Source organism: Anopheles maculipalpis, chromosome 3RL, assembly GCF_943734695.1.
Source record: "Anopheles maculipalpis chromosome 3RL, idAnoMacuDA_375_x, whole genome shotgun sequence".
In the NCBI taxonomy this organism is placed as follows: domain Eukaryota; kingdom Metazoa; phylum Arthropoda; class Insecta; order Diptera; family Culicidae; genus Anopheles; species Anopheles maculipalpis.
Genome location: NC_064872.1, coordinates 50,979,225 through 51,123,403, shown reverse-complemented (window position 1 = coordinate 51,123,403; position 144,179 = coordinate 50,979,225). Strand labels below are relative to the sequence as shown.

At 41.3% G+C, this 144,179-nt stretch overlaps 5 protein-coding genes across 9 annotated transcripts; 1 reads left to right on the top strand and 4 right to left on the bottom strand.

The window, feature by feature from the left end:
* Window positions 1–12,959: 12,959 nt before the first annotated feature.
* LOC126562416 (serine protease inhibitor 42Dd) lies at window positions 12,960–15,088 on the top strand. 2 transcript variants are annotated; one of them, XM_050218926.1, is made up of 4 exons: window positions 12,960–13,240; window positions 13,341–14,138; window positions 14,217–14,358; window positions 14,484–14,661. In XM_050218926.1, exons 1-4 carry the CDS (start codon window positions 13,169–13,171, stop codon window positions 14,654–14,656), a joined length of 1,185 nt encoding a protein of 394 aa, XP_050074883.1. In that variant the 5' UTR covers window positions 12,960–13,168; the 3' UTR covers window positions 14,657–14,661. The 2 variants fall into 2 exon arrangements, with proteins under 2 accessions (XP_050074883.1, XP_050074885.1); XM_050218928.1 differs by lacking the exon at window positions 14,484–14,661 and adding an exon at window positions 14,961–15,088 and having other exon boundaries at window positions 12,965–13,240.
* Window positions 15,089–40,675: 25,587 nt separating this feature from the next.
* On the bottom strand, window positions 40,676–48,561 carry LOC126560750 (uncharacterized). The gene is made up of 3 exons (XM_050216704.1): window positions 48,459–48,561; window positions 41,420–41,801; window positions 40,676–40,832 (listed from the first exon to the last, which is right to left on the bottom strand). Exons 1-3 carry the CDS (start codon window positions 48,559–48,561, stop codon window positions 40,676–40,678), a joined length of 642 nt encoding a protein of 213 aa, XP_050072661.1.
* A 752-nt stretch (window positions 48,562–49,313) lies between these two features.
* On the bottom strand, window positions 49,314–50,561 carry LOC126560749 (putative lysozyme-like protein). The gene has a single exon (XM_050216703.1). It carries the CDS (start codon window positions 50,559–50,561, stop codon window positions 49,314–49,316), a length of 1,248 nt encoding a protein of 415 aa, XP_050072660.1.
* A 5,684-nt stretch (window positions 50,562–56,245) lies between these two features.
* Window positions 56,246–133,001, bottom strand: LOC126561804 (longitudinals lacking protein, isoforms J/P/Q/S/Z-like). Of its 4 annotated transcripts, XM_050218131.1 has the most exons (8): window positions 107,595–107,750; window positions 101,790–102,040; window positions 101,353–101,652; window positions 101,097–101,250; window positions 99,801–100,409; window positions 99,527–99,616; window positions 80,567–80,861; window positions 80,311–80,445 (listed from the first exon to the last, which is right to left on the bottom strand). In XM_050218131.1, exons 2-8 carry the CDS (start codon window positions 101,961–101,963, stop codon window positions 80,328–80,330), a joined length of 1,740 nt encoding a protein of 579 aa, XP_050074088.1. In that variant the 5' UTR covers window positions 101,964–102,040; window positions 107,595–107,750; the 3' UTR covers window positions 80,311–80,327. The 4 variants fall into 4 exon arrangements, with proteins under 4 accessions (XP_050074086.1, XP_050074084.1, XP_050074087.1 ...); XM_050218129.1 differs by lacking the exons at window positions 80,311–80,445; window positions 80,567–80,861; window positions 107,595–107,750 and adding exons at window positions 56,246–56,942; window positions 132,874–133,001; XM_050218127.1 differs by lacking the exons at window positions 80,311–80,445; window positions 80,567–80,861 and adding an exon at window positions 56,246–56,942.
* Window positions 65,313–65,562, bottom strand: LOC126563445 (longitudinals lacking protein, isoforms A/B/D/L-like). Its single transcript, XM_050220091.1, has one exon. The coding sequence runs from the start codon at window positions 65,535–65,537 to the stop codon at window positions 65,313–65,315; it is 225 nt and encodes a 74-aa protein (XP_050076048.1). The 5' UTR covers window positions 65,538–65,562.
* Window positions 133,002–144,179: the final 11,178 nt, after the last annotated feature.

Genomic DNA, 144,179 nt, shown 5'->3' with positions numbered 1-144,179 from the left:
ATTGTGCAAAACGTACCCTTAGTGTTCAGTTTAGTTTTCTAGTAAACTTTAATGGATTCAAGTTGCGAACAAGTAAAAACCTTGCATTTGCAAGATTTGACAAACGTTCAAACTAGGCATAAACTATCTTATCTCAATTTGAGTCCATTATTCATCTACCGGACCATCAAGCAATACGAGGAGACAGGCATGGTTGTTCTGCAACGGTTGGACTGCAACGGCGATGAAAGCGTTAAAAGAACGTGTCCGAAATAAGTTGTTCCTGCTGCATGCAACAATTTCCAAAAGCGTCTACGAGCCGTTATCAAATGCAAAGCTGAAAGATTGAATTTTGACAGGCTAGACTTACCTTTGGACTCTTGCCTTTGGATTGTTGGACTCTTCAACTTTTTGGTCGATCGCCCAACGCTCCTCTCATCGGTGAACCTACACGTGCCAGCCAGATCGCTCCGGTCACAATGTCTCAAGTCAATGTTTTTTTTTTTCACTTAGCCCCGGAACCTGTTAGGCTCGCGTGATCCTCTGGCCCGCATGTGTCGTCTCCTCAACTCGGTTTGAGAGGCGTTTGATCCAGGAACGTTAGTGTCAGAAATGGTTATTCGAGCCTCGAGAGTAAATTTATCAAATGTGCGTTAAATTGTGTGTCAATTTTCAGTAAACTTCATGTTACCGACAACACCAAGAGGGCTAATCAGTCCGTCGGTTTTATTTAAATAAGTAAATACTAAATCAACAACAAATCTGAAATAAATTAAGCGTCCTGAGCGCTCCGCCTCACTGGCCGCTGCCAGCTCGGCCCCGTATGGAGAGGCCATCTCCGTCACTGGACTCCTCTTCACTCGACGAGACATCTTCCCTTTCGAAAAGGCTTCGGACATTGATGTCTGCCCTCTGTCTTTCCCTCCATCGAGTAACGATACCACCCTGCAATGCCTTCGAACAACAGCATGAACTTTTAAAACAAAAAACGATTCTCGATGCCGAACGAATACCAAATGGAACCGGCACCACAGCAGTACCGGAGAACATTTCGATGGCGTCGTCTAGAAAAATTGTGATTGATCGATCGAACATGTTAAGCTTGTAGGTACAGTGGTACGATCACGTATAACTAGGCAACAAGCTTTTATTTTTAAGTTGTTCCTAGTTATAAAATGCGACTTCATTTTTTATGCGTCGACCACTCACCACATAACTTGTACTTTACACAGGCAGACTATTGATAATTTCCAATTTACAGATTTTACTTTGCCTCGTGAAGCGATGTTTGGCTGCTTGGCCGATTGGTGGTTGCTGGGTCGATGTACACTTCTTGATGGCTGATGGGCCGATGTACACTACGTTGGTTGCCGCGTGGTACCTTCGTTGACAACTGCACTATATGATCTTCCTTCTGCAGATTTGCCCCCCTTGCTGCAGATTTCGTCGGCTGCTACCAAACGCGATTTGTTGGAGGCAAATCCACCACCGATCAAATCTTCACTCTTCGGCAGATCCTCCAGAAGTATCGAGAGCGCCAGATCCCTACGCACTACCTGTTCGATTTTAAGGCGGCCTACGATACCATAGATCGAAATGAGCTATGAAACATAATGCAGCGGCACCGCTTTCCTGGAAAGCTGATCCGGCTGCTTAAGGCCACCATGAATGGGGTGCAGTGCAGGGTGAGAGTATCGAACATGCCTTTGGAATCTTTCGAATCTCACAGGGGTCCGAGGCAAGGGGACGGACTCTACTGTTTACTGTTCAATATAGCCTTGGAAGGTGTCATACGAAGCGCGGGGCTAGACAACGATATCCGTGGCACGATTCTCTACCGGTCTCTTCAATTTCTTGGCTTCGCGGATGACATTGGCATCGTTGGCAAGACAACAGCGAAGCTTTGTGAGGCTTACACCCGACTGAAACGTGAAGCAGCAAGAATTGGATTGATGATCAATGTGACGAAGACGAAATACCTGCTTGCCGGAGGCTCTGATCATGATAGAGCTCTACTCGAAATCAGCGTGTTAGTCGACGGCGACAACCTCGAGGTAGTTGAGGAGTTCTGCTATCTTGGGACTGTCGTAACTTCGGATAACGATGTCAGGAGCAAAAATCCGGAGACGCATTGTCCAGGGAAATCGTGCCTACTACGGCGTTTACCGTCTGCTGAGAACCAGAAGACTTCGAGACCTCACGAAATGTGAGATATTTCGCACACTGATTCGCCCGGTGGCCCTATATCACCACGAGTCTTGGACCATCCGAGCGGAGGATGCAAACCCTCTTGGCGTGTTTGAGCGTCGAATCCTCTGGACCATCTTTAGCGGTGTGTTCGAGCATGGAGTGTGGAGGAGAAGGTTGAACCACGAGCTTGCTGAGCTATACGGAGAACCGGACATCCTGACGGTAGCAAAGACCGGCAGGATACGATGGCTGGGGCATGTTATAAGGATGCCGGACTTATGCCCGGCGAAGAAGATATTCGTCAGTTCGGCACGAGGCGTTGGGGAGCACAGCGAGTTAGTTGGCTGCATCAGGTGAAAGGTGACCTGTCGAAGATCGGGTGTCTACATGGATGGGAAACTGCAACCAGGGATCAAGTTTCCTGGAGATCTATTGTTGACTGGGCCATGTCACGACGACGTGCTCTTTAAAAGAGCAGGGCAACATGAGTGAATGAGTGAGACTCTGGTGATGTGAAACGAAATTATTAGTTTCAAATGTGTCTTGTGAGGCACAACACCTGCTTCTTCTTGGCTTAGCAACCTCTAAGGTCATACCGGCCATCGAAATGGCTTTCTAGACTGCCGATACCACGTAGTTGTTTAGTCAGTCCTCACACTACGGGGGGACAGTCCGGATGGGATTTAAACCCCGGTCCTGCCGTTTGAAGACCGGCGCCGCTGTCACCTACTCCACCGGGCCGCCCCACACAACACCTGCATTGTTAACAATTCACCACGTTAAAAAAAAAACTTGTATAATTATTCTGTGCACGGACGCAGCCTAAAATACGCTCGGAAACACACAGCAACTGAAAGCAAGAAAGTGAACGGCTGCGTACGTTATTTCTATGGACACATCCTAAACAATTTGCGCCAGTTTCGGACCTACCGTAAATGCAATATCATCAAACTTTTCTTTCAACTATAACTATGCAACATTATTTCTTTCGTTATTTATTCGTAAAATAATGACGATTTATTTAACAGATTCTATCGCTTCAATAATTTTCATTGATGATCATATGTTAGCATAACCGAATTTAAAATAGAAACAAATAATTTTTCATCATTTCAGATAGACACCGTTTTTTATTCTATTCACAAGATCAGTTCAACGTAGTATCTCTATGCAATGATAAAGACATGCACCGGAAAAGGGTTGAGACATGTAATAACAATCCACTTCCAGCTCAGCAAGCTTTATGAGCCATACAAATACTTGAAAGTGCACCGAAGAGTAAGATACTACAAAGTTTCAACAAGTTTATTTTTTACGATATCGAAAATCAACATCCTACTGACATCAAATGGCACTACAAAGCTCGTTACCTCTCTATGATCTGATTTCAAACAGTGAACGTTGTTACGTTTCTAAATACTTATTATAGCACCCTTACCTGTGGATGCATCACTCCTGATGCTAGGCTAGTCTAGGGATATACCCAAACATCAGTTACACGTGGCCGTAAGAGTTTGTCTTGGATTGGGTTTTTTTGTTATCAATTCAAACCACTTGCGAAAACATGTAGATACAATCGTATTCGAGCTGCACACGGTACCCGACCCCGTTTATCAAAGGATTTTTCTGTGCCCCATCGTGGTGGATGGAACGAAACGAAGCACACCCTTTTACGACACAACATACTTGTGTTTATATGAAAATTATTAATCCATTCCGTTGCACTAACGACCAGCGACTTCCGGCTTCGGCTTCACCGATGTGCACCGGTGCAATATACTACTGGCGCTGGCTTTGCTGGCTGCTGCCAAGGAGCACCGAGAAAGGATACAAACCCAATGTCTTTTGCAGCGAGCAGTTGCCAATTTTGACCAATCATCGAATCGAACCACCGTACACTTCCGGCGAGCAGTCTCTGATGTTGAACGTTTGCTGCTCGCACCGGAACGCTTTGAATAGCTGCTCGATACCTGAACAGATTTCAGCAACAAGCAAGGAAGATGATGCCCGACTTAGCTATAACCGGCGACCATAGCACAAGACATTGGAGAGGTGTAACGAACAGTTGCTTACCTTTAGTTGTGTGAAATTAATAGTTTTGACTACTTATAGACTGTTATTTACGAATTGTGAACAGTTTGTGTGCTTCTCTTCTGTAATGACTAATGATACGATATTTCATTTTACAATACAGCAATAGCTTAATCAGTGCACTTTTATCGATCTAGTGTATTACTTACATCTCACTCGATCCGTACAAAGTGCGGCAGCAACGTTAAGGTTCACTAGCGCACCCCCTTTACCAAATGTTCGATGCACCATCATGTCAGCCCTTTACACGATATCAATTGCCATGCCAAACTCAATTACTGATCAGCTCAGCCCTACAGCAGCAAGAAGGTATCGGAATTGGGTCGATCTGGCGCTAAAAGGTGCATTGCTTTATTGCTGCACTTTATGCATCGGACGTAAACGACTCCGCACTCGTTTTATGTACGCAGTCGGGCCAACAGCCACACGTGCACACGTCGGCTACGATAACGAAACACACACGCGCACCATATTTCATAAACATAAAAGAATATCATTAACATCGTTTTATCTAGGCATCTAGCAGGATCGGCCTATCACGAAATATGGGGCACATGCAACTCCTAGCCCTTCGTTAACGTAGACTATGTTACCAATTTTATGTAACCTTTTGCTACTATGTCTACCGTAACTGCTGCAGTGGCTGCATGGCTGCTAAGGGCTAGTGTAATGTGTCACGCTGGCAAACCACCGCACACAACAATCGATTTCTCGTAACTAATCGGTACACAGAAATAGAACAACAGGTTTAATTAGCTGCAAACAAACCTTTTTAATAAGGAAAAACATAACAACATTCTTGTTTGTTTTTCTCCTTCCTAAAATAATTTACTACGAGAGATATAACGAAACAAGCAATTGAATTACATCATCAAAACATTTTCAAACCCCCTCTAATCCAACGGGTTTTGCTTCGACACTACAGACAGGAGAATAAATTCAACCGAGCGTAATTGTTTAGCTTCAAACGCCTATATCGAAGAGGGCACGCGTGAACGATTTTGATTTAAAAAATCTCGACAAAAACAAACGCATAAATGCACACACTTCTTGTGGTTGTTTTTGAGCTCGGACATACATTCACATTATTACTCGTGTTGTGTAGTGCCACGCACAAAACACAAAACACTGAAGTGCTGCACTGCTGCATCCTAAATAAAAACTTCCAGCAATTAATAAAAAGCTTGTTGCATTCAAGCATGCACCAGGATGTCGGCGTTTCAGAGTTGCACGGAACGGCATAACGACGTGCCAAAAACCATCACCACTTGCTTTCAAACAATTGATTGAATAGAGTATATTGTTGGATTTGAACGCACGGACAACTAAAGAAATTGAGAAAAAAATATTGTTTTTTTTTGTGAAAAAATTTCTTTCTAGGAATATGTGCAAATTTTCATATACTTCTGGATGGATGGATGGATATTCAATATGAAAAGTTGTATTTTTGTGATTTTTTTTTTTCGTATTAATAACAATATACAAGCTTTCGGGGCGGGCCGGTGGTGTAGGCCACAGTGGCGCCTGTCTTCAAACGGCAGGAACCGGGATTCTAAGGCCACCCGGACCGTCCTCCCGTAGTGTTTACTGACTATCCAACTAAGTGGTATCAACAAGTCTAGTGAGCCCTTCAACTTATAGGTAGCGCCGACTCCAAGGTTTGTAGCTGTAGCAACGGATACCATGACATTGACCACATCCTCTGGTCATGTGTGGAGTTCGATGCGGCTAGACCCGGACTCTTAGCAACCGTTCGGGTATCAAGAAGATCCCCGGCGGTGCCGATGCGCGTTATCCTGGGATAGAAGGACTACGAATATGCGCGGATTCTGTTTGACTTCGCCAAAGATATGGGAATCCTCCTTTGATCCCTTTCCCTCTCCCTTCCCGTAGATTGTACGCACTATCGTCGTATTAGTGGATTGGAGGCTGTTACGTTTTTGTTTGTTTGTTGTTGTTGTTTTTTTTTTTTGTTGGCTAAAGAGTAATAAAGGCCCTCAAGTTGTACGGGATTCATCTCATGCAAGCTTGTGTGAAAAATCACGGTGGATTGTGATCATTATGCGTAGGACATAAAAATATTATTTAAATAAATCATTATTGAAATCAGGAAAGCTATTTGAAATTATTGTTAAGTGCCACAAAAACTAGCTTATGTATAAGACTAATTTATAAAAACATTTCATTAACTTATTTCATTATTTTAACGAGACAGTTCATTCTGTAATTGAAATAATTGTAAAGTGTTTCATATTTTTTTTAATTTAAATGGCTCAATATACGGAAAAAAATAATATCTGAACATGATATGAGTAGTAAGTTGATTGAATTACTAAAAATTTATTAAAACTAGTTTAAATAAGATTGTTTGGATTTTATAAACCAAAAGTTTTAATATTTTCAATATGTCCTACTCAGCTATGTTCACAAACGACTGTGGAGCTTACATGTAAGTTTGCTGCTTGCAACTTGAGGGCCTATATTACTCTTTAGCCTTTTTGTTTAATACACATTCAGAACGGTGGCGTCGACATGCGCCAGTCGCTATTTCGGACCCAGAATCGATAAAAGTTGGTTTAGGAGATCGAAGGCCGTAACAGGCGACCTTGTCGTTGGCGGAATGTCTGGGTTCGATTCTGCAGTAACCTTACAAGATTATAGCGACAACATTAGACCACTGAACCAATTGTATTAGGTTTGGACGACGTGTAGTTGTGACTGGCGTCTTTACTGTTGGCGGAATGTGTTAGTTGTATGCTACTGTAGCTTCACAAAGTTGTAGTGGCTTTCGGACTCGTGCGTTCTGCCGCTGATGGGGCCGCCAGCCATAACATGCTAATGCTGGCAATATGGTGTGGTGAACACCAAGGAGTATCCGCAAGTAAAGGGATTTTCTTGGGAGCCAATTGTTAGTCTCCACGGCACGATACTCCAAAGAGACGCCAACCCTTTAGCAGACATAGAGAGGACAACTTTGGAACCATTCCTGGCAGTAACAACATCCACAACCGAGCTCTCCGAGGGAGAAGGAAATATCTACCCTCCAAATAGGATATAAGTTTAATGAATTGTTAAGCTAGATATAAGATTAGATTTTAAGGAATACGGCCTGGCCGTCATCACGAAGTAAAAAAAAAAGTCTAGTGAGCTACTCGATGACCGACAAGATTTTAAAAGTCGTTAAGCCAACAAGAAGATAAGAAGCTTTCGGAATATTCTTGAGCTTTGATTTACAACTTTAAATTATTATTTATTTACTTTTATTTATTAGAGTAAAGAGTTGACACCATATTGAAGATGTTTGCATTTGTTGTAAATTAAAACTCAAAAAACAAATTTTAAAAATACAACTATTAATACCTTATTTTTGAAGAAATATCCCTGTCAACCCCGAAATACTCCTTTTTCCAATTGAAGTTTTATTACATATTTATTCCTCTTTTAACTGCATAAATCGATCATTTTAGTTTCGATAGTGAATCTGCTCCTTAGGAATTGTATTCTTTGAGTTTTTTCCTTCCCAGCTTTGACAATTTTTACGCCATCTTGATAAATGATTCAATAAGGACTTAAAAAACAATTGCTTCGATAAAGATTGTAATGTACGCTCAAAATATTCTGTTGATCGCAGCTGAGGTCTGTTAGATGTTTTTTTCTGCACAGATTTATTCACATCAGTGAATATATTTCTGCCAGCCATTCATACTGAGGATATTCTCCACACACCGGAACGGCCATTCAGAACGAATGTTCTCTTTCTCAATTTATCAAGTCAATCAATAGACAAGTTCATACAATTACAAACGAGAATACGTTGAAAATGATCTCGATCAAAATTTACTTAAACATAGTCAACGAATCCAATTTGATATCTTAAATGTGAGTCCGATGCGATTCCGAGCAAGTGAAAAATAAAAAAATAATTAAACGTTTTAAGCTGTAAGAGTGAAACGTTTTAAAGTGGAATGTACTTAACGGAAGTTAAGTATCTAGATACAAATATAAAAATAAATACATTGATAAATAAATAGAAATAAACCTACAAATTATAATGCTGTGCTTCTTTAAAGAAATCAAACAAATAAAATCGTAATGTCCTTGTTAGTTTCGTTTGCAAAATAAAGACTTGTTTGACTAGCTTTCCAACATTCGGTCCCGAAAAAAATCTCATAAAAAGTTCGTTACAAAAATAAACCTTGAAAAAATGGGTCTTGATAATTTTATTAGAACCTTAGCACTACTAAACGCTAGCAACTATACAAACTCGCTCGTAAAAACTGAGCATAACTGATATCTTAAACAGAATAACCCCATGATAACCAAACAAAGGTACAACGCATTTACACAAAGGAATCGAAAGCCTTTAAAACAAAACACAATATAATCATCCAAATGTACCGATACATGCGCACAGTTTTAGCAATTGAATTGTCTCTTCTCGTTCCACCAATCCAAAAAACCATCCTCCTCCAAGCTATAAGATCTGCTTTTACTGGGGCCCTTTTGATATTCCAGCTGCACAGCATTTACAGCTTCCACTTCTTCGGCTTACAATTATTTCCCCAATTATCGCAATCATCGTACATAAGCTCGTTTGCACTCCGTTTCCCTCGACATACTTTTTGCATCACACCAACGCAAACGATATGTGGAAAATGGAACAGCAAAGTCTTAGAAGACGGTAAAACGGGAAGCCAACACGTGACTCCTTTGTTGATTTTATCAATCCGCCGGTCCTACATCCTAGCTCAGATGCAAAAAAATTTTGGCAGAAAGTTACTCCAAGCCCCGATTCCCGAGCCCCCAAGTCGCTCCGATTCCCGCCAGATGCCGGCCGCGCTGTCCTGTGTGGGTAACACTTTATTTTATCTGATTTCTTACCAGATGATCTAACAATCCAGAGCCCCCTAACCAACCCTGTATGCTGTAGGGCGGCGCAAATCGGAAAGATCTTTGGCAAACATTTTACATCTTTTGAAAGTGAAACCGTGCCCGGGCTTGATTTTCGCCGGTATTGTTTTTTCGTTGTTATTCTTCCTAGGAGAAAGCGCGCCGTGTAGTCATGCCAACGATGCCCAGACCATGCGCCCCAAACCATTCGCCCGTGCCGCAACTTATGCTGCTGGCTCACGAGACAAACGCAAAGCAGTGAACATCAATTGCTGGCAATTAGGCTGCAGCGTTCGTTTTACTAAATTTTACAACATACTTTGAACGGTACGTACATTGTTATAAGCGTAAACAGCATCTCAAACATTCATCGCTACTGTTTGATAAGCGGAGTACGAGCAAGGTTAGGTCGTTAAAAGGGGAGCAGCCAAATGCCCGTTTAGATGGTGGCCCTGACTTTCGTGCCTTTCCAGTAACGTAAATTATAACTTTTTGACAAAACTTTGCCTTTCGTTTACTTTTTTAATCGTGTGGAACATCTCTCGCTAGCTTTTCTCAAACAGAAATGGGATCGCACAAGCACACACACATTACACTTACTTCAATTACTCTGGTCAGAAGACCGTGAAAAGTATGTTTGTACACCCGTAAAATGCCCACAATCAAACCAAACTTTTAAACTCATCGTACAAGCCCAAACAGCAGCACTTAACGGGCCGGATCGTCTGATATCCTCGGTCTTGTGATAAGTTCACTGAAACGAGTTGAGTGTGTTTTTTTTTTTTAATATTACGAATAATGATATCAAATATGCTATTACAATTTAACAAGCAAGGCAGTCATTTGCATTGTTTTAACTAAGTTACCACACAGTGAGAACTGACTATCCAACTACTTGGTATCAGCAAGTCCAGTAATCCGCGTTTACCCCTGGATGCAGGAAAGAAGTTAGATATGAACGGCCGAGACCTCTTGTGCATACAAAAGAAGCATATGAAGAAGTTGGTTCCAAATAATCTCAGCTGTAGCTTGATTTACACTCACATAACGAATTTCCATCGATAATTTGAACAAACTTTTGAATGTGATTAAAATTGGTCCCCAAGTGTCCTTGAAGTCTTGGTTCCACGGCATCTCAGGAGATCGTTCGTTTATTCGAATGATGGCCTTAGATCCAATCACCCATGGTCCAAAGTAGGTGGCTGTGGCCTCGGATACCACAACATAGATCATCGTCGAGGATCAAAGCCTATTCGGACTAGTAAACCATTCGATGGCCAGAATGGCCTAGCAAGTCGTGCAGCCAAGAAAGAAAGAAGAACGAAACTAGAAGAAGCTGTAGTCCTTCGTCGACTACTAGTTGGATGGCTATTGCTTCGGCGGAAAAGATGGAGGTTTGATTAGGAAGTTTGATGGCGCAGTTGTCCGTGGTGGAGTGGATTCCACAACCGGCTGAGTCCTGGTTAAGTGGGTAAAACTACTATTGGCAATGTGACGGCTTTTCCAGTTCCCCAGAGAGAGTGTTTAAGTTTCCAGTCTATTGTAGGTGTACGGTAATACCAGAGACGAATTTTCCGGCGGGTGGATTGAATGATGGAAGTTGGTGGTTGGTGAGGAGTTGTAGTTCGTTGTTAACTCTGATGAAGAGTGGAGTAGGTCGATTCCTTTCTCAAGGAATAGAACTGCAGCTGCGATGAGTCCGTTGGTGATTATGTGTTACATAGGAAGGAGTCCGCTTTCGCAGAGGAGGGAGTTGGTAAGACTCGGTGACAAATGCACCAGTGGCATAGCGGATGACTGTGTGATAAGCGGATACTACTCTCATCTCGAAGGTTGCTCGCACGCGTGAAACAATCTCGACGTCATAGAATAGTTTGGGTTAGAGCCAGGCGTAGGTGATGTTTTTTTTAAGTTAAGCGGGAAGGCCGAGATTTACCGACTGCGAGTATTCTCATATTTGCATGACAATTTATCAGATAATATGTTTGGTAGTACTCGACCGCAACGGCGACGCGTCGGCTTCCTTTGGCTCAATTTCACTCGGTAATCTGCGTCGACATTCCCTGGTCGTCAATCCGTTTTCAGGGAACTGTGTAGGTCTTCCATCCACGGCTGCATCCGATCTCCGACAGGTTAGACTCCACTTGATCCAGCCAACTTGATCAAAGCCAACGGGTCGCTGTCTAGCACCTTCTTGGTAAGGCATAAGTCCGGCATCCTTAACAGGTGCCCCAGCCAACATATCCTTCCGGCTTTGACTACCGTCAGGATATCAGCACCGCCAAACAGCTCAGCTAACTCGTGGTTCATTCGCCGTTCGAAATTGGCGAGGGCATTGGCGTCCTCCGTCAGCATAGTCCAAGACTCGTACTAGTAGATGACTACCGGACGTATCAAGGTGCGGTATATCGTACTTTTTGTGTGTTGTTGGCGTCTTCTGGATTGCAGTAGTTTGTGGGCATCTCCTGAACAATGCGCCTTCGGATTCCGTTGCTTACGTTGTTATCCGAAGTTACGATTATACCAAGATCCCCTCTATCATCTCGACATCGTCGCCGTCACCTGATACTCTGCTTCCGAGTAGGGCTCAATCACGATCAGAGTCTCCGGCAACCAGGTATTTTGTCTTCTTCGCATCAATGTCGAAGCCCGCGCTTCGCATGACACCTTCCAAAGTAAAGCTAGAGTACAGATTTGGTCGGTTGTGGTTGGGTTTGGTCGGAAAGCCTCTCCGGACCCCTCTTGAACAATTCGGCCACCAGCTCATCACTGCCAGCTGGTTTGTTGGATTTCAACTGTTTGAGGGCACCTTCTCTATCCCGTTCTATGTCCCTAACCGTTCCCTCCGTATTCGTTCCCCTTAGACTATCCCTAGACGCCTTATTTATGTCGGTCGCAACGATCCTTTTTTGAGGGCACTCTCATCTTTCCGCTCCAGTTTGCGACCCGCCTTTTAGCACGTATTTTCTTCTTCGTCCAACTAGGTTTAGCTTTAAATAATTTTAAGTATATTTAAGTGTGTCTATGTAGCCACACACACATACACACAGGCACATAAAAATTAACAACAACAAAAACTACACTTTTGATGGGCATTTCAGAGCGCCCCCAAGAAATTTTTTTTCATACGCGAGAAATATCCGAATTAAGTTTGATTCTGGAGACCACGTGCAAAGTCGCTATCGCTATCAACTATTTACAGATGACTGCCGATTGTACTGATTTTGTTATCCAAAAGAATCCAATTTTAAAATTTTTGTTGCCACATTGAATTTTGCCCCTTTGCCTGAAAATATTTTGCTTTCGAAATTTGAACGAACTTCATCAACAGTGAATTATGAATCTACCATTTTTTACTTTTGATTTTCAAATGTTAACGGACCAACGACCACTGTGCTAAATTTGTTCTCTTCGAACAGATGATTTTGAACTCGGTAATATATACGGAGCCCTCCATACAGATCGCCAAATGTCACAAGCATACATTCAAAACAAACAAACGAGCTGTGTATGTATGCACTGCTATGCTTATCGCGCGCCATTCGGCTTTACACAGCTTCGGTGTGCGTTAGTTAACCTTCAGCCGCTCTTCTTTCCTTTACAAAGTATTCCACGTATAAGCATAAGAGCACTCCTTGCAACAGTGTTGGTGTACTGTAACGTAAGCTTAGGAAAAAAGAAAACATCAAAAATTGCCGGGCCACCAAACAGCACCGCCGGTGTACCATCACACCCAACACCACATAATCGAACGCTTAAGACCGATGAGTCATCGCACGCAAGTAAGTGAGTGAGTGTGTGTTTGGACGCATCATCCACCCACTGTAGTATATAGCGCCTATGTTGTGCGGCATTCAATTCCAGTCCCAAAATAACCTTCAACTCGCTCGCAGTGCACAGTTTACAACGGTTCGGTTCGCCACTCCCAGCTCTGACGGTATTACTACTTACCACCGCACAATCGATACAAGCGCACATCTCAATTCAAGCGGAGATAACAAACAATTTGTTACACACCATGGCCGATAGCAACACTCTTGATGCGCAGTTTGTGGGACAGTCGAACAGCTTTGCAACGAAACTGTACCAGGTGAGTCGCTCCAACATCATCATGACTCTGTTTCCTTCTGGGAAATTCTTGACGTGTTGTTGAGTGTGTGCCTTAAACATGATCTCATCATTGTTTCCAGGCAATAAGTGCAAAGAATGTGGGAGAAAATGTGGTCATTTCCCCGTTTTCGATCAGTGCCTGTCTTTCCCTGGCCGCTATGGGCGCTTCCGGTCCTACGGCGGAAGAAATGTACTCGGTGCTGGAGTACGGAACACCGAACGAAAAGCAATCGGTGGCCGATAACTATCGCCGTCTCATGACACGACTCTCCTCCGATAGCACAGTGAATGTGGCGAACAAAATTTACGTCATGCAGAACTACGCTATCAAGAGCGCGTTCAATGCGATCGCCACCGAAAGTTTCCAGTCCGAGGCGGAAGCGGTCAACTTCGCCGAGAATGCGGCAGCCGCCAAAAAGATAAACGGTTGGGTAGAGTCGAAAACGAACAACAAGATCAAGGATCTCATTTCGCCGGATTCGTTGGACGAGCTCTCGCGGATGGTGCTGGTTAATGCGGTACACTTTAAGGGTACCTGGACGTATCAGTTCGATCCGCAGCTGACGCGTCCGCTTCCGTTTTATACCAGCGAGACAGAATCACGCAACGTGCCGATGATGAACATTAAGAAACACTTTGCGTACAACAACTTCGAAGAGCACGGCTTTTCGGCGCTGGAGCTAACATACGGTGCTAGTGAAATGACCATGCTGATACTGCTCCCCAACGAGCGTACGGGATTGGCGGCAGTTGAGGAAAAACTTTCCAGTCTGAATTTTGCCGACCTAACGTCACAAATGCACAAGCAGGAAGTTGAGGTGTTCCTGCCCAAATTTAAGATCGAATTCACGCGCGATCTGAACGACGATCTAAAGGCGGTAAGTACTGTGACAGAAATGTACGGTTGAATGGTTCGCTTTCCAATGCTGATGTATTTTCTATTAATTTCTCCACAGCTCGGCATGAGCAGAATGTTTAGCGACTCGGCCGAATTTCCCGACTTGTTGGAAGAAAACGAACCACTCAAGGTGTCCAAAGTCGTACACAAAGCGTTCATCGAAGTGAACGAGGAAGGCACTGAGGCAGCCGCCGCCACTGGTAAGAATCATTTTCCTTTACACCCCCTACGGTGTTGGATAGCACGCAACGCAACTTGATAGCATCCCCCAAGAGACCTGCAGGCGACTCTATCTTTCTCTCGGTGTGTTCCTTTTCCTTTGTAGTGGCAGTTGTACGTGTCAAGCGAGCCCTCATAAATCGGCTTAAAGTTCGCCTAGACCATCCGTTCTTGTATGTTTTGCTGATGGGCAGTCCGCGACAGGCGGCTTTCATTGGCCGCTATGCGAAACCCGATCAAACCGACATTACCGGAGTTAATCGCCGCGATGAATTGTAAATCGTAGGGCGAACCGTTGCGCGTTATCTGCCAGCTGCAATCGGCCCATTTTTGTAAGGCCCTTTGTGATTCGTTGAGACTGGTTTATCTTTTCCCTGGTTCGAGCTGTATTTTCATTTAGTAATGTGACCCTAACTCACACCCTAGCTTCTTGCTCCCCTAGTTAACTAACGATAGCTTTTTAGGAGTGCGACATACATTTGTCTACCATGTCCATCCTTCTGATTGGTTTTCGTTTCTTTTTTCTTTCTTTCTTTTCCCACATGGCATGATCATCGCGTGACCGGACGGATTCGCGGATTAGGCATGATCATGATGATGCGCTGCATGCCGATGCATCCTTACTTCACGGTTGATCATCCGTTCCTTTACCTCTTGAGACATCAGCAGATGATCTACTTTGTGGGACGCGTGGCAAAGGTTGATGCTTAGGCGCTGGCGTGCAACCGTGTATACCCTCTTTAGTTTGCGAGAGGACGTACGATCCACACACGTGATACAATTAGTATTAATCAAAACATTATCTCAAATAAATGAAAAACGCAAGCGTACACCGCACACCGTGTGCGCTTGGTTGCAAACTGTTAATTCCAAAGCTTGTACTGTTGTCGTTCGCAATTGGAGTTACGCTTTTTTCTTTGTCTTCCTTTTTCTTGGTATGCTTTTGGCCTCCCCACTGTCGGCAGACTTTGAACATGACCGATTGCCTGGCACATAAAAATTTAATCTCCCCTGACGGAAGTGGTGTTAAGGAATTAAGACGCTTGCGAAAACTCTTTGTACGGGAGGACGGCTCAGGTGTATCAGACTTTAAGTCGAACAAAATAGAAAAAGATTCAGTTTCTACATACAAGGAGTGGTCGCTAACAAAAATTAAACTGCACACACACACACACACTCTGCCTAACCATGCACCCGGCGCAAATTTAATCATCGCTCTTTTGCTTATCTCGCAACGCCGATCACAATCAGGCTAACCCAAATGTCTGGCACGTAAATGGCAACAAACACTTCGAGAACAAATTGGGAACGGAATGATCTCATCCACGTACCTGTCTGATTAATAAAAAAAAACACAAATTAAGTGCTGCTCTGTGTGTGGTATGCAGCTCATCACTTGTATCTTAATAGCTAAACAATCTGGTCCGCGAAGTTGAGTAAACAAATAATGTTTGTACCGTTGTGCTGTTTTCTCGTTTAACCGTTCTGGGAATCTTGCCCTCAGGAACGTTCTAAATTACAGCGGTATTTTATTTATAGCGGCACATCTTCGTTTACTCGTTTTGAAAGTAAACTTGCAATGCGGACAGCATAAGCTGCTCTTGGCATGATAGACCAGACAGTATAATAGTCATACGGTTGGGGCATACATTTCAACACACTCATGATTGCAACAACAGACGATAACAAAAGTAGCGAAGACAGATGGTGTTTACACATTATCAGTTGCGACACATTTTCTATCATCGATGTTTCATTCGCATTCCAAATTTATCGGCGAAAGTGAAATGCGTGAATCAGAATCACAGTCGGTGTTCAATTTTTGACATGAATTTTAGAACCCTTCACGCTTTTGAGCGAACGCTGCTGTGAGCTTTTCAAGCATCTTACTAGTGCATTGCTTTTAAACCTCACATACCGTACTGCTACTATCCTGGCTGGGTTTTCCGATGGCATTCTCATGCCCTCTCGTTTCTGGCGTGACTAATTCACTACGCCATAGTGAAATAATTGTGTAGCTTATAGATATAGTCCTTCGCCCCGAATGGGGTCATAAATCCTTCTGACTACTTTTCTCTCCAAAGCGGCTTAGGCGCACTAAATAGGTATTATCTATACAGTCCCTTCTTAGTCCGTATCGAAATAAGTTTTAAGTGGAGAAGCTTCCTCAGTCTACCATATCTGTACTTCACCCTTAACGTTGATAAGTTATGTCAGCTAGAGCGCAATGACGAATTTAACGATAAGCAAACTAGGCAACTGCGGGGGGTCCCAAGCTTAGGTAGATGTAGCGGTAAGTTTGACTGTGTGCGAAACTTGCGGCCTTGGGGGAAGCCGAATCTCATATAAGGGTACCCTGGTGGTGCATGGTGCAACAAACATTCGGTCAAGGGCCAAAGAATGGCTCAGTTATTGGATTCCAGTTCGTCTAGGGAATCCGAGGGGGAAAATACGCCAATGGTAGAAGCTCTGGTGGTTCCATCATCCTTTTTTTTATTGCTCCTCATATGGTTTAGTGCTCGGTTCTTTGGTAAGGTGCGGCTAAATAGGAGAACTTCAAACCAAATATGTATACGTCAGCGTGGTCTGCCAATATCTTGACTAATGTATTTTAGATGGTTCCCGTACCGTCTACCTCCAAATTTCGGATGGTCCTCGCTAACCCCAAATCTCCCTGGTCTAGACCCATCCCCGGCGCTATCCCTACTGTGTCAGTCAAAGATGCCCTGAGTCTACTTTTACAACTAATCAATTCTTTACATTATCATGAAGTCACGCAGCAGACCACCCAACCATAAAGCCTTTAAATAGGTTTGCTAAATGGACACATTATCGCACTTCTATATTTTATCGCTTTTTGCTCTTAGTATTGTAGTACATTAGAAATTAAGTCGTACGACTAATTCTGAACCGTGTGGAAATTTTTCTTACCAATCGTTTTCTTTTAGGCATGGTTATGATGGCATTCTGTATGATCATCTCCGAACCTGTGAAATTTACTGTGGATCATCCGTTTATTTACGCGCTATTGTCACGAGAAAAGACCGTGTTTTTCATGGGAAAAGCGTGTAAAATGTCTTAAAAATGGATGTTCCACGCAATCTGGCCGATTTACCAAAGTTCGTATTTTATCATATTGGGGAAACAATAGTTAAAATTTTCGTTTTGTTGGAAAATACCCTAGCAATGTTTGCATTAATTGTTTAACACTTTACTTAGTTAATACTTGCTTTGTGTTTCGCTTAAACAGGTATGCAGATCATGCTGTGTTCGCTAAAAATTCCAGTACTATTTACAGCCGATCATCCTTTCTTGTACGCGTTACGAAATTCACAAGGAACTGTTATGTTCATGGGTAAGACCGTTACAGTATAAACACAACAAAGTCAATAATAATTTCATTAAACGTGGCCTTACGCAGCCTTAAATAGAGGGACAGAGATCTAAGATAATATATATCCATTATGCTAACACGTATTAAAACTGGCTTGAAGCCTTCCAAAAATACGCACCCCACTAAATGTAAAAAAGTACTTCAATGCATTTAAATAAACGATGTCGATGTGATAAACAGCAATTTGTAAAGTGTAGAAAAATAAACATAAATGTTGCCATTAACAAGAAATGGTTGCCGTTTACTTCTTGATGACACTCAAAACAAACCTTTCCTTTCTGTGCTTTCATTTGTGCTCCATCAATAGCAGGACATGGGATAGTAAATCCTTTTCCTAAATATTCAACATAATTACAAAATAATGATATGCAATTTTTGTGGCCCAATAAATTTTAATTCATACTGCGGTGCTGATTCCTTTTTGGTGCAGAAGGTATATGGTGTTGCCAACCAATCACTATCATGAAATTATGATTAATGGTGTGGTCGAAAACAGGGTACAATTAAGGTTGCTTCATTTACATACGCTACGAAAGTTAGCAATAGTCTACGCCTGTCCCTCAAATCGAACATAACTAGCACAACTATCAGACGATTACGTATCGTACTACGATTTCCTTTTTCGTTCAGCTACGAAGCTACATCGTGCTTTTTTACACCTTTAAGTAAAGCATTTATCATTTATGTACCGTGATGTTTGTAATGCGTTCGAACCTGGCATGTCCAACATAGTGTTTGTGCACAATATAAATGTCCTGCGTGCGTCGCTGTCAGAGCTGTAACTTAATTTGTTGTCAAAAAATTTTTACTCTATCGAGTGGGGCTTGTGGTCCGTCGGTAAAAAAAACCAAATTATGAAAAAAAAGATTGACACCGATTTTTTTAACTTTAAGAGTTAGCCCATCCATACTGAAATAAGTGTGTCTGATAAAGGTACGTTTTGGATAACAGACCCTTAATCCATGTCTGCCGTGCCTCCAAACATGCGCTACGATTACGGCATCTCACGGTTTACGCTCCTCAATGAGTAATGATGTTATCGTTACGTACGACATTCTTTTGCTACGATTAACATAATCGATGGAAGGATTTTTTTTATCTCTAAGACATTCATTATGATAAGACAAAACAAATATGACACACCATACGTCACATGCAAACGCTTTGTATTCTCATTAGTGCGGTTAGGCTGAGACTCTATATCTAATACACGAGACTCTATATATAATTACGTTAATTGAAAACAGATAATGTGTCACAGAGTCCACCTTCCTAAACGCAGATTGGAACCAAAAGTCACTGACTTCCGACCATCGCCATTATCAGAAGCTACAACCACTAAACAGTCTTGGCCTACCGCAATAATTCCCAATACCGCACACAATCTAGCCTCACTCCATCTCAACCTGGACCTGCCGTGCTACCTTTGCCCATGTGGATGGTTTAGGAGGACTTCTCGAGCTGGGTCGCCAGGTATCTTTTTCTCTTGATATAACCCGCCTGCCCAAGTTTTGCACGACTTCAAAGAAACGATCCCCTATCTGTACATAACTCCTGCATAAATCTGAGTGTGTTATCCGACAAGGGTCTAAATAGGAGAGTTTCAAACCGAAAATGTCTATGGTCTGCTTAAAGAAGTTTACTATTATTAATAAGTTTCTTATAGTTTTACACTGGCAATTCTGTCGTATGCGGCACGAGTAAAAAGATGGCGGTAAGCCTTTCCGCTATTTTCTACAATATTTGCCGCGAAAATAAAAATCTGGTGATGATTTTCCATTTAGGAATTATCTCTGACAGTTTCCAACTATCTCTTCGGACGTTAGAGAGAAAATTTTTGGAGGTGATTCATTCAACACCGTAATACCTCTGTAATTCTTGTCTAATTCCGCGGCTTGTCTCTTCTTCTATATGGGAAAAATTTTGCCATGATTCCAATCACAAGGCTTCGATCCGATATTCCACACCGTTTAATTTCCTGTATTCCGCCAGTGCTAAGTGCTATGCTGTGCTTGAGTCGTCGAATAACCTTTCGAGTTTTCTTAATACCAGATGGTATTAGGGCGATATCTGGATGATAATTCTCGTTTTCCCGTGATATTCGCGGGATCCCTAGACTGATATTTAAATGTTGTGGTGATATCATTGCTCCGTATTTGCTGGTGACCGTTCAACGATCTCTACAGGGGTTAGTATTACCATCATAATAGAAAACCTGCTGGCTGGTCCCTATCTGTAAGAAGCAACCCTTAATGCTGTGTCAGATAACTGGGGGATCGCTAAGCAATGCACGTTGTCCAAAGTTCTTGAATATCTTGTACCATATGCCAACGGCTTTTTCTTATGTATCTCCCGAAGTGTAATGTCAAGAAAAACATTCTGTCACTCCCCAAACCGTATCGTTTCTATCTATTTTATCGATGGTGTCCCTCTCAACCAGGTGGTTTCTGCTAAAGACTTGGGCGTGTGGTTAGATCACAGACTAAGTTTTACGGTAGACCTCGAGAAAAACTATTTAAAAAAGCCTACGGTATTCTCTATGTCCTTAACCGCCTAGCCTCTGATTGTATAGATTACGTGTGTTTGATGACTCTAGATTGTAGCTTTAGGAGCCGAGATTGTAGACTCTAGATTGTAGGGGTGACCCGGTGGTGTATGCGACAACGGCGCCGATCTTTAAACGGCAGGACCGAGGATCTAATCGCATCCGGATCGTCCCCCCGTTGTGAGGACTGACTATCCAACTACGTGGTATCAGCAAGTCTAGTAGTAAGCCTTTCGATGGCCGGCGTAACCATTAGAAGGTCGTTAAACCAAGAAGATCAAAAGACAATCTTCTGATTGTAGCCTTGTGATACCAATATTAGAGTTTTCTCGTTTTGTGTGGCTGCCATTCTCTCCCTCCATGATTCTGAGACTTGAAAGAGTACAAAAAGCGTTTCGCAGTTCGAAAGATATTTTACCCATGTCACCCACTTCTCCCCTATCTTACTCGATGTCAGATAATGGGGCTGAAAAGTCTTGACATCGACGTCCAACCTCCTTTCCTTTCTGAACTCCGATCCCATGCTACTCCTACTGTAGTACCAAAAAGGCCTTTGTTCGAGTTTTTAACTGTTTCACTAATTTGATTATTGTTCATCTGCCTTCGCATTCCGTCTCCATGCTCGTGAGAGTTATTCCTGAGTATCATACATCAAATTGAAAATAAAATTGATATTAAAGGAGGTACCTTTAGACCTGATATTACTGATTTCTTTCCATTCCTTCGCCCTCTACTCTTCCCAGAATTGTTTCTTGGTGCGACGAACTCTTTTCTCTCAAACCAGAATGGGAAAATGAGAGATATTAAGGGCAGACAATGTGTTAGACTGTGCAATTGATCGGTTTTCCAAAATAACTTGTAGTGCGAGATGCTCCCGGCATAAGTCACAATCCGCGTTTTTTTTCTCTTGGAACTTTTAAGAACATGTAGTTGGCAGTTCTTTTTCCTGTCAACGAAAACTTCGACTCTGCCATACTTTTCCAGAGTTTTGTTCAAATGAAGTATTCTTTCTGCACCCCTATCTGCTAGTCCTAATCCTAACCCTATAATACCTAGAATAAAATAATCAATAATAGACCAAAAGGACAAAGACTATGTAGTAGACACTTTTTTTGATTACAATTTCCTGCTGATTACATCTTTCGTAAGAATCAAACGCGAGATTTCCTCAAATCGAGCACTATCTTTTTTAGCATTTTAATACGCTACCACACAATCCGTGAGTAAAAAACTTGTAAAAGTTGTGACGTTGTGTAAAACTTGTAAAGTATAAGTTTTACACATCAACTACAACTCTTTTCGGTTTAAAAAATCACAAAAAAAAAAAAAGAAATCGTCTATCAATAGCAATGCCTATGTTCTCGTTTGCCAGATCAGTGGATTAAAGCATATGGCTTAATTTATGCAACATGACTCATGAAGTTTCTGAACTGTCCTCTCTAGAGCGATTTAAATATGAGTTAAAATCACCCGGTATGACCGGTAAGCAAATTCACTGGAATTTCCATTGGTTTTTCGAAAATTAATTGAACGCCGAAGTCACTCGTTCCAAGGTAGCACCTAGAATCAAATTTCATTTACGCTCATAATTGACCGTTGCTTTTTTAACCATGTTTTTTTTTCTGTTGCTGTTACTACGAGGTGATTTTTGCAACAGATTTGCTGAATTTTGTGCTTGACAAATTCAAATTCTCTACTCTAATATCACTTGAGTAGTATTTCCACTCTCGACGACCCTCGAAGTTTTCCTAGATCTCGCATGGTTTGGCAGTGTTATAATTACCTTTTTATTTTGTTCCGTTTCGGTTGAACTCTGCCGATGACATTTTAGCCTCCTCAATAAACGCACATGCACTCTCAACCGTGTCGCAACAAAGTGCAACAAATAAACGTACTCAAATGTAAATGAGTTTCCAACAACTTGTTGTAACAAATACATTTCGTCTACATAGCTTGTGCATTGCGTCGTGCGCAGACTGAAAATGTTTTTGAACTTAGCACAGTCACTGGTAACATGGGAAAATTGTTGGGGGAAAAAACATCTTGAATGGGACAGGAAAGAGTTTTCCATTTGTATCCACAAATGATATGAACAGATTCGTACGTAACTTATGTACAGCGGAAATTGGGGCAAATGTGACACAGTAAGCAATTCATGCTGTAAACTTACTTGAATCTTTTTTTTATTAAAGCTGAATATGCTTTATGAATATGCTGCACCTAGAGAAAATCAACGAAAATTATGAGAAAATGGAAAATCACGAAAACTTCGTGTTCAAAGCAGACCGTGTAAAAAGATCCTTTCAATCTCGAATTTCACTGCCGATTCCATTCTATTCGGTGGACACCTTTTTCCTAATCGAACCCAAGTTATCTCCTCCTCCCCCGGGTCGTCAAAAGTGGATAAAGCTACATGCTCTCATCGGATTGTCCATTTATGATAGTCAAACTTGCCACGTTATCCATTTGAAAACAGCACACGAAATGTGGGAATCGAAGAGAAAACATCACGTACGCTCGACACTTGCATCAAAACTACATATTCTCAGGAAACTGATTTAGCAGAAATTATCAGAAAATGGTAGCAAAACGCACCATACCATCTCGTCGAAACAACACAGTTGTTCAACCGTCTCGCGAGCATGGTAACGTCGATTATTTTGTCCAGAATGGGTGAGTCCTACGATTCGCTGATAAGCACACTAGAATGCAGGCCCGATGAAATCTTGATTATACAGTTTGTTAAAGGGAAGCCGCCTTGACGAGTGGCGGAACGTGGTAGATCGTGAAAAAGGTGATGGAGAAAAAATGGGTTTGAAAGCTGGGCCGAAATGAGAAGATAATTCAACACTGCGATTTTCAGACTCAGGAGCAACATCACACTTGGCCAGTAACACATCATTGTTGAAATAAATATGTCTGATCAATAAAGAGTTTAGTTTAGCTGATGGAAATTACCGTTGCAAGATCTGGATCTGAAATGTATCCTGCCAGAAACGGAAATGAATAGTAAGGCATTATAAAGTTGAAAAATGTTTTTCAAAAACGTTCCTTCGCTGACGGGAAGCCTGTTGTCCTTAATTTAACTGTGCAACGTAATTAGGAAAAACGAAGAAGTTTTACTTAATAGGCAACTACGAGGGCTGACAATAAAGTAAGGTCTCCAATTTTTTTTTTTCATAGAAAATGACATTTATTTACAAAAAGCGATACACCATTGAAAAGGCCAAGGTCTTGGCTACTTTTCTACATAATCGCCATTTTTTTCCAACATCTTGCGCATCCGCACGATGAACTTGTCTATGCCGGCAGAATACCACTCTCCGTCCGCCTCGCGCAGCCAGGTGTTGACCTCTTTCTGAACCTCCGCGTCACTTTCAAACTTCTTCCCTCCGAGATGTTTTTTCATGGCGGGGAACATGTGGTAGTCACTTGGGGCCACGTCGGTACTATAGGGAGGGTGATCGATTATGTCCCAGCCAAATTTCTTGAGCAGGTCAAGGGTAACGTTGGCTGTGTGCGGGCGCCCGTTGTCGTGGTGAAATTTCACTCCTTTGCTGTTTCGGCACCCATCGAGCAGAAACTTGTGATACTGCAAGTTGTTCACAAGGATATGAAGGATTGTTTCGCTACTACACACTCCTCCAAGCTTCTCTCCCAAGTCCCTAATTGTCGCACGGCGGTTTTTGAGCATTTCTGCCTCCACTGCTTGAACAATCGCATCCGAGACCGACGGTCGGCCACTTCTCTCCTCGTCGTGAACATTAGTGCGCCCGGAATTGAACTCGCGGCTCCACTAACGCACGTTTTTTATGTCCATACACTTTTCCCCGTAAACTTCAACTAGTTGACGATGAATTTCAATAGGTGTCACCTTTTTCGCACTCAAAAAACGTATTACAGAACACAATTCGCACTTGGACGCTGACGCGAGGGGTACCTCCATCGTTGACGGCTGCTCAGCCAAGACTGAGCGGTCGGGGAAGCCTCACCCAGCAGCAAAGTGGTAGTGGGGGAACCAAGGAACAAGGCGGTGTTGCCAGATTTCGCCTAGCGCGTGATCCGGCGAAGTTGCAGCGTTGGAGACCTTACTTTATTGTCAGCCCTCGTACGTGGCAATCAAGGCAAGAATCCTGAATCTGAATCCTGGTGCATAGCGGGTACTGACGAAAACGACGAAGAGTAGCCGAAGAACAGATCAACATAAGATGGAAATAAAAAAAGTTCACGCCACTGGGGAACGATTAAGACGAGAAGCCCAGACCTCTATCGCATAGACCACAAGAGTGGTCCTTCCCCTGACTGTCGATATGTACGGGGCAGCAGAAGACAGCTGAAGAAAGATTTGTTCTATATGATCATAAGAAATACTTTTCGCATCTCGAAACACGGAACTGAAGGACCCTTTTATCAGTCGGAATCCATTCGCAAGAGGTATTCCCCTGGGATTCCATCAAACAACAGAAATGCAACAGATCAGTTGGAAGCGATGAGTTGATGATGCAGTTCTTCTATATAGACCTGGAGAAGCTTGTCGCTCTCATGTATCGACAGATTGGATGAATTTGGGACCAGGAAGCACTATCGGACGAAAGGAAAGTGGGCGTCATTGTACAAAAAGGGTGATCAACTTCCAAATTATCATAGCCATGAATGCTGTCTATAATATCTTTTCCGAAATACAGTTCTACAGACTGATTGGTACCCTTTGCTACAGATCTCTTCGGAATATAACAAGCTGACCGACCTAATCTTTAATCTGCAATAGATCATTGAATTTGCCAATTGATACCACCGCCATCCCTGAACGAAGTCATCAGTGCCATCAAACAGCTGAAATCCAACAAACCAGCTGGCAGCGATGGGCTGGTGGGCGAATTGTTCAAGAGGGGTCCGGAGAGGCATTCCGCCATCATGCATCGGCTGATTGTTAAGATTTGGGATCAGGAAGAACTACCGGACGGGTGGAAACTGGGTGTCCTACACCCGGTGTATAAAAAGGGCGACAGGATGGACTGTGCTAACTTCCGGGCCATCACAATTCTGAATGCTGCCTATAAAATCCTGTCCCGAATAGTCTTCTGCATACTGGAGCCCCTTGCTACAGATTTCGTCGGAAGCTACCAAGCTGGATTTGTTGGAGGCAAATCGACAACCGACCAAATCTTCACTCTTCGGCAGTTCCTCCAAAAATGGCGGGAGCACCAGATCCCTACGCACCACCTGTTCATTGACTTCAAGATGGCCTACGATTGCGATTCGATTTACACGATTTACATTGCCTTACTGGTATGGCTGCTGAAGGCCACTATGGACAGCAAGGTGAGAGTTTCGACCATGCTGTCGGAATCGTTCGAATCTCACCGGGGTCTGAGGCAAGGAGACGGACTCTCGTGTTTGTTGTTCAACATCACTCTGGAAGGTGTCATGCCGTGGTACCGACTGAAACGCGAGGCCAATAGAATTGGATTGAGCATCAATGCGATGAAGACAAAATACCTGCTTGCCGGAGGCTCTCGCCATTTTCGAACGGCGAATGCTAAGGACTATCCTTGGCGGTGTGTGCGAGCAGGGCGTTTGGCGAAGGAGAATGAGCCACAAGCTAGCTGAACTGTTTGGCGGTGCTGATATCCTGACGGTAGTCAAAGCCGGAAGGATACGTTGCCTGGGGCACGTGATGAGGATGCCGGGCTCATGCCCCACCAAGAAGGTGCTCGTCAGCGACCCATTCGGCACGAGGCGTAGAGGAGCACAACGAGCTCGCCGTTGGCTGGATCAAGTGGACTTTAACCTGTCGGAGATTGGATGCAGCCGTGGATGGAGGACTGCAGCCCTAGACCGAGTTTCCTGGAAACTGATTGGAGACCGGGCCATGTCGACGCGACGTGCTCAATCTTGAGCAGGTCAAGAAGAAGAAGAAGAACATTGAATAACATCGACAAGACCTGAACACCACGTGCCATCGCGTTTATCGATGTTAAGACAGTCTGTTGTCTTTGCAAGCGGCCATTGCAACACATGAAATGAACGATAATATAATGATAGCGGAGGACACCAATCGTCTCGATATTGCTTCGAATTATAATACTATTTAGCCACCGCGAACTCTAAGCACTAAGGGTCCAATTGAGTCGAACTTTTAAGGTCCAGTCTCAATATTGGTCTGACTGTGATCCGGCTTGTCGTTTGAACAACCTTACCTGTAGGTTCCTATTCGTTTCCTATAATCCTGTGATATTACACCGTACCGTAACTTCATCACCGTGATACGAATCAGCGTCATGGCTTGGTTGAGTTTTATTTTTGTTCGTTAATGTTTTTCTGTACTCTTCTCTTGTGCACACAGAATATAATTTAAAAAAAGAAAAACACCTCCCGATCGTCCACTTTACACGCTGCCGTATTATAAAAATTTCCGTACCGAACCCGGATCATTCCGAATATTCCGAATTAGTATAAAAGTGATCAAAAAAGACATCGATCAGCGTGTCCATTGCAAGATGCATCCATTCTAAATCTGTGATCTGCAAATAGTGCACACGCTTTTTAATGCGACAAAACTTTACTCGCCGATTCCTTTCCTCTCTCTTTCTTTTTTCTCTCTCTCTCTCTCTCTCTCTCTCTCTATTTTTGTTTAATATCAATCCAAAACATATGTTGCTGGAAGATCGTCATTCGTACGAAAGATCGTTGGTTTGCTGTAAATATACGACTCCTACCTACTGCTCTACTACCAGCATTTTACTGATTCGCCCTTGTTAAAAAGTCTTCCGGTTGCACTGTGAACATTGTTTGCTTATCTCAACTTCTTTCCTTTGTGGGTTTACATTGGCTGTTGTGCTTGATTGTTTGCGGTTATGTTTAACACACACACACACACACACTTGCACACAGTTGATATTAACTTCTTCACTCTTTGTCATTCTTTGAATTATACATCTTTTCTTCTTACTTGCTGCTTACTTTTGCAAACATGTTAAATGTTTCGTTATTGTGTTTCCTAAAACAACGGATGCGATATAGCTGCACTGCTTGTAAAAGTGTGTTACAATCGTATTGTAATAATGGGCGATTTCCACCTATTCTAGCTTGGCCAAAATATCATTCCCTCCCTATTTATGTTTGTAATTTGTTCTGTTTTCCCCATTTTTGTATCGTGTTTATAGCACAAAGCTTTTTCGCGCTCTCTTTATGACACCTCTGTTTCCTCTTTACTTCCCACATTTCGCATATGAAATAACATTCAAGTGAATATGAAAATAGATCATGCCACCGTTGCCATTCTCCTGAACAGTGTGCCTTTGCGTGCCATTTCTTTTTTTCGCACTCTACGCGATCGAGTTTGTTAGCTTATGAAGCTACGCTTGTGAGTCCCTTTTTTCCTTTCACTCCAACAAAATTCGTTACCGTTCTGTACATGCTTAAAAAATATCGATGATCATCTCTATTTTATCATCACACTCCTATTTATACATACGATTCAGCATCTCCCTTTTCCACTTAGTTTAGTCATCGTGTTTTCAACTGATTGTGCGATCATCGTTCCCTGCAAGGGGCTTGAAATGGTTCTATTTGGTAATTAGCTCTTTGTTTTTAAAAAGGTTTAAAAGCTTGCAGTTAGTAGCTGTCTCACAAATTAAAAGAAAAACACACACCCCGATAGACTTTGGTAGTTATGGTAAAACAATTTGTTGATTGATTCTCAAGCTCTCCTCCTTGGTCTCTCTCCCTCTCTTCGCCAGTTGTACTGTTATGTGTTACTTTGTATCGAGCATAGCGAACAAAAAAAAAAAAAACATTAGTGTTTGTGATGTGTGTGTATCGACGGTGAACGTTTTAATAATCTTCCTTTTTTTCTATTTCATAAAAATAAACAACCACCTCCACATTCCGATAACCACCATTAATATGGCCGGCGTGAATAACTTTTAACGGTATGCTATAACGATACAGTCGTTCAACGATATCTTAAACCCTGAAGTTGCACCTACTACTGTGCAGCATCGTGTGTGTATGTGTATTTTGTGCTTATCGCTCTGTTTAACATAAATGAACTAGATCAGTTGTGGTATATTGTGTTGCATATGTGTAACATAAATAATTATCAGCTTCATCTCCTATACAACTCTCTTGGTTTATTGGTGCGTTAGTATGCAACGAAAACTTGCAAATTAAACAGAAGTTGTAGTAACTATCCTTCAGCTCGACACAGTACAGTGCCGATTGAATAAGATGGCCTTTTTTTGGGGGGGATGGTTATTAAACACAAAAATACATTATTGGTTGTCCGGTGCATTCGCCTGTTAAGACGTACATACACACACACACGCTCGCAAAATGCATCTCCTCGTACATAATTAGTTATGACTTTGTGTTATACTTTGGCAACATGTTAATTGCATTACTTTTTTAAAAGATGCATCGTTATATATTATACCCTTAAATAGTAGCAGTAGTACTCTAGTAATAGTAGAAACAGTTAATAGCAAAATAAATGACACTGGATTACAAAGGAAATAAATAGTTTCATACCCCCTACATAATAAAGAAGGCCCGAGGCTGCTGCTGCTATGTGGGCCTCACCCTCCATTTGACCCTCGGATTAGAATTTTATGCATGTTTTTTTTTATACGTAAAGTGTATATAATGGTAGACATATCGCTAAATTTTGATTGCCAAGAACGAACCATTTGCTTACAGTGTGCTCTTTAAAAGTTGCCTTTTCATAAAAGATCTTTCCATAATTCATTTCTTTTTTGTTTTGTTTCGTTTCGTTTTCGTGTCCTGTTAACATCCTCTGCGTTCCTGAGTATATTGTAAACATTTCCAACTTTTTGCCACGTTTTCCCTACCTTCGTTTCATCAACTCTTCATCGCTTGTGTTCGCTTCTTGTACATGGGCATGAATAATGAGTATCGAAAATTCTTTTCACCAAAAATAAAAAAAAAAGATGGCATTCGGGTATTTTCTGCGCCTTGTACTACTACTACTTCCTGTGTATCGCTTTCTAATAGTTACTGAGTATAGTAAGCTTTGTACTGTTAACGATTACTGGAACTGTGAGTAAGCTTCTTGATGATGTGTCGTTTGTTCTCTGGAGTAACAGTTTAAGAGGCTTTCGAAACGTAAAATGCTTGTTAAGGCGTGTGTGAAACGCATCATTCAGTTTTACTGGCCCTTTTTTAAAATAGTAATAATGTTTTATTGCTTCGTAAATGCAACAGAAACTACGTTTAGCTGTATGTAGATGTTTGTAGCTGTGTGCCAATGCTTTCAACAGAAAACACATTCAGCATGCGTAAACATCATATTGTTAGGAGTTGTTCTTTGTTTGTAATGTTTGTCTGTTTGTAACCTGTAACAGTAGGGTAGTAGGGTTGCGCTTTTGTGCATTTCGTTCCATCACAGTCGAATAAAATGAAAACATGATAACAATGGTAGGGACGTCACCTCGTAGGTTAATCCCTGTTTCGCTATGGTAGAGTAGTTTGTGGGGAGAAAATGATCTTCCTTTAAAAAAAAAAAACAAAATGGCATAACTGCTGCTCTAATAGCATGGCACACAATTGTATTGGAGACTGATGCGCACCATCAACACATATTCCAAGGCTTCCCTGTACACGGAGGAGGAGCATTTTGGTATCCATCACCTTCTTCCTTATGGCATCATATATTTCAGAGCGGTTTTGGTTTTTCAACCTCTGTGTGTCTGTTTTGCTTTGCTTTTAACGTATGGCAGTTCGGTTGTGAAATTGCTTTTCAACAGTGATAAACGAATTAACAAACATAAAAAACTGCATCATTCGATCACATTTGTCATTTGTGTTGTTTCTTACGGGAGTTTTTCGTATTTTTGATTTGAATCCTTTTTAAGAATTAAGAATTGTTCTTGTTGTCATTATATGAAAAATTAAAAAAAAAAAAACCCCGTTCGTTGATCTACCGTTCCTATTACTCAAACCATACATGATCATCAAACGATCAGATGCATTTTTCTTTTGTTCCTTTTGTTTTTTTTGGCACTCAGTTTCCTTTACGGTGCAGCATAATTGTTGCACCTTTCACTTTTACTCACACATTACGAGAAAACACATCTTTCCTTTTCCCAATAACCACGTGCACGCCAGACCGGAAGTTTGCCTAACGCGCGTATTGTAAAAATATAGTATTAGATTGTACGATCGTAAGATTGTGTAAATTGTATAAATAGAAATGTATATAAACTATTGTATGATGACACAACACGCGATTTTAAACGCTGATTTTTTTTTTTGCACGGTTTGTTTCTTCTTGTCCGTGCCCATCCCTACCACATACCACATCTAAGATGTCAAAAAACGGGATTTGATTCGAAAATTTGCTTTGCATAATTTAGCTTTAGCCCTTTACTGTGTTTCAAAAGCGTGATAATCCTTCTTTTCTTGCCATTCGATCGATGCTTCTGCTTCCTTTGTTAACGTGTTTGTTATAAAAAAGTTAATTGCATTAATTGTGTGGTGTTACTCTTTGGCTTTTGGTTGATTTGTATTGGTTTGATTCGATTTGGTTAGTTTCTGTGCGTGTTTCCTCTTTCCCTTTCTTAGCTTAACAGCTGGTGGTGTTAGAAGGAAAAATGGGGGGCATGATTTGCCTTGTTAGTAAAGTCTACTTTTGGTTTTCTGGGATCAATCTATTCCAACCCCTTGAAAAGCAATCATTTTCAACTCATATGTACACCTTGGGATGCTCGCCTTAATCCTAGCCGGTCTCCTACTATCATCCGCGCACCATATAAATAGCACTCTAACGCTAAAGCAGAGACATTCACACACGCGCAAATTTAAAGTACGTAACAGCAGCGTTAAAATGAATAACTTACACAAATAATAAGGTAGGTGACGAGAACGTGTGTGCCTACCACAAACTGGTACCTCTCTAAATAGCCTTATACACCTACTGCACCAAAGCTTGGCGCGCACACTGAACAAAGTTGATCCGCTAATAATGATCTTATCCTTACTTTGGACTACACTCAATGACTGGTTAACCGCGTTTGGAAGCTCCGTAACTGGAAGCGCGCTTATGTGTGCGTGTGCGTGTGCGGTGGTAGCTGCATTCTTGCTGATGACCATTGGGGACAGCAACTCTGTTGCTTGGTTGGTTTAGTAATATTCGATCTCAACTCATTCTTCTTTAAAAACATTATGCAAAAAACACTTTCTCCTTGTGTTAGCACCACTTTTCACCATGATCATTCTCCACACACACACACACATCACGATCACCTTACATCGTTTGAAAGCCTACACTGGTAGCCAACCGCACACGAGCGCACATGGTATAAATAAATTAAAGGGAAAATATTATTAAACGAAAAATTTGCTAACATCCTTACTGCAGGAAGAATAAATAGTTATCCGTAAAAAAAAAAAACAAACTAAATAAACATTCGTTCAAACACATAAATACACCCAAAAATGTATGCGAACGCACTGAAACGAGCGTAGTAACAGAGGCCAATATGGTTTTCGTGTTCCTGCCCGATAGGGTCGTTTGACTCTAGTTGGAGTACGGCTCTGACTTCTCTCCAAGAATTGCGACCGGGACCACGACACAATTCCGTTCGGTAACAGTTATAAAGGCGGGTAAAATTATACCTCCCAACCATTGCCGCTGACCACTAGTGTTGTCTTGGCGTTGCTTTGCTCCGATCCATTCTCCCCAACCCGTACCACCGTCACCGGCGACTCCTGTCAATTCCTGTTGGACACCTGCTGCTGTTGACTTGTCGTTTGCGGCTGTTGACTTGCTTGCTGCTGCTGTTGGCTTGCCTGCTGCTGCTGCTGTTGCTGCTGCTGCTGGTGGTGTAGATGATGTTTGCGCTTTTCGCTCATGTGGAGCCGCTTGATGTGCTGCTCGAGATTCCATTTGCGCCGAAACTTTTTGTAACAGAACTTGCACTGGATCTTCTTCTCGACCCCGCACTCATGGTTCATGTGCCGTAGCATGATGCTGCGCGTCGAGTACCATTTGCCGCACTTGAGGCAGGGAAAGTTTTGTCCATTTTTGCGTGCCATCAGCCGTGCCTGATTGAGCTGACGGGCGGGATCGCTCCGACCGTACAGATCGTCCGTTAGCGAACCGAAGTTGTAGTAATCGCTCCACAGTTCTGCGATCGACGATGGATACGGACATCGCGCAACAACACCCACCCACACATACACACGAGGGATGATGATGGCACAAGAAGGTGTATGGCAAGAGAGCGGATCATATATTTGCGTTTAAATTTTGCGTATTTTTTTTTTTTAGGTGTATATTTTTTTTTTACACGACGAGAAAGAAATGGGAGAGGGAGAGAAAAAGAGAGAGAAAAAGATAGAATTGGAAGAGAAAATAAAAAAGAATATTCTTTCCATTAGCAACCATTTATGTTCACAAGCGCACTCTGGGGAGAAAGTAAACGTTTCAATAGTGTCCTTACAACACATTTCACACAATGATCAATGCAAGACGAAGATAAAAAACGATTGAATTATTTAAAAAAAAAAGAAAGAGAGCGTAAAAAGAATGAATATGCATATTAAAAGAGAGGTTGCAGGCACAAAAGAAAAGAAGTAAAGTAAAAAAAAACACATTCACATTGCCACAGTACGGGGTTTTGCTTATTAACATCCGGTGAGCGATAATAGGGTGATGGGTTGTGTGGGTTTTGATAGTTAGTGTGATTTTTAATTATATGTGTTGATCAATCTCAATTCATCAATTTGCAAATCATGTTATTAACTTCCTTCCGTCAGCAATTTGGCATGTTAGTCAACACTGGGGGTAGGTGTTTTATATACAAGTAACATAACAAAAAAAAAAAATGAGGTAAAATGCGCTCTAGATGCAAAATCAAACACAACACAACAAACACACGCGGCAGGCAGCATATTCAGTTTCAGAACAATCAGAAAGAATAACCTCTTTTTCCTGGTTGGGGGATCCAACAATGGGTAGAGTAGTAAAAGCAGAACGAGAAATATAATTAAAAAATGAAATTCAATACACAAAGGTGTACACAACACATGGAGATGGCAATACCCGCCAAAAACTGCACCATTATGAGACACGAGAGAGAGAAAAAAAAGCCTCACAACATAGTGTTTCCGGTAGGATTACGCTACTTTTTCTTTAGACCATTCACACTATGCGTGACCCATCTTCTCATCTTCCGGTGGTGACTCGAGGAACGAATAATGTATTTTTTAAAGATCGTTTTTCTCTACTCCAGACATAATTCCAATTTAGGAAATGCAGGGGATTGACAAACAATTTAAAGGCACTAAAATACTGTGTAGTTTTCACCATTTCCCCTTCTGCTGCAAAACGATGCAAAAGCATGAATGATAAAGTATGTGTGTGTTTGATCTTCGGTTTATTTCACTTCATATGCACACTTAAACAATTTAAACGAACAGCAGGACTAAACGAAACACACGCAACAAATGACTGGGAGTTTGAAGACGGGACACCCGGGTGGTATACAATGGAATGTGACACAGACATATACACACACACGCACGCACATGGATTAGATTGAGCCGGACTGTAGCCGTTTTGATCTGGGAAGATCTTGCCAATAAGTTGTCGATACTGTCGAGCCATCCTGACAGACGGTTAACACCCCGTCTGGGGCAGAATTGACGAAAATTTCCAATCCCAACAATCCAATCAGTTTGTGTTGTTTTGTGAATTTGTTTCTGTTGCTGGAAATCGCACACACGATGCGCATCGTACAGAGGAAGTATTAACATGTTTTTTTCGCCATCAATTTTGATTTCGTGACTAAAGGCGTAACACACAGGCGGCGGCAAGGACTATTCCCGAAATGTTTCCATCGATGGGATCCCTGTAAGAAAAAAAAAATGCAATGTTAGTGTAATATGAACTTTTTCTTGCTAATATATATGCTTTGTATGCATACAGTATGTTGTATCCCGTAATAATTAATGTTTCAGTGACATGTTACCTGCGGTAGCTATGGGAGAAGAAAGCTAATAAAATTACGTATTAAGGTTAAAAAAAAAACGACACAATGTTTACAAATCTTAATAATTCTATTTCTTAATCATCTCTCACTCGCTCGTTTTAGGATGTTTGCTTGTCACTGTGATTTTCTTTTAACACGCACGTGTGCTTCATATACATTTAACCGCTGCTGCTGCTGTCTGCTGTACACCTATACACAGTTATGACGCAAAGCGCAACATAATTACTGTACCGTTCCTAACGTCTTTTTTAAGCCAACAATATGTTTTTTTTTTCTTTTTGTTTCAAGACACAAGACACGAACGTCTACCAAACTTGCATACAGTAGGAAAATATAAGTGGCATTTGCGAGTGAAAATTCTTTACAATTTATCCCGATGACAGCTAACTCACTCACTGTCCTCACTGTGATAACTCACTGTAACTTTTACATGTGCGTTTCAGCTTTATATTAAATGTGTTTTTAGGTTTCTTGATCAAATTTTTCGTTTTGTTACATTCGATAGCATTTCTCGTAAAATATTTCAGAAAATGGAAATTGTGACAAATAAATGCTTTTTTAATTTGTGACATATTATTTTTTTTTAATTATTATTTGTTTTTTTGCTTTTGTCTGTCTTTGTCCTCCTTTCTTTGTTTTATTGTCCACAAAATCGAACAAGCTATTGGCACAGTATTTAATATTAACAACTTATCATGCGTAATCTTCGCAAAACCAAGCATATTTTTACTTTCTAGTCCCGTGCTCCGTAAGTCGCGCAAAACAACACATCTACTCGGATGATCCTCCTCAATATGCTCAAAGCACTTCACATCTTCTGAATAAAGCCATCAATGAATTCAACTCTCCAACATTATACTCATTTAGAAAACAAAATTTATACTCAAACATGTTCAAAGAAAAAAGAAATGGGAAGCAAAGAGATTTAAAAAATTTTATCCACAACTTGTTTGTCTGAACTTTGCAACTTGACTGTCGGTAAACAATCTAACACTTTAAAAAAAAACTACAGCTTCGATGCATCATTCAACTGGTGGCTGGCGTAAACGAAAACTTTCGTGCTATCTCATTTATTAGTGGACAAATTTTTACGCGAGCACCGTCATTTTCCTCATCTTGCGTTTTGCTCCTCGATAATATGTCATTCAATTTTCTTTATCTCCCCTTTGCTGTCACTTTATTTCCGTACACTGTCAACTTAACTTTAACTTTTGTAACAATCTTCTTCTGAGCAACTGCTTCATCTTGCTTAAAGGACTATTTTTACTTTATTCTACATCCAGCTCGCTTGAAACTACCAGACTACGTTCATCCTCCACTGGTTGCAAGTACCTCCCAACGGGCTATCTCTGCTTCGAACGCAATGCTACAATTGTTTTCTGTGCTTAATCGTTCCTCGTTTACAAACTAAAATTAACGTATATAAAAGTAAAGCAAAAGTACTCGAATGATTTGTCGGATTCTGTTTGCCGTTATCTGCGGTGCCCATCACGATGTGCAGGCGTGCATGCGGCCATCCCTGTCACTATCACCATGTGTTTCATAAACTGATCAGTATGTTTCTGCCCTTCTCTTTTGTGAGAATATTTTCCTCCATTTCAGTTGTGTTTATTAAAGGAATAGTCCGTCTTTTATCCACAGTTACCGATGAGACGACATCCATCTGTTTTGCGTTACTACCAGAAACAATGAGGTAGTGTTTAGGAAAAGTAAACTTAAATTTACGAATATAAATCAGCAGCAGAAAAAAAAACTATTGCATTATTCACACAATAAGTTTTGTTTGATGTTTTACAGCATCAGCAGCCCTATTCCTGTACGAAACACACTGGGCACACTGCAGTTCATCATATCCTTCTCTCAAGACACTCAGAAATGTATTGGAACAACCTAGGGCATTAAACATTAAACGTAAGTGAAGATTAAGCTACTCCGCAGGAGAAAAGTAGTATATTGTGTCACGCATAAATGGACATTATTTAATGATGCTTCAGCAAATTGCTCAGAATCACCTGCTTTATGGCACTGGTTAAACTGAAAACTGCTGGCCGTTAATATATTTCACTATGAAATTATGCCTTTTTAAAAACAAAAAACTACAGTAAATGCTCAATCATCCAGCAAGGGTTGGTGGTGATGGTGGTGTCACATCTCGGTGCAGACAATAAACTAAAAGTTGTTAAAATGAATGGGCCAATCTGTTAAGAACTTGTTAGATTCGGGTTTAGCAGGTCGGTTCGCAAGGCTTATCTTTTCTTGTGTGAGTCTGCAAGTCCAATTCTTGTGTTTATCGGTGAATTAATTCACAGAATTACAATTCAAACTACGAGACCGTTTCAATGCGCCATCGCTTATTATCTACAGTAAAAATAAATCATAAAATATAGTTCATAGTTCATATATAGTTCATCAAACATAGTTATTGCAGAATTTGCTTCGATGCAGGCAAACCAATGCTGGATGATCCACAAGCCATGTTGTGGGGATTGAGTACACGTATCGGTGTTCAGTTGTGGTGGGGCTGTTATCATGTGCTCGGTGGCATACGATTTTATCGTACGACCAAATTGATAAGGGTGTCATTGCCTGGCAGATTAGTCGTACGACCATTTGAACGGTTTGAAATTTGAATGTAAACAAACGAAGAAGGAAGGCTTTCGTTATACAAGCATTCTGCTACCAGAACAGTTCCTAGTTTATGGTTGCAGCACTTATAATTATGCCTGGTATCGGCAGTTCTGTTCCGTACTACAGGAATATTAAACTTCCGGTGTGATGGTAATTACACTGTTTGGCTCAACATTCAGTTGTACCGTTTTAATGTTGCTGTAGCTGATTTTTATGAAAAAATATCCTTGTTTACAAATCATCTGTTTACATTTTAATTTGTCACTTCCACAAAAACGCGTTTCTACCAGCAAGTTCGATTTGTTGCAAGCCACCGTTCAACGAAATCAAAATTTTTTGATTTGGTGAACACAACCAAAATTAACGTTCAACCTCATCTTTAAAATCCCATACTACTAGTGGCATGCCACCGAGCAATGACACCAGCCTGAAGCGTGTAGTGGCGCTCTTACACTACATCATAGTCGGAATTTACCTCAATCAGTTCTTGCTTACTACTTTGTGCTTGAGCGCATGTATCGCTAATTAAACTTTCCGTAGCCTTAACTTAAGAGGATAGTAAAAGATCGTTTTCTTTTGTTTGTAAGCTCACGCTCGTGACAAGCTATGGTTGTAGCAGAGATTTCTTTATCGTATCTTGCGTCGCACACAGATCGTGTGACTCTGACAAAACACAGCACTATTTCAAAGGGAGGTAGTTACTCTTCTCACAATTTTCCTTCGTTTGTTTTTCTAACATTTTACTGTGTGCTGCTCTGCTGCTCTTCATTCTTAGCAATGACATGATATGCAGGGGGGGAATATTTACTTCTCTTACGAACAAAACACATTAAAATCATAGCGTTCAAGTTGCACTACCGAGATTACAAACGGTGGTATGCAAACTATCGTCGAAAAAGAATTAAAAAAAGAAAATGTACTAATACTTGTGGAATGAAAGAACGTTACCTATAAGCTAATCATTAAATCAGTGGATAAAAGACACTTAAAATAAAGATTTCAAAATGTTATCAAAAAAAATGTAAAGTAAAAATAAAAAAAAGCAAGACGTATTCAAAGTAGGACTAAAAGGATTAAAAATTAAACATGAAATGAAACACAATGAAACATTAAACACAAGTAAACGCCCTCATCATTCTTTCCCTCGCTCATTCCGTCTCTCTAGCTACTTGCACTCACTTGCTTCCTCACTGTTTACATAATTTCATCAATCATACAATCCATCCAAGTCCGATGGTGTAAAAAACATGCACAAACTAAACGTTTTCTTCACAATTCTTCCTGCACTTGCCTACGTTGGCCATCGGAGACTGCATCTGGACGGGAGTGTGCTTGTGGTGCTCAAATGATTAAGTTTATGTTGCTGGGAAAGTTGTCAATGAAGTGGTGAAACTCCAGCAGCCCATCGCGTCGGTGACGTTCCATGTGCTTTGGCAAGTTGCGCCGCTGTGTGACTATCTTCGGGCACAGCGGACACTGCGCTCCCTTGCCACACTCCTTCATGTGTCCGCGCAGGGCGCTAAGCTTTTTGTACTTAACGCCACACTGCGGACAGACGTAACGTGTTAGGCCATCGTCCATGATCACTACCTTCGGTTCCAGCATTTCTATGCAATCTAGAATTGTATATTAGGAAAGCGATTCCACACAAAGGTACGCAGCACACACACACACACACGCACACCAAACGATTTTCATGCAGCACACACGAACGCACACCCACACACAGGCACAGTCGCGAACATATACACCGGACGCAAACGCACGTGTGCAAACGATCAGTTCCATGTGGCGTAGGCGTGTGTAGAAAAATGTAGACGAAAAAGAGAAGAGAAAGAGAAGAGAAAGAAAAAATAAAAAGAAAATTTATTATTAGTTGCTGCAAAAAAACTTCCATGTTTCATTGCTAAGAGTGTGTTTGTTTTGTTGGTGGAAATGTATGAGAAAACAAGCTAAGAAGAAAACCATAATTTTGAACGTAAGAAGAAAAAATCAAAACAGATTTTACGGAAACAAGAATAAAGAAAAAACATAATCTACAGAGTACCTCAAACAATAATTTTAATCATCTAAATAACTTAATACCGAAATCATGTTCGAACAGGAGTTCAGGGAGCATTAGGATCACTAGCACAAAGATGTTGAGGAACAAAAATAAAAGGGAAGGACGAAACAAAAGGCCAATCGAATGTGAAATAATGAAATGGACAGGATTTTGAGGAAAACAGATACATGTAGAGCAAGAAAGTAAGGAAATCGGGATAAAGAATGGAAAAAATGGGGAAAATAAAATTAAATAAATAATATAAAAAACATAACAAACATAACAGTAAACGACAATAATCATAATTACCTTCGGACTGAAGCACAAAACTACAAGTCCGATTATAAGGTTATATTCGTAGCTAGAACGAGACCAAGCTAGAACAGCGCTACAAAAGACGGATAAAAGGTAATACAAGAAAAGAACAGCGAGAAAACAGAAACAGCATACGAAAAGGAAAATATACTGGCTAAAAAATGGAAAAAGAAGGTGGAAATTAAAGGGAAACACATTGCACAGCGGAAACTTTGGCTGCAGCTACGCAGTACCACAAACGAAACAAACAGCGGTCCCGATCAAAACGTATATCATTTAAAGAAACAACCAATAAATTAAAAAAAAAGAAATACAACAAAACAACAACATCCCGCGCGCTCGCTCGCCAGCCATTTCGGGCATGCCGACATTCACACATGTAGCGCCCACATACTTGTAAGCCGTAGTCCAACTAATCCGCAGACAGAGAAGAGAGCTTAGGACAGACAGTCTGCACAATTCTTTCGGCAGGTATAGTATTTTTCGCTAGTGAGAAGAGCTTGATGAATGAGTGTAAAACAGGTGAAAACGTAAAGGGACATAACAGTAATAGAGAGAATAAGAAAGAAGAAAAAACAATACACAACTAATAAGAATGCTACTACACCATAAGGGAAAATTAAATTTTAAAACTTTCATTAAATACTAGCAACTTTCATTCTGCAAAAGCAAAAGAGAGTGAGAGAGAGAGCAAGAGAAAAAATGACTTCTTAAAGCCGGCTAGTGTATAAATAACCATCACCAAAATAAGACTAATAGGTCAAGTGAAACACAGTTTCCTAACGTTGTACAAGGTGCGTTAGAAAATATCAATCTTCCACTCTAATATGCTTGCTTTCATTGCACTTATTTTGTTTTATTATCATCACACAGTTTAGTGATTAAAGTGTGTGTGAGATCGTCACGATTTTATTTCTCATTTTTCTTTTGCCCTATTATAAGATTTGAAAGAAAACCCTTTTACTCTTTACTACTACTTTCTTTGCTCTTTTTTAAATGTTTGATTCTGCTGCTTTTACGGAATTTAGGATTTTCTATCATTGCACATATTGGTTATTAATATAAATACAACTTTACAATCATTCGATCATTCGTGTTAAAGCATTAGCGTACGGATGGATCTAAATATGTACACTTTCTCCACCATCATCCCCGTACACGCCTTTGATTTTTGGTATTTGGAATGTAACAGCAACAATCCGGATGAAAAAAAAAAAAGGTTAAATTTCACATCACTATTTTTCTGTTACTTGGCTTTGGACTAACTCTCTCCCTCTCTCTACAACGACACCCCCCCAACAACGCTCCCTGCATGTTGTACCCATGTTTTTTCGTTATTTGGTTTATCAGTCAGCGTTTAGTAATAGCCAGGGCTTTCCTTGTGCACGTTAAGAAGGTGTCGGTTAAGTATGAAGGCGTAGGAAAATTTCTTATCACATTTCGGACAAGAATGGCGCCGGTCAGCGTTACATTCATTGCGCAGATGACGAAGCAGCGAGTATTTGATTTTGTACCTGCAACGGAACACGCACCAACACATGAAGGTTCAGAAACAAACCAGTGCGATGGCAAGGAGCGGATGGTGGCGAACGTTAAAAGGCCCCCCGGAAGATGGAGCGCGACAAGCAAGCAAGCATGAAAGGAGAAGAAAAGATGAGAAAACACGAATAAACATTTACACGTTACGCATGACACAGACTGGGGAGGGCTATGGGGGAGGGGAAAGAAACTCTGTTGACGAGACAATGGGTCAAGCTTAGCATTGCCCATCCAGGGTGACAACTGGCTTGGACACTGGTCTCTTAAAAATGCCAATTCTTCATCAAACCAGCGCACGCTCTAACGTAGGACTGCTTCTGCCTCCTTCAACAAGGTTAATAGGACAGCTTGTGTATACTGAGCGTGAGGCAGACGCTTCCTTAATAATGCGTGGTATGTCCCGGTCCGAGTGGAAGAATGTATGGTTTTTAATTTTTCCCAGTATGTCGACCACCAGTGCACATTGGCCCGGATGTATCCTGCTAGGATCTGCTCGATTTTGGGGACTAATGTAAGACGGAAAAAAATGGGGAGAGAAAATCACAAAAACTAACGATCATACTTTCGATCACAAGCATCCGCCGGACAGTGAAAGAAGCCATGCTCGTCCGGACGCCCCACCATCAAGGCAAGATCGTCGTTGAACGAACTTTGCTGCTGCTGTCCCTGGTTTGCACTGCCTGCCATGGATGAATCGAACGCTAGCCCTAACGTGTCCTCACACAGTGCAGCCACCACTGCCGCCGGTGGGATGATTCCATCGCCCAACCCAAATCGATGCAAGTGTGCACCCAAATGTTCCTCCATGTGAGCGTCTTCCTCTGCCAATTCTTCAAATCCGTCACCATCGGGTGGTGCAATACTTGTGCCCTCAAGTATTGGGACAGTTATCTTTGCTTTCTCTTTCACTACATCCGGCTCCAGTAGCGCAGTGTTTGAGGTATCTGCAAAAAAGAACAGAAAGCAGTATGTTAGTAAAAATGCAAAGTAAAGTGTGTTTGGTTTTCCAGCTCTAACCGAAGCATATGAATGCATTCTCCTCTAAAATGTTCTCCTCGCGTAAGAGCTATTCCAATAACCCAGAAACAGAAAAAAGGAGGTATCAATATAGGTAAGCGCCTATTAACACAAATAGTAATATGAATACATTCAACACAATGTTTGTGGGACAAAGGACAAGGGAGACATGTGTGATGGGGAACAGTTTAATGGATTGTGTGCGCATTTTGGTGTGTGTGGTGTAAAAACGGTGTAAGAGCGCTCTGCTTTTGAAAAAAACGAGGTGACGACCAAGTATAGATCGCCAACAGGAAGAAAGATCAGTTAGCTTTATAAGGGTGTTGAAACAACATCATAAACACATATTCGCACTTTCATACTCACACACACACAGACACATTCACTCACACAACCAAACAACACACTTAGAGGAGGACGATTCTTCTGCTGCCTGTAACACATCGCTGCAACACACACCTTCATCAAGCGGAACATATTTGATTGCACTTTTGCAATTATCCTTCGTTGTTTTTTTTTTTTTTTTTGCTTGGAGGTCTCATATTCTTTTTTGTGTTTGATTACTTTTTTCCTCTTTTATTATTCTCTTTTCAACATTTTCCATCCATTCCCTTCAAAACATTCAGATTCGCACAAGCAATTATATGTGTATATGTTTTTTCTCTTCCTTAACTTCCCTCTTTTCGTCACTCGAACCGATTCCACTCCTTCACTGTTGATCTGTCGTTTTCTCTTGCTTAATATGTGTATATAAATATATAGCTATGTATATATATATATTTACTCGTACATACATATATCTGCCCCCTTCATACACCGTGATCGATCGCGATTTTTCACATTCAAACTTGTTTTGGTCGACTTCGACTAGTAGTGCCAGTTTAGAGGTCGATCGTTCATCGTCGTCTATGCATGTTACATTTTCTCTCTCTGTGTTTGTATATATATAATATATAAAGTGTTTCACTTCTTTTGTTTTTAATTAATAAATTTATCGTTTAGTATTTTCTTTTCCTTTCACGACTGTTACACGCCCGGCGTTTACTCTTAGTCTCGAAAAAAGTTAATAAACAAAATAATAAATGATTATTAGTTTTGGTATAAAATGTACTCTCTCTCTCTCTCTTTCTCTCCTTCTCTTTCTCTTCTTCTCTCTCTCTCTCTCTCACACACACACACTACTACTACTTTTCCCTTTTTCCAGAATTCAAGCGCGTTGGTTCATCAACTTTTTTTTTGTTTTAGTTCGAAACATTCGAAACATTTGTTTTTCGGGGGTGCAACTCCTGTTTTTAGCGGCCGTTTCCGGATGTTTTTGCTTCGTTTCGTCTACAGTGGTGTCACACTTAAACATTACGAATTAAACTTAAGCAATGCTGCGCAAATGTTTTCACCGAGTACGACACACCTTAGTACGGTTAATAGTTGTCTTACACATATTTTACCAGGAGAGATGATTATCTCTTTTTCTTTTGCGTAAAAACAAAAGAAGGATTAAGCTGTCGGTGCGATGCGTATCACGTGATCCGCACGCACTGTTGGGTTTTAGTTTTTCCATCTACCAAACTGTGTTATACGCCCGGGACACAAAATATTCTGCCGGGTGAGCGAATGGCACCCGAAAAGTTCCTAGCCAAAATTATTATTATTATTGCCCCAAACTTTAGTTCTCATCTCGCCTGTATGTATGCGGTAACTTGTGTTATTTGCTTATTTGCACGTGCCACTGGAACAACTTCAATTTCGCTGCTTGGTAACTCTCTCTTTCATTATTGGCGTTGGCGCATTGCGCTTTCATTATAGAACTATTCCCCAATCTTTTTCTACCAAAAAAAAAAAAAAAACACAGATTAATAACACAGTAAAACGATGCAAATGTTGTTCTGCCCATTCATCTATCGTCCGTTCTTTTCGGTAACTTATGTCCTCTACTAGATAGTGCTGCGCTGCATGAAATCTATTTATACTCGCGATCACACTTTCACAGTGCACTTATCCTTTTACATGCACACACACACAAATGAGTCGATCTGGTTATATGTGTGCTCTTGCAGTTTTAGTGATCTGTGGTACAGACGCACAGATTCAGGAGATCCAATTCGTTGGTTTGTGTACAATGGCGTTACAATTGCGGCTCATTTAAGTAAACATGTCCTCTCTCTCTCCCTCTCTTTCCCTCTGCTTTCCCTCACCCCAATCCAACTAGATATAATTTTTGATTTATTTTTCCTATAGTTAAGATTATTTTCCTTCCAACGCACACCCCATACACACCAGCTCTCTGACACCATATTTCCTACTACTGCGCAGAAGGCCTGCTAGAACCTAACCGTAGTGACAACAGTTCCACAATCGTTTGTACGATCATTCCTACTACATCCTTTCTGCCTATAATCACGCACATGTCACATTGATTATCTACGCAAAAGCGGCAGACTTCCACACCAAAGCAGTTTTTTTTTATTTAATAACATTGTATAATGCAATATTGTTCTGTGTGAATAAAAAAAAACAACGAATTTCGTGTTCCAAACCACCATAACTTTCATCATAAGATTCGACGGAAATGGGGTATAAAAACACACACACACGCACACGCAAAATTGTGTTGCATTTTCGATCGTGTACACGATGACGATCATTTAAATCGAATTCCGCTGTGAAAGGTGACAATCGATCGAAACTTTCACAACAAGCACTAGCTTTATGCAACGTTGTCAACGCCAATTTTCACTCTACGTTCACAGATTTTACTTTTGCGTTATCTATTTGTTTTAGATATGCCTGATTTTGTTTCTTTACCCTTCAATGGTTTAAAGTATACTGCTCCATTCGATTTTCCTGTGTGTTTTTTTTTTTTTTGTTTCTTAAGGTGTGTTTTACACTTTTTACAGATTCGTCTAACCACTTCCGCCGTCAAGCTCACTCACACACACACGCAGACTAAATTTTTTTCGAATTGATTTTGTCCGCTTCCTGTGCTATATATAATTTATCTTATGATTCTCCTCCTCTTTTGCGAGCTACGACACACGAGCTCGGTTTCACACTTTTGTTTTTCGTAGTAACAATAACGATCACAAAAAATCACATCAATATTTCCATTCACAGCGCATTATTTTTTCAACATTTTAATTATTTTTTCAGTTTTTTTTAACTTCGTTTGATTCCTCTTTTTCATTTTCTCAGTTCCGAACCGAGGAAGGATTGGTGGTGGTTGTGTGTATGGTTTTTAAAGTTCAATTTATGTTGTGTTTCGAACCAAACAAAACAAAAAATACACAAAAGTAAACTAACAAACTACTAATTGCTTTTCTCGCAATGATGATAGCTCGGTCAACCATCATCCAGCAGCATTACATGCAAGTAAATAAAAATGGCTACAAAACGGTTATTAACGATTTGCGTTAACACAATTGGGAAAGTGCATTTGCAATCACTTGCCTTTTTCGTGGTTTGTTTTAAGTAACTGTTGCATTTCTTTGCATTTGGATAGTCTTTAAAGCATTTAAAGGGACTGAACATGTGTGTGTGTGTGTCTCTCTCTCTCTCTTTCCCTAGCTATGTTTGTCTGGTAGTGGTGTGTATGTGTTATGCCTGGTGGAAGTAGAATCCTCTTGTAACCGGAAGCAAGAGAACCCAAAATGCACATCAAGTTGCAATTGTGAGTCTCTATGCCGAACTAGGGGCACGCGTTCAAAGGCGCAGCGCTTCTAATCTAATCGTACAGCTCTCTTTTCAACGGATTTAGTGGTGCGGATCGTTTAGTGTCGTGTTATTCTTCCACGCGTCTTTACAGTTCGACTGTTTTCGTTTCGGTTACTAGTAAGTATTATGCGAGTTAATAACATATATATATATATATATATATATATATATATATATATATATATATATATATATATATATATATATATATATATATATATATTTATATATATATACCTCTTACCGCTCTTGACCCCTTAAGACCATACTACCTGATCTTGTTTTGCAGGATTGATTAAATTATTGGCGTTCGGTGTTAACCTAACCTACGGTCCTATCGTATTCATACCCTCTTCACTCCCCGTCGCTGTATTAATCTTATACACCCTTCCCTCCCTTCCCCCTTGCTCTTCGCATACAAATTCTCGCAAAAATTAAATAAAGAACGACTATACTCTTTTGCAAATATCACAATCCAATTGTTTCAGTTTTTTTCCCCAATCTTCCCATCTGATCGTCATTCTCTCCCATCATCACTCCATATAATAATTGCGTTTTACAACTAGGCCTATGCTTCATTCCATAAATGCATAAGCGATCATCCTCCCTCATTCGTTATATGTACTCTAAACAACAACAAAAAATAACTATTATTCCCCTCCGCATTAGTGCTAGGACCCGCTACCGATACTTTAGAATCCATTCGAATCCAACATCATATAATTCACGTGGTATTGTCCTTCTACCCCTTCAAAACAAACGAACGAAAAAAAAGCGCTAGGCAAACAAATTAATGGTAACATTCTTTTCCTGTCCGTTACAAAGTTGTTGGTCGGTAAAACATACACACTAAATTGGTTGAAATTTTGAATTTCGAAACTACGAAAAGCTTTTTTCCGCAGTTACGCATGTGTTAAACGTTAGAAGTTAAGCGATAAATCTAATGAAGAAGACAATAACAAAACCAAAAACTCTACTACTCAATCAATTGCCACGGAAATGTGTGTTATGCTAATGCCATATACATACATACATACATACATACATGTCTACCTTCTTTGTTCTATCCTCTAAGCTTTCTCTATACACCCTTTGCCGGGACGTTTCGTTTTTCTCTTAAATAAATCTTACATCCATTATTGCACTGCAATGTCCAATCACCCTGGCGGTTTTTTTTTTTTTGATTTTCCGAAACAGTTGTGTTCGATCTTCGCTCATGATTCTCGGCGTCGATTTGTGAGACCATCTGTATGTATCGATCAAGCAATGTCCCGGAAATTCAATAAATATCCTCTTATCCATTCAACTCAATGCTCAACTCAGACTATATACCACAGTCTATGTCCTAGTTATCACTCGAAACACTCACATTCCGTCTCTTCGCCTTACACGCCTGTCCCAAAGACACGTGCTAGTGTGTATGCAGAGAAAGGAAGCTTATGCAAAAGTACCACCTCCTATGTGTAACGGTTCTGTGTATAAAGCCCTGCTCCTAACCCGCTCGATAGGCTGTTGTTTGTTAATATTGTTAACCCGTTCCTAATTATTCCCTAATACACTAATGATCTTATTGGTTGATGGTGTAAAGTGCGCGTTCCAGTGTTTTATTGTGTGTATGTGTAAACATTATCATTTACATGTAAACCTTGCTGTGTTAATGTATTGTTATTCTTGGTAACCAATTGTGTGTTTTCTGTGTAAACGACATTAACGGTGAACATCAAACATCGTTTGCCACATGGTAATCTTGTTTTGCGTTGTTTCACATTCACTTTCTTTGCTTGGCTTTAACTTCCCAGCGGTGTTGGCTCACACCACTTTTTTATCACCTATTGTTATTGGTAAAAGCGAGCTTGGCTCCCTTTTTTGTTTTTTGTTATCTATTTTTTTGTTTGTTTTTGTTTTTAATCATAAATACGCTATGCAAGATATTAAAGATGAAAAAGAACCATAAACAAAACAAAAATTAAACACAACTGCTGTTTGACCGTTGCCGGCTAACACCGTTTCGTTTTCAACGAGCTGGTCTTTCGCCAAATGGCATCTCTGGATAAAGGTAATTGATATTATATATGTTTGGAACAGAAGAATCTTACTCGTATAAAAAAATGACTCGAATGCGTTAGCTAACAAATACGACAAATTGTAACTTCTTCGTTAAATGTCACCTTACAAACATTGCATGCGCGTACTCAACGCTGCAGCAACATAGGATATTTTGTTTTGTTTTTGTTTATCAAATATTGATCACATTAAAATGAAAGAATCTTAATTACGATTGAAAATGTTTCCCATTCCCACTTGGCTTTCAAAGCTAGTGGTAATTCATGTTTGTGCTTGTAGCAAATTCAATTATGAGACGGTGTTGAATGGATATTATTAACACTTCCACACGCGCGCTACGATCGTGTACTTATGGCGTAAAAGAAGGCAATTTTACTCGACTGTTTAAGAATTGTGTAATATAAAGAAGAAAGGAGAACAATCGTAAAATAAGAATGTTAAGTAACTGACCCACCTAAAATATATTATCTGTGTTTATGTGTTTGTCCCACTGAATTATTAACTCTCGCTTGCTGGCTTGTGGATATAGTCGCGCCTGTTACGTTTTATGCGTCCCTGTGTTAAATGTATCTTTCCCCATGTGGGCTATTTCAGATATGATCGCATTGTGTTGGAAAACTACATTAAATTTTGTGTTTCAAAAAATGTTGTTGCTTGTATGTGCTCGGCACCCAGCTAAAAACAAATCAATCCGTTTTTTCAACCCACTCTTGCACAAAAGCTGCATGTTTTAACGATTTTCTTTAACCAATTTGCTTGTTACTTATCATTTAACTGCCCTGCAGTGTTGTATACTAGCTACGCATGCATACGGTCGCCCGTATGTAGATCTACCGCCGCCACCGTTCGAAGATGCTCAGCTGCTTGGCACACAGAGCTCGTCGCCGTCGCACGGTTATGTGTAGTGCGCTTCATTTTGCTATACAATGTGTGGTGTACTCTAAGCACGCTACTACCTACAGTTCAATATTAATTTTGTCTCGTTTCAATTCTTTGTCAATCCATTTTGATTAGTTCAATTTTTACATCCGGCTAGGATTGTTACTTCATAGAATGTGTGATTTTTAATCCGACTAAGCGAACGAAGATATTTCCATCCATTGCTGTGCAAAGGCTCCACCAAACCGGCGCCTTTCCGTTCTTTGACTCGGGCTGATGGATATGTTGGTTTTGGTTATTTCTGACTACAAACAATTCCATGTAACGATAATTTAGATGATAATAATAAGATGAAATAAAATATAGTAAAGCAACTAAAATGTAAAATATTAGATAATGGTAACAACAACTGCCAAGTTATAGAGTAGAGGGAGAGGAAGGGAGAAAAGGGGGGGTGATACGAGGAAGGGGAAGGGTAGGATAAAAAATGTAACAATATAACATTATGGATTTCATCGCTTTTCTCTCCCATCTCAACTTCTACACAACGCTAAGCGCTTTCGCTTCTACGCTTCTTCTGCTCTGCACCACGTTTTCCTACAGATATATATGGGAATAGCAGCAGCTACGATTCGCGCGGCGGCTTTTCGTGTCAAACGATCAAACCTCAAAACAGTTAAGAGATGTGGTGGTGGTGGTGGTGGTGGTGGTGGTAAGGGTGATGGATCTAAGATTCTGCACAACGCAACTCAAACCAGAACGAACGGCCATATCACAACAACGCTCAATCATCGATGCTGATGTGTGCGCATATGCAGCACAAGGTTGTGCTTGTGCTTCGATTTTTTGTGACACACCGGACATTCGAACTTCGGCTCGACCCCACACTCGAAGCGGATGTGCCGGTTGAGGCTGTGCGGCCGGGCGTACGAGTTGCCACACCTGGTACAGGAATAGGTACCGCCGACGATCGGCGAAGGCACTGCCATCGGGGGCGGGGGCGTCGTCATGCCCTTAAACATGGGCATAGGCAGCGCAGCCGCCGTACTCGCACTCCCCGTGTTTGCCGAGGCGGCCAACTTTATTGCAGTCGCTGCGGCGGCCGCAAACGATTCGGGTTTGACGCTGCTGGCAAATTCGCGCAAGTAGGTAGCGGGCGTTAACATTCGCAGATCGCACGGCTGCTCATCGATCGGTGGCGATTTCGGTGAGAGTAACGGCAACGGTGCCGACTGGGGTTGTGGTTGCGGCTGATGCTGCATCGATAACGGTTGGGAGGTTTGAGATTGTAGCTTCAGCGATGCCACTAGCTGCTGTTTATGGGAAGGTCCTTCTCCTCCACTTCCTCCACCACCACCTCCGGTTACACTACTGCTACCCAACGGTGGTGGTGAAGGTTGTGTAGCAGCTAAGGGAAACGGCACACCTACATCGCTTTTGATGTATTCGGCCATCAATGGTCCACCAACGAAGGCTACCACTGCTGCTGCAGCTGCCGCAGCCGACGATCCAACCGATATGTTAGTCTGCTGCTGGTTCAGTGCCAGCGCTATTGCTGCTGCTGCAGCATTACTATCGGTGGTGCCTCCGCTAACACCGCCAACACTGCTGTTGCTACTACTACTGCTGCTGCTGCTGCTACTACTACTTGCGCTACTACTATTGCAGCACCCACCACCACCAGTCGGCTGCATTGGGCCACTTTTGCTCTCAAAACTATTGCCTGGCGCCACCGTACCACTGTTAGGTAGGGAGCCACCACTGATGTTTACGGTACTACTGCTACTACTGCCGACGTGGTCGGATGTTGTCGTAGTAGTAGTGATGGCTAATGCAGTGGCAGCGGCGGCAACAGCGGCAGCAGCAGCAACACCACCACCATTCCCTCCTTCATTATCGGGCTCGTTTACGATATCAACTTCTTCCGGTGCTCGTGCAATGCCGCCAACTACTAATGGGCCTCCTCCATCGGTGTCGCTCGCTTCACCTACGGGTACAGAAACTGAACAAGTAGAGTTATGGTTTAAATTCAACATGTCTACCGACGTTTAACATTTGCATATCCCTTTCCCAGTGGTAGTGGCAATTTGGCAATACAAACAATAAATTAATATTTGACTTTTGATTGGTGTTTTGAGTGTTTGTGTAATAACCAAACGAATAATTGAATTGATTTATCTCTTCCTCTATATCTGAGTGTCTTCTGTTCAATGTGCCTTGCTTGCATATTTATTGTCAACACACATGATCTTTACCAGCTTAAACATGATTTGCTTGATCACAACATCAAAAAACCTAAAAGCAATATAAATTTCACTGTTCAATTAGTTACTTCCTCGTCATTTTAGTGCTTTGTGTGTATGTGTGGCATCTTGAAAAACGAAAAATTTAGTTAATATATGTATAACTATATTATTAGTATGTATTCCAATGTACTCCTTCTGTATCAACAAGAGAAGCAGTAAAGTCAGAGATAAAATCTTAACGCGATCGCGTCTTTAAGATAAGCCACGTTTAGCGTAACTTTCAGATTACTATTATTAAATTTCCCTGAAGCTTACAGCCTTTTTTAATGAACTCATAGATACATGTGATTAGCAAAACCAAGGAAGAAAAACATACTAACAAATAAGCACACATCAAAGAAGTATATATGCACACAGCGCATTTTTTTAGTTAAAATTCACGTACTCGCTTACTGATGGTATAACAAATTTAGAAAAATTAATTTCGTAGCAGTTACTCCCAGATATTTGGCTTTCATTTTTAAACATTTTCCACTGTGTTTACCAGAGTACGTTGAGTACGATCACCTGATGTTAGGATGTGCAGCTTATCCTGTTATCGTATCTATACTCTACAAATAGTAATGTGTGCATGTATACGCCTCCGTGTGCAGACCAAGTTGCGCTGCTAAATGCAACCGAGAAGGTGAAATAAGTTCGTTATGCTTCGGGTGCTTGTAATGTCTAAGGAGCAACGGAGGTATATAGCAAATTAATGAACAAGTTGTTAACACATAGCCACGATAATGTTGTGTTTGCCCGGGGGGCGTGCGATCCCGCCCACTCAATGTAGTGCACGACGCTCGAATACATCCCTATTAGATTTGATTTTTTCCAAATTTCTAAAAGGTCCAAAAATTTGGTGTAAAAAACAAGCATTTCCAAAGCGCTTTCCGTTCCCCTAATACCTCGCGCGCCCTTGCCTTGCCATGAACCCTCCCACACACACACACACACGCGCACACAGATACAGACACATACACATATAAAACACAAACAAAGAAATACATTTATAGCAGATAATAACGAAGGAGAACGGAACGAAAAAATAAACGAAACTGAGATTTTAAGATAGTAGGAAAACACATAAACAAAAAAAAACTTATCGGTATACATTGAACTTTGGCCAGCACGAAACAGAGGAACAACAAAACAAAAACAGGTAAAGTTATATTGGATAGTAATATAAATAAAACCACATCTTGCCACCACCATTATAGTTGCATTAAATTGCATTAGAGAGCAGAAATGTATGATTTGCATAGGAGACAACAACAAAAAAAGAGATAAAAGATAGAACATATGTGTGTGTGCGGTTGTTTGGTTGTGATTTAACAATGATAATAGCAGAGGGTGAATGGAATGTTTTGTTTTGTTTGCAACATTGTCTAAGGTTATAATCTTTTAGCAGCATCTTTCAATTGCTAATGTTTGGCCCCCATAAAGCTAGGATAAAGAAAAGGTGTAAACAAAAGAGAAGCGCGCGCTTGTTGTTACGAACGATTTAACGTTCGTTTTCGTCGTCATTCAGAAAAAATACAATAAAAAAATTGTTTCCAACGTATCGAGAAACATTATTAAACGTGATTTAACAAAAATATTTCCTAACCACAACGACAGAATGCCTTTACGGACGCATTAAGTTTTACGTTTCAGTTCCTACCATCGATACGCTGATTTTGATCGTTTTGAAAGGTTTACACTTTTGTTTGAACGTTCAATTGTAGATTACTTATAATGTTTTTTCTCGCCTTTTGAAATGTAAAGTTAAAATCTAAACTTTGCTTCTGTAGCTTTTTCTTTGTCGTAGCTAAAAGTTATCTAAAAATCATTCGTAAGTAAGTTTTCGCAACCTTCATTAAACGATCGTGTGTGTACCGGGGGGTGTGAATAGTATAAAATAAGAACAAAACAGGGAAGATGCATTTTTATTTAGGAATTCTACACAACCAATATATAACGATACAGTACCCACATTAAAAAAAAACTCGCTGTGGACCTTTTTTCAATGTACAAGTATCTGCTAACTAACGACTTCAATGCCTGCCAATGCCTTTTTTTTTCCTTTTCTCTATAACACGCTTAGGGTACGTTCATTGCACACTCTCCCTCTCATTGCTTAGCATTTATCCAAACGGGTAACAGCATGCGTTGTTAAATATATTGAAACAAACAAAAATCCACTGCTCCACACAGCCACTGCCGGCATCGAGGTCCAACCGGTGACACCTTTGGTGACCTAAAAAGAAAATGAAACATGTTAATAAAATCATAAATAATAATTATCACTGTACACAATATTCTTTTTTATGACAACGGGCTACTACACAACAAGGCTTTCGTCCGTTACAGTATTTGGTTTGTTACCGCTTGTTACCGCATTCCACCACTTTCCCAGATTATAAAGTAATAATACAACCTCTAAACCCGCAGACAGTACTTGTAATCATTACAGAAGACCGTTGCTTATTTGCGCAAAATGAAATGCAAACACTGCACTGTGCTTTACTTTATTTGTTTTTATATCATTCGCACCGCACAGTTACCGTTCTATATCAGTTCTATTTTTCTTTAACTTCAGCAAACTGAACATGATTTTTCGCTGCTTTTTTTCTTGCTGCTTGCTGTTTTACACTACACAATGCCAGCCATTTTATTGCTCACCCCCCATCTTTTTTTTATCTTCATTTTTTCTTTTCTTTTTGCTTGCTCATTTTTTTCACCAGGCAGCTGATAAATAGATCTTATTACAATATAAGTGTAGTTTAACCATTTAATATTACCTTTTGCTTTGTTGTAGTCTGTGTGTGTGTGATGTACAAGTGGTGTACGGAATGCTTTCCCATTGCTGTGGAAACGTTGATATCTAAGCTTGTCTGTTTTGTCTTTTTTTACTCGCTTGTTTATGATGTGACTACATATCATCTCCCCTGTGTGCCTGTGTATTGTATATGTTCAATTATTCATAAAATAATGTTTCATTTAGCTGAAATGTATCTTATCTTGCTTTATCCCAAACAATCGCTGCCCTTGGTTTCAAAGTGTGTGTGTGTGTTACGGAAAAGAAATATTGACGTGTTCCTAATTTTACCTATTTTACCTATGTCATATTTGTTTTCCTTTACTCAGCAATAAACTCTTTTTCCTTTATCTCTCCAATCGCCATACTATCATCATTTCCACAACTACAAACACATTGAACATATTGTTCAAATAGCAATCAATTTAGTTTTACTTTCCGATGTTTATGTGTTTTTGTTGCTTGTCATACCTTTTTTTTTTGCCTGGTATTGTTGTTTCATACTTTTATCGCGTACTATTGTTAGATTTTGTTAAACGGGCTCATTTTTGGGGGTGTGCTTTGCTGTATATTCTTACACACTATAATACATTGTATGCCACTTCATATGGCGAAATGGAATCAAGTTGGAACGTGTGTGTGTGTGTGTCTGTGTGATTTACAACGTTGTTTACTGCGCACGCAGATATTTACACTGCTGTTTCGGTAAATGCTGCAAGTACTGGAATGTGCCGAATCTTAATCGAATGGAAAGTTCCTATAAGTACCTATAAGCATACGTTCAACAAAAATATAAAAAAATAATAACTGGGCGCGAAGAATACATAACTTAACTTTAAAAACTGACCTACTAGTGCTATTGTTAAAAAAATAAAACATACATAATAATTAAGTACATCCGACTAGATAAGTTAATAAAACTGTTTTAGCATTTGTAGTTAGCAACCTTGTCCAGCCCTGAATCAATTTTTTTCCTGCTTAAACAAAATATTTCTCATATTATGGGGTGTATATAAGCATAAACTAAACTTCTTTAATTTTTGACTACAGTCACGCGCGCACATACGCACCCACCCAGAGTATGGCACTATCTGGAAACTGGGAAAAAACAGATCCCTCTTTTGGTTTGTTCTTTGTATGCAATATTTGTTTTTGTTGTGATTCTGCAAAGCAAGTCTTCGAGTAATGGCAAACCGTATATGGCAACATGTTCTACGAAAGTGTTTCATTTAAATTTTCATGAAACGGCTCTAATTGCACATTCTAACACCCGAGTCAACTTACATCCTGCAGCACATACCCACATATGGAATGTTGTGAGCCAGCGCTCTCCCCTTACATCTTATTTTCTAAAAAAAATTGTCTGGAATCATCTCTGTATTGCCATTGGGGAATGGGGCAGGGAATTGATGTATGATGCCACATTTATCCAACCTAGAATGTATGTTACTTCTATACCGTTAAGTAAGGAATTCGTGTGCAGCAAATATATGGTTGTTTAAATACTATTTTCAATACAATTAAATTATCCCAGTTGTAAAAGAACTAAAATTAAAAAAAAAACAAATCCAATTCAATCGGATTGAGCAAGTTTTATTTGTCCCTTTTTCCCCATTTTTGTTTAACACATTCGAACTAGAGTCTGCGTGAAGCAATGTGTAACAACGAAAGTATGTTTCTGATATTAACGGGACAAATACATTTGAAATAAATAAGCAAACTAAAACCAATGCTAGACACACAAAGCATCAGCACATGATTCGCTTTGTTGCTGTGTTTGTCCCTGGACTCTTCGCGCCCAAAATTCATGTAGAACTTCGAAAATCTTGCTGCGTTTACAAATATTAGTCAGTAGAATAAATAGGATGAAAATATTCAGCTAAATTAAATATACTTAAATAATGCTAATCAATCGCGTCTTCCATCTTTTGTCCTCCGGTTCTCTTGCATCGCCCGCAAATTGGGTCATTGTGGAATAAATTAAATCAGGAAAAAGATGTATAATCCAGATTATTTTCATAAAACTAAACATTCTAATTTTTTTGTCTTTCTGTGAATGAATGTGTGTCTGAATTGTGGGTTTCCTTTTTTTCTGTTTTTGTTTAGATAAACATTTACGATCGTGTGGCATAGCAAACACACATCTCACCCATTTACGCAGAACATTTGTAATAACCGGCTATTTTAGAATGTTTCACGTGACTGTGTGCAATGTAAGCCCAAAAAAATTTTGCATCAATCTGTAATCTTTCAATAGTAAATTATGTGTGCACGTTGGCCCCCACCAATGCCGGTGCCCGCAACTACACGACGAATGCGTCGCCGGGACAACCGTTTTCTCGGTTGTGTTTCATCATTATCTTCCGTTTCAACCTCCACTTCCGTTATGGCAGCGGGAGCAACAAGGATAGCTGTTCTAGCACCGGAAGAAGAAGCCATCGCAAGTGACGAGGCAAGCGTAACTTCGGCCGTGGTGGTGGTACCAGAGGCACTGATAAAGGTGGACGAAGAAGCGGGAGCAAATGAGGAGACAGAGGACGAAGAAGAGGACGTCGACGTAGACGACGATGTGGCAGCAACGACAGCACCGGATCCGTAGGACCGTGCTGCAGTAGCTGACGTCGTCGTCGTGGCCGCCGCCAGCACCAGCTCTCAGTTGGGCTTGCAGAACTTGGAATTCAGATGGCGTTTCAGGTTGCTGTGTATATGCGTCTTGTAGCCACACATGCGCTCGCAGAAGTACTTCGGCGGCACGCCGCATTCGTTCTTGATGTGACACTTGAGGCTGTTTTTCCATTTGTAGTTACGGCCGCAGCTCTTACACTTCCACGGCTTTGCATCGTTCTCGTGCTGGAACATGATCTTCTCCTCCTTGCGGCTACCGATCGAGCTAGCACTGCTACCGTTGCTGCTAGCGCCGCCACCGCCTCCCGTACCACCTGTCGTCATCGTGGTGGCCATAAGCGACCCAGCAGACGTGAGGATCACATTGCCATTGCCGGTAGTTTTAAGCGGTTTCATGATGGCCACCATACTGCCTCCACCACCCGACGGAGACGACTTTTTGGCCACCATCATGCGGCCGACCGTAGTTACCATTGGCGCTAGCGCTATTTTCGAGGTGGACTTTGATGTCTTGCAGCGCCAGGCCGGGATAGTGGTGGCGTTGGTGGTTATGTTTCGTTGCAACTTTGTTTGCGATACGATCGTTCCCGCTGTCGTGTGGTTCGGCACTGGTTCGGCAAACGCAATCAGATCATTGTCATGCCAGAAGTTTTCCAATTTGATTTTGGTAATACCACCACCAAGTGAGCTACTGTCCTCTGGGTCTTCTGATTTAATACGTACCAAAACACACACACACACACGCGCACAATAACATAATCGAGAGATTGGTAAGGATAAGAAGGAGACACGATGACCGACGGGGGCAGCAATGCAGTCGCATTCAAACGCATCGTAAGTGCATGTTAAATTGTAGATAGTAATTAATCATAACCATTTTAACACGGATTAGTGATTCGGTTGTTAGTTGTAGGTGTTTGTGGGCGTGTTCGGACACGCGCGCGCGTATGTGTGTTTCATAGCAATAGTAAATTATGTTGTGGTTATTTAAATTTGATAGTTTCGTTGATGTGATTCGTCGTGTCCACATATCGTGAAGGAGCCATTAGGTACATGTTAATGTTATTTCATACAAAATCGAAGATATGTCCACCGGCGTATACACGGTGCGGTAGAGCGGATAGAAAGAGAGAAAGAGAAATAGAAAGAGAGAGAAAATGTTATGGTTAGTTACCGTTAGTGCCAATAAGTACTACGTTGTATCAAGATGTTTGCTACTTATAATATATAATTAGTTCGCATTCACTTAAATTACTAAACTCTGCACAAAAGACAGAAAACATAAGCTAATAAACATGAGGAGGGTTTTATCACATGGGGTTGTAAACAATTTTACCAAAAGACATCTTACTGTAACAATTGATCGATATACCAAACAAAACAAAACATAATTAATTAATGACAACACTCAAAACGTTAATTGTTGTAGACAGAAAAAAAAATAAACAAACACACACAGAAAAACATAAAGAGATGTGCAAAGATGAAACAGATAGATGAATAGTAAAAAAAACACAAAATTCCCCGTAATGTAATAAACCCGGATAACGTAGTTGTCCCTTTCAAAACGCCGAGATGTTAAATAAATTCCTTTCCAAACTGAATTGTTGACCCTTTTCGTATCAAGCGCATGGGAGAAAGAAAGCAACTGGAGTAACATACGCAACCGTAGCTTCGAATTGGGTAAACTGCTGCGTTGAAAATGAACCAAATTTTTTCGAACAAACAAACAATTTGTAAAATTGTTTGAAATTGATTTTGTTTTCACAAGTTTTTGCTTTTCATTGCGTTATTAGTGTACTAATATATTTTTTTAGTCGTTTTCATTATTTAAATAATTTAGTTATATTTCTACACACATACACATCATATACCAGGGATGGGTGTGTTAGTACAACAAATCGTTCCAGTGAAGCAGTGTAGTAGACCACCGTGAGAATTCCCAAGTTTCTTGCTGAATCAACAACAAATGGAGGAACCTACGATGTGTGTGTGCTTTTTTTTATTATTATTCTACTGATTGTTAGAGCATCGTATCGGCATCAGAGCAAATTCTACTAGACATGTGTTAATTTCAGCCACCTTTTGAGAGTAGATTACACCACCACTTTCTAGTATAGTGTTGTTGAGTTAATTCATAAGCCAGTGGAGTGGAGGAGCTTGTGTTAAAGGTCATTATTCCGGCTCCGATCGACAGCATCGTGTGTACATACAAATGTTCCGTTTACCTTCAAAAGTATCATTCGTATACGTAAGAAACGAATTTAGTCGCAGAACAACAATCCACTCTCCGAATTCGGCTAGGATTGAATGATTGGTACTGTGAGCAGCATCCGGTGATTGGCTAAAGAATCACGAAACCAAGTACTTCACTATGCTTGTTTCCTCTGTTTGGCTGTTCATCGTCAATCAAGCTATGAAGGCTAGTAACAACAGAATGGAACGATCGCCAGGGACACTCCTTCGAATCCAGAGTTCACCCAGTTTTTCTTTTCGTTCGCAATACTGTTGCTGTTATCCTCATATGATTGACATTGATGAAACAGAAGAAAGGGGAAACCTTGCTTTGCCACCACAAATTTAGACCAATTATTCTTTCCCGCAGGTGCCACATATCGTCGTCTGTTCTGAATTTCAGACCCCTGTTGACTGGTATATTAGTCATATTATCCGCCCGCATCCGTACCTGAAAAGAAAGAAAAGAAATATGTTAATAAAAGGAATTAATAACAGTGCCTTGCTCTACATTTTTGCTGATGAAAAAAGAAGAATAACGATCGGAAAATTGGAAAAGGGAGGATGGAAGGGAGTTGCGGTTGAAAAGATTCACAAGATTGGAGTAAGTGTGCGTCTGATAGTGATTTCTTTTTTGTGTCTGTCTTCATAAAGATTGTTTGCAGTCGATGGTCACAGTTAAATTTATTTCTCACATCACCCATCTGCAGGAACTTTCTTTCCCAATCCGGAAGGGGCCAACCTGTAAAGATACTTTTATTTAAACATATGAAATTTATACATCACATCGAATGTTTTTTTATTTTACTTTAATATTTTTATAATGCATAAAACAACTTACGATTAAAAATGGTAATGATGTATTACAATTAATATTAAAAAAAAAAACATGCAACCGTGCTTACGATCGGTTGCTGCTCAACGATCCCAAATGATCCGTGTGTTCATTTTTTTTTTTCACTGTGGCTTTTACTTTATCTACTATGGCTATTTACGCGCCCTCGTGTACGTAATCGTTGTTTGTCGTCTTTTAACGGCACGCGTTTTCTTTGTGATGGAATGATAAATGAAAAGGGCTACTACACTTGGCGAATGCTTAAAAACAGGCTCTTTTTTATGCTGTTTGATGTGTTCGTCGGTTATTCTATTTTTTTCTTTCTTCCTGATTTTATTCCTATCGATCCTAAGGGTGGTAAATATGTGCTTGTGTGTGATGAAGAATTGTTCGGGTCGAAAACGGAAACCTTGGTAAGAATTATTGATTAAATTTGAAATTTTTCGATGTTTGTATATCATATTTTGTGTGTTTCTCATTGTTCAATTGTTCATGCCTCGTCCGACTTACACTGTTCAGTTAAATTAATGAGTATTCAGAATACGTTCCTAAAACAATGAAACATTAGTACATAAGAGTTTAAAAAAACAGATAATCATTAATTGGAAGTAATCAATTAGAAGAAGAAAAAACGGTAGAGTTATATGAAGTAGGCACCAACATCTTCTGCCGTCTGGCACGACGAGGCATGAATATTGCTTTACATCATACGAATCGCTTAAGAATTATTTTACTTTCATGCAGATGTGTATGTTTGTTTCGCGTGGGGGGGGAGAGAGGGAGAGGGGGGGAGGAGGGTGTGGTAGGAATTAGTGTTATCCTATCAAATTTTGCATTGTTCAGTGTTTGCATTGTTCAGTGTGATACAGAGCGATTAAATATTTGTCTTTCACCTTCGGAGGGGATCAGCAAATGCACTTGCTCCCATAGAGTGTCGCCACATGGAAAAGCTCACCTTAGCAGTTAAATTAAAAACAATAAGCGATGAGATAGAGGAAAATTTCCATGCGTGTGTTTAATTTGTAGGGTATCGTTTGAAGCGAGAAGGCAACTTGCAACAGAATCATATGGGGATGCGTCCCAGCATCGATATTTTGCTCTCATTTTAACGTTCGTCACAATTTCACTGTGTCTGTCGTCATTACGAAAATATATCAAATGCAATAATAGTACGATCCAAAGAGCGTAAAAAAACAGACAAAAACATTACCAGCACACAACAAACGTCAAAATCTGTGCGCAAAAGCATTGAACAACTGCCAAGGTAGTACATCACATGGAGTTAATATAAAAACGCTATACGAATACCATCTGCTGAGTAGCAAACTTTTTTTTTACACTAGCTCGATCCCCGCCTTTCCTTACTTTGTTCTGCCTGAGATGGTTTGTCTACATTCACCCCTTTCCTGCATGACTAAAATTATGTTGCAAATTTGAAACAATTGTGTGTAAGTGTTACTTGTTTATGCTTCAACCCCTGTGTGCTCATTCTCATTTCTGGATTCTGAATTGCTCATCTGGTGTAAAATGTATCACTTTCCTCTGAGAGCCAAGCCAACAGCGAACTCTATTTACAACAATCAAACAATTATGTATGGCATACATCCGCTTCCGCTTGTGCGTTATCTTTCTCATTGCTATCCTCCTTTTCCCGTTGTTCGTTTCTTTATCCCGAGGTGTTTCGTATATAGCAAACGGATCATTACAATTTAACAAAATAGATGCAACGATATTGTAAAAGCAGCGTCCCATCGTGAATACGTGTTTAGTTCGCTAACCAATCATTACAGGGCTAGGAAGAGGTGGTTCAAGTTGAAACTGTTGTTCACTTGGAACTGGTATATTTCAACTAGCTTACGATGATCGCTTCCTCACCCACAAATCAACACCATTCCTCTACCCCTAACTCCAGATATAATCTGTCTCCCTTCGAGGGTTACTGTTTGCAACGATATATCTAACGGCCTACAAAAAAATACTTAACACTACGTAACATCATAACGATCTCTCCGTCCGCACACTTTCCCCTGCTACACACTCCTTTTTCTTTTCCACAGTTTGTGCGCCCTTTTTTCATATCTTGTTACTGCTTAATACTAAGATATATTATTTCGATTTCACTGAGTGATGAATAATTGGCGGAGAGGTAATTGTGTAAGTGTGCAAACAAAACTGGAAAATTAAATTTGAACACCATCGAAAAAAAGGGATGAATATTAACGTACACTGTGTGTCTTAAAGGTTTCAACAAAAATTGAAAATTAAATTGAAATTGAATGGTAAACAAAACATAGAACAAATTTCCAGCTGAACTACACATTTACACAACTATATATCATGGCAAAACAAACGAAACACGCGCGGCGTCGAAACGTTTTCATAACACACACACACACCCACCACACCACATATCCCTTTTTTACACATGATTTGTTTTTTGTTCCATATCATTCGTCTTCTTTTAGCGGAGATATGTCTGGGAATCTCATTACCGGTGCATTTGAATCTCCTTTTTTAATAGGTTTTGTTTTCTGTTTTCATAGAATGCTCTTTCTGAAATCACAATATGTCTCCATTGTGATCCTCTGTGTGGCACGTAGACTGATGTTCCAAACTTCGCCTTTAGTTGGCGCGAATACATTTTGTTCTTATCTTCTTATTATGCAAGGAGAGTTTACGCCCCATGGTTTTCCCCTCATCCAGATTAACAGTTAGATTATCTATATAAAAAATAAAACCTATTCAATGCAAATAACGAATAAAAGAAAGGCACATATGGTAGGAAACATCTGTATACATAAAGACTTACAAACAAAGATGATTGTTTTTTTTCTTCTTCTCTCGCTCCATCTCTTCCTTACTCTAGTTTTTCTTCACCAATCCATTGCTTCTAACGCATTTGTTCTTACTTGCTTTATAACCACATTTGTATTTGAAGGTTTGTGTCTTTTTTTGATTATCAACTTCCTTAACACTTTCCTAAATTGTTTTTAATTGATTTACTCTTCTTTTTTCAAGCGTTTTTTTTTTCTTTTTTCTTTTATACCAGCAAGTTTTGTAACGTAAACATGTTCCCCGACATATTTCAATCTGTGTAGTTTGCTGTTTGTAAATCAAAATTCTTGCCGTTTACAAGTATTCTCTTTATAGTAAATGAATATGAAATGCATGAGAAAAAAAACTTAGATATATGAATCTAAGCCACCGTATCGATCATCGGCAGAAATTAATAAAGTTTTGATGGAAAGTTTTAAAACTGAACGCAAAAAAAAAAACAAACTAGACGACGATAAAAAGCTTACTCACTCCGTATTACATAGTTACTGAGGTAAAACGTTGTTTCTTTCATTACTTAAAAAAAACTTGTATCGCACTATAAATTAATTGTTCGTAACTTTAAATTCCCTCGCCCTGTGTTTTGTATAGGTTTGCTAATTTGCGTCAACTATGCGTACCGAAAATAAAGGATGTAAACATTAAAAGAGTATGTAAAACGGTAACAATTTTTAACAAAGCTTTCCCACTCTAATTGCATTAAACCTAGCAGCGATTGTAATCAGCGAATCCGAACTAGTTGTTAGTTTTAGTCCTGTTTGTTTTGTTTGTATGGGTGACAACTTCAAGTTCATAAAATCCAATTTAAATATCAGTACATGCCTATCACAGCACAGGCACGAAACTACTACCAAATCGGGTAGCTAAGCATGTAATATTGTGTGCGTTTAGGTTACCAGCAAAGCTTAATATTGGAAGGTGCTGGAATGGACAATCTGCGACCTGCCTACGGTCAAAAAAAAAAGAACATCAACAATTTATATCAACACTTAACGGATCTTTAGTGTTCTATGATAAGCAGTGTTTGTAAATGCAAACTTCAGTATAAATTCTGGTAAAAGATCATTTCCTCTAGCTGAAATGTTTGTTCATAAATTGATTGCTTATGAAACAACGGTTTTGTATGGTTTTATCGCTTTCAAACGATTTATTGATCGTTTGATGTTCTGCTTTCCATTCACACAACTATATGTAAACATACGTTCAAATTATCTACATGGAGTACTAAATACTGATATCATATGTAAACGGAATTTATGTTTTTTTTTTTTAACCTGCATCAATTATAGGGTCTGAGACCTACAGAGCAAAAATTTTAGTACACTATAGAGACCCGTTAACAACATCCTGGATTCCAATCCTCCTTTGTAACTATATTTTGTAAGCTTTCGATCGTATTGTTCAACACATCTGACGCAGCACCAAGAGCATATTAAAAATATTTTCATCTTCTAACGAATGTTTTGTTAGCGTAGAATTTGGAACTTTACTTTGCTGTGCAAGATATAACAGAACAGGTTTTTCAACAACCAAAAGAGGAATGTATTAATTGTGAAATGTGTGTCCAAGTTTTAGAAACTTTCAAACTGTGCGCCTATTTATGCTCTCTTTTTGTGTCTTTTCTATGTTATCTTTTTCCCATTTCGCACATTAAATTCATATCGATCGATGTCAATAATGCACGACTTTAAAGAAAACTTAAACTGAGCTAAACCGTCTTTCTTCGTTACAGCCTACACATTAAGGGAAGGTAAGACCAAAATGGTTATATCAAGATAGAATGTGCTGCTATATAGCGCAAATAGTTCAACAATTGTTGCGTTAGATTTAGCGCACATTTTCTTTATCCACTCTGCTGCTCCCTCAATACGCACACACACACACACAAAATCCCACGGATGAAAATTCGTTGTGCTAATCACAATGAGTGTTCGTGGTTTGTTTGTTTGTTTGAGTTTTGTGTTTTGTCTCTTCTATCAATCAAATTGCTTATGGAATGATTTAGGTTTTGACACAGATTAGAATTCTTCACAATAATAACAGTGTAAATTATTATACAAAAACTCCATTATAATTACTTAACCCGTACGCATTGTATGATATAATCCGTGATTTGTCTCCTCTTTTGTCCTCTTACCAACTAGTCTTGTTATAGTTATGTGTACTAACTAGCTTGTCTCAAATGTCTCTCTGCACTGTGTGGAAGACAGATAAAACAAATAAATGTTTTAAAAATTTGTGCATTTTGAGCAAGACGAAGAAACAAGCCATGTAAAAAAACGCAATTTTATACGTTTATCTAATGCGTTTCTTCAATAAAGATGCCACACTATTGCATCGTGTATAGCAGCGGATAAACCCCTTATCTACTTCTACTTGTTCTCTACAACCCAACTTTCACAGAGAATTAGCTTGGGAGTAGAACAACGGTAATGTTGTTGGAAATGTCTTTCATGAATATAGTTCTTATCATCCACTACATACGATGGCTAGTTGCAAACATCAATTCCACACTAGGCAGTGTGTGCAATTGCACATCGACACACATCTACTGAAATAGTAAGATGCACACTGCAGCATTGTTAGGAATGGCCGTCGACAGTTTACTAATCCTATTTGAATGTTTTGTCGATTTTTGTTTTCTTCATTCCCCAAATGGCAATGAATGCAAAATAATATCTCCTAACCACATCTCGCCAGACTACATTTATGTATGCATTCTAAGTCGTTACCTATTATACATACATGTATATAGTTCAATTATGTCTTCTATATGTAAATTGATTAATAAAAGCTTTTGTAAAAAAAATGTATGGCTCTCAACTTCATTCTACTATCATCATTCGTCCCTGACAAAATGCGCCTTCTAATCCTGCTTAGTAATGTGTGTGTATGTGGTTTCCTGGTCAATCAAAACAAAAAACATGTTAATGGCATTATTTTCACTGTTACTGTCCCCGGCTGCACACGGTTTTTTTTCTGTTTCGAGTGAAACGTCACTAATTACCCTGTCACTTATGTTTAATGGTTGTGCCGGGTAGCTTTCCTACCTTGCATGTCGCACGTTTCCAGGCGACATGGTCCTGCGATTGCTGGTTTCATCTCATCCACAAGTTCGTCCGTCCACGATCGCGCAGCACCATACACACACACACACACGCAGCACTCAAACTCAAACCGTGTGATTGAGATCCAACGCTAAGCTGGTCGGGTCGTCTAGTGCTAACACCTTGTCGCCTTCCACCTTGAAGTAGCGCTCCTTGTGCATCCGCTCCATGTGTCGACCGATGTGCATCTTTTGCTTCGCCCGATACACACAGTAAGGACACTGGAACTGCGGCTCCTTGCCACATTCCCACTTCTGATGGTTGCGTAACGACGACTTGAGCTTGTACATTCGGCCACAGTCGGGACATGCGAACCCACACAGCTCGCCCCACTGCAACGACGAAACATTCATGTTGTTGCTGCTACTGTTGCCGATGCTTTCGCCACCAATACTTCCACCAGCGCTTCGATGATGATTGTTATTATTGTTATTGCTGGTGGTGGTGTTGTTGTTGTTGTTGTTCAGCAGATTAATACCACTACTGCTACCGATGTTGTTGCCCCCCGTACCACCGGTCGAGGAGGAAGGCGATGGTGAGAAGTTGCATTTGATGTTCACCGGACTAACCGAGTGGTCACGGGGAAATTTTAGCGGATGATTACCCTCGCGGAGTGTGGCAACGAGAGGCATTGCGGCACCGGCCGCTGTCAGTAGTGCCCCGGACAGACGCGCGTCCAGCTGATCCCAGGTCAAGCCACCTAGCTTTGTGATGCTTAAATCTTCCGCTGCACATTCAACGAGTTTGGGCGTCGAAACGGGCGTAGAGTGTAGTAGAAGAGTTGGCATACACCGCGCGATACGTTAATAAGCATTCCAGTCAACGCGCACACGCACACAAACGGGCGAAGTAGGCAGGCACGTGGTGCACGTAATTCCAGCAAGGAAAGAATACCGAGAGCACAATGGCGACAAAACGTAACACAACACAACATTTAGTACAAGAAAAAACACACACACAATACACACACACATTTGGAAAACAACGTCACAAACACAAGAAAACGTACAGAAAATAAAAGAAAAAAAGAAAACATCAATTAGAAAAAGGATAATATTGTGCTACTGATAAAATGTTCTAACTAAACTAGCAACTAAATTATTAAATAGAGAAAATGTGAAAAGCAAACTCGATTTAAAGTACATCACAATCACACAAACAAAATAGAAGGAGCAATCAGTAAATGAAAATTTATGTGTTTATAAATAAATTTGCGCAACTCACAAAAAAAATAACAAAACAAGTAAACATTAACCGTAATTGATGGCCAAAAGAGAATACACAACACAAAGTATTAGTTTGATGATAGGAAACACCTTACAACCGTAAAAACCGAAACGCAAAAAAAAATGCAATAAGCTTCTTTGCACGATTTACCAATCCATATTTTGCACCATCGTGTTACACCTGCTTTCCCTCATATAATAGCCCACAAAGTGTTTTACTATATGATGTTCAAAAAGGAAATGCCTACACATCGTATGTTATGCCTGTACAAAAGAGAAAGCCATAAAAGTACACTATATACATACAACTTTTTCCGCACAGGAAAGCAGGTTAGGGGGAAAGAAAGATTAATGTTTAAACTTAAAACTGAGCAAAATAATGTACACATCACCTGCAATTGATAAAACATTATTTAGTAACAACAATAGCAAAAGCTTTTTAAATGGCGCATCAATTGCAGCTTTCCGGTGGTAACAAATAAGGTAGATGATAGGCATATCCATTAGAGAAATATTTTTCTTTCTTTCTATTCGTTGTATCCTTTCCATAATACACAAATACAGCGCCGCACACAATTAATTCATTTTCTTCATTTTTTACAAACTTTTCTATCGTCTAATTTGGCAGAACGTCTCATTTTTGGTCATATTGAGCTTATATGTATAAGCAGTTTACTAAACTTTCGTGTCCCATTTCTTTAGAATCAGCTCTTGATATTGACTTAGAATTTACTTTGAAAAAATATGATGAACTCAAAACTATACCTTAGGAAACAATTCAAAGGCACACTCATAGGTCCAACATTTCAGTGATAACAATGTCTACAGACAACGCAGCAAATTCTTAGCTGTTTTTCGATCACTCGTCTCGAAAACTTAAAACTTTGGTAACGTAAAAAAATTGGCACACATTGATAACTAAATATATTTATTTTAAAAATAAAAACATAAATTTCTACTCAAGCAAGAAGAAAAATAACAAAACAAACAATGAATCTTCAAATCAGAAAAAACAAAAAAAAACAATGAAACTAATAATTAACTTCAGATATCACACACAACAAAAAAAACTTTAGATTTGAAATCAACACACAGGAACACAAAGAAGTAATAGTTACTTTTTCATGACAATCTGATGAAAAGTCATATGACGAAAAAGTCACATAAATACAAATGTGTAAATAGTAAAAGTATACAAAATAAACAACAAAACAAACACTTAACTAATACGACAAATGCGACCAATTGCAACATAGAATAAAAACTAACCTCACTAGGTATTGATAATAGGTAACAAAATACTTGAAAGGAATGATCCTAGTTATTTTTTGCAAAAGCTAAAATTCTGAACTTTTTATCCCATTCAATATGGCCAGCATTTAACTAAATCTCCTGAAATTAGGTCCAATCTCTGGACATTCACAGGGATATTCCTTTAACAAAATTCAACAATTACTGTCCTTCGAACTATTGTTGCTGTTAGCGACACAAAAGGCACTACAATCTTCCGCCAACGTGGTTGGTGCTACGATTTCCTCGCTATACTCATCATTATATTTATCTGTATACTTTGGTGCAGTAGTAGTACTATAGCCGGAGCATTTGCCAACGATCGCTTTATCACTATCTTCGGCAATACTAGCGGCAACCCCATTAGTAGCATCAACATCATGCTCACCGATGTTATTATCATCGTTCGCTGCGGTGATGCGTATGGAGGCCACCGTTGTATCGCTACCGATAAGATTTCTAGCATCGTTACTCCGCACATTGTTGCAGCCAGCGGTATCGTTGTGGTTACTGTCACCGGTCAAGTTTACCACGGATATCGCTTGCATATCGCACGCAAGATTATGCGACTGTGAACACTCCTCCTCGCCGCCGTGCTTGATACGATTGTGCGTCTTTAAGTTATGCTTGTATTTGGTTGCAAAATCACAGTGTACACAGTGGAATTGAGGCTTCACGCCGCACTCTTTGCGTTCGTGCCGCTTCCAGGTATATTTGGTACGGTATAACTTGCCACACTGTCGACATTTATAGAAAGCTGCTTCTGTTGTTGCTAGCATTGCTGTTGCACCGCCGCCAACACCGCCACTAGCGGCAAGAGCATGAGAATATTTGTTTTCCAAATATTTCCACACCAGCCACGGTTGATTGGTGTGTCGGTGCAACAAATGATCTTCATCCTCAGTAAAGCAGCCGCTGCCTGCTAGCGAAGACTTATTGGTAACAGTGGCAAATGCTGCTGCTACTGCTGCCATGGCGGTACTCGATGATGTTTCTATGCAATGTCCTATAATAAGAGATTGAATGAAATGAGTGGGGATAGAAAGGATGGGAAGTGGATGTGGAAGGAAAAGAAAAACGTTATAAATTAGATTAAAAACAAAACTTTGTTTTGTATTTTGTTTCTCCAATCACTATCGACTTCAACAATCCTCCTTAGTTATGTTTCGCGTGCATCTTTCATTTATCCAATAAGCATGCTAGCAGATTACCTGAAAAAGAAGAGAAAATGTTCATGTTAGTAAAATTATTAAATAACAAAAACCCGCCAACGTCAAGGTGCAAGCACATCTATCGCTTGGCATTATTTTCGTCTTATTTAGAGAAGGGATAAAGGAAAGGGCAATAGGATGTGGTATGAGGAGATGAATGTTTCAATCGACAACAAGCCATACAGACATACATGAAGAACACATGATAAATGATAGCCGAACAAATATTCAGAGCACACATTCACACGACAGCACATTGACCATTTAAATTTCGTGTTTTTCTGTTTGTATATGCCTACTTTTCAGAAACCATTTGCTTGTAAGGTAGGGATATTATAGTCTTAATTTAACTATTTTCGCACACACTTATCGCAACACACATTCACTCTCATTATCATTCAGTCACACCAAGCACTCAACTCCATCCGCACAGCGAAACTAGAGCTAGAGGAGCTTGTGATATTTGTTGTGTTTTTATCGAAACTTCCAAACATTAAACGTAATCGATTGTACATAACAGAATAGATTAAAAAAAGAAAAATAAACACCTTCACATGGCTTGTTCTGATAACTCATTTTTCGATTTTTATGTTGTTTTTTTTTTCATACGTGTTTGAGAGCCTTACGCAAATATTTGTTCCATTCTCGTTTTGTGTGATTTTTTTTAATGCTTTCTCTTCTTTTTCAATGTTTTGCTCCACAGAGCCAATGTTTGTGTGCTTCATTTTCTGTTAATTATTTTCTTGCATTCTCTCTCAGTTTTTAACCTATTTTGCTTGCAGTTTTTGTACTCACAAATAGAGTTGCTGGGGCGGGGGGATGTGTAACACCGGGTGTTCGTATGCATCTTTTTATGATTTTAGTACAACCCCGTTGCGTTTTTATCTCTGTATTTATGTTCTGATGATGTGTGTATGTTTGTGTGTTTTACTCAATCAATATTAAATTTCCATTTCGTCCGCTTTTCCCCGGGCATTTTGTCATTACGTTATTCGTTTTTCTAACATGTTATGATTTTTAAAATAGCTCTATAATCTGGGCATGTTTACAACTATTTGCACGTTTTCAATCCATCCATTTGTGAGCCATGTATATAATTTCATGCTGGCCACGACTCGACGATAGTTTTTGGCTTCGTGTTGCTGTTTGTTTTCTGTGTTTTTGTTGTTTTTTTTTTCTTTAGTATATAGTATATTTATATAAAATTTATATACGTATGCACGACAATTAGTTTATACACAAAATAAGAGGTTTTGGTTCGCATACATGTAGCGGATCTAGGTTCTTTTAGACACACACGACACGAGCAAACACATTGACAATCTATAAAATTCTTAACTTTAATACGCTTTCGTGTGTATGTGTGTGTGTGTGTGTGAAACTAACAACTGATCCTGCACCTCTTCATGGTGCCAGAGCATTGCATTACGTTCATAACTTAATAACTGGTGCATTATTCCTCCATCAATAGTTACTCAATTTCGTCGCTACTTCATTGGGCCAAAATATCGGTTTTCCTTTGCAACATTGTAGCTGTGTTTTTGTTTTATTCACCTTCCTGTGTGATAAAAGATGGGCTGTGTATCTAACGTTGCCACCGTACACTTACACTAAACTGACCCACAGTAAATATTTTTTCTCTGACATCTGGATGCCTAACATAGCCCCCCTCCTGCTACTGACTCATATCATTACACACTTACACATCGGCAGAGCTAGAATCTAATTTGTATGTTTTTTTTTTTTCACATTAATCATAGCTCAAATACTTTTTGCAATTCTGTTTGCTCTAATGTTGAACTGATTTTTAATTGCCTCACACTACCAAAGGTTAAATTTAACGCGCGCTCTTCACTCGCATAAGGTGAAATCGATACAAAAGGGTAAACAAAGCTAAGCAACACAAATCGTTCGTGAAGTTAGAGGCAACTTAAACACGTATAAAATGCAGATGGCAATTATATGCAATACTCTAAATATGAAAGGAAAAAGTCTGTTATTGCTTCAGGACATAATTGTGTGCTATATGTACTTAAAATGCATACTGGGACAATAAGTTGTATGCGCAACGTAACAGCGAGCAGCAGTGGATGCCGGCCAGTGTGTGGATTTAAATCATATCACCACGAGAAAAACAGTAATGTTCTTTTTTATGTTATCCAGCATGTATATATCGTATAACGATAATTAAGACCGCTGCTACTCCTACTTGAAAGCAACCCCTACTCAAATGCATATAAAATATTTAAGGAAACACACAAAACGTACAATAGGCAAAGGCTATATTGCAATGTTGATTACATACTATTTAGTTTGCAACTTTATTGCAAAAGATGCATGTTTGAAAGCAGATGATACTAGTGACAGTAGCAGCAGCAGCCAGGTTAAGGATTAACCCGCCACCGCACACTCTTGATTGAGAAAACGAAAAGAACGATACAAATTGCGCCACAAAATTGGGAAAACAAGTTCCTTTATCGTTATAGCACTTTGCGCAGCGCACACTACATTCACACATTACACACCTGTGTTTATACGTAGTATTTATATATCAAACATATGGATGATAATAGCAAACAGGTAAAATACTTAAATTATGTTACGTCTTAATCATTAATCACTAATCGTAAAAGAAAACATTAGTTTAAATGTAGGTGCGACTATGACCGGAAATATAAAACGCTCTCAAACGAAAAAAAAAAAGATTTTCAATCAAATTAGAGCATTTAACACTCGGAAACAGTCGCCTTTAATTTGGCTCCGTCATCGCTTTTCATAAAACGCTTTTAATGATGGCAAAATCTCAAGTATTACACGTAAACACATCCAGGAATTAACTTAATTCCTGGGCGCGGTGGTTTATATAAATGATTGGTGGTTGTGATAGAGCTGTATAGTAATAGTAAGGATGGCCGGAAATACATAAATAAAAACAGAAAGAGCACACAGAGACAGTCGTGTCGAGACAGCGAGCAAACCGAAAATGTCTGATCGCTGAAAGTAAAAATTTGACCCACAAAACAATAGCGCAGAGCCGGATTTTCATACGATAGGACCAGATATTCAATCCAATTCGAACGCATAAACCGGTCCCCCGTAGGTAAGCAGGATTGACTATTCAGCTACAGGTACTACTCGATCAATTTCGTGTGAAAAATAAATTACAACAATCCCATGAAATATGAGTAAATCAAAATTGAGGCACGCGCTTTAAACCTCTGTTTAAAGAACCACAAAAGTTAAAACCATAAACAACATTAGACAATAGCTCAGCACAGTTCAGTAAATTGTACTGCAAAATACAGACAAGAAGACAAATTATAGGGTCTAAGTGCGTAGAGAAAAAGGATAACAATGTGGTTCCTTTTTCAAAATAAAATTCACTGGTCTCTGTTATCGAAGCAAAAGGTATTAAGAGATCGGAAAATTCCTTAGCGAAGGACAATTATATTCACCCTTCTCACTATGCATTGGCTGCATTGGTGAGAAGAGCAAAAACTGAAAACTCTAATCATCGATCGGTTACATCGAATTGCGCGATTTGTTCGATCGCCGACGGCTTTCAAGCTGTGGCATCTCGGCATGATGTTTGCGTATATGTACACCAAGATTACCTCGCTGCTTTGCCTTGTAGCTGCAGTATGGACACTGGTGGGATGCTTCCTTGCCACCGCATTCCACATTTTCATGGCGCCGCAGAGTGGACTTCCATCGGTACCGTTTGCCACAGTGCCGGCACACATACTGACGCACCTCCCCATCATCCGTGTCACTTACCACCGTCGATTCGTTCACCGTGTACTCGAAGTTGCGCATTATGTTTGGGTTTGCCAGCAGCGCAAATTTGCTATCACCTGCCGAAGCATTCAGCAGCTTCGTGCCTCCCCCTGTCTGTCCACCGCTGCCGCCTTCCTTCTTCAGCTTCAGCATCTTTGTGTTATACTTTGTGATGTGTTGTTCACCGTCATCGTCAGGACCCAGCTCGCCGCTACCATCGTCGCCACCCTCGTCCATCATATCCTGATCATCGCCGTCATCGTCATCGTCACTTTGAGATCCATTGTTATCCACATCCGATGATATTTTGCTCCCGGTAACGAGTGCCATAGTTGTTGTCTGTTGCTGTTGCTGCTGCTGCTGCTGTTGCTGCTGACAAGAGGAAGCTAAGTTCGTGGCTGCTGCTGCAGCGGCGGCGGCAACGACGTTGCTAAAGTTGGTCGACACACCGTCGGATATATCGATCGGATCGATGTCCTCAATTACCGAATAGTCAAGATCGTCAATCATTCCTGGCGGAAAGTCTGCACTTTGCGACGTATTCGAGCCGGAGGTTTCGTATTCATTCACCGTGTAACGGGTTGTGACCGAACTTCCGCGTGTACCACCACTAATTGCTGCCGCGATGGGGATCTGCTGTATGGCCGAAGCGTTAATCGTCGTCAAACCAGGTGTTCCCGCACCGGTAATAGTGACGTGCTGTTGTGGCTGTTGTACTGCCGAAGCCAGCTTTCGCGAAAGCGAAAAATTCAAAAGCTGTCGCTCCGTTCCTGTCACTGTGGTGGTGGTCGTTACCGGAGCTATCTGCTGTGCAACTTCCTGTAATTGCACTGTTGCATTATTACCGGCGGTAGCATTCGAAGGCGTTACAGTTGGGATGGTTAAGATTGGCATCGTGATCGTGGATGACGCTAGCCCAACATTAGCCGATGTGCTGTAAGGATTCTTAGCACGCGAGTACTTGATCCGGGGATGACTGAAGGGTTTTCCACCGCCGACAGCACCACTAACCGTGCTGTGGGATATTTTGCGCACACCACCATCAGCTTTCATCACCGTCGTCGGTACGATAAGCTCGTTTGCGGATCCATCCACCTTGATGGAAACTGGGGTCACAATGGTAGCCGCCGAATTGACGATTGATGCTCCCGATGCGGCGTTCGATGGGGACGATGCATTACCACCCGATACTCTCTTGCCAACCAGCGCCGTACCGACTGTGCCAGGCGATAGTGTAACATTGCCTTTCGCAATTGTACCGGCCGTTGTTTTGATCGGCAAGATATCTATATTTGCCCCAATAGATGCCGCACAGAATGCAAGGTAACAAGAAGCCAATGAATGATGAGAGGGAGGAAAAAAGAAAGAAAAAGAAGATGAATGAATATATAGATCGAACAATGCGATCGAATGGCAGTCTCTTCCGATTCACTATTTGCTCCTCAATTCTATCAAGTGAGAAATTGAGCAACAAACAATTGCACGCCATTTCATATATTTTAAGAAAATATATTTAACATGTTACTTTCATGCACTACACACACACGCACACGCACACATGATGCAATCTTATACGTAATCAGCTCAAACGCTCCATGTGTACTTCAGAAAGCACACGAGATGCTTTACATCAACAGTATTTTGCGTGTGTGGCAGGGACTGATTTGGCATAGTTAAACGTCAACTCTTTATCAACTCGGAGAACACCTCGATCGAGCCAAAGTTCATGATTCGGGTACGGGTGTTCTGCGAACATGAGGCTAAGAATAAATGCTGAAATATCAATCAAAGTGTTCTATCTATGGAGATATTATATGGTGTACGTGTGATGCATGTTGTTTGTTTGCTTAAAGTGTGTAAAATGTAAGTGTACAACTGAAATAATTTAAATGTGTGAAAACGTGATGATTTAACGTAGCATAACAAGCCAACACGATAATGGTATGGAATATAAAAAAATAAAAGAAATCACACTCTTAATTTGAAGAAAAGAAACATAAAACAATGAAGAATTGATAGCCATATCTCAAAACTGTTACTGCAGATACTTTGAAAGACGCAGAATGGTGGTAGTAGTAATAATAATAAATAGAGGAATAATCAGGGTTATTAAAGACAAACAAATAAACAACTAATAGTCATTGTTAGAACAAATAATGCGAAAAACAAGATCAAACTGTTTTTCAGTAACTAGTATGCACAGGCGCATTAAATGCAGTTATACGTAATATTGAAAGAAAGCTAAATATGCACACACCACACGAAAAAATCGACTAATCAGTATTATCGCAAAAACATAACCAAATTATTTAGCACTCAATTTATCTTTGTACTGTAACGCATTCAATGTTCACATTTGCAATCCGATACAAAACAAAAATAGATTTGCCCGTTTGAGTTAAATTGCACTTATCATCTAAAGTTGTATACATATCATATATTAAACTATAGACTAAAAATTAGAAGAACCCAAAGAACCCCCAAAAAACGGCCCAGTAAATATGTCGAGGAGAAAAATATAAATAAATACCACAACAACGCACAAATCATAGAGAATAAACGATGGAGAAACGAAAGCACGAGGACAGCGAAATAGGTCGAAAAACAATAAACAGAATACCCCACCGAAGAACTGTTTTATTTATGCGCTCTCGCAACAGAAACACCGTCCCTTTCAAAAGGAAATTAATTCATTCAACAAATCACCTGACAGAACAGAACAGAACAGTGGTTATTAAGTGTAAGGTGCGAAACGGAAGGAATAGAACAAATTCGGTACAATAACTGGAGAAGTGTATGACCAATACATAGCACGTTGTTGAAAGGAAAGAAAAACCGCCACAATATTAGTATGAAAGGGAAGCTCTAGTGTTTCCCAAATGAATACGGGTATGTTATGAGAGGACCAAATAGAATTGTTTTTTTTTTATAATACCGTTACTCATCGATTTATAAGCGTAAGTTGCGCTCCCAACGTAGCTAAACATCATTAAGTCATGATGAAATAGCAAACGTGTCTGCAGCAACAACCACCCATTACCAATCAATAGAACTATTTTATCCCATTAAAAAAAGACCATTGTTAGTGAGAAGTACAAGAAAATGGCTATCATTGAGTTTCTAATTATGAAACTTTTTTTTACGATTTTTTTTAAATATATAAATCAAAAACTGTTTAAACACGTGCTTTAACATATTATCACACACATCATAAATCATATTCCATTATGAAATGGAACATTAAAATTGAATTGTATTTTTGTGCAAACAGTCAAATAATCCGAGTTTAATTTGGATTTGACCACAGAAAAGAAAAGGTAACATTTTTAGAACAGATGCGCAACTACTTGAATAGGAAGATAAAAAGAAGGAGACTATTGTCGATACAATAAAAAAAAGCTTCAAATTAACATTGAACATGATAATGAAGGATGATTGACGTGATGTGAAACATGTTGCAGTGTGTGTATGTTCTTCTATTGCGATTGTATGTGTTTTTAACTGTCAAAATGATTTGCAAACAGCTATGGTGCTAGCAGATCAATTAATGATCACGATCACTGTGTCATGGAGTGTAAAGTCCACCGCATGCGCGATGGCCATTTCCACAACTGTGAATTGTTTTCTTTTTGAAACGAAAAGAATACTTGAATAAAAGAGTATATGTGCAAGAACGGATATAAAACAGAGTAGTATGTAGAGATTTGGTTTCGTGTGAGAGTATGTGTGTGATTGGCTGTGTATAAGTGGTTTTTTTTTTAGTTGTATTACCGCACTCATCGAATATGTATGTCGTCGCCGTGGTACCATCCGGATGCAGTTCCGTCTGTTTGATAATCTTTTCCTTCTTCAGCAGATCCTCTATCCGCATTGCATCGATTATGGTGGCAGTAGTGGTGGTCGTGTTAACGGCCGTCGTAGTTCCTCCTGCTCCTGTTGCAACCAACGTCGCACCACGCATAGGCAACATTACCGTCGTTCCGACGCTGGTCGGTGGTTCCGGTGAAGGGTCAGGATCGGCCGTGAATAGAATGTAGTTGTTGTCCTTCTTGGTGACGACAATATTTTTACTCTCAAGCAAACAATCGTTCAACACGACGGGCGTTGCGTGTGTGATGAGCGTTGTCGGTTTAGTCCCATCACTATCATTCGGTTCGGCCAACGTTGCCGTTATGGTCATGGTTGTACCGGAAGTGTTTGCCGAGCCTGTTGTTGTTGCCGTTGTTGTTGATGATGTTCCACACACAACATTACTATTGCCTAACATGGCATTTTGCTGTTGCAGTCGTTCCGATTGCCGTAAACGCACCTCTTGGTGGTGGGTAGTAGTAGTAAGCAGAGGAATATCACTCTCTTCCACAAGAAGTGCAGGTTCCGATGTTGTAACCGTAATGGTTTTTATCTTTTTGGCCACACTACCAACCCCAGGGCCGGAGGATCCAACCTCACTCGTCGAACCACCGCCGCCGGGAGCCGTTCGCTTCAGGATCACCACTTTGCGTTTACCTGCAACGAAACGAAAACGGTTGAAATACGTTAGAAAACGGGATGCTCTTTCAGCTCCGCCCATCGGGAATTTTGTACATCCACAAAACACTACTTTCACCAATTACTACTTTATGTTCACTGTGTGCGATGTTGTATATGTGTCCGGTTTTAGAAACCAGTTGTGTTTGCTAACTGTTTTCACCGTTTCACCGGCACAAACGACACTCTTTAGACATTCTCAGCTTTACCGAATTTTCCATTTTCTTCATTATTCTCCACGTAAGGAAAGTTTTAAATAATGTATAATTTTTTTTGTTATGTATATGCAAACTAAATTTGTAGCGTGATATTTAAACATTAAACACAATTTTTTATGCTGGTACAACACGATCGGAAACAAAGAATATAAATTGCAACATTTTATAAACAAAATACAAAGCTAATGTGTTTTGAACGAAAATTTTTTTTTTAAGAGCACAGGTACATTATAATCAATGAAAAAAGACCAAAAGAGTCAATACCAACAAATGTCTGAAAAGCATTGTAAAGAGACACAAACACCGTTATAAATAAAGCTGACTTTTTTTTTCGTGTATCCATCACATTGAGCCCATATCCGTTGTAATACAAACTGGCATTGTATTCTGAAATGTAGAACAAAAACTGATAATACTTGCTAATATGAACAGATATTTACACATCACAACACGGGCAACAACAGATGGTTTCACAACACAAGTTTTTATTGCACATTTCGATAAAACCCCCAAACTACCGTACTCTGCTGCATGTTGTTCAGCTTGTATTTATACTCGCTATCTTTAAGAACTGAAAGCTTGCAAACTTGCTTTATGTACATAATAAGAACTAACTAACTGACCGTCTTTTCGGAAACAATTGTAATAATTGCAATTATAAACAATGATTTTACGGGAGCAATTACTAAACATATATATAAATATGTCCGTTAAGAAAAACAAACAACACTATTATTCTAAGCCCCATATTTACGTTTTTTTTTTTTTACTGAAACACTAGTAGCTAGCTAATGTGGGTTAGGACAATATTTGGAAGAAATTAGTGTTAAACCATTTAAAGCGCAAGAAATCGTGTACTTAAAAGACAATGTGGGGAAAATATTTTAGAAACATACAATTATTTATATTAGGAATTTGTACACCTTAAATGACAAAAACCATGAATGAAAAAAAGGAGATTTTTTCCTTACATTAATGAAGAAATAATTTTAAACCAAAAGATATGCATTAGCAACATGGATATTCAAGCCCAGGAAGCAACGGAATTTTCATTTGATTTATTATTTCGATTTATGGAAATTAACAGACCCTTCTCTGTATTACTACTTTTGGAGGATTTTTAAGCCGAAAAAAAAGCGTTACACATTGACATCGAAGCTTTTAGAAACACAAAAAAGGATTAATAGGCAGCATTGCAAATTGATATTAAGTTTCGCAAACCCTAGCTCTTCTTTATGTATTTCAAAACCCCCATATGAATCGGATGCTTTCCCTGTTTGCAATAGAGAACCAGTTTAAGATGGGTTGAACCGATTTTAGCCATTAATGTTCCATCCTTCAAATGCGACAATCGGGAGATGGAATGTTGTACAATTTGTGTTCCTTGTTACGTACTTTCAGATGCAAGAATAACTATTTATGATCACAGTTTCTACCCCTGTTGCTGAAACTCAACTACCATCCATCGCAGGTTATTCGTTGATTTGCTCTCCAGGATACACACAACATTTTCGTGTCACAGGCCTCCTCTTCAGCTAATTCTTACACTCTTATATCTCATCATCATTGGGTACCGGAAAAGAGAAAAAAAGAAAATAGAAATGTTATTTCTCAGTAATAGCATATAATGCGGCGATGATCTTCTCAGCCGTTCAAGTAAAAGAAGTACAACGTTACAGATTTACAAACACCTTTCATACAAACCATCCAGATTTCAACCTTGAACGCATGATGAATACACACACAAGGCTTAATCCAATTCAAACTATCCAAACAAAAACTATATTTGTTTTTGTACGCTCTGCTCGCTTCGTTTTTTTTTTCAGCATCAGAGCTGGTTCCTGTATTTGAATTTTCAACCGCCATGGCACTAATTGTTCGACATTATACTACTGTGTTCCTTCAGCCTCCTCTATATTTTCATTGGATGAATCGGTTTCACTTGCTAGGTAATATAAGTCATTCTTAACAGTTACTGCGCCCCCCGCTCTCTAACACCGCGCACAGTTGGGATGATTATCTTGATTCTACATTTTCAAACGTAACAACAACAACTGTCTGCCAAACGCTAACCGACCACAACGATCTAATGAGGTTTTTTTTAATTGATATAATATCACACTTTCTACTTGGTATATCATTTTTCGCGGTGCCTTTCTTTCTCCCGCTAGGAGAGACGGTCAGGTGTATAAGAAAGCAAAACTGACCTAAGAACAGCCCTGCCTGATAATATACAAACAATCAAATTACTGCTGCCCGTCTTTATATGTGCGTAAAATTGGCCACGCCAATGAGCTGTAATTTCTTCCTAACAACAAATTCTGTCTACCGTTTCTGCTCTGCTTCATTCAGTACATAATTGACCTAAACAATAAATAACAACAGAGATGTTGGCGCCATACACAGCAGCACACATTTACGCAATCATACCAGCTCAAACACCATCGCGCAAATACAAATGATATGTGTAAACGATCTTAACCGATGTTTTTTTTTTGTTTTTTCGGCATTTTTCGCACACGATCGAGTAGCGTTTATCGTAAGTTTATACTTTGCATCCACGACCACTAAAACCTAAAACGACTAGAGCAAGGGTAATCATATTAATAAAGTTTTGTTTACAATATCACCAACTGCATAACCTGACTCTCTTTCTCTCTCTCTCACACTTTTCTTTGTATTCAACAAATTCAATATTTTCAGTGTTTTTGTTCATTTTCTCTTGGCGAAGATATGGTTTGGTCACGGGCATTGTGGATATTGAAAAAGCCACACTGATCATTTGCCAACGCATGGTTCGAATGGGGGATGGATTGATACTGCTGACGCTGCTAGAAGTAGTACTTAATACAAACACCGGACTCCAGGTGCCGTTTCAAGTGCGATCCCTGCGAGAAGGCTTTCCCGCACATGACGCACCGAAACTTCTTCATGCCACCACACTCGTACCTGCGAAATAAATTATGCGCACGGGACAGACACACAAAGGTAAATCATTGATAAAAATGTACTACACACGCTGCACAAGCTTTTGTTTAAATTATTTAGAAGGTGCACACGTCACGCTTACCTGATGTGTCGCTGCAGCGAGCTCGCATCCTTGTAGTTCTTATCACAATCGCGCCGCGGGCACTGGTAGCGCCCGACAGCATTCAGAAATTTGGACAGATCGGAAAATTTTACATCATACAGCAAGTCGTTTAACTGCAGCAGACTTCGCCTGTTGCTCTCCGACAAGGATGAACTACTACCACTTGTCGCTCCCCGGCGGCCGCCTGCCACCGTTCCACCAATCGCCGCCAACGACGACGAGGACGACGTTGAGTTTGTAGTAGTAGTAGAAGATGACGGTACCACCATACCACCTATAAAATGCACAGAGGAGAAACGAATCCGGAGGAACCATGTTCAACAAACTAACTTTTTGCGTACACTGAACGTAGTAGTACACGGAGGACATGGAGAAAGATATAGCAAAGGTATGTGGTTTATGAGCTGTGGTGGTGTTTTTGTGTGTTTTTAGAGTTCTGTACTGTTTAGAGGATTGATCAAGTAATTTTTTTTCTGTGCCTTTTTTTTTCGCAAATTGAAAAACGGACAGGGACGAAAGAATAAAACACATTGGGCGATAAACCTTGTTGAACACGCAGGACAAATACACACACACACACATTAATAGCACGCTACTAACAATTAAATAACACAACATATCACACGCGCGCACAGACACAATGAATGAAAAAAATAACACATTCAGGAAGCTTACACAGGGTTCCTTTCAATTGTTGAACTATTGAAACATAATATGTAAAAAAAAAACACATTTAATCTCTTCACTCTAATATCTTGGTCTAAATCTATAGCCTATTGATGCCTTTGTAACTCTTGTGGATGAATATTAAATACGATTATAATTCTAAGCGTTTGTATGTGTATCCAAATAAATGAATGTGGGCCCATAGATAATACAGACAGTGTGTGGCAGAAGGAGTTGGTAATTTGTAAAAGCTATTTGTTATCGCTTTTGCTTGCAAAAAGATTGAGCTGGTACAAAGTACAATTGAGAAGAAAGTTTTGCACAATAAGCAACGCAACACTCTCAAACACAAACACACAATCACTAACCCGAAAATCACATGCGCCACGCGCCTCAAACTTGTGTGAATATTTAATACAATCATAATTATTGTTTCACTCGTTTGCTGCCTGTTAACTTCGTACTGTAATATTAGCAAAAAAACACATTAATGATCTCTCCATAGTAAGAAATGTCACAGCGGAGTTACGCACACGCACTAGCGCAATCACAGTATGGGGCCGAGAAATTTGTTTAGAATTATAACAACACAATTATTCAGTCTTAGCTTAAACCTAATCACTCTACACGTTTACTAGGATAGCGAGGATAAGTGCGTAAGTGAACGGTCGTGCGCGGAATACTAAAATTTGGAGGATAAATATGAAAGTGACTTTTCTGTTGGAATGGAGACAATGATTTTAATGATACACATTTCTGAAACTGAAAAACAACAAAAAAAACATTAGTTCACACAGCGTACGAAAAAATTGGGGCCCCCTGGTTAAACTTGGAAGCGCGGAGGGAATCTTTCTGACAAACTAGAATTGTGAGATTCACCTAAGCGACGAAGAATATGAAATACGAGAGCAAATCGCAGAGAACGAGAGAGGGATGGTAACATAAAATAAAAGTCGGCCTGTTTTTTTTTGTTTTACCATTAGTATAGTCACATTTGCGTGCTATCGTAAAATAATTTGGCTCATATTTATTGGTATGGGTTTTTCTTCTCATTTACGACACATAGGGAGCATTGTGACGCGATATATATCTTAAACGAAAACTCACGTCCTACTGCTACTACAACTACTCCAACTTCCCTTCTTAGTTTGCAGTCTCATAACTATCCTAAAATATCATTGATCGTCAGGGTAATGAAAGAACTTGAGAACAAAAGAAAAAGAGCTTATAACCTTATAAAGACTTAGGACGTCGTTAAAAGAAATGATGAAAAATAAATCTTATGTGGTATTGGAAATGCAGAAAAAAGAAGTTTCCGACCCGTTTTGTACTCCGCTATCTGGTATAGGATATGTAACGGGGTTACTCCTGTATCTTTGTTGAATATTGGTTTTTTTTTTTTCTTTTTTTAATAACTCTTCCTGGTGCAATTCTCTCTCCCACTTGCTGCCACTTGCGTGAAGTCAACGTCTTTCCGAATAAAAAGCATTCGCAGGGGATTATACTTCCAAATCACTAGAAAAAAAAGCTTTCGCCTTCATCAATAACTAGTTAAGATATGGCCAACATGAAACTTGAATGGTTTTACAGCTTTGTTCTACATGTGCTTTTGCTTCCTTGAGTTACCTTTTTTCCTTTCCTTTGTACTGTATACCGTATACACGCGTACAGCAAAATATTATCTGACTTAAATCATATCCTCAATAGAGCCTCCGTTAGAGCTTGTCTTCTACCACGTCTGTCACATTCCTTCACTACTTCTCTTCAGCTTATAACTCGCTACACTTAATGCTACTCTTTGATGTAATCGTAACCTATAAAGCAGATGGCAAGTTAGGTTTAATTTGGTGTGTAGGTGATTTTATAGCGCGCCGTTATCATCAATCATTTATACAAAAGACAAAGTGAGATCAATCTTTTGCCTCTGACTGTTGCTAGACACACACACACGTACAGTGGAATAAGTATCCTTGTCATTGTTTGGTATGGAATCAATATTTTCCTACTTTAACATACAATACAAAAAGGTACATCGAAGTACAGGAAAATGTTTGTGCTTTGAGATAGGCACCGGGAAGGGAATAGTTTTTTTTTTTTTTTTTGTTCACTTTTTATCACTTGTGCGACGTGTTAAGTATTTAAGAGAATTTAGAAGAAGAAAAAACAAAATTGAAAGACCTGCAGCGATTCGTCCAAATGACTTCGTTCACAGGTTTAAATCACACACGCGCCTTTAGCTTTCTGAGAGATAAAAAAAGTAACAGAAATTCTATCCAAGGCGTCAGGTAAAGCTCTCCCTGGGCATGATTTGAATAAAAAAAGTAGAAGAGGAAAAATTAGAAGACAATGAAAGAAAGTTACTTAAAATTAAACGCACACACGCATTACGTACAAAAAAGATTCCGCCTTCCGAGTGTGGAACAAGCGAATGGGAACGCAAAAATGAAGGTAGTATTAAATCTTAATTAACACAAATGGCACACGGTTCTCCTCTGGCTTGTCCCATTCTGCCGTACGCTTCTTTTGGCGCTTGCTACTACAGGCACCGGGGGCACCGACACCTACTGCATCTGGGCAGTGGGCACGTTCTTCAGTGCATAGTCGAAGAAAAGGTTCTTAAAGTTCTGGTACATCATCGTCTGCGTGCTGACTGGTTCAATCTCTTCCTGCTTCACCATGAGCGTATTAACGGAATACTTGTCATCGGCACTGTCCGTTGTTCCGTTGCTGCCAACCCGTTTACCTTTACCCTTCGTCGTAGCTGCCGCTGCAGCAGCGGCGGCGGCGACCGCCATCGTTGCCAGCTCGCCGTTGCCTGCCTCGGCCGAAAGTTTGGCAACTTTAAGCTCTTCGCCCTCGGTACCACTGCACGATCCGCCACCATTCATAGCGGAACCACCGCTGCCCGGTTTCATCGGTCCCGGTTCCATCTGGATGCCGTGCTTGGAAAGCATGTGGCGCACCAGATGGTACTTGCGCCGGAACTTCGAATCGCAGTGATCACAATGGAACCGCGGCGGTATACCGATACACTCGTCGCGCATGTGCCGCTGCAAGTGGCGCTTGCGTAGGTAGCTTTTATCGCAGACTGCGCAGCGGAATCGCTGCATAGTTATGTCTAGAAAGTTGCTGTATAGGAGGCTAGTCATTTTATAATCTACACACAACATACCAACCCGCCAGGTGCAATGCAATAGAGAGAGAGGTATCGATCAACGATGATCATTCATCGCACGGGAAACCGATGATGACAACGACCAGGACACCGAGTGATGGGCGATGACAGTTATGTTAATGATGATGGACGACGATGACGATGAGAAGGGAGATCGTTCGTGTGGGTTCACACGCAACCACACAAATACATCACGCGCAAAAACAATAATCAAATTGGAATTTGGTTTTGTTTAGCAAAATGATAACAGGTCGCGTACATAACCGGAAAAGAAAGGTACCGAAAGGAAAGAGAGAAGAAAAAAACGAAATGATACCAAATGGTGTTGATGAAATGAAATGAAACGAAAACACAAGTAACGAGAACTTGACTTATCGTAATCTCTTTGACTATACGCGCTCTCTACCCTAACCAAACTACAGTAGAGCTGTGCAAGAACTATCTCTCATCCTAAAACAAAATCCTAGTCAAAATCTAATAACATTCCACATTGCAAAGAAACCATTTTCAAAAATGATCTTCTCCGAATTCAAACATTAGCTAAACAGAACCAAAATCAAATCTCGGCTCCAACACATATAACTAATAAAAACTAAACTAAACTAAAACATAATTAACATAAAAGCTAAACGTAACTAAACTAAATACACGCTATTTTCTCTTCTTGTAATAATTACCACGATAACAGAGAACACAGCGAACGGGTTCCAAAACAAACGGGATTCTCCCGCTACAGACATTCATTTTCGAGCGAGAATACACTAGAAAACGCGACGGTCTAATATAATGCTGCTGGTATCGTGCAAATTTGTGACAAAACACTAGTTTTATGTAGCTACTTAATAAGATGAAAAGAACAGTAACAAACACATAACAAATAAGATAAATCTTTTCCATTTTAACCTTCAGAACGTGGAGGAAACACAACAAAGTTGAGATGAACGGACAAAAGAAAATAGTAGAGCAATAAAATGCGGAGAATAGAAACTGGCGGTAAAATATTATACATATGTGGTGGTACACGCAAGATACGACCCTACATTGAGAATAAACCTCGAAAATCATACAAATTCATTCGTTACCTTGTCGGCGAATTGGCGACATTTCGAATCGTTTTATTTACTAGCATTATTTCAGTTTTTGCACCTCTTTTCCAGAGAAATTAATAAATATTTTCTTTTTTCCCTCTAGCTTAAATAGAATCGCACAACATCGACAAAGAATTTCCCTTACTACATCCCTTCAGGGAGGGGGGGGAGGCATTTTCTTCTTGAGCATTTAAGGAACAATTCAAGTTAAAAACATACATAAAAATTCTACAAGGTATGTGTCAAAGAGCCTCATATTCCGTTTCTTCAACAATCAACAAAACATATCTTCCACCTAAACATTCTTCTTATGAATGCCATGCTTTTGTTTGAGGTGAAGTTTTAGGTCATAGCGCCAAGAGCACGAAAAAGGACAATAATCACACCGGAAACATTTGCCGTTTGCCGCCGCGCTACTATTACTACTACTGCAGTCACCACTAGCTGTCGAATGAATGTTTGACTGTAGTAATAGGCCAGACGCAACCGTTATCCTACCGGTGCCAACAATACGAGCCGATCCTCGAGTCTCCCGCTCGTGGCGTCCCGGTGGTTGTGGCCCCAAACTGACCTCATCACCCTTAATAGACGATAAAGAGACAGAGCATTCGTTCCTCACACTCGTTAGAGTGGATTTTCGAACGCTTGACAATCCACTGCTTCCAACAACACCATCATCATGGTTGGAAGGCATAACCACACGGATCTTTGAAGGATCAAGTACTCGATCACGACCCGCTACTGCTGCATTAGGGCATACACAATCGTGGCTAGTGGACGACGACGATAGTACGCTCACATTAAAGCTACTTCTACTACTACTGCCATCGACAACCAAGGACGACAGCGATTGCTGTTGCAGGTGTTGCTGCTGTTGCTGTTGGTGCTCCTGTTGTGCTAAGGACGGTGAGGTGGACAACGATAGCAACAGCACCTCGGACGGGGCCATTGGTATAGTAGGCTCTTCGGATAACGATGGATCGTGATGGCGGTTGTAGGCGGACAGCATCATGCCTGCAAGTGCATCTATCGAAGAGAAATCAAAAACAAGTAAAAGAAACACCCATATAATGGGCCCAGAATAAGCAACGGAATTTTCACGTTGGATACTATCAACAAATCAGTAATAGTGTTAAATGCTCCCGCACAGTACACAACATTTTGTTAAAAGGTACAACAATAATTATGGTCCGATTGTTCATTCTTTCTCTATCTCCCACTCGTGTTCGTTTGCTTTTCTTTTGGCACAATGTATCCTCTTTTAGTAAACATCTAATTGAGAAAGCCGTTCAAAAAGGAGGCATATGTGTAGTAAACACAGGATAACAACTTTCTAATAGAAATACAGACACCCAGGCACTACGTCCTTGTAAAACAAAAAAAAAAACAAATTAGATAAACCAAAAGTAAAAAGATATATACCAACACAAGGTGAGAGAACAGCGAGTGTGCAAATTATGAGAAAGAAGAAAGTTCACCACAAATAATAGGAAAAGAGTAAAAAAAAAACATTAGCAAAATAACATATCAATCAAACCAAATATATTTGTTGATTCGTTTAAAAGCCAACGGTAAGAGAACACATATAGATGGGAAATATATTCTTATCGAAAATGATTTCCATTATTTGCCCCGCTATCGTGTTGCTCCATAGAAAAAAAGAAGTGATTGTTTGTGAGTGCTCGAAATTATTGAAGGATGCAAAACAATTACAGAATATGTGTGTTTATAGTAAGCATTAACCACCACGATTTTAACTTTACAATATGTAAACAAAACAGGCCTGCTTCCCTAGTTCCTGGTTATACATGTTTTTGATCAACTTTGTACACAACCACACAGAGTATAAATTTTCACCAGTTTCTATTACCGCAAGTTCTTAATGTTTTCTTACTTGAGCTATGGATTGATGTATTTTCAAGGGGAATCACAATAAATAAATATCACACAAATAAGTATCGCCATTCGGTTTTCGAGAGACACCGCTTTCTTGGAGATTTCATTCAGCGAACGAGTGACATGGGGGGCTAAGAGAGAATATCTCGACACTCTCTACTACCAGGGAATCCACCCGCCAAGTTACTGCATAAGAAAGAAAGCCATAGTTTTGGTGTAACAGTGTTTTATTAGGCATTTAGTCATTACAAACGCAGGATGTTTTCTTGATACAAGTTTTCTTCTATTCATCCATCCAACCAAGACTCGAAGTACGGAGACATTAGCAGCTATATAAGCGTACCAAAGATGGAATGTTACCATTGCACCACACAATACCAATCGTATGTCACTGTTTCTTGCACGGCCATACCACTCTTCTGCTCCACTCATTCATTCTCATTAAGAGGATTCGACTGTGTAGGCCTAATGCCATCCCGAGGCGTATCATTATTTGCAACAGAAGATGTAGAACCTGGCGCCGCAGTTGTCCCCAACGCAACTGCTGCTGCTGTTGCTGCCGCAACAGCAGCAGCACAATGTAGCCTCGTGTTTGATATATGCGCTTTAAGGATGTCTTTTCGCGAGAAGCGTTTACCACATTTAAAGCAACCGAATTGCTTGGCCACGCCACACTCGTACTTCATGTGCCGCTCGAGCGTATAAGACAGTGCATAAGCACGGGGACACCGGGGACATTTAAAGGCGGACGACGACGCATTTGCCGATGCAGCACCAGCAACGACGCTCGAAGAAGCTGACCCACAGCTTCCATTATCATCAACCGCTTCGCCACTGTTGCTGTTGCTGCTGCCTCCGGCACAGATGCCATCACTATTGCTCCCGGCACAGATTGAGTCGTCGCTGTTGCAGCAAGCGATCGAGGCAGATCGGGGTAATGACGATGAGGACTGAGAAATGGCACCGGTTTCCGAAGCAGCGGCCACGGCTGCCGCAGCACGCAGTGTAGCGTTTAGCAGTCGTCGCGTAGTAGTACGCGGACAAACGTTACTGAGCCCACAGACATCGGGCGACATAAGGCAGGGTGCGGCAGTGGTATGGTGGTGGTTCATTGCTGCTGCAGATGACGATGATTTCGCCATCGATGGGGCCATTTTCAGCGCTGAAAGTAGAAAACCATCGACACGGATTTCGCACAATCGATTCCCGGGGCGTGGAAAGAAGAGAAGATCGAACAAACGCAATGATGATAGGCCACTGATAAAACAAAAAAACGTTGTAAGAGCAAAAAGGAATGGAACAAATATCGTCACACACACACGTCACATGTGCGCATTTTTGGCCCTTCGCTGGTACACAAATTTGGGCCATCGAATTGGATTGCAAATGATATTCGATTTTCCGAATGATATGAGGAAAAAAGCATCAAAATTAAAGGACACTAACTAAAAGGAATCTCTTGAATTGTTAGCCAAGTAAGTGCAACACTTTGAATGGAGTATGTCCGTGGGGAATATTAAATTAATCATCTTAGCCTCTTCTCACCAATAAACTATCTGTCTTCCATACCAAAACCTGATTTGTAATTTAAAATCTACATACATATAACAGATGATAGAATATGCCTTTACTTTTAACGAATACTTTTCTTCGAAATTGAACATGACATTTTGTGAAAAACATAAATGAAATTAAAGGATATCTGAGCAATCAACTTCCTCTTTTATCTTGCAAATAAATAAAAATAATCGATTGAATTTTTACAAAAAATAATGGGGGTGGTGACGACGGAGATGCAGAAATTGCGTCAAATAAAAAATAAAAGCTATGAAGCTGCAAGTATACGTAAAGCATAAATTCTTCAGCAAAACATAAAACAAACAATTTCAAAATAACAATCAAAACACATTGTTTCGCGTAAACCTTAGGACCAAAACAAGAAAACAATCAATTCAATGTACGCGCGCGCGAGCGAGCAATGCTTCTATGTTTTATCGGCTTTTAAAAAATTAATTTTAAAATTTTAATTGTCTTTTGCATGTTGGATGGAGATGAAAACCTTTGCGGGTACCAATTAAAAGGCATGTTGTAAAGCAACAGTAATTTTTTTTAATGATATCGCATCGGAAACTTTTTTGAACGGACGGAAAAACGGTGAAAAATCGCTCGAACAACATTTATTAAACAATTCATTCCAATATGCACGAAGCAGTAAGTGCGGCGAAAAAGATAAACTAGACTAGCTATCAAAATATCGAGAAAATGAATGTGATATTACCTTCCTAAAATGATATGCTACTGAAGAAACACGCTTCAATTTCCGTTTGGCAAATAAATTTTCTGTATCACTTTATTCAAACTATCTTTCGATTGTTGTTTGTTGTACGGTACGAGTATTTTCCTTATTCTACGACACAAAAAGCAGCAGAATATTACGAACATCAAATGTGAAAAGATTCAAGCGCACCAAATGATTCTCTTGAGCTATTCTTCTATCTGCACTTTGTAGAACGGAATTTTCTATCCACCTCACCGGCAGTATTAAAATGTCCACAGTTATTTCGAGTGCCTTTGTGGCACGCACGCGTGCTTAAATGCGTTAACTGGTACCGATTTGCATATGGATTGTAATCAACCCGAATAGAAAGGTCGCGAAAGATTTTAAGTACATGCATTACTGCAATCAGATGCAAATTATCCTCATCATTTGAGCAAAACCATTATTATGACCATCGGTTTTTTATACATATCACTACAGCCGTCCTAGCAGCACTAACGCTAGTCAGCGTTAGTTATAGCCCTCTCTATAATGATCAATAAATTAACAACTAGCGAAATGCTGTGGCCAGAGGAGTAGCATCGTTATTTTCTTAAATTACCAACACACTCCAACCTTCTTTCCTTTGCTAAGGATTTTCAAATAAAAATGAGCATTTGAAGACAGCTTATTTATTATTGGGGCTGATTGTCGGTCCCAACGCACGCTTAATACGGAGGAGGACACACCACCCCATTAGTGGGTCCCAACCCTTTTTTGTTACGACTTACATATTTGCATACCTGATGACGTTAATTGAAACACAATTTACGACCAAAACAGGCATAATTTTCAAAACAAAAAGGCAGAAAGTCTTTCAATTACTTGCGCGTCCTCGTAGTCCAATGAAAGTACCACATGCTGCGAATGGCAACAGTGCGCGCGCGCTTTAATGCGCGCCGTATACGAAACTACACACAGTGGGCGCCCTAGGAAGGCTGAACTGCGAATATTGCTAGAAATAATGAACACGCCTGAGAGGAAAGAAAAATCAACCACTCGCGCTTACAGCCGCGTGTGTCACCATCAAAAACATTTCAATCTTAATAAATTTACCTCAAGAAATCGACATCTGCATGAGCATCGATCGTAAATTAACGGCAATGTATGGTACATGTAAGTTTTGTGCTCATTTTGTAAGGCAAAGTTGAAGCAATTTTCAGCGTTTAAAATATCGTCTAATCGTGGACAAAATTTTCAAATGATCTGATGGCAGCACACAAACATCAGATGATCGAGCGTTTACAACATACAGCAAGAAGCATCTAATATGAACACAATGCTCACAAACAAACACGAAACAAAGTATTATTCAAATAAGAAATTTAACAAAGGAGAGTTCCTCCATATTATTATTCAATGTTCATTAAACAGACAACCTAAAGTGCAACATTTTGCGTTCTTACTTTAGTTGTGATTATGCCTATCCAAATCCTTAACATTTTCTTTTTACTTTTTTGTTTCCTTGCATATATTTGATGTTCAAAATATTCTACCAAAATGTGTCAAAGATATGCCCATGCGTGGACTCCGGTCATCGGGGTGTGTGTTGAAGGGTGGTTGGGCCATCGTATACTTACACATTTTGTCCTTATTTAAACATATCGGTTTGCTGTTTTTTTTTTGTGTGTGTGTAGAACACCCAACATTGTTCCATTCTTTCGGACCTAAATCGGAACGGAACCCACCAACGCCGTATGTCAAAAGCAAAAAAAAAACAACGTCGATGATGTACAACGATGATAACCAAGATCGTGTAGCAAACTTTTTTTACAACATTCATTCATCCCATACACACACTCGCACGCAAGCACACACACACACACACACCAACATCAGCGAACCATTCAAATCGTTCAAGAGAGAAGGTATGGGGGTGGGGAATAAACAATAACAATGTTCTGTCCGTAAAATGTAAGATTCTGATGTAAGGCTTCATATAAATAGATTATTTGAGCAAAACACCAATTTAAGCCAATTGGGTTGAGGTGTAATTAAACTATAAAATTGAACCAAGCTAATTGAATTACAATAACAGTACAGATGATACTGTTTTATACATAAAAAAGCTGAGATTGTCTTAGAACGACAAAACGCAAGAGGGAAAGATGTTGTCATTAAATCTTGTACAGTCAAAAGTGGTATCGTTCCAATTGCAAAATGATGTCCACCTAAGATAGAACATGTCATTCTGCGTGTAATGTTCGTGCTGTTCTTGAACGTATGCCCTCTCTCTGTATGGTTTGTAGTCAACGACAGTCAGTGATTTAAATGGCAGTGAAGGATATGGTCATGTGTTTGTTGGAAGAAGGATTTGGGATAGGATTACATTCATTTAACATATGAATAGCGTAAAACTATCTTAACATTGTAATATTTTCCCACGCAACGATACTATTGCGTCAGGAAGGATACTTACCTGTAATTTCCCGCGCTGCGTGCATTTCTTTTATTCGTTGCAGAAAGCCGATACACGACTTTCTGTATCATCTTTGCTTTGCGAAGCCACAGAATGGAATTTTAAGGTGTATGTAATCCACCAAAAACGAGCAAAATGGAAAGCTGTGTGGCAAAATAGTACGGAAAGGAGTTTAAGAGGTATTTTCTTCGGGTGTATAAAGGAGGAAACCATTTTTTTATTTTTTAGAAAAACTTTCGAACGACAATAGTACGATGATTTTTAAAGCATATACAAGTTTTTTTTATGAAAATCAAACACGACAATTTTTTTATACTTTGATTTGTTTAAATTTACCAACTAAGCTGATGTAATCCAGCCCAAATTTCAGAATATTTATATCAAAACATACAACATCAAATTGTTACATCTTTTGTCATGTAATACCAACCAATTCAAACCCGAAGAATGAACATCTTAAACACTATACCATGTTCCGTATTATTTCGTGTACTACTTTCAATTTAGCCAAAACCTTACCTGATACACCTCTTCGCAATACTTCCATAATGTGCTCAGCACAAAGCAAGACGTGATCTCCTACCGTGGATGATGATATCGACGACAGCAGACAGCACACCATTTACCTCACTGCAAATCGGGTTTTATTCCAATTTACAGCTACAAAACATAACCACAGGAAACGAATGCATCGATGTTTCATGCACGTCGACGACCAATGATGATGTGATCGATGCGGTCGGTAAAGTTGAATGACCGCGGCTGCAAATTCAACTCCATTTTCACCTTCAAAAAACAGTCACCACACCACATAGCGCACTTGGTACAAGGAGAGCCACTAACACCATTGAACAACGTATATCATTCCTTGAGGTACCAGAGCACTCACTACACACAAACCAATCACACACAGTATCACTTTGCTGATGATGCACACAGAGACACTTTTTTTGTAACACAAAACTGCACTTGCAATTTATTGACAGAGCACGTCTCACACACCGGGATTCCGGTGCGGGACAAGTGGGACAGACAACATAAACGGAAGAAGACTGTGTACAATCATTTGCATGATTTTGACAGAACAAAAAAACACGACGGTCGATTGACAGAGAAAAAACGCAAAGTTCGCGGGGCGCGCGCGATCGCGGAATTTAATGATCGACAACCGGTAAGTGATAAATACATTCCGCGAGAGAAAACAAAAAAAACGCAAAACCGTCTATACGGACACGATACGCACGATAATTTGACGTTACAGAAATACAAACCGGTTCTCCTGGGAGATAAACGAAGCATTTCGCAAGATCGGATGACCGGATTTGGGTTTTACAATTTGACAGAATTGACAGAACATGCACCGCGAGTGCGAGGCATTACTACTACACCACTCTACCTACACGACAAAGACCGACGGACGGACGACAGGGAAACAATGCAGAACATACGAGACGACAGACGAGAGAATAGCGGACAGCAGAAGGTGGAAATTAACGTATCCAAAAAAACACACCCGACGAATGTAAATCCCTCTTAACATTTAAACACTACGGGAGAGGAACTAAATTGCTAAATACTTTTTTTCTGTCCATTTACATTTGTCGCTCGGTTACACACATAGGACAGAGAACCCTTTTTAATAATATTGCGCTTTTTTTTTTGCTTCTTCCCTTGAAACAACTCTTCGTCTTTCTCTACCAAGCATGCGAAGAAGAAGTGAAAACTACTTGACAAATTTGGTTATGTTGGCTAGCGCGTGTCAATTGCTCTTTGGCATTGGCCAAATAGTAGGGAGAATCAACACTACTTAGGCAAAGGGAAAACGAATCTTTGCCCTGAAGTCACCCCGGAATGGCTACTGCTAGGCCATTTACAAACCAAGGGGAGTAGGAGAGAGAGTAAATTCTAGATTTCTTTTTTATCTGTTCGACAAGTTTGTCGAAAAAAAAAAGAAGTAAACTTAGACGTGAGTCATGTACATAAAAAAGGCGACAAAGTACATGAGATTGCGAGAAACCCTCATTTTTTCTAAAACAGGCGCCCCCGTAATGGTTTTCAAAACAAAAAAAAAACTAACAACAATGCGTCAGAGATTGAGGATAGTAGAATAGTACAAAAGAAGAGTTGAGGAGTATTGAAAAACGAGAAATAAGAACATAAGATTTTACTTCATGAACAGAGGCGAAGTGGAAATGAAGAGGGATAGGCGGCATTGCAGTAATGAATCAATGAAAACTGCGCGATAAGGACTATTTTAGAACATAACATTTTTGAAACAACAGATAAAATGTGAACACCCCTTGATTTTGTGCAAGAAGAAAACAAACTAAAACAAATAAACACAAAAACATGACTTGAAATTACAAACCAAAACATGCAAAGAAAAGCTTTATCAAATAATAATCTACTATGAATCAAAATGTTTTATATTGCAAAAGGGAAAAAGAAAGATTAAAACGACAGCAGCAATGCTAAACAAAACTACAACAACTGTGAGTTGGTACAAGTCACTGTTAATTTGGAGGGAAAGAGAAGCGGAAATAGCAGGAAATTTATGAATAAGGAGTAGTAATAGAAAGAAACAACGTTTCGGGAACATGTATGTTGTTGCAGACGGAGATGTCGATTCTCTGTGCTCTGCCGACACATATTACAAAATCATTGCATCGCTCGCCCTTCTTACTGACGTACAATATTATTTTCGGTTGTATAAACTAATGCTCTAAGCAGATACCTGTTAACACTACTTGCAGTGTTTTGATTACATTACTGCTATTACTACAAGTTCGATGCAAAGAAAATGCAACGCATTATCATGTCTGCAGTTGTTTCCCATCGGAAGGCTTTCGTTTTCAATGACATGAAAACTCCAAAAATGGAAAATCAAAAACCAAATGCTATGTTGACAATAATTCAAATAGAAAGCAAAACACGCGCGCTCGTACATACCCCATAGTATTCTTTTTCCCACAACCCTTGCCCTCAGACTTTTTCTAATGATAAAGAAGTCTGATGGTAGAAGAAAGGTTATGTGCAAGGATGATATCCTTTGTAAAAGATAAACTACACTAATACAGTCGATTGACAATAATATTTCATTAACATCCGAATGGTAATAGAATGAACGACAACCGTCGATTAAGCTTCAACGCAAAACTCATCTCAGCTCGCAATCACCACCACCATAATAAGCACGCGCATATTAACGAATACGATCACCTAATTTTACCAAACGATCACATTGGAATTTAGTAAAGCCCCAGTCACCACCCACACCACGCAACGCTACCGACATCATCCCGCTTCTTCCTTCATTTGCTTTGATGAAAGCTTTGCTAGCAACGCGTAGTTTTAGATTTGTGTCTCATAACAGAGGTAAGCCATACACAGAGTAAATTAAATTAAAAGAAAGCTATTAATGTGAGAAATAATAAATCAATACGATCAAGGGATGGAGTGCTTCTTTCTGTGTAAACGGGTGCAGCAAAAGGATTAGGAAAGGATTCATTGAATGTGAATAGTAGACTACACTAAAGAAAAGCGTTTGAAGAAACGAAGATGATAGAAGGATGAGGATGATGTGCGGAAAAATCAGAGAGAGAGAGGGAAGAAGAAGGGTAGGATGAGATCCTGAACAAAACAAAAATATTTCTTTACAACTAATGCATTTTTAACAAACTTAAGTATTACCAATATCTCATGTGAACAACAACTAAAAATAAGTTCTAGTAACAAGTGTGCTACGCGCATAACGAGATTTGCAAATACAGGAGAATTAGGTTAAGTAACACAACACACTACACAACCACCGAATAAGATATGTAAAACGTTCTATTACAAAATAATAAGTACGAGAGAAAAAAAACGAAATGAGATGTACACAATACGCAACGCGAAGATATATAAGTTACAGTTCGAGGAACAGATTTCGTTTTAGTTGTAGTAAAAAAAAAAACATTCATTAAAATCTACTCAGTATGGAGCTTTTTGGTATCAATAGGACGCCAAACCATATAAAGTAAAAGCAAGAGAATCACATTATCATCGGCATAATACGTGTGGAGCAATACGATTTTTTTAAACAATCCCGTGTATCTTCATAGTGCTAAACTTAATCTATCCTAACGTCGGCAACAAGCGACTAACGAACTATAAACTGGCCATATTTTATTATTTTATCATTAGCAAAAATATGAGAATTTTCGTGCAAGCGATCATTCTTGTAAGAAAATTGATCCATAAGTGTTTTTTTTGCAATAAAACACAAAGCCCCATATTAAACTACGTTTAAACAGACAAACTAAGTGAAGCTTGTGTCGCAATGAAAATTAAACATGACAGCTATATCTGCGCTTGTTTCCTCTTGTCAACCTAAATTCTTTGTGCGACACACAGAGGTAAATCGGGAACGGGGAAACAACATCCTGAAAAGGAAACGTGGCGCTATACAAAAGCACACCTTGTTGTACTGAGACTCAGTGTGTGCACTGCACTGCAGAGTAAAAACGCATCAAAAACAGTGTAAAGAGGCATACAGAAGGACATAAGACACAATTTTGCACAACTCTTAACCCTCAAGAATACACTGAACATAACACACACACGCACGCACATACACTAAGCTCTTTAAACGATCCTCCCTTTGTAACGAAGAACCAAGTCGACCTCTGGTGCAATAACAATAAATAGCATTGCACAAAAAAAAAAAAACACCGATGGCGTTATTGTTGGTTGTGTGGTGTGTGCCACTAAAATTACAACCACCCTGAAAAGGAGGGTTATCCATTTTTTGTTGCCTCTTCTCCCTGCGCACAAAAAAGTGCACAGTGCATCATCATCATTCCCGCGAGTCACCATTTGTGAGCCGATGATCGGATGAATTTTAAAAAAACTCACCATACACTTTTAGAGAAGCAGTGTGAGGATACAGTGATGATGGCCATCATCGACCGGGACGTGTATGGATTTACAATAAGAATTGTATATAAAAAAAAGAAACAAACAGCATCAAGGCAATAAAATCTAAAAGCAGCTCTCCACACTGCATATATCCGAATGCAACGGCAATGACAAGGAAGGCTAAAAAAAATAAGCGAGATACACGGGACCGTGTAAATGTCATTCTACAGTACAAAAAACACACGATGGACAATACGAAGAGGACATAGTAGCAGCAGCGGGCAGAGAGGACACATATCGCGGACGGACGGACGGACATTGCATTGTGCGCCCGTGTGTGATGTTTTACTCCTTTCGCCCACGCGCTATATGGTCAACTCGAGGAGTCATAAATACAGTTGTGCAGAGAGGCAAGGGAGTGCGCGCCACGCTGTGGCTTGGAGGTGATGAGCCACAAATAAAACAACACCACACAACACGATCTCCACATGTTTTAGAGCTTCTCCGCCCAAAAATTGCTGGAGAGACAGAGAGCGAGGGAAAGAAAGAGTGAAGACGCGAACGGATAGAGTAAAGGCGCGATTTTTTGTGTTGCTGTATCATTATTGCAACAGTGCAATAATGCAACGTGCTGTATTTTTATGGATTTTTGAGCAAGTGTATGGGGCTAGACGCACGCGTGCGTGTGTGATGACTTTAACTTAACTTTGGCGAAGGTTATTAACACCGATCATATTTATTTCTTCCCTCGTTCGTTCGTGCGCGATTTGATCAGCATCTTCTGACACGCATATTATTTTATCTCATTTTTATCTCTTAATAAGCTAGCTGAATTAAGCATCATATAATATGAGTTTGTTGAAGCATAATTTGCTCACAATTTAAAGCCGTTCTTTGTTTGAATCTATTTTACAATGCAAAAATAATTACGTATCTTGTGTCAAATACAACCAAATCTACTAAACAAACACCAATCCGAAAACATGGTATTTTCAATGCCGTCCTGAATTGCTTCTCTTGCTTGATTTATATCACACGAACAAGGCCATTTCGCATTCGCAATAGTAAGTAGCACAACTGCAACTGCACAGATGAAAAATCCGTGGGTGGACATTAAACACGGACATTACGCGTCTTACAACAAACATACACACACATAGACTGCGAAGGACCGAGTTGAGAAAACCAACATCGCTGTTCTTCTTTGTGCAACACACAAGCCACGATGACGCACATCATCATCGTTCGAGCTACCCTTCTAGCATCAATTCAAACCGCCCACCAACCCTCACAACAAGTCCACACCACGTTCTCCCAACATGGAAAACGACCTAAAGCCGATTTAACCGTAAGAAACATTGCACGCAGGATGATCAGCACGGGGCGATGATCATTGTCATAAAAAGTACATTTTTTTCTCGAGCGCGTTACACAGAAATACACACACACACACACACACGCCTGCTACCTAACCTATTCGCGACATTTATATTCGACTGTCACTTGTTGCTTGTTGGAAAGCTGGCAAAGAGCCGACTATCCACCGACAGGTAACACCTTATTTTCATAATGACTACAACTCTCAAAGCCTAGAGGATCTTGTAGCATAAAGTACAATAAATTAAAGCTCCTAATTATTTGCTATATGCACACGCAGCACTACACCCCCCTAACTTTTTTTTTAATTCAACCACGACCCCCCACGCATTATTGCAGCGATGCTAACGAGTTTCTCTTGCTTACTACTTTAATATATATTTTAGTTAACTTTAACACACATACACACACACATGACAAAGTTGCGTGTAGCTGGAGAGCAGGAGGGAAAGTATGTTCCAGTATTAATTGTTGGAAAGGATTAATGTTTTGCATATCTTTTTTTTTTTTTGTTTTGTTCAATGAATAAGCAATGAGGCGGTAAGGAAGATAATCAAACTAATATTAATTCTAAGGAAAATTTTTATATTGTTTTAAATTGCTCTTTTGTCTATTTTTGCTTGTGTTGTATTGTGATTATACCGTATTGTTTAATATAAAAAAAGGATCAATTTTGCAAGTAAAAGTAATAATAATACAAAAACCAAACAAACAAACTATGAGAGATAGAGAAAGAGATAACAAATTTACAATGTTTTTTTCGTTTTTCGTTTTGGTAAGACATACGATCCATAAAACACTATCCGTGATAAACCGTGAATTGAATTACAAATCAAAAACCGCGACGAGAAATGCGCATCGAGAGAAGGGAGTCATATTAGCACAAAGCTCTTGTCTAAATACTCTCAGAACACCAAAGGCATCCTTTTTCAACTTTCCTCCTTACGCTCGATTTGATTTTCTCTGAAAATATGCACGATTAACGTACGTTTCTTTTTCGCATACGAAATTTTCATTACCAGAAAGAAGCAGGCAGGATAGTTGCACGTTTTATGTATCGTACATCTTGGCCAAATTTGAAAATTTAAAAACGCTCGCTTACCTTGTGCGTCTCGATGTTGTCCACCAACTGCGTCCTGAGCGGCAATAAACGCTTCGTTCTGCTCACGATCCATCGGCCATTGTGCATACCCTGGATGATGGTATGATGTGTGTTGATTCAGTAAATTCATAACCGTAAAGGGCATCATCGTTCCGGAATGATCGAAAAATCGAAAGAAACGTAAACAGTTTGTTCGTTAGTTTTGTCTGACGATTGTAAAACAATCAAGCAAATGCAGGCGCAGCAGCAGCAGCAGCAGCACACTCTACTTTACCTTGACTAGATACATCGCCACCGTGGCTCGGTCCGGGTTGGTCCAGTTCGTCCATTAAATCTTCATCGTCCATTGTCAAATCCTCAACATTCTCGTCCTGCACATCTTCGTACTCGCTCTTCGGTTCGATCATCATTTCTCCCATCGACGAGGTGGAAGTTTTACCACGTCTGCTGCCATCTCGCAGGTGATGATGTCGCGAGCCAGATTTTACCGAAGAACCACCGTCGCCATCGTGCTCATTGTCCGAAAGGTCGTTTCCATCGTCGTGTTCGGTGCCGGTAGCCACACTGCCTGGTCCACATCGTTCATCATCGTCAGAGGACTGAGCAGCGGCCGCGGCGGCCGCTTGCTGCTTCTGGAGTTTCAATGTTTCGGCCTGTTGAACGGTTTCAGTCTTTTTGAGTGCGGCGGCAGCGGCCACGGCGGCAACCGACAGCACGTTAGCGCTGCTGTTGCTACCAGCGGCAGCGTTGGACGACGACGAGGACAGAGATGAGGCGGCGGCGACATTGGCGGAGGTGCCGGAGACTGCTGATACAGCCGCATTCGCGCCACTACCGGTGTGCATTGAATGTGATGAGGAATTTGAATGCTGGTCATGATTATCTGACGTTGCGGCGTTTGGTGTTGAGGAATAGAAGAAATTTGAAACAATTAGTATGATAATAATTGAGCTCACTAGAGGAAATGAGAGATTCATCCAGCAGCAGCAATGCATTCAAACCAGACACTCGTTTTGGTTTACTTCAAGGGTAATTTAATTTAAAAATATAAACACTGAATTGCAATTAACGAAAAAAAAAACGCTTGTCACAAACACATTATCAATTTCATAAAAGCTAACAAACACAACAAAACAGCATAGATTATATGCTGCATACACGTACACTTTTCTCACATTAATGTGGGAACGGTTACAATCAATTGCTATGAAACATTTCATCATAATCATAGCAATTACAATAAACTAACAACAAAGAAGCAGCATATACGTTCTGATAACAACCACATCGCCATATAACACGGATGCTAAATAAATTCGGTGTCTTCTTTTCCGTAGTTTAAATGTGATCAACCATATCAACATGATATGAACATTTATCACGTTTTAAAAATGCCTGACAATGCTGAACCACAGCACTAACGAAATGAGTGTCGTGGAGCTGTGGTACGTGTCTTGATCGATTCATTCGAATTTCCGCAAGATAAGATATAGACGAGTGCGATGGAGAGTGTAATACGCTTGACCGGGAATGGACTCGGAGAAGAAAGGATTTTGGTGGCAATGCTTACCTATTATTAGGTTGTTCGTATCTACACTCCGTCTGCGAACTTTTTTACGTTTTCGCGACGTGGGACTAGTGGAGCCTTCCCGCGAACCGGACACATCGGACTCGAGCAACTCCGACTTCAAGCTCCGTTTGTTCTCGATCGTCAGACCAGAACCCTAAAGGTGATGTAAAATGGCACAAAAGAAAGAACATGAATAAAGTTCGATTTCCTTCACTCGTGGAAGAAACAATATCCTGTTCCTGGCAAATCAACCTACCTTGCTAGCAGGTACGGGAGGCTGAAGTGATTTTGCGCTAGGTGCATCGCTTTGTTTTTGTTGCTGCTGCGGATGCACGCCTCCTCCTGATCCTGACGCAGACGATCCGGAGCTGCTGCGATTGTCGGACAGACCCTTGATCTGCAGCGATTCGGCTGCCTTTAGTAGGGCGGCCAGCTGGTCCTGGGAAATGTTTACCTCGCCACGGTACATGTAGTCCATCATGGCGCGCAATTCTTGAAATTTCACATCTTTGAGTATGAAGATCGGATGTTTGTCGTACTGTTGGGAAAGTAGGGTCTACAAGAGAGAAGAATTGAAGCGAAGGGGTAAAGAAAAGGATGAGTTTCACATATGCTTTATTTGCTTTATCTTTTCTACATCAACACAGAGTCGACTGAGAGCGATGGGAAAAATAAAATAAGACAAATACTTACTGCAAAGTAGGGACTGCACGCCGACAGAACAACTTTGTGTGCCTTCAGGAATTTTCCTTCGGCCGCCAATGTACAATCGACCAGTGTACCATTCTCCAGCAGTGTGTCGAACACCGAGATGAGTGTACTCTGGTGATTGTTCCATCGAAGACAAAACTGCTGATCATCGTCCATGGTGTGAGCCTTCTTCCAGCCGTGGACTGTGTTTTATGTTGTGTTAATTTTGTTTGTCTTGTTTATGCGTGTCGGTTCTGTGGAGCGAAAAGGAAATCAAAATGCGTTGGTTAATAAATCAGTTATTTGGAGAGAGGGTTATTGGATGTTTAAATTGCTTGAAGATTGAAAATGAAACAAACAGCACTAATTTGTCAATTTGACTATAACGACATGTGTGACTTGAAAATCCTAAGATGAGGGAAGCACTGGAGAGGGAAAATCCCAAATCTCCAGAGAAGGATCCTAACTATGGGTAACATAAAAAATATGTAAAATACTCATTACCCACCCATAGATAGCATGGCAAAAAACGTAACCATAAAGTGGTCAATCAATTTGCTCATATTCATAAATAAAAGAAAAAGGGTATTCACAAAACATCACACCAACATAGGACCTCTTTTAGTGAAGAAAAAAAAAGGCAATTTATCTGTCAATCGTTCGAGAAGCTTTTGTGTCCCACTGCCACTACCCCCTTCACCAAAAAAAAAAGAACGAAATAAACGGACAACACACCACCACGAAGCGGAAACAATCAACACGAGACCGGGAAAAAAGGGAATCGAGGCTAATGATCACAGATGGAAAGGAGGTTTGCAGAAAACAGCAACAGCAAAATCACATTACACCAAATTTTAATAAGGAAAGCGATGACATACCACACGCCACCAAGCTCACTGCTGTGGGTTGGTTTGTGGCCCCCAACACAACACAACCCGCACGCTTTGGCCAGTGTTTTTTTTTTTTTTGGTTTTCGGGTTACGAATCGAACGTTAAAGCAGAGACAGGAAGATACGAAAATGGTAAGTGTGATACACATGCGCGATCCTCCTTTCTTTTCTGCACACCACTTAGTAAGAGTTAAGCGCGCACACATACACTCAAGTAAAGCTTCTTGAGAGCATATTCGAAGAAAAAACCCTGAACACACTTGTTCCCATGTGTTCTTTTTTTTTAGGTGGGAAGCATGTATGTAAAAAATTATAGCCAGCCACATAAAAAAGTGAGCAACATAGCTTAAACAGTGGGGCGCTTTTTTCGACTTTAATCTCACCACAGCGCACACACACGTACACAAACCTTTTACAAGCCCAAAAAGTCGCGCGCGCACACACCACACCCGTTCCGTTTGAGGTTTGAGAGCTTGAAAGAAGGGAATCAGGCGGAAAAAAGTCTGTATTTCGATTAAAGATGACGTACGCGATCGAATAACGAGCAAAAGGGAGGAAAAAAAGCGTTTCACTCTCTTTATGTGCCTCTATCTACGCGTTCGAGCTTGCCTTCTCACTCATTTACAAACACTCACATCAACGTTCTACGACGGTTTGGTCGTGTGTGCGTGAAATGAAAGCTTAAAAATATTTACTTGTGACCCACATAAAGGTATTTGATCCACAACCCACCAAACTGCGATATAATACGCGTGCGGGGAATGAAGAAAACACGCACAACACGTCGCCACCTTCTCCACCACAACCCACTCGTTGCATGGAAGGAGCAGGGGTAGAGGGGGTCATTAGCATCATGGACGCGCGCGCACAACAATAGGAGGCTACTAGACCGTTTTTGTTGTGGTCAAAACATCAAAGGGCACACACATACACATCATTACACAAAGAAAGAAACCAAAGATATGGGGGGCACTGATACGCGCAAATTCAAAAATGTCTCATAACACACAAGATCAACAAAAAAAAGGCCAGCGCATAAGATTCTAAATGTTACATTCTACATCATTTCCATTTTCCATCTGAAAATGTCCACCATTTTAGTATGCAACATATACCGAATTCTTCCTCTCACAGAGCATGAGGTAGTGTGGTGTAAGTAAATGGTGATCACGTGGTGGTAACGATGATGGAAGCTCATGCGAATCCCCCTAACAGTGTGTGTATATGTATGTTACATTCTTCCAATCCCCTTCCTTCCTGCCACTCCAACACACACACACACATACCCAACCGCACACTCTATGCGTCAACCTAACCCACCATCATCTCATTGTGAACACACGATCTTCAAAAAATTTCCACCATTTATCGGATCACTTTCTTTTCGCCCAAAAGGAGGGTACCCATCATCATTATACTCGCTGGGGGTAAGCAAGAAAGTGTGTCCAAAAGTCGTAACGACGGCGATGATGGCGGCGCGTACACATGCAAGCCTTTTTTCAGCCACATTTCCACATTCTTGTGAAATACACGAAGCTGTTTGTGCGTGCCCCGCGCGACGTGACTAAATAGTAATCGATCGATAAATGGTTGCCAGAGATAGGGTGGCCACATACACGGTGGTGGTGGTGGTGTAGTTGATCGATAAGAAACCAAAAATGCTTTTTCACGGCTTTATGTGGACTAAAAGAGCATATGATTCTAATGGCGAATTGAGCTTACGCAATGTTTAAACACATATGGAGATATCGGAACATAAACTAAGTGACTGATCAAACAAGCCTGTCTAGTAGAGATCTTACTAGACAAAACCCCGCTGTTGGAAAATCATAATGGAAAAACCCAGATTCAACCTATTGATCAGCTAGTGTGTATGTTGCTGGTCCTACACCACTGATAGCCACACTACTCTACCACACGAGCGCACACACATAAAATGCACTTTACGATCGAACCCAAGCTCTCAAAATGTATGTTCTCAAGCAGAAGAAAAGCAAAAGGAAATGAATGTGAAAATCGAGAGCGAGAGAGAGAGAGAGAGAGAGAGAGAGAGAGAGAGAGAGAGAGAGGATATTTGGACCCCACGGCGCGTTCGCTTTTCCACCCGTTGCTCATCGCAAAAAAAGTAGTGCAAAATAAAGTGAAAAGAGTCACCCCCTCTCACCTTACCACAACTCATCTCTGTCTCTCTCTCTTTCTCTTTCACTTTTTAGGCTAGCGTTGGCTTCATGTGTGTGCCCCTCATCATATACGCCGCCGGTGGAACTTTTATTACCGCCCGGAAAGAACGCGAAAACCACACCACCAACAGCAACGCGAAAGATTCCCAGACTTGAAGGGGGAAAACCCTCTCGTCGGAAAGAGAGGCAGAAAATGGCGACCCACTTTGAAAGGGAGAAGAAAAAGGCGATAAGCCTAAATACAAGCACGATGATACACGCAGCAGCCGTGTCATCAGGGCCATGAAGTATGACCGGGGGGGAAGGACGACGGGGTGCGGTATGGAAAGGAAAAAGGGAGTGCGCGTTGCTTAAATGCTTTTTCCATCATTGAATCCATGCGAGCGAACCCAAACCCACCGGACATATAAGTCAGAGAGACATGCACACGGAACACGTACACACTACTACCAACAAACAAACATTCGTAGTATCGTTATAGGCAAGCGAGTGACGCGCTTTTCTTCACTGTCGAACGCGCGTTGGGATGAAAAAAGAAAAACGTGATCGGTAAGAATGAAGGATTATGGGACAAAAAGAACATCCTTGAGCATTTAAAAAGGTACGACCCGATGATTGATCGCAAAATGCATCGTGTCCCTCTCTTTCTTATTCGTTTTGACAGTTTCAACATTTCAACCGTGGAATAAATAACGTATTTGTTGGAAGAATTTTCTGATCGCCATTTTTTGACATTCGAGTAACCTGACATCCTTAATAACACAAAAATGATGCTTAAGATACAAGAAGCTTCCTAAATTTATATATCTTTGATCTTTTTCACAGCATACGCTCCCGACTAGGGCCAAAGACAACATCTGTAGTCTTCGCAAAAAAACTTTTTTCGCTCAAGCAAATAATCCCACACATTCAAGACGCAAAGAACACAACACACTCCATATTCCTGGCTAAAAACAAATGGTGCAAAAAAAAAAACAACAAACAAAACGCGCAACGAAAGGTTAATTCCCCCTTGTTGCGGGGTGTACTAGTCTAGTAGTCCATGCAGACTTCTACACCACTCCTCTTGTCGTTTTGTCTCGTTTCCTCCTCGTCTGTGCATGTTTTTCCTTTTGCGAGCGAGGAAATAGAACAAGAACAAATGAAAGAGACACCAACATTTACCACTTGAGAAATGAGTTGACTTGTTTTTCTGATGCCCCGCTACACACAGAGCACAAGGCGGCAGCGTTTCGAACAAATGTACGTGGGCCGTCGTGTCGTCGTCGCAAGGCGACCAAAATCACCAACTAACCACACCACAAACGGGGCTTATGCGATGTGGGGAGAACATAAGCACACACACACAGGCACACAGAGGCACATCCATCCTATTTCTCGACGACGACGACGACCCCTTGGGTGTGTAGCGGGAACGATCGCTTTCGTTCATCATCCACTCCGCACACGCACTACCGCGTCACCACCACCACCACCACCACCACCTCCTCTCTCTCTCTCCTTCCATGAACAAAACCATTCTTAAATCTGCCCTATTCTTCAATATAGACACCCTCGAGGAGCGCGCGCTTTGTGCCACACGACACACACTACAGAGCAGCAAAAACCACCCATACACACACACAAAAAGCGTCCGGACAGGGTGTAGCGAGAGAACTACCCAACTCTTGACGGCGCGCGGTGCTATAGGGTGTCATATTGCGCCCTCTTGCTACTTGGATTTCTCCCTTGCGCTGCCATATTTTTCCGACTTTCCGACGAGGTTAAAGCGTTAATGTGAACATACGGGGAGACCGCACGCCACAGGCACGCTAGAGCAGCTATAAGCACACACAAACCATACATGCAAACACGCGCACACACACATACACTCTAACCGGATAACCTTTTTGAGCTAACATAGCAACAATTGATGAATGTTGGAAAACGAAAGGTAAAGAGTGCCAATTCCTCTCTTCGCTAACGAGAAGTATCCATATATCCATTAAAAGCTGGGTAGGCGATGGAAAGATTATTTTATCGTCACCACTGGTTGATACAAAACGGCGTAAATCTCTGTGTAAATCACATTTATTTTCGACATTTTTGCTAAGCGTCATAAAGGAAATCACATTCTCATCACACACATACATACACTCGCTTTTTTGCCATCAGGATCATATCTCACACTATCTTGCTTCGGCACACACACACACACACACATTCATAATCCTCTATGCTGGTGGTAAACTTGAGAAAAGCGGAGGGGAAAATACAAAGTCACTTCGTTCTAGATCTTTCGCAATTGCATTCATAGTGCAGCAGCAGTACAAATCCTTTCTTGTGTCACACATAAAAGCCATTTTTAATTCCTCTTTAAGCGGCTGGGAGGGAAAAAAATGGTTGACACGCATACCGTGTCCGCACGGGTTACTTAGTTCGCATTCAATGCTTTGAACGCGCGTTGAACTAAAGCGTACCTTCGGTAAAACACACCACAACACACTGCACACACTCTACAGCTAAAAGATCAAGCAAATACTTTTAGAAGAAAACCACACACATTGCATTTTGAGTTCACCATCTTTTACCCGCACGAGGAATAACACCGATGGCCAACAGCAAACATTCTTTCCCAAAAAACCCACTACTTTGATGTGAAAAGAAAACCCACACGCCCCCCACAAACACACATGCACGCGAAAAAAAAAAACAACCCAAAACCCAAAAATATTCCAGAACGAAGGAAAATGTTTTACCTCACACGTTAAATATCGCATACGATCGCTTGGTCGGCTGCGTGCGCGCTTCCATCAAACACGGTACTACACACTCTTATTAAAATACAAAATATCTTTTGGCACTCTCGCTCTCGCTTGCAATACACACATTTAAACACAAACGCGCGCGCACAAACACACACAACTGCCGGTCGGTTACACGTTATTATACCAAGTTGTGCGCTTTTGTTTCAATTTCTTTTTCTTCTTGCTTTTGCTTTACAGGAGCAACAAAAAAAATGTGCGCCGCACTTCACACGCCGCTTTCGAGGCCGCAACCACGAACCAAGCGACACGATTTCATGGACGCGCCGATGGCAACTAAAAGCCTGCTGCTCGGCAACTCCACACAAAAGGCCCAACCGAACGCACTTGGTTTCGCTCTCCCTCTCTCTCTCTCGGAGAACGCGTGAGAAAAGCAACCCTCTTACAAACACACACGCACGCAAGGCTCGTTGCCACGGGAGTAACAGAGATGCCAAACGCACGAACAAAACGAGACGAGAAAAACGAATGCAGAGACTGAGAGAGTGCGAGAGAATCTAATGCTTTTACGCAGCACACACTGACACAACCGCCTACTTGATTGTAAATGCTTGGGCTTTAACAACGAATTGGCTTCACTGCCTCTACTAATTCTCGCCTTCCCCTTCACCTACTCCACACACTAATTTATGCGACCAACACACACTAATGTGCACAGGGAAACAGAACTGTGCGACCTCGACCGCCTCGACGAGACATGCAGCACAACACAACGGACAACTGGGGGGAGATGCTGATGACGATGATGATGATGATGATGAAGACGACCCTCATCCGGCTGCACATATGTTGAAAAAGGAGGAAAATCATATTGATGCGATCGCAAACGCAAAAGCCTCTGTGTGCCGACCCCGCGCGTGTTCGTAATAGTTGTGTTTGTGTGTGCGTCATTCAAAGCACACACACACACACAACCTCGTACAAAGCTTGTATGCGCTACCCTCCGCGCTACGGGTAAGGCACGGCGGGCATCGTCGGAAAAGCAGGAAAGTGCGAATGGCCCCTGCTAATGCTTTGCTTGCTTTGCTTGTTTTTGCCTGCTTGACAAACAGACTTACACACACCTTGGAGGATCCCTCCCGTACAAGAATGATGAGGAGAATTTCAAAACTCGCAAATACCTTCCCTCCTCAGCACACACACGAACCCCACCACCACCACCACCACCTTCTTTTATTCCTGGGCCGCTGCTACTAAAAAAACCTGACGAAGGAAAAAGGGTGATCGTTAGTCGCGCATACATTGACTCACGTACCACACACACACAACCACCAGTTGTTTTTTACCCTTCGGCTACAGCGCGCGCTTGTGCTTTGCACGGAGTACACAACACTCTTCAGAACGCTACTACGCCATTTTGGCGACATGGACGCCAAGCCATCTCGGCAGCGGCGGTGGCGGCGGCAGCAGCAGCAGCGACGGTGGAAACCTTTTGCTAGGGAGCAGAGATCCTTTCCCATTGCCTTTGCCATGTGTTTCATCAGCATAAGCAGCAGCCGTATTTGCTAGTAACGATGTGTGCGTGGAAAATCGTCACACACATCCACATGATATGGTCGAGAACAAAACAGGCGAGGGGGGGGGCATTCTCCACTACTTCTACCCGTACGATCTGTTTGTCCTTTTTCGTCCCACAGCAGTAAACGATTTGTGGTGAAACAAAGATCGAATTGTGTATAGTAAATGCTAAAGAGAACATGAAAGCCGATCCAACGTACTTCAACAAAAGGCACACAACATGGAGGATCTTTGGTTTGAACGGAAGGCAATCAAACCTAATGTTAAGCTTTTATACCAAGACTTATTCATTTATATTTCAAATCCCGAATCTAGCTTACAGGGAAATTGTGATCGATGAAACAATTCGTAAGCAAAGCCGTTAAAGTTTCATCAATTCTGCGCATTATTATAACCGTGTAATGTCGGATCACAAATGTGGAATATACTCAAATACCTTCTCTTTAGACACAAATATACAAACACAAACAGGTACTACAGCTCCGTACCATCCTCCTGAAATAAAATCAAATCAAAATGGCACTTCGAGACAAACAACACACCAACGCATAAAAAGCCACCACCATCATCATCATCATCATCGTCATCATCAGATCCTCACATCCTCAGTTTCTGGACTCCAGGCGTCCGCGTCCTATTGGATCATACACATCGGTTGTCGGATGACGGATGACAGAAAATATGACCTCCAGTATTCCCTCGTTGCTCTTCACACATACACCACACATCTGGTGGTGCTGTTTCTTCAGATACTAAAATCAGTGCCATTGCACACACTTTACACAGTGCCCGTCTTCAGTTTTAGCGTCATACTTCTCCAGCTTATGCGCCTGATACTTATCACTACGTAGTACATGTAGAGGTTTTTAATAAAAGAAGAATAAAATACATTTCTTTCATCAATGGAAGTTCAATTTTCTTGGAGAAGCTCGTCCCAAACTTTGCCGGATTAGCAAAGGGAAACAAGGAAAAAGTAAAAATCGCCGCTTTTGTGTCTCCCTCCATTCTAATTCTGGTCCCATGCAGTGGAAGGATTTTACAGATTTCGTTTACAACAGCGGGACATATTTTAGAAAAAAAAAAACAACAGCTTCCCCCGACGGATATATAAAAGTTCAGCTTTATAAAGGTGGCAGTTATTCTCTCACTCACACCAATGTACGTTACCTGCGCGAAACAGGAATCGTTGCTCCTTTTCCAATATCAGCAACTCTCTTACTCTTGCACACACACACACACACACACACACACACACACATTACAGTAGAGCAGAAGAATGATTCATCCTTCGACCGATCCTTCGCATGTTTTTCGTTTCTTCTGCACAACGCCACAGCGCGAAACCCCAACCCTCTTTTTCAATTTTATTATACCAATGTGTGCGTGTGTGTTCATAAGCAACGCAGGGAGTAGCTAAACGGCACGAAACACAACTAGCAGCAGCAGGCAGCATACGGCCATGTTTCGTTCGCCTGTGGATCGTACGGTCAAACCTTACTAATACTCTCCACTGTAGAGCTGTAGAGCTACTAATGGACGCGCTTTCCCATTAGCAACATAGAACACAGAAGCTTCTGTGTGTGTCTGTGTGTTGGAAATGTTTTACGAAATATTACACAAGGGAAAACACAGAAAGAACTGTTCTGCTCGGTGTGAAAGATTGTTTTAGAAACCATTTTACTAAAAAAGGATCCATCTTCTGCTTCATCTATGTGCTCTCAAGAGCTTTGCAGGGGGCTCTTGCCAAAGTTTACGATCATAAAAATAAATGAAACTTGATCTCTTATCTTGATCCGTACACATAACATCACAGATCCACAAAAAGTTAAAAAAATATGATCAATTTTAGCCAATCTCCAGAGGATTGTTGCAAAATATTCGATCATATAAAAAAACACAAATTTTCTTAAGAATTTTTTTTCACTAAAAACAAGAAGGAAAGAAAATGCCGCTACCTGGCATCATGACGATCCCCCTCTACCTTTCTGTACTTTTTCAGGCATGATATCTTGTGATATTTGTGTGTGTGTGTGCGTGTTTTTCATACGTTTCTTCTTCACCTTCGCTTTGAGGAGACACATTTTGTGGTGCATAAATTTTGGGAAAGGAAATGTGAAACTCGATACGGGGACCCGCAGCAAGCACAGAGAGATCCCAAAGAAGAAAAAGAGTACCCAAGACAAAAAAAAAGGAAAAAGGCTTGCCGGAACGAGACGCGGAGTAGAGACTCGGAATACGTACATTCTCGTCGCAAAAACCAAAACCCGATCGATCCCCGTCTGTTAACACCAACCCATCCAAAAACGGTGGGCAAAACACAGCAAAGCGCGCAGAGGAATGGAAAACCAGAAACCCACAAAAAAAAACCAAAATGTGTAGCGCGCAGGAAACTGCCGCCCGCGTAAGCGAGAGAGAGCTCCTCCTTTCCTTTGATATGTGAGGAGTTTTTCCTGTGTGCGTGTGCGTGCTTCACGAGCAAATAAGTTGGTGTGGTGTCGATCGTCGGAGAGAAAGGAAATTTCCATCGGAAATACCTTCTTCTTGTGCGTGGAATGCGGGGCAGGGTTGAGTGTAGGTAAGGTAGATAAATTTACCCGAGAAAAAAAAAACTGCCACAAGAAAGGAAAAAAGAAACAAAACAACAAAAAACACACACTCGCGTACAGAAAAGCAAAGCAGAAGGGAAAGGAAACGAGATAAAATGACGAGCTTTTCATGGAAAGACCCCAACTGGGAGTTGGAAAACGCACGTATTAAGCGAAGAGAAGAAGGATGAGAGAGGACAAAACAACCAAACACACACCCATCCGTTGATCGGCTTTTGGGATGGAAGAAGAGTTTGAAAGCGACAATCAATGAAGAAGATTTTTTCCCCTTTTTTCGAAAGAAGTTTTGCAACACAAAAAACGATGATGCTGCAAGCAAAAACAAGTGAATGCAACGCGGAGAAAATGCAGCACACGGAAAAAGCGCAATGGAATTTATGATTTGAATTAAAAACTCAAAATTGGAGAAAATTTTAAAGCGAAAAATAATAAAATGATCAATTAAAGTCAGCCCCCCCCCGAAAAAAAAGTATGAATATTTGTGTCAAATCACTCCATTAAACAGGGATAGGTCCCAGAGGAGGTAGTATTAACTTAAGCAGCATAATATTATTCAAACATTTACAACTCCCTCGTCTGTTCCAATTTCTGGTTCAGTCGCTGTGATTCATAGCTACCAACCCCGATCAATTGTACATCGGTGACCCAAACGATGCAAACAAATCCGTTCCATTAACAAACTCGGAAAAAAATGGAAAATAAAGTTACCCCAAAAAAGCTGAACCCATGCGGTTGGAGGGTTGGTTGCTGTTGTTGCTCAGCAACCTTAAAAAACCGCACTACTATTTCACCAATTGCCAAAAAAACGCTGAATGATACTACCAGAAGAACAAGAAAACTCACCAACACTACATAGAAGCATAGATACAAACACACACGCATACACATAGCTTGGGCAGTAGTCATTCGATCTTGGCAGCCAAAAGAAAGCGACTCGGGCCAAAGGAAAAAGGGCGACACAAAGCGGAGTCCAAAAAAAAAAATGTTTAAGGAAAAAGGAGCGAGAGCTCGAGGCGGAACTGGAAGATAAAACCGAACCCGAAAACCCAACGCCAACAGCAGAGCCAAACAAACGCCGAAGAGACTCCTCCGTAAAGAAGAAAATGAGAACCGCACCAAGGGAAGCCAGCAAGAAGGAAAAAAAAAGTGCGCTTAAGCTCAGCTAAGCTTACTTCTCTATACTCTTCGCCCAAAAAATCAACACACAAGCGAGACGGGAACGAGCTACAACACAACCCACACACGAGACGTGACAGCACACATACACATCTCCTCCTCCACCGCCACGGGTGGGTCATGGGTCAGTGTAGAGGCGGTGCGGCGACACTGAACTGGAGGGAGGTGAGAGGGCTCTGGTGTGTGCGCGTCAAAGGACAGGCAGGACAGGGAGAGACCCCAAAAAAGTAAGCATGGAGATATAATATTGCAAGAGATTTTTGGGAACTGCTTTTTTTATGCTGTGCTTGTGTGTGGGTTGATGATCTTTTCTACGAAGCGAGCGAGCGAGCGAGAGAGAGAGATCGATCGTACACCTCTATAGCGAAAAATGACCAACAAATCAACGGGGCCAAAGGAGAGGGGGGAGAGTCATCCTACCACCAACGCTCCTTGGAAGAAAAATGAGGTTGTCTTGTGCTTTTTCCACACCTCCTTTTTCCCGTGTGCGCCCAACACCGAATACTACGCACCTTACACAGCGCGCGCCGCACAAAACCCTCCACTTTAACTACTATTTTGCAGCAGTTTCTTTACCTTTTTTCCTTCGTGTGGTATACATTTACACAGCAGCAGCCTCCTGACACAAAACCCTTCTTGCGATTTTTTTTTAACTTCCTCAGCGACCACTTCTTGACCACAATATTTTGCTCGAGCAAGGAGATATAAGGAATGGGCCAGGCCAGCTGCTGGAAGGTGATATTTCGCTCTGCCAAGAGCAGGTATACCCATCAAAGACGACGCAGGTGTGCTCTTGGCTGCTGTCGTCTGTCGCTGCTTCAGGCGAAAGGGGGTTGAAAATTAAAAGAGAAAACACACAGAGGAAAAAACCAGCGTCACACATTCTTCTTTTGCGACGAGAGGGAGCAGCGCTTGTGTGCGCTGTGTGACTTAAAATTTGACAAACGGGAGATGAAAAAAGGCACCTGGTTTAAAATCGGTCCCCATCACACGCTGATCGCTCACTTCCTGAGTCCTGGTGGATCAGGGAATGTACCAAAATCAGCTATATTTCATCGTGGAGATACAAATTCCCTCCTTTAGTGAAGGCAATACGAGATCGTAATGATAACTTCGAGACAATCAACCACAGAGGGAACCCCCCGATAATGCAACTCAATATCATAACCGAAAGGACAGGATCATTCCATCCACACATTATCCTGTTGACGCGCTTGTTGTTCGTGTATGTATGATGCTGCGCATAAAATGGCTGCATTTTCATTTTGATCATCCAACCCCCATTTCTGCTTTTCGGGCTAACCACCAAACTTATGATGGTAACAACATCAACATACTGCTGCTGCTGGAGCGAGAGCGAGCGCGAGTGAAGGAAACACGCATCATCATCGTCATCGTCAGCTACAGCAGGCAAATATCATCATCAGCCCGTCATTTAACATCGGGAGCATCGCGTGCTTCTCCGGCAACGTATCAATGCGTCTTTATGCGCATGAGCATTTTGCAATCGATGGGTGCCTTTTTGGTGGTGGTGTGCGTGTTTTGCTGTAGATCCTCTCTCCTTTGCATAACGGCGTGTGGACGAACCTGCGAGGAAGGTCGAAATGCACACACGTCCAAGAACGGGAAAAGAAACCGAAGAAAAGCTCCAGAAAAACGGAAAGCAAAAAAGGGAGTTGTGGAAAGCGTTAGTTGAGAAGCGCGGTGGTGGTGGTGGTGGTGGTGTTGGCGGTACTCCAATTGCCCTTCTTTTATGTATGCGAGAAGAGTGGCTAACACGCAGTTTTCAGCTTAGGATATGCCCCTCGACAAAAGTAGAAAGTGCGCACAATTGTGTCTTTCTCCTTCGGCTGATGATCTTTTGCTAAACAAAACAAAAAATATAAACCAAAGATTAGCAATAAAGTTACGAATCTCTTGGCTGTGATCTTTCGCGTTAGTAATAAAAATCGTAAAAGGAAAAGAAAAAGAATATTCCGCCTGTGCATTGACCGGAGTTGGGAGTGTGCAACCGTAAAGCGCATACACACGCTCTCTCACACACTCTTTTAAAACCCCCTCATGAGCAAAATTCGCAACAGGATCCGACTTTCCAAGGGTACGATCTCCCCCTTGATATTTTCCACACTGCATCACTTGCGCGACGACGCTACTCACACACGCACACAAACAAACAAAAAAAAAAGCTAGCGAAACAAGGGGCGATTTACGGATGCATGTGTGTGTGTGTGTATTTGTGTGGGGGTAATGCGCTTACCATGAAACGATCCAGGATCCTTTTTCCCGATTACACGATGATGCCCTCCTCTCTCTTCATGACGATGACGATGTTCACCACACAAACATGCACACTAGTACACACTCAAGTACAACATCGGTGTGTTTGTGTGTTAGCTTGTGTTGCCATGTACCCCTCAAGGATTTTTCACCACCAACGGGGAAAATTACACCGGAACAAGGCAACTCTCCCGCGTGTACACGGGGACCGGGTGATGCATATGACTCGGTAGGTTAAACGAAATGTACAGTACTGACAAAACGAAAGAAACCCTGTCGTCGTACAATAATGCTCCCCTATTTCCTTTATTCTACCCCCCCACCCCATTAGATTCCTACTGCGCACAAAACAAAACAGAGAGAACAAACAAAAGGAGACTTAACCAACAGCAAAGCATGAAAAACAAAAACGCTTCACTTTCGACAAGCACGCCTGAAAGCTGACAAACAGGAAGGAAACACGCATCTGCCACCACAGCACAGGGACAAGGGGGGGCTTTGCTCTTTACCTTTGACCACCGTCAACCAGAAAACCCGTATGACAACACACACACACGATCCACAATCCTTGGCTGGCGAAGAAGCGTCATCTGATGATGGTTTTTTGGTTCGCGTCTCCGCCATCCACAAGCAATGGAAATCAAGCGGAACTTCATCGACAGTGGAGAAGAGATCCTTTTCCGACTTCTTCGTTTATTTTTCGGGGTTTGAAAATTGTTCACACAAATGATCCACACATTAGGCGAGAAAATCCGTTAGAAGTATACTAAGTTTGGCATTATTTAAACTTTTTAACATTCGTGAATCCTCTTGCTTTGATACTCGTTTGAATCAGAAAAGAAAAGCGAAATAAAAGAAGCAAATAAGCGACTTTTATCGGGGCGACCCGGTGGTGTAGGTGACAGCGGCGCCTGTCTTCAAACGACAGAACCGGGGTTCAAATCCAATTCGAACCGCGTCTCCCCCGTAGTGAGGACTGATTATCTAACTACATGGTATCGGAGAGTCTAGTAAACCATTCGATGACCGGGCGGGGACTTTGATAATTCTCGGATAGGCTCAAGCTTTACAACTATTTCATCGTGTAAGATCAAGAAAAGATCCCCTAATGACATGATCTGTGGATGTAAGAAGATACAGAAGGCTCTCGCACAACACAAGCTGTTCTGGAAGAACAGAAAAGCCCCATGACATGAGGGTTGTATTCGTGCGTGTTGTTCCTTTGTGATCCCCCGGAATTGAAAAGGAACAACACACAGGACGAACACACCCGGCCAACTACAAACGATGCAAGTTTTAAAAGGAAGTTCTCGAGGTTTTCCTTCATTTCCTTACCACACCCCCCCCCCCCCCCCCCCATTAAAACTCAACACATAAACCGTGTCCCGAATGCTGTGTGGCCCCTTAGCTACCTCTCTTCCATTACCAGCAGCTTTCTGAGGGTTTCTCAAAGCTTCATGAAAAGCATCCGGGGGCTAAGGCCGGATGAATCCAACACTGTGTTACCCTTGGCAGTACGTGGGCACGCATAAAATACGACGCAGTACAATTAGAAGAAGGGACAGGGGATGCGCTTCACTCTTCTGCTAACGATTTCGCCCCGAGGATCGTCCCTGAATTGTATCCAAAATCCACGGGTGTAAAAGCAGGCTGTATTGTGAAGGAGACGGGGAAGCAAGAAAGAATGAAAAAACCATTCGTAAGGTAGAAAATCTCCGCAACACACAACCCGGCCATATATCCCCAGGAGACACATGTTGTGTTCCCTTTCCAAAAAATGCAAGCCACCGGGAGGACTCGGGATCATCAGGCACCAACAACCGAAACCATGTACCTCTTTTCCGCTCTCTCTCTCTCTCTCTCTCTCTCTCTCTCTCTCTCTCTATGTTCTTTTTCCTCTTTTCACTAGGCTTTTATTCTCTCGGGTTGGGTTGGGAGAAGAGGACGAAACAAAAAAGAAGCTAAATCTGGTATTGAAAATGCACCCCAAAAACGGAAAGCACTAGGGTTTTCGTGCATCAACCATTTAGCTCTGACTGCTGGATATTGCCGAGGGAATGGAAAATTACAAGGGCGAGTGAAACACAGTAAAACAACGGAAGCACGACGTGATAAGAACCGAGAACATTTTCTCCCCGATCCTTTTCTGTTTTCAGGATCACAAGAACGGGACGAGATAGGAGGTGGAGGAGGAGGAGGAGGAAAAATAGCCGCGCCATTGGCGTAACAACGCATTAGAGAACTGCACTTTTTTTTTGGCTTTGTTGCTGGTTTTGATCGCTTTGTGTCCCTCTGTGCTCGCTGAACCTTTTTTTTTTTCTTCTCGTTTCCATGTTCCATTTCCTCTGCCGACAACACACACACACACACACTCCACACACAACACGGACACGGCTACCCGTAACTGTGCCCTCGGTCTGTCTCTCCCTTTTGAGCGTTTCGTATCCTCTACTATTGCAGCGTCCCTTTTAACGATCCATCTCTCGTCCTGTGGCGTGTCCTTTTTTTCCCCCAATCCTTCACGCCAAGCCAGACGCAGAGCCCGTTTACACCACATTACGGTTCAAAATCACAGCGCGCAAGGGGCTACACAGCATAATAAGGATGCGGTGTGGTGCCCGGAGTGCATACTGTGGTAGTGCAGTTGCTGCTTATGAACAAAGCTCCACAGCAAAAAAAAAAAAAATTAATGCCTCACGCACACACAAACTACCAAATACAGTTCGAACCCCTGGCTGATGGCTAGCCGTTTCCATCGAAAACGGACTCCCGGTACAGGAGAACCCTCCACCAGACTGTACAGTACACACACACACACATGCGCGCTCATTCTTCATGGCACTCCACAGAGCGGAAATGATCCCTCCACGCTTGCGAACGCACAACAACCCAACAAGCTGTTGGGACGATGCAGGGCAACAACAGGCACAGGACGACGAAAGGATAAATGCAGAAAAACGCTTAAAAACGCACATATGCTGCTCCGTTGGGCCACGGACGAAATTGAACAGATGTTTGCTTTTCCACACAACAGGATATCCCTCGATTTTCCCTGAACGGTGAGCAAATGAGATGGTGGAAATGATCGCCATAATCGAGGACGACTCATAGGTTCGTACGAGAATCCAAGAGGATAAAGAGGAGAAGCGCAGACCCCGAGGCCCAGCTGCCCTGTGATTTGTTTTTGGAAAGAAACTGTTTTACGTCCGGTAATTTTTTTTCTACTGAATATCTTTTTGAATATTATCCCCTTTTCACGGGAGCTAATTATTTTTAACAAAAAAGGGTAATATCTTTTAAAAGGCTCATGAAATAATTGGTTTTTCAGCACCCGGAAGAATGGCAATATGAAAACTTCACTTACTATATTATCAACCTTGTTCCTCAAGCAGTTGTCAATTTATGTGAAATCTGCCATCTGATTTTATGATGACTTACGTTTCTGCCCACATTTTGGAGATTGGGATGCTTTAAAACCTTGATATGCTGTGGCGTTTGATCCGTTGAGATCACCCTAACATTATGTTTATGAGGTTCACACCAAGTAGAAAAATAGGTAAAACCAATCTCTCTCCTCTATGTGTTCTTCTGTGTTCCTCTCTACTCTCTGTGTTCGTGACTCTCTCTGTAAGATTTTATTGTACTTGGATCAACGTCTAGTCAGCATCCTGTGTTCTTCGAAGTTGACTAGTACCAAGTAAAATCAAGTCCAGAGTTCCTTAAATGGAAGATCAAGATTCATCGACGATAGTAGCATATTTCTTTCTTATATATAAGGGGATGGCCCGGTGGACTAGGCGACAGTAGTGAGGACTGACTATCTAACTACGTGGTATCGGCAAGTCTAGTAAGCCATTCAATGGCCGGCATGACCTTAGAGGTCGTTAGATATATGACACATAGCAGGAACATAGCCCTACTGCGGCGGTGTGCGAGGCGTACACCGGACTGAAACGGGAGGCCAATAGAATTGGATTGAGCATCAATGCGACGAAAACAAAATACCTGCTTGCCGGAAGCTCTGACCGCGATAGAGTCCGGCTCGGAAGCAGAGTATCAATTGACAGCGACGATCTCGAGGTGGTAGAGGAGTTCTGCTACCTTGGTACAATCGTAACTTCGGACAACAACATAAGCAGCGAAATCCGAAGGCGCATTGTTCAGGGGAATCGTGCCTACTACGGACTCCACAAACTCCTGCAATCCAGAAGACTCCAACAACGCACGAAATGCACGATATATCACACCTTGATACTTCCGGTAGTCCTCTACGGGGGGGAGTCTTGGACTATGCTGACGGAGATTGCCAATGCACTCGCCATTTTCGAACGGCTCGAACGGTTGGCTGGGGCACGTGATGAGGATGCCGAACGCTTGCCACACCAAGAAGTTGCTCGTCAGTGACCCGTTCGAGCTCATTGGCTGGATCAAGTGGACTTTAACCTGTCGGAGATTGGATGCAGCCCTAGACCGAGTTTCCTGGAAATTGATTAGAGACCTGGTCATGTCGACACGACGTGCTACAATCCTGAACAGGTCAAGAAGAAAAAGAAGAAGCAGGAACGTAGAACTGTCGGGTGACTCAGCCGAATCGATTTTTGCTCGATCATACAACCGTACATCAAACCCCATATCCAGACTATAACCCATCCTAAAAAGCATGATTATCTAGCAACGTCCAAAATCTATTCCAGTATTCAAGAAAGCCAAAGATAGGAACTTGACACTGGCAATGGTTGGATTAAAACATTCACTGCTGTGTCCGAAAAGTAAGGTGTGTTTTTGACAGTTCTGCTACGTTTCAATCCACAACATCAACCCGCCTAGGAGTAACAATTTGTTTTCGGAGCTGCACCAAGTGTTTTTGTCCATATTGACCGTGTCCAATATCGAAGAAAAATGTGTACAAATGGTACAGTGATTTTAAGAATGACTGTAAAAAGGTCGAAGACGAGGACCGTCCGGGGAGACCATCCACGTCGTCCAAATCAAGGATTTGGTGGTCAACAATCGTCGGTTGACAATACGAAACCTTTCGGAAAGTGTTGGGATTCCCAAAGCCATCCTGAAAGATGTTTTGGGGTTGAAGCGGGTGAAGTCTCGTCTGGTACCATCATTTTGAGGGAGTTTTTCGCAACATCTGGCAACAACATATTGTTCCGCAAACGCCGTATTCGCCAGATATGGCGACTTCTGGCTATTCAACAAGCTAAAACGGTCGCTTCGCGGGAACACCGTTTTGACATTATCGAGGAGATAGAAGCCGCAGCGACGGCGGAACTAAAGGACATCCCAGTATCCGCGGTTTAATATTTTTCTAAGTCAAAAAGGTCCCCAGGAGCAAAATGCTAGTTCCCACTATAGTGAGAAGTGCCCGTTCGCTATAGTGAGAAGTGCCTGTTCACTATAGTGAGAAGTGCCTGTTCACAATAGAGAGAAGCAAAATTTTGTTTCTCACTAGGAGTATCATTTACAGAAGACCCTGATACGTACGAAAGTGCTTCTCTCGACAAGACGCATTTTAAATCCTCTGCCTCATGAAAACACATATGAACCAATCCTTTTGCTAAAACATTTTACCCTGCAGAATTACACATCGAACAAAGAAAAACAAGAGCGAAAAAAAAAGCTTCGCCCTAATGTAAAGACGGAAGGAAAAAGGCCATGTGTTACGACGGTTCGTATAGCAGCGGTGTTGTTGGGTCCATGTGGTGCTGCTGCTGCACTGACTTTACTAGTGAGTTTCGTTCGCCGACCATACATCCACAAAGCGCAAGCACACTCAAATCGTCTTAGTACATAAAACACTGTGCAACCAAACGCCCCGAATGCCAACGTGAAAGAGGATCGCATTAGTGTTCATCGCAGGTTTGTTATTTTCCGCTAAAAATTGTAATTCATTGCGATCGCTAATGTCCTCTACTCCCCTTTTGTATCTCGCGCACACTCATGAGCCACCCCCACCACCCCCGTGATACAAAAAACATCCAACACATCAGCAGAGCATTGGGGAGGGGGCGGGCTCTGACGAATGCATCATCCGCCGGTTGCTGCTGTCGTCAATCTCTATAGCGCAGAGGGAAGCAGGTTCCGAATGGTGTGGTTTTTCCTGCCAAGTTTCCAAAGTCCGTCTACTGCTTGCGTACCACCCTTGCCTCTTCTAGAGACATTTATAGTGCAACTCGATCGCCCGTTGCAAATGCAGCCCCGCCAAGAGGAGTACATGGGGGAAGGGCAGTGTTGGAAACAAGTCATACAAATTTGCTTTGGATGAAGCAGCGATGTAAAAAATTAATCACAAAATTCCAACCAAGCGCGTGTATGTGTGTGCGTGTGCTAAGCGATTGGTAAGAAGAAGATGGAAAAAAACGAAATGCTCCTCCAGCAGCCTCAGCTCTCACACCTCGTGGTGGACGGAGGGTTCCCGGTTTTTTTTTTTTTTAATGTGTGGTTTTGTGCCCTCGACACCGTCGACTATTACCGATTAACCAAACAACATAACACGCTAATGCTGGGCGAAGGTCATGCTACCTGCTCACTACTTGCATTGCCCTTGTCCTCCCTTCCTCGCCCCGTTCACCCGGGAACAAGTAAACGGGCAGGCAGGCAAGCGTCGTGTTTAGCCTTAGCCGTGAGCCAAAATGCACCGCCCATCCCCACCAACCACCACCAACACTACACATCACGGAGTGAATATTTGCTACCCTGCTAAACTGCGGCCACGTTTATTAGTGCCATCAGCATAGAACCTCCCTCCTCCCCCCCCTTTCAATTATATTCCGTCTCAATGTTTATGACGCCTGGCTGTATATTTGCAAGCACACAATCGCAAAAACATATACTCGAGACAGTGATCTAGGCAGTAGTAGTGTGTGTTCACATCACACAGGTAGTAGTATAAAGGTGCATATGTCGTGCGTTGGGTACGCCGTCTAGCAAAAGAGATCTTTTTGCTGGCGTAAATGCAAATTTTAGACACACACACACACACACACACACACACACACACACACACACACACACACACACACACACACACACACACACACACACACACACACACACACACACACACACACACACAAGCTTTCCATGTTATGCTTTGTTGCTGGCAAGAGGAGAAGAATTTTGCTCTTAATAAGGAATAGATTTTTTCAAACAGGTAACACTTTAGGTGTGCTTAATTTTGGTGGTATTAGTTATTCGCCCACAGTGCTGATATGCTTTGTAAGAATTATTTTATTAGAGGCCACATTATGTAATCAAAACCCTTCCCAATGACAAGCTTTGATTGTTAATGCTATTCGGCCCCGGTAATCTGGTGCGATTCTCGAAAAAAAGAAGTAATATACAGTATTGGACAAAACAAGTGCAACTCAAATAAAGTAATCATAAAAAGGATCAGCAAATTTAATTTTTTTAAATAGAAAACGGAACACTTTCTGCAGTTCAGGAGTCTAGATTAGTGATGGGAAAGTTCCGAAAAAAAAGGAACGGAACGGAACTGGGACTTTTTGGTCACGGAACGAACCTACTACCCGGTTCATTCCGGAAGGCACAACTCTACTTTCTTTTCTTTAATCATGATCGTTCCTTTCGTCAGGTTCGTTCCTTTTGCCTTTATTAAACTATGTTAAGGATTAAACTATAGGTGATAGATTAGCATAGGAGCTTAGCTATATGCATAGGCATAACCATAATTGTATAAGTGTAAGGAATAAAATAAGTTGTTGCAAATCAGAACTCAAACGGTATAGAGCTACATTTTGCCAGAGCTAATTTCGCTACACTTTCCTTTAGCTGTGAACCTGCCAGGCTCAAAACTCGAACCCAGTTCCGATCGTTCCTTTTAAGGAACGGAACGAACCTGCCAGATTCATTCCGGAACGCACAACTCTAGTCTAGATGTTTGCTACATGTTTATTGCAGCAATCAGCTGTCAAATTGACGGATCGCAGCGAGTGTTTTGTGGACAAGAACCATTTTGTGCTGGTCAAAACAACTTCTCGCTTCTTTGAGAGCTTTGGAGGGAAACTAAGAAAGAAAATAATCGATAATTTCAAGAGTGGAATTTCACAAAAAAAAATTTATTGAAAAATATTAGGTGAAAAAATGGACAATATCTAGACGGTGCTCAAACTGTCGTGCAATCGGAAAGATTTTGTGGGCACAATAGTGGTGGAAGACAACGATCCACCACGCCAAGGGAGGAACAAGCGAAGTTGCACTTATTTTGTCCAGGAGAAAAACGTTGATTTTTTACAATCAACAATTTTTTTTATATTTACTTAATTTATTTATGAATTGTTATTTATATATTATGAAGTTTTAATCATAATAAACAAGAAAAATGCTGTTTCAATCAACTAAGAAAACATCTTTCTCACAATTGACTTATTATGCACCTTCGGTGTAGGGTTTCATGATTGAGATTGCTTGGTTGCACTAGTTTTGTCCATTACTGTACGTAAAGACACATAGAAGATCAAATTATTTGTTGTTTTCATCTTAAAAATATGTTTAAGAAAGAAAAAGAAAATTATAATTTTAACGCTCTCAGGGAAGTTCTATTCCCTGTTGCCGTGAATAACAACCAAGCTGCCAGAGTAAGAAAAATTTGACAATTTCATTCAAATGCATTTTGAAATCATTCATCTTGATTGCGGGAAAATACTGAACTGAACAAGCACACTGAAAACCCCTGCCAACGGCAGAAGCCATAGCGCCATTGTCGATCATTCGAGGTGGAAAAACAGGTTAAAAATGCCTTACTTAAAAACGAACGAGGAAGGAACGGGGAAGTTGCGGAAGGTTTCGATCGAGCTCTGGCCATACCCAGAGCGCAGTAGATGAAGAGAGAGAGAGAGAGAGAGAGAGAGAGAAAGAGGGGGAGGGGGGGGCAATGTACGTACATGTAAAATAATCATAAATATAACATGCAAACAACAACTATACATTTCAAGGTCAACTTCCTTGAGCTCACTACAACTATGTGGCGCGCGGTTGCGCGCGGGAGCATTCTGTCACACGCGACGAAAAGGGCATCCGGTGGTGGTTGGTGGACACCGAGAGCATGTGCTTCATAGAGGTGGACGTTTCCATGTGCGCTGTTTGCGTTCCAAGGAGGTACTTTGCATTCAAACACGGCGCAATGCTCGCCGTGTCTTTTTACGAAGCTTTTGCCCGCTCTGAACATGACGCGGCCGATAGTAGCATAGAAAGACAAGTGAGCGATGAGATGAAAATCGTGTGGTTTGGAGATGAGATTTTTCTGATTAGCTAGCATATTTAATAATGTTGTCTAGGGTTGACGAGTACTTCGAGTAGCAATTAAATCGTGAACTAATTCCGGGAAAAGGTTCTAATTATTATCCTTCAAGTAACTAGACTTCGGGATCACATGATGATGCTGATGATGATGGATTGCATGGGCATATGCATTTACTTGATCGTAACTAGTGCATTAGCAAAAGGATCAAATCCCAAGCTAGAAGATGGATGTTGAGACAGGGAGGAAACGAGTTGTGTTTTTAAAAAGCAGACCAACAAAAAAAACCCCTCTGAAAATACTGATGACGATACGAACGTGTTTCACGTTCTACCCAGGCTCCTCCTCTACCTCCTATGTGCTCCTACACACACGCGCCAACATTATTATTCACCGAAACGATGCTACCTCACACAAGCAGCGAGAAGCGAGGCGGTGCTGTGAAAACCGAAAGATACGTCCCGCCAGATAAAACCCCATCCATGCGCTTTTGACACAAAAGAGCGAGACGTGTGTTATTTAAAATCTTTAAAACAGCTTACTGTCGGGTTATGTACAGGGGGGGGGGGGGGGGGGTATGGTTTTGTGTGCTGCGTTGCTTACACTCTAAAAGGGTACGGCCACCTTCATATGCTCTCCACGGCGCGAAGCCTTCATCATCATTGGTGGTAGCGGTTGTGTCGAGAGATTGGTGGTAGCGTTGATGTGACATTGAAAGGAGAAGCCGCTGATTTTCGAAGGTTGCTATGCGAAAAAATTAATTATACACACTATGCCTCTGCATGAGGCGCATTAGAGGCCAATTCCCTCCCGAGTAAGTCGCACACACACACGCTTAGCTTGGCGGGAGAGGAGATCGATAGTAATAGCGACACGAAGCAGTGTGTGCTGCTTCAAGCATAATTTTGCTAACGATTAAGTTGAACATGTTTACGCTTTACGTGCTATTAAATGCACGTGCACAGTTTAAGTATACTGATGGTTTAGAATTTGCATACGTTTGACAGTAGCTGTGTGCTGCATATTCTAACTAAAGTTTGAATTAAATAAACGACTGAAATCGCTTTCAAGCGATGGACATGTGTCGTCTATTGGCTCTCGTATCGTTTCTTTTATGGACAGCAAAAAAGTATGAGGGAGCTACTGTTGATTGATTTGGAGTCGAGGAACTACAACATTTGGTCTTCAAATATTTGTTTATCGCTGGTCAAAAACAGCCTTCGAGCTTACAACATCTAGAAGGATACGAACCTTCAGTTTTGTACGACCCTTTTTTGACGAGCAGTAGAGACTGAAGAGAAAAAAATCTTTAAATGAAATACCCTGCAAGACGACTGCGAGTCCATTTGACAGTTACTTAGAAGGATATGTTGTCGTTGATCTGATAAACTTCTAACTGGCATCAGCAGCTACAAATCTTTTAACTGAACAAACCTCTTTTGGCGGACGATATCAAAAATCATTCTTAAGCTCAACAAGAACTTCAATAATTGTGAAAAATCTTCTGTTCATTATTCACAATATCATTATTGAAAAAAGTGAAAATAATTAGGCCTGATTATCTCTTACAAACGGAAAACTCTCAGGACAAGCTTGTCAATGTGCTTGTCAAAAAAATGCATTCTGAAACCATTCTTGTGACAGGCAAGTTTCGTTAAGAACTTTTTTCGTTAAATCTTCAAAATCAATCTGTCAAAGTGATGAAATCAACAAAAACAAAGCCAAAAGTGTATACAACTGTTCTTGTTGAGAAGATATTTTGTGTTGTAGCTGATATTTAGGATATCAAAATGTTTTTTTTTTTCCAAATCATGTGAGTAATGAAAGCAGTAGTGATGATGAAAGAACGAAGGTTCTTTATAAACAATATGGGCTGCTTCGTAGCATGATCGATCCTTTTGAACTTATTAATCAAGCGTTAGTATAACCTGTGCAACCTTTTTGATATGTTCTCGAGGTTGTTTTTATCAGATTTATGAAACTTTTTTCGAAAAATCGAAAGAAATTTTCCTCGATATTCTTAATGAGATTGAGCTAAAGATTCCGCCTTTAAGGACAAAAGGACTCAAGGCCAAATAAATGTTGGCTGCTATGCTGTGGTTTCTTGCGGAGGGCAGTTATCAAAATGAAACCGGGAAAAAAATTAATATAGCAATTTCTCAACCAACATTCTTCGTGGTATTTAACAAGTGTTTAAATATTTTGGCAAGAAACATTGGCGTCCAAATTACATTAAAATGTTACCAAACTGAGCTTTATTTCCCGTTCGTTTCGAGAAAGAAGATGCTTTCTGAAGTGAAATCACATTTTGATTGGAACTGCACAAGAAAACGAACTGGAAACACACAGAAACGAGTCAGTTTGGCGCCTTTCCGTTTCGAATAGCTGACAGAAAACAGTTTGACAAATATGAGTCTCCGTTTGTGTTAGAGAATACAAATTCTTGGTAGTGTACTTGTAAGTTTGTCTTTCGTTAAGTTTTTCTTTCCAACAGACAACACAAACGGCTGTCATAATTCGAATCTTCCGTGTTTGACAACATGTCTTGACAATTTATATGTGATAATGAGGCCTATTATTGTTGTTAAGAGCCTCAGGAGCGTTTAGAAGTATTTTAGTAAAATACTTCTTAAACGCAGAATTCTTGTTTGAGCTTTCTGTCTCAAAGTTTTTTCTTTCATCTGCGTCCATCCGTCTATTGTTTCTTTTTAAATGCAAACGACCATACCAAATGATCCTCCCTTTCCTATTCTGTTTCTTTTGGTCAATAAAGACCCCTAAAGAGTATCTCAAATCGATAATTCTACCAGCGACGAATTACAACAAATGTTGTAATTTTGCCTGTGGGGAAACTCATGGTTAGTCGCCGCCGTGTATGTTGTCATCCTCGCATAGATCACAAAACTGACATCACAGCTCCGACACCACAAACACGTGAAAACCGAAAACTTGATAATATGCCGTAGTCCCCCATTTTTCACGAATCGAAACATTTTAGCATCCAGAATGGAAAAAAGAGAAACCCTCAATAGCACAAGCCCCATCGAAAAAAAGGAAGTGATGGGCGAACAAAGGGGAAATGTGGCGCGTGTGGAATGGACGTACCCTCTCCTCGTCGGACCAAAGCACTCACGCTTTCGGTGGGCTTTTTTTTCATTTTCATCTAATTCAAGAACAACCATAATTGTGAATGTGGGTCTTCCCGTCACCATCCCCCCAACAACATACTGTAGAAGTGGAGAATGAGAGAGAGAGAGAGAGAGAGAGAGAGAGAGAGAGAGAGCGCATAGGAGGAGAGGAGCAGGCACCACACTCCAGAAGAGCATGACGCTCAACGACAGCACAACGAACCACACGGGCAGTGGGACGGCGAAATCGTGTGCGTAAGCGGGTAGTATTATTTGGGAGCTGTCAGGGCAACACACACCACCAGCAACACATGTATGCACGATGATTCCACGCGCGTGTGTTTCGGTACAGTGGTATGCTTTTCTTCCAATACAGCAGCAACAGCAGGGGGGGAAAAATCATTCGAGAAGGAAACTCAGTCAGCCGTTTAATGTGCGCGCGGCCTACTTAAGCGGGAATCGCCAGAATGGGGTGCTTTTTTAGTCAGTTTAATATGCTTCTTCTCCGCACCCGTTTTCCCCTCCTCTTTTCCGCTTCAAACGGCCGATGCTTTCCGTGAACGACGACGACACGTCGTTCCCTTGTTGTTTTTTTGTGATGGGGAAAATTAAGTCTCTCTCTCTCTCTCTTTTCACGGGCCACTACTAAGGTTACAAGAAGAGCGAGCTCAGAAGGCTCCTTTTCGAATGGAAGAACGCGCGTTAAGGGTTGCCAGTTTTGTTGTTGACTAGCAACCAATCAAGCAGAACGGGGAATGTGAGAGAAAGAGAGATAAGCTCCACCGTGTACTCCCTCTCTTTCGCTCACACCTATACATAAAATGCACTACACCACCGGGGGATGGTGGGTATCAGACCCCGAGCGACTGGAGTAGCAGGCACACATTATTAACATAAAATGTACGGAAAGGGCACAACAAACGTTTGACGACGATGGAAGCGGACACACGGGCACGCGGCCCCGCTAATGTGGCGTAGTAGTTGACGTCGTCATTCTGCCATTTATGTTCCTTCCTGTGCATTCCTAGCCTGCCGCCATCAACTTCCAGCCCCCGTTTTTGCTTGCCTCACCCAGGCGAAACGCACTGGAACACCTCATTGCCACCGTGCGGGCTTTTTCCTCCCTCCTCCCTACCATTCTCTTCATTCCTTCCTCCCTTCCCCATTCGACAACCCTCCCACACTCACGGAACAACACCCCATATATTTAATCGAACGCAAGCAAATTCCATTGAGACATACGCGCGCGCGCGTTCGTCTGCACACACGATCAAGCGCAATACTCACACAACAACCTCGTCCGTCGCCGGTACAAATGTATGCTCGTTGCGACGAATATCAACCGGAAAGGGCAGCAGTATGCGTGCCACGCTTTGGAGCTGTGCTCCACTAACAAGAGCCCACATATATGTAGGCGGCCAGGCCAGGGTGGAGAAGCAATAATAATAATAATAATAATGGTGATGAAGAGAAGGCAAAAAAAACCTTACACCCGAGTACCAACCCGAGAGACCGCGACTCATCGATCCCATCTAACCCATCAACAAAACCCCACAACGGTCGCGCACGTCTTAGAAGGGGCAACGGGGAATTGTTGGTGGGTGGTGTGCGTCTGGGTCGGGGACACAAAAAATAAGGCGTGTGCTGGTGGTGCTGACTGCGCCGTAAGCTTTGGCCGTGTGGGGTGGTGTTTTCAATCCCAGAGAGTAGGTACACACAGAGTCATATTTTTCCCTCAATTTGCCCTTGTGTGTGCCCTCCTCCACCGGCCGAGTTGGTGTTGGTTGGTGTATTCAAACGCGCACATAAAAATGAGTTTGCTAAAGCTGGTGCTACTCTGCCTCGCGACTTGTGCCTCTCTCTCTCTCTCTCTCTCGCTCCCTTTTTTGTTCGGAAATATCGCCCTCCCCAGGGCGCGAAGCTATGTTGCTGCCTGTTGCCGGTGGCGCGAACTGACTCAAAAGATGACATCATCTCGACATCCATCTACTTCAGCATCCACCAGAGATCCCGGCTGCCGTGGGGTCCGAGGAAGCAGACGGGCTAGAGAGATGGGGTTGGCGGGAGCGTTTTCTCCGGTTGTGTCCGCCATTCGACTCGGGTGAAGGCGAAGCATGAAAGAGGAATGCTTTCATCATTCGAAATATGCTTCGAAAACCCCGTGAAACGTGATTGATCTCGCACCGAGAGAGGGCGCGTTTAGGGGTAAGTACCACAATGGGGGAGCTCCGCCCTTCCCTCCCCAAAAAGAAAAGCCCATCTCGAAGGGAAATCAACCTCTTCGCTGTCGCACATTCCATAAAGCGCACGCGCACTAACGGCCAACACTACTAACGGGCAGGCAGCGGATCCCAACCTCGGCAGCCCGATCTTGAAGTAGAAGAAAATCGTACGTTGGGTGGTAGCACCACCGTGTTTGTTTTTTTTTTTTTTGTTCTGGAGAGGTGGAAAATGTTCTATAAAAAGAACTTTCCGATCGCTGCATGTTGTAGCTTGCGTGGTTGGTTGCTTGTAGGATAGCTCCCTCTGGGTTTGGGGTTAAGTAGAAATGAACGCTTTCCCGGCATGGTTTTTCCTTTCCCGATCATAACCTCTCTTTTCGTTTTTATCGTTTGGCGATGTTGCTTACTGACTTGTTGGCTACATGTATATGCAAAGATCGATAGACTACCATTACTACTACTACTACTGCTACTAAACCGAAGCCTCTGGGCAGTTCTATGGCGCGCACTCTCGCGTACATGACCAGAATCTAACGATCTTCGCACACATTCATCGGGCATACCAATTAGGGCAGAATAGCACACACACACACAACTGCTTGTGTGTGTGTGTAAGTGTGTTGCAAAGAATGTATATGCTGTCAAGGGTTTTTGGTCCATTCGGGGGATCCATAATGCTAAGTAGTAGCTAGTAGTGGAAGCCTTCGAAAAAGTATGAGAGAGAATGAGAGCGAGATTATTCTCTAGCCACGACGCGACACACACTCTTTTAGTGCGTGCGTTCGGTTCGTAATTTGACTTGCGTATATATGAGAACACGACCCCATGGACATTGGGATATCTCGAGTGTGCGCACTCCATTCCGTTTCTGAACCGTTTGGTTGTGGCAGGCGGAAGAGCGAACCTTTTGAAGGAGAAAAGGTCCTAAAACCCCCGGAAAGGAACGAAGGGAAAGCTTATCTATCTATTTTCTGATCGCTTGTGCCACACACCACCAAACGTGACAGGAGAGAAGACAAAAAAAAAGGTCGGCTCCAGAGCTTGTGCACGGATATACACCTATACACAAGCAAGCATTCTCGCACACACATACAATCGAAAAAGGCGCAGGTAACGCCGAGAGCATGAGAAGCTTACTTCGATCCTTTTTCTGTGTGATCGTTTCTCGAATATTCTGCTGTGGAAAAATTACGTTTTTTGAGTTGCGTTTTCTTTTAGCGTTGATATCATAACTTTAAAAAAAAAATTTTTTATCAATATAAAACAAACAAGCAAGATCAGTGACACAGTCAAACTAGTATTTGTCTCCGATAAATAAAACTTTGACCAAATAAAGCTTCACAATTCAGGCATAATAAAGAATGTGTTCCCTTGTCTACTAAAGACCAAAAAGGGAAATCATGCTGTCTCGCTTTAAACGCTTTCGTCGATATTTGTGTTTTCCGACGATCCTCTATCATGCTCCCGTAGCTGAGAAGCACAGTGTTCTCGGGGTTGTAGTATATGTGCCACCGCCGTGTGCCTTTTACGATCCAACGCCGTGTGTATCTATGCGCACGTTTTCGACAAAAGTATGTGTCGGATCAAACATCACTATGCCATTGCGTACTTAGTGCCTGGCCTGTGTGTCTCTCGCTTTGTCGCTGCTGCTACCATCCATCATGTCTCGATTCGACAATCAAGACGCGAAAGAGAAAATGATACACCGGCTTCCTTGCCGCTTCTTATGGCACAACAAAAATGAAGAATAAAAAATCCCCCTTTTTCCATTGACTACCAATACTGCCGACTGCACAATCCCTGCGAAGCCATCCATTCGTCTCACCTTCCGAAAAAATGCACTCTCAAAAAGCACACACTCGTAAAATAACGCGCTGCACAATTCGATATAGTAAGTGCTAAAAAAAAGAAGTCGCCCCCGTCCAAAAGCGCCAACACACACGGCCAACATAAGGAGCATAATATCTACACGCACCCATACCAAGAAAAGGCTCGTGGAATTGATGACTAAAATCTACAACACTCACACCACCACACCCATCTTCACCGACAAACCGACCGAGTCAGAGTCTCATCAAGAGAATATACGCACGAACACACGCACACACACTCAACAAAGGCCTTCTCGGACGCAGCGCGGTGTTCAACACTTCTATGTCGCTGCCTGCTGCGATGGCTGATTTTCCGAAAATGAACAAAGCCAACATAAAACAAAATGGCGGTCGGGGGCACTTATTTTCCAGAATATTTTTGTTTCCGACCCTATTTTATTTTTGGGCACTACTTTCCAATTAGTAATTATTTTTTCCTATGTAATGCTATCGAATTCGTTTCCGATGTAAAGTGCTTATGATTGGATTATTAAAATTTATGTACCATTGTACCTTCGTCATCCGAACACGCAGTCCCACTTGTAGCAGAGTGTAGCGATCGGGATCGTTCGAAGCAAAAAAAAAAACAGGGAATATACCAAATTTTCCATCTTTCGTGTACATCACAATCCGCGTCATGAACATGACCAAGCATAAACGCGAAAACCTTCACAGTTCCAATCCACACGAGTAGTGGTCGTTGTAATATGGTTGCGGAAAAAGGGTTGCAATCATGCTTGCCCTGTATGATTGTGGACGAGAAATTATTGCGTCTTAAATTTGTTTCCACAGCTTCCACACACATTCTAAGGCGGGCGGTAGACGCAATCTAGAATTGAACGTGAAGAAACATGTTTCAACGTGTCTTTTTTTGTGGGGAGGAAAAACTTTCAAGCCACTACAATAAATACAATCAAATGCACCTACGGCGAAATCGAAGCCGCTGGGTGCTTGGAACATTTCTATATTGGCTTCAGTTCGTTCGCCATTCTATTTGAGTCACGGCGTCTACCCGGAAAACAATGCAACTTTCAACCCCGATAACACACTGAAAAGCATCCGAACCTTTGCTTCTACATGCTGTATGTCTCACTTTTCATATAAATCATTAACTTTATGCAAGAAATTGAAAAATCAAGCCGCTTACCTTAAATAGCACAGTCTTCATCGAATATCACAAACATACACAATACACCTTCGTTTATCCGTGATCTTTTGGTCCCGTCCCGAATGTTCAACAGACACGGATTATCCGTACTTGGTTATTGCAACAATGGTTCGTCCGTCGGTCACCATCATTGCGAATGACGTTTGCAGAGTTGTCAGCTTTAGTGTCTGTTACACGACGAGAACGGTTTGAATACGACGATTGCTTCGTGCATTCGAAGGAATTGTTTATATTTCTGTTTTTTTTTATTTCATTAAAATTAAAACTTGACTTAATTGATTTATTGAGTAAAGGCCACGAGTGATTTCAAAATAAATATATCAGGATCTCATGAGTGTTTGTGAAATTTTCTCGTTTTGAAATCACTTTTTGAGGTACACATACTATTACCGCATACACAAGATACCTACACTGGGCAATGGAAAAAAAGCTGAAATCGCAATTTTGATTGCGATTGATTTTTTGATTTTGGTTTTGATCGCTCGAGCAGTTTAAAATTTCCAGTGGCATTTATAAAAAAAACTACTTTGTTAGGACCCCCAGGCCTTGTTTTCAGTTCCCATTTCCCCATTTTTTAACTCAATTCCACTGGAAGATTCTGATATCAATCAATTTTGAAGGAATATAATATTTTTTATTGGCAATCCAACATCACTGCTATATTTTGATCGAAGGTTAAAAGATTCGCGTAGCCCTCCCTAAAGTATTTTTTGTGCAGTACTGTAGGGTTTTTTTTTGCACATTGTATTTTAGGCGTGGTCAAACACCGTTCGATGGACACATTGTACATTATTTCATAAAAAGGATTCTAGGCAACGAAACAGACACCGGAGGCACTGCGCCAGTTTTCACACGGTAAGACCGGAGTTCACATCCCTTTTCCCTGTAGCAATGACTGACTTTCTAACTACGTGACACTAGCAAGTCTAGTAGCCTTTCGTTGGCCGGCATGAATAAGTAGGTCGTTGAGCCAAGGAGAAAGCTAAGGCTGGTGTCAGCGCTCGGTTTAGTCGTGCGACCAAAAGAAAATTTGTTGAATTTTGGACGCGCAAGATTAAGTGTCATCCGCTGTAGAATCTTATGCAAAAATTTAAAAAAACATACGACCACCAGACAAAGGACAACCTATAGAACGTGTTACTAAGCAGTCGGTTGACTGAGAATGAGCTGTAATGAGTGCGATAGGGAGTATAAATTTAAATTTTAGTTTTATTTTCTTCCAATTCTTCTTCTCTTCTTCTTCTTATGCTTGACTTTTCGACCTTCTGGGTTACGTCGGACATCAACGACGCCGATCTTTCACGGCAGGATCGGGGTCCAAATCTCATCCGGTTAACCCCTCCATATTAAGGATTGACTATCCAACTAAGTGGTATCTGCAAGTCTAGTAAGCCATTCGATGGACGGTGTGACCATAAGAAGGTTGTTAAGCCAAGAATAAGAAGACTAGCTATATCACGTACTTCCATTCAATTGATTCAACTATTTTCGAACACACTGAAAAGATAATGTGCATCAATGGCGAAATGTTACAAAAAAAAGGGAAGAGTTATTTACCGAAATGTTGGTCAATTAATTTTATTGACAAACTAATGGTTTCAAATTTGAATTTTACCTTCCCGACGTCTTTTGAGTTATTTTTAAGTGAGAAACCACTGGCTTTTCGATTATTGAATGTACTATAGCGATCAGAATTTTCAAAAATGGATTTTACAACAGTGTGTTCCATGATGTGTAGACGACGCTTAATGTGCGATGAAATATTCGTGTTTATAAATAAAGGTTGAATGCCCCAAAATATACGCAACAAATACTGTTACCTACATGGAATTACCATCTCTTTCTCTCATGAGCCAAGGCTAGAGAGCAAAATAAATATCCCTTGTTCACACCTTGTGTACTTGATAGTAAATCTTCTCTGGACATTCGTCATTGAATGAAGATAGAACAACTGGCAACTCTTCTACTGAGTATCGGAGGATTCACAATGCAATGTAATAAGCATTATGCAATTTAAGAAAATATCTGATATAAAATACCTTTAGTTATACGTTCGTTTTTCACTGGCACAAGAAGGCATTCGTAAAAAAACATCGAAATAAAACAAGCTCTTTCATTCTGGCTGCGTATTTAATTCCACTGGCTCGTTCTGGCATGGGTGCAATTGCATGTGTCCTCTCGCTTGCCCCAAGCTGGCATACTTTTGCGCCTCTTTCTCGGTGGAGCATCTCGTTTTTTCTTCTGTTTTGTTTTTCCACTCTTTCACCACCCACCTGAGCGCTGGGGGTGGTGGCACTCACTCTCTCTCCCTCTCCCTCTCTCTCTTTTTCCTTTTTGATTTGTCCGCGCACCTTCACACCTCTTTTTCCTGCTTATCGCGTGCTCTCGCTCGTGCAGCACGCGCTCGCACGCGTTGTGTGTGTGTGTGTGCGTGTTTGCTAGCGCCGTTCGACGTTCGCCTCATTCGTTGTCGTCGTCGCCTTCTTCGTTCGCATGCTTAACGGGAGAAAAACCTCCCCCCAGTCAAATGAAAAGAAGACATGGGGGGTTGGTAAAGAAGAGATGGAGGGGTGAGGGTGGTGGTATACAACAGCGGAGAATGCGGTGGTGGTAAAGTCTCTAGGCGAATTTATTTCATCTAATCAGCAACTCTCGGCCGCGGTGTGTTCGCTGTGCTCAGAGTAGTTCGGTCGCTTGCTTTGGTGGTCTATATATGCGGCAGCCTAGGCGCGCTCCTCTAAGCTATGCTCTTAGAGCTCCGGCCTGCTAGTATATCAGTAGCGCGCGTACCGAATAACACGAAAGAAAGAAACGGGGATCTATGCCGCGCGAGCAAAAGCATATCGCAGTAACAGCAGCACCAGCAGCAGCAGCAGCGAAAGCGAAATTTTAAACAACATCCGAGAAAAGTGTGTGCGCGCGTGTGTGTGTTTTGTGTATGTGCGTGTGCGTTTGTGCAACCGTAAAGGCCCAACACAGTAGATAGAAGAAAGGTATAGTATTTTATTTCAAACGGAGCTCCGACGTTGCGCAAAAATAACCGCAAAGTGTGTGCACAAGCTCAGGGCAAGCAAGCAAGCAAGTAAGCAGTCAAGCAAGGGCCGTTACTCTTTTTTGGTTCTGGAGCAAGTGTTCTGGCCCATCAGCGCGAAGGCAAGAAAAACGGATTTTCTGGCCCATCGTCATTCTAAATCCGGCGCTGGTCACCTCGCACTATATTGTCGCTGGTCCATCCAACGGTCAAACACAATCTGTGCCAATGTGGTTTATTGTGCTTTGAGCGCGCGCGTGTGTGTGTCAATTCAATTGTGCTGCTCATTGCTTCTCGCAACCCGCGGGTACTTTTCAATGATCAACAGTTTTGACAGGTGCTTTATCGTTTCTGTGTGAGTGTATGTTTTTTTTTCTCCGTGTCTCCCCTGATCGTTTTTTTTCATTCGTTTATTGAATGAAGAAGGAATGAGTGAATAAGAGAGAGAGAGAGAGAGAGAGAGTGAGAGCGGGGTGGTGTAAAAATGATATCACGCAAACAAAAAGGGTTTAAAACAGCAACCTATGGCCAAAAGCAGATAGAGATAGCCGTCCAAATTGAACACGGAGACCTTACTTGCGAAAACATGTAGGCAAGAAAAGAAAAAAAAACCAGTGTGTGTATCGTCTTACGATTTCAGCAAGGAAAACGTGTCTTAAAAAAGGTAAAAATCATCCAACTGCACCGGGATGCATTTTTGACAGTTAAAAAAAAAGACAACCTACGAAAAACCAGTTGAAAAACATCTTTGAATACCGCCTGGCCGGGGTCAGCGAAAGGACGAACGAATAACACGAATGTCGTGCAATAAAGAATCGTCGCTTGACAACGGGGAATCAGCCCGCACTCACAGGCACACACACACAAACGCACTGAAGACCGATATACCATAATGGGTGTTACAAAAGGCGGTGGGTGGGTGAATGGGTGGGGCGGTGCTGTTGCGTGTGTGTTTGATAGCGAAAGCGGCTGGAAGCGTGGGGGGGGGGGAGAACGGAACGCGAAGGGGAAAAGGCCATCGATGGAAACCAAAATTCTGCTTTCGAAAACAACGAAATTAAACAAAAATCTAACGAACGAGCTGATGAAAGGTAGAACAAAGAGCAGTTTGTTTTTTACGTGTTTGAAAAGAAGAATAAACGTCAAACAAGTTTTTGGCACAAATGCATGTGCGTGTGCCGGGAAAGGTATAAAGAAAAGCGAATCTCCGAAACAAATTGGAAAGATAAAGCAATAGAAACGCATTAAACATTCTACATTTGATGTTTGAGGGCTTCCAGGACACCACACCAGCCCGAGAACATTGCTGAGGTATCAAGCAACATTTCAAAGCTTCAGATGTACAAACAATCGTGTGAGAAATTTTGAAATTTTCTATTTTTGTGAGGAAGTGAGGAACAATGTAGAACAATATGCAAACAAATACCAATCAGAGCACGATCCCCTATGTGGATTGTGTCACACAATTGCACAACACAGCCAGCTGTGTTGAAGCTTCGGTTGATGTGAATCTGTGAATAGATAACGCACACGCACAAGATATTTGTCCCTCCAATTGTATTGACTGTCCGTGCAATCACTAAATGGAGAACCTGCGAATAGTATGCGGATAGAAGCGATCATCTTGCAAATAGATTCAAATAGAAATAATCACCTTGAGGCATCGATTCCATCATTCCCCGTTGAATGTGTTTTTGTGTCTGTGTGTGTGTGTGTCGGTGCGTGCACGGTTATGTTGTTTTTATCCGCCTTTAAGGCCAAATGGAAATGATTGTGTTTTTCGTCGCCATCGCCGCCGAGAGCAAAGCGAACGCATGAGCATGCGAACGGGGGAAAGTGGTTGCGGCACAAAGTAGGGCAGCAGTGTGTGTTTGTGCACGAACAGCTTCTCATACTCCTCCATTACCACAACCTCCCATACTGTATGCGCTCACATTTTATCATCCGGTGCCATTTATGCAGCTTTTCCTCTATCTTCCATTATTCCTCCTCTATCTCTAGGGTTGCCTCGTTCGTTTCTATCCGGCGCGGGAAGGTCGGTCGCTTCGGTCGGTCGGGTGGAGTTTGATGTTGTGTGCGCGTGCTACTTAGATGGAGAAGGCGAGGAAAAACATCGCGACCGTTGTTGCGCACGCGCCTCTCGCTGAGTGGTGCAGCAAGTGGTACGTTTGTGTGTGTAAGTGAGGCTGCGTGTGTGCAGTGCCGAGCGCGGCCCACAACTGGCGCGAAAAGGTGTGTGACGTAACACGTGGTGTGGTGCGTGTGTGTGTATGTGTATGTGTGTGCAACAATTGAAAGAAAAAAAATCGTGTTGATGCTGTACGTGCGAGCGGCATGTGCGAATGTGGGTGAAGAAGTGTTTTATTTGTTGTTATTGTGAGCAAGACGCAATTGTTGCGGTGTCCCTGTAGCAGCAGTGATTTGCGTTGTGTGCTGTGTGTATCGCGTTTTATCAGTGTATTCCAAAAGAGGGGGGAAAGTGGAAGCATCTTGAAACCATCGACCAAGACAACAACCCGTTGCCATATGATTGCTGATTAGAGTTGAGCGGGCGCTCAACAGGCCAGTGCGTGATAAGGCGATACCGCAAGCAGCAAAACAAATGTGTTACGCTTGCGGCCTTAGGCCTTCGGTCTTATTGTTGGAGCATTTTGAGCAGCATTCAAACATGATTCTTACTTTCGCCACCACTCTTGCTTGAGTAAGGAAGGAAAAGCGACATTAAGCCATATACGGTGAGTAATCGTTGAACAAATGGGATGCACAGAATAAATAGCTCTTCTTCTACTTTTATTCAACTTTCGCATAAGAGACTTACCCAAAGCTCCCGTGCTCCAGCGCGAGAGTTTTGACTTGGAAAACAAGTTATAGGGTAAAAATTTAGAACTTCATGTCTTGGAGCGCGTTTATTGATATCCTCAGTTGATCCTCCTCATTAAAGATTACAATTACTCTACAACCACTGTTCAAAAGGAGTGGAGCAGTCAGCTGCCAATAACTTTGAGCTTTTCAGATGTTTTGAACGCCTTCAAAAGGTACGATCGTCGATGTGTACATCAGTCCCTGCGCAGATAATTTGCTGAGGTCGATCCTTTCGCAAGCTTGTGCAGCATAGGAGATCTCAGGACCTGGATTCATTACTAGAAGTTGGTTCCCAAAGTTTCACCTTCAGGATTCTTGGATGGCTCTCTCGAGCTCCAAATTCATGGAACGATCTACAAGCCCTTCTTCCTGGTCCAGGTCTTTAATGTTTTCCATCCACTTTACCTTCGCTTGACATGTTGATATTAATCATTGTCATTGTTTTAACCCTGGTGTAACGTGGCGGGTGTAACTAAAGAGCTCATTGCGTCTTACAGGGAAATGCAAATGATGGCGTGCGTGCGGGTCAACTTTAGGAAATAGCGCAGGATGATACAAAATCATCCAAACCAGTTACCGAAGTCGGTGCGACTGATATGGAAAATGTATACTAACCGGTTGAAGTGTTGAAAAATGTAAACAAGCTTTTTAACGTGAATATTTTATAATAACATGCACCAAAAATTACCACTCGTTGCTATTTTGATAGTACTTGCAACACATTAAATTCTCGAAAACATGACTGATAGTATATACGTTTGGTAGATGTTTTGTACCGTCCAAGTACAAATACCTTCTCATTCTTCTTCTTCTTCTTCTTTGCGAGGTTATGTCTCGGTTCGGTACAAGAGTCCAGCTTCCTGGGCCCTCCGCTACTGTTCCGTGATTGTGAAACACGATCCCCGTAAAGCTTTCAGGACCGGCTACTTATGGCCATATGTCCTGAACCAAAAACCTAAACGGTTCTGTTAAACCGTTGCATGATTGAACGATTATTGGTCGCTTTTGTATATACGCACTGGTTCAAATATCGAATTCGAATTCTAGCATGTTTTTGGGATACGGTTTTTAAAAATAATTTTTGTCGTTTGATGGTAAAAACCAAATACTTTTTAATTTATTACACTATATTAATTTAATTTTCATAAGGAAACTAAGTAATTTTCTAAAATATTTTTGTAAAAAAAGTTTGTTTACATTTTCAACTCTTCAACTACACGATATAAATTTTCCATATCAATCGCATCGGCTTCCGTAACTATTTTGGAAGATTTAATGTCTTTTTTTGCTGATTGACTAAAGTATTAGGGGCTTCTATATCAGTGGTCCAGGATTTCATAAGCGCTTGCGCTATTCCCTAAAGTTGGCCCACCGCACGCTAGCAATTGCTTTTCTCTGTATAGTTTTTTCCCAGCAATTCCGTCACTCGACTAAACTTGAGGTTTGAAGACGAGGAAGAGATACTGAGAGCATAAGTGTAGTCAAATTTTGATCAAAGCCGCATACACCTCGGAAGCTGGTAGAAAGATAATTCTTTGAAAACATAAGCTTAATTACTAGTGTCTCACTTAGAGTTTGGATAGCGAAGTGAGGCTTTATGCACATGCGTTCATGTCCTTAAATTGGAGTAAATGTCTTTAAAATGGACGTCATACAATTTGACATAAATTATGAAGAACGAAAGCGATATTAGAAATTATGAGGATTCCACGTTGACTTCGAGGTAGCATTAACACCTTTAGAGAGTCTCTCTCATATGAACATTTGCTCTCTTTTACATGCCATTAGCAACCTCTATTGTGCGAATGAGATGCACTGTTACGTTTATTTTTCACGAGAAGGAATCGTCAGTATTGGTACCGAACGTGTTAAACCAGCTTCTGCTGAACCACTGTGCCAGGCTCTGTTCTACCGTTCTACTACTGTAACTGCTATAGGTCTTATCCAATATCTCATGCATCAAGTAAATAATGAAATCGTTACCAAACTTTAGACATGATCAAATATACGAAACTCCAAGCAACTCACGACACTCTTCATGCGTGTCTGCTTTGTCAAGTAGTTTCCTCAGAAGGCATTAAAAACAAAACAAACCCCCCAAACCAAACTAGCACCAAACCAAAGTGTGTACATTGTAATTGTCGCAATTATTACACATTTTGCTAGTGTTAAAGAAAAACAACGACCTAAGGAAACTGAAAACTAGATTAAAAATCAGCTTTAAAGAGGACGGAATTAATTTGCAGCACAAAACAGCTCCTTTCAGTGGAATTTCTAGTGACTCGAAAGAAGGTTTTGTGCCTTTGTTTGTCCCTGTGCGTGCGTGCATGTGCTTGTGCACACTGGATTTGAAGTGGAAGATTGCTTTTCTCGATCCTCTCTGGCATCTTCACCGTATCACAAGACCGACCGGCCGGAGGAAGGGCCGCTCGACTAAGACTAAATAAGACAAGTGTCTTTTTGCTGAGTCGCGCGGGGGGGGGGGGGGGGTGGATATGGATAAAAAGGGCATTAAATGAAAGGAAAGCAGGGGAGCAAAAGCGGAAAAGCTTACGCGGCGGAGCAACTGTAGGAAAAGCAAAACAAGCTAAAAATCGATATTTTATGGGCAAACGGCAAAGGAACGTTTGCTGAAAATCCTCCTCCTCGCTATACCACCACCACCAGCAGCAGCAGCAGCAGCAGCAGCAAGGGCATGGAATTTCCGAAGGTTGCAAACCCCACAACAGCACAACCGGGTCGGAAGAAAAGCGACACAAGCGACGAAAACACGACTGGTTGGTGAATTTTCATTTCCATTTGCCGCTGTTTGGTTTGGAGACGTCGGGGGCGACACATGGGTGGTATTGTGGGGGGGTGCTCTTATATGTTTCTGTGTGTGTGTCTGTACATACAAACTCACGCTGTTGTTGCTCATTGTTGTTGCTGTGGTTCCCGTTGTGCTTGTTGGGTTCCATCGTTCGGTCGAACGGTAGATAAAGGCAGCGAACGGCCGCGAAGCAACAAGAAAACAAAAGCAACACCGAAAAGAGCCAGAGGAAATGGTCGCAAACGCGTGGGTGCAACCCAGGGCCAGACCTGATGTAGAAGGGCTGATGCGAGGGAAGCACAAAAAAGATACGTAAAAGAAAATATAGAACGAATGGCCGGAAGAGTAGATGGGTACGAATGGAACCTGACAGGGGACAGAGGCAGAAAAATGGCGGGGAGTTTATGTGTGGGTTGTTAAAATACGTACATACTTGCTTTTATTTTTTCGGTTCCTTTTTTTTACTGATTCTCGGCCCTGTACACGAAGAAAAGCTGGAAAATGTCATAGGGAACAGCGGAAAGGAATGTCAGAAACATAATGCAAAGGGAGAGAACAAGAGAGAGAGAGAGAGAGAGAGAGAGAGAGAGAGAGAGAGAGAAAGAGAAGGAAAAAAGGCACATAAAAATAGTAGTTTTGTGAAGACTCGAACCTAGTAATGCGCTTTTACTCACTTTTATCGCAAAGCACACAATGCGCTGCGATTCCAGCCGTACGAACGAAGGGACCGAGAGAGGTCATGATGGGAAATAGAAGAACGGTATTGCAGCAGTCATAGAACGGGTAAAAGAAGCAATCCCGAATAGCAGCAACCAGCAATTCAAAAGAGGAAGGAAAACGTTCGCGCAAAGTCCCCCCCACCTCCGCTGGTTGGCGATTGCGTCAAACGCAACAAAACGGGAGAAAACTCCCTGCGACGGTATAGCGTGCGGTGGGAAGCTAGCGGAGAGAGCCAAAGCGAGATGAGCCGTAAAAAGTAGTGCGAACGCGGGAAAAAACGACTGGCAAAGAACGTGGCCGATACGGCGAGAAGCGAAAGCCATGCCTAGTGAGAGCGAAAATAGCAAATGTTTTGTAGAGGTTGGCCAGTTCCCCGGGGGGAACAAATGCGCAGGGCGCCGACGGGGGAAAAATGGGACGATAAAATATACTACAGTAGGGTGCAAAGTTTAGTCGGCCTTCGGTAAAATTGTTCCACGAGCATACTGGAAAACTCTGAACGCGATCACAATATGGTGGGATAGGCCAACTTCTTTGTTATTTGCTTAATAGTCGAAGATGGGTTTGACTCGTACTGTGTACTGGTTGTCTATGACATTGAATTTCGTATGCGTGGATAGTTCTACCCAATTTGTCCTACGTATCAGTTCAAGCAGCAATGTGTCGATGTTCAGAGAGGGTAGAGGGTTTAACGCGTGAATGCTCCTTTAGGCAGAATTCGAGCTGACTTTCGTAAACATTTCGATGGAATTTCTTAGTTGGAAAATTTAAACAACCAAAACTCTTAGTACAAATCCTCCAGTTTAGTCTCCTATGCTATAATTGCCTCTTATGCCTTTTTGCAGCGTTAGAATACTACAAAAATCCTTTAAACCGCTTCCGATCTTGTGTCGTTTCTGCCAATCCATTGCGCAGAGACTTTTTGTCGCAGGTTTACTTGACAACCATATCGACTCATCATCCTGGTCCGTTGTATTCAATAAAACAAAATAACAAAATAACAAATGTATCTTGGGTTATCTGAGGTTAAAAGGCCTGTGTCATTATTTTGACATGACAAGCCTACCGGAGCCTGGCGAGTCTAATTCGTTGCACGACGAGAAGTTCGTAGCTTGAAGAGCACGTCACTGTAGCGACTATTCAATTGCTTCTTCTCGCATACGAGGCTCAAAAATCCATCTGAGCATCACTTTTTGACAAAGTCTGTGTCTTAGAGGTGTATGTTAGTACTGGGCCTATAAAAGTTTCATACCGACAGGAGTTTGGAGTAAAGAAATTTCCTCTGTCTGTACAATGATCGATTGACAGCTACCACCCTTGGGAGTAATTCAACATCTATGTTGTTATTGGTGTTGACTTTGGCCTTAAATAGACACATTTTTAGACGACTTAACTAAAGGCACGATCACCTATCTGGACATCAACCCTCTTTAATTTTTTTGGTTTGTTAATATCATATCTAAGGTTAAGTATCTCTTGCTTGAACCTTTAGCATGCTTATGCTACATAGGAAAGCGTCAAATCAGCGATGTCTGTGTCATCAGCGTGTGTTAGCATCTGGATTGACTTATAGAAGATTATTCCCATCTTCTATAGATGATTGAATTTATAGAAGATGATTCCCATCTTTCTATCAGAGCCGGAGGCTCTGATCGTGGTAGAGCCCGAAGCGGAAGCAGCGTGTTAGTCGACGGCGCCAACCTCGAGGTAGTAGAGGAGCTCTGCTATCTTGGAACTGTCGTAACTTCGGATAACGATGTCAGCAGCGAAATCCGGAGACTCATTGCGCAGGGGAATCGTGCCTACTACGGCCTTCACCGTCTGCTGAGATCCAGAAGCCTTCGAGACCGCACTAAATGTGAG

Bases quoted from the DNA above. Each gene is read 5' to 3' on its own strand.
- LOC126562416 (XM_050218926.1), top strand. From the start codon at position 13,169: ATGGCCGATAGCAACACTCTTGATGCGCAGTTTGTGGGACAGTCGAAC. The intron at 14,139-14,216 runs GTAAGTACTGTG...ATTTCTCCACAG, and splicing joins TGAACGACGATCTAAAGGCG to CTCGGCATGAGCAGAATGTT. The intron at 14,359-14,483 runs GTAAGAATCATT...TTTCCTTTGTAG, and splicing joins TGAGGCAGCCGCCGCCACTG to TGGCAGTTGTACGTGTCAAG.
- LOC126563445 (XM_050220091.1), bottom strand. From the start codon at position 65,537: ATGTACAAGCTCAAGTCGTCGTTACGCAACCATCAGAAGTGGGAATGT.
- LOC126561804 (XM_050218129.1), bottom strand. From the start codon at position 101,963: ATGGACGATGATCAGCAGTTTTGTCTTCGATGGAACAATCACCAGAGT. The intron at 100,410-101,096 runs GTAAGCATTGCC...CCGCAACGTCAG, and splicing joins TACGAACAACCTAATAATAG to ATAATCATGACCAGCATTCA. The intron at 99,617-99,800 runs GTAAAGTAGAGT...ACCATCATCCAG, and splicing joins TGGCGATGTATCTAGTCAAG to GGTATGCACAATGGCCGATG.
- LOC126560749 (XM_050216703.1), bottom strand. From the start codon at position 50,561: ATGTTGAATTTAAACCATAACTCTACTTGTTCAGTTTCTGTACCCGTA.
- LOC126560750 (XM_050216704.1), bottom strand. From the start codon at position 48,561: ATGAAGCGCACTACACATAACCGTGCGACGGCGACGAGCTCTGTGTGC. The intron at 41,802-48,458 runs GTATGCATGCGT...TCTTTTTTGCAG, and splicing joins AGATCTACATACGGGCGACC to ATACCTCAAACACTGCGCTA. The intron at 40,833-41,419 runs GTATGATCGTTA...GTTCCGTTGCAG, and splicing joins GCGGATGCTTGTGATCGAAA to GTACAAAATCAAATACTCGC.